The sequence below is a fragment of the Bos indicus x Bos taurus genome, chromosome 23 (genome assembly GCF_003369695.1).
Source record: "Bos indicus x Bos taurus breed Angus x Brahman F1 hybrid chromosome 23, Bos_hybrid_MaternalHap_v2.0, whole genome shotgun sequence".
Taxonomy (NCBI): domain Eukaryota; kingdom Metazoa; phylum Chordata; class Mammalia; order Artiodactyla; family Bovidae; genus Bos; species Bos indicus x Bos taurus.
Window position 1 is genome coordinate 31,165,438 of NC_040098.1, and position 125,653 is coordinate 31,291,090.

General features: G+C 40.8%; 1 protein-coding gene, 29 non-coding genes and 1 pseudogene across 33 annotated transcripts; 18 read left to right on the forward strand and 13 right to left on the reverse strand.

Annotated features, from left to right (window-relative positions):
• Window positions 1-7,625: 7,625 nt before the first annotated feature.
• TRNAF-GAA lies at window positions 7,626-7,698 on the forward strand. Its single transcript has one exon. It is a non-coding gene; the product is annotated as a tRNA-Phe (tRNA).
• A 1,601-nt stretch (window positions 7,699-9,299) lies between these two features.
• On the reverse strand, window positions 9,300-11,018 carry LOC113881619 (annotated as a pseudogene). Its single transcript, XR_003508107.1, has one exon. The product of XR_003508107.1 is annotated as an elongation factor 1-alpha 1 pseudogene (transcript).
• Window positions 11,019-15,090: 4,072 nt separating this feature from the next.
• On the forward strand, window positions 15,091-15,162 carry TRNAA-UGC. The gene has a single exon. It is a non-coding gene; the product is annotated as a tRNA-Ala (tRNA).
• Window positions 15,163-18,992: 3,830 nt separating this feature from the next.
• On the reverse strand, window positions 18,993-19,065 carry TRNAK-UUU. Its single transcript has one exon. It is a non-coding gene; the product is annotated as a tRNA-Lys (tRNA).
• A 1,141-nt stretch (window positions 19,066-20,206) lies between these two features.
• TRNAR-CCG lies at window positions 20,207-20,279 on the forward strand. The gene has a single exon. It is a non-coding gene; the product is annotated as a tRNA-Arg (tRNA).
• Window positions 20,280-24,421: 4,142 nt separating this feature from the next.
• TRNAA-AGC lies at window positions 24,422-24,493 on the forward strand. The gene has a single exon. It is a non-coding gene; the product is annotated as a tRNA-Ala (tRNA).
• A 4,688-nt stretch (window positions 24,494-29,181) lies between these two features.
• TRNAA-CGC lies at window positions 29,182-29,253 on the reverse strand. Its single transcript has one exon. It is a non-coding gene; the product is annotated as a tRNA-Ala (tRNA).
• Window positions 29,254-33,419: 4,166 nt separating this feature from the next.
• On the reverse strand, window positions 33,420-33,491 carry TRNAA-UGC. Its single transcript has one exon. It is a non-coding gene; the product is annotated as a tRNA-Ala (tRNA).
• Window positions 33,492-34,175: 684 nt separating this feature from the next.
• TRNAF-GAA lies at window positions 34,176-34,248 on the forward strand. Its single transcript has one exon. It is a non-coding gene; the product is annotated as a tRNA-Phe (tRNA).
• Window positions 34,249-34,949: 701 nt separating this feature from the next.
• On the reverse strand, window positions 34,950-35,023 carry TRNAT-AGU. Its single transcript has one exon. It is a non-coding gene; the product is annotated as a tRNA-Thr (tRNA).
• Window positions 35,024-39,067: 4,044 nt separating this feature from the next.
• Window positions 39,068-39,174, reverse strand: LOC113882320. The gene has a single exon (XR_003508335.1). It is a non-coding gene; the product is annotated as a U6 spliceosomal RNA (small nuclear RNA).
• Window positions 39,175-40,570: 1,396 nt separating this feature from the next.
• On the forward strand, window positions 40,571-40,677 carry LOC113882336. Its single transcript, XR_003508346.1, has one exon. It is a non-coding gene; the product is annotated as a U6 spliceosomal RNA (small nuclear RNA).
• Window positions 40,678-44,044: 3,367 nt separating this feature from the next.
• Window positions 44,045-44,126, forward strand: TRNAL-AAG. Its single transcript has one exon. It is a non-coding gene; the product is annotated as a tRNA-Leu (tRNA).
• A 4,864-nt stretch (window positions 44,127-48,990) lies between these two features.
• On the reverse strand, window positions 48,991-49,062 carry TRNAA-AGC. Its single transcript has one exon. It is a non-coding gene; the product is annotated as a tRNA-Ala (tRNA).
• Window positions 49,063-51,438: 2,376 nt separating this feature from the next.
• TRNAF-GAA lies at window positions 51,439-51,511 on the reverse strand. The gene has a single exon. It is a non-coding gene; the product is annotated as a tRNA-Phe (tRNA).
• A 4,925-nt stretch (window positions 51,512-56,436) lies between these two features.
• Window positions 56,437-56,508, reverse strand: TRNAA-AGC. Its single transcript has one exon. It is a non-coding gene; the product is annotated as a tRNA-Ala (tRNA).
• An 829-nt stretch (window positions 56,509-57,337) lies between these two features.
• Window positions 57,338-57,409, forward strand: TRNAA-AGC. Its single transcript has one exon. It is a non-coding gene; the product is annotated as a tRNA-Ala (tRNA).
• A 4,100-nt stretch (window positions 57,410-61,509) lies between these two features.
• TRNAF-GAA lies at window positions 61,510-61,582 on the forward strand. The gene has a single exon. It is a non-coding gene; the product is annotated as a tRNA-Phe (tRNA).
• Window positions 61,583-62,731: 1,149 nt separating this feature from the next.
• On the forward strand, window positions 62,732-62,803 carry TRNAA-AGC. The gene has a single exon. It is a non-coding gene; the product is annotated as a tRNA-Ala (tRNA).
• Window positions 62,804-64,659: 1,856 nt separating this feature from the next.
• TRNAA-CGC lies at window positions 64,660-64,731 on the forward strand. The gene has a single exon. It is a non-coding gene; the product is annotated as a tRNA-Ala (tRNA).
• A 1,671-nt stretch (window positions 64,732-66,402) lies between these two features.
• TRNAK-UUU lies at window positions 66,403-66,475 on the forward strand. Its single transcript has one exon. It is a non-coding gene; the product is annotated as a tRNA-Lys (tRNA).
• Window positions 66,476-72,590: 6,115 nt separating this feature from the next.
• TRNAA-CGC lies at window positions 72,591-72,662 on the forward strand. Its single transcript has one exon. It is a non-coding gene; the product is annotated as a tRNA-Ala (tRNA).
• Window positions 72,663-78,475: 5,813 nt separating this feature from the next.
• On the forward strand, window positions 78,476-78,547 carry TRNAA-AGC. The gene has a single exon. It is a non-coding gene; the product is annotated as a tRNA-Ala (tRNA).
• A 5,976-nt stretch (window positions 78,548-84,523) lies between these two features.
• On the forward strand, window positions 84,524-84,597 carry TRNAT-CGU. Its single transcript has one exon. It is a non-coding gene; the product is annotated as a tRNA-Thr (tRNA).
• A 2,926-nt stretch (window positions 84,598-87,523) lies between these two features.
• TRNAA-UGC lies at window positions 87,524-87,595 on the reverse strand. The gene has a single exon. It is a non-coding gene; the product is annotated as a tRNA-Ala (tRNA).
• A 4,021-nt stretch (window positions 87,596-91,616) lies between these two features.
• TRNAA-UGC lies at window positions 91,617-91,688 on the forward strand. Its single transcript has one exon. It is a non-coding gene; the product is annotated as a tRNA-Ala (tRNA).
• A 2,374-nt stretch (window positions 91,689-94,062) lies between these two features.
• Window positions 94,063-94,134, reverse strand: TRNAA-AGC. The gene has a single exon. It is a non-coding gene; the product is annotated as a tRNA-Ala (tRNA).
• Window positions 94,135-97,257: 3,123 nt separating this feature from the next.
• TRNAS-GCU lies at window positions 97,258-97,339 on the forward strand. The gene has a single exon. It is a non-coding gene; the product is annotated as a tRNA-Ser (tRNA).
• A 5,820-nt stretch (window positions 97,340-103,159) lies between these two features.
• On the reverse strand, window positions 103,160-103,231 carry TRNAQ-UUG. The gene has a single exon. It is a non-coding gene; the product is annotated as a tRNA-Gln (tRNA).
• Window positions 103,232-105,516: 2,285 nt separating this feature from the next.
• On the forward strand, window positions 105,517-125,352 carry LOC113881600 (SCAN domain-containing protein 3). 3 transcript variants are annotated; one of them, XM_027524652.1, is made up of 4 exons: window positions 105,517-106,543; window positions 117,266-117,413; window positions 119,742-121,237; window positions 123,208-125,352. In XM_027524652.1, the coding sequence occupies exons 1-4, from the start codon at window positions 106,124-106,126 to the stop codon at window positions 125,122-125,124; spliced, it is 3,981 nt and encodes a 1,326-aa protein (XP_027380453.1). In that variant the 5' UTR covers window positions 105,517-106,123; the 3' UTR covers window positions 125,125-125,352. The 3 variants fall into 3 exon arrangements, with proteins under 3 accessions (XP_027380453.1, XP_027380454.1, XP_027380455.1); XM_027524653.1 differs by lacking the exon at window positions 123,208-125,352 and having other exon boundaries at window positions 119,742-122,275; XM_027524654.1 differs by lacking the exons at window positions 119,742-121,237; window positions 123,208-125,352 and having other exon boundaries at window positions 117,266-118,504.
• Window positions 110,722-110,794, reverse strand: TRNAK-UUU. Its single transcript has one exon. It is a non-coding gene; the product is annotated as a tRNA-Lys (tRNA).
• Window positions 125,353-125,653: the final 301 nt, after the last annotated feature.

Below are 125,653 nucleotides of genomic sequence, written 5' to 3' on the forward strand. Positions count from 1 at the left end.
GGATCAGTATTCAAAAATCAAGATATTGGGCTAGCATTACTTATTGATACTGAGGTATTAGCTTTCCTAGCCCTATTAGACAGATCTAGAGGGAAAATGACAGATACACATACATACTTGCATGCACACACATATATACATTTCCTATCCAGTGCCAACAGTTACTTGTTACTTACCTCCTTCACCCCATAGTGAAAGCCATGAATTTCAACAATATATGTATTCATTTCCCCAATCACACAAAGGTAAATTCACACATACCAAACAAAAGTAAAATTCATACAAAATATCAGAATTGACATACCCTTAACACTACAAACAATAACCCTTCTACACAGAGGTTATGACTTGTTTGCTTTTTTTTCTTGTCTTTACAATTGACATAAAGTACTGTGTAAAACATTTACTTGGATGTGTTCTCTATTTTTCTCTTGAATGAGGTTATATTATCCTTTTGAAATACAGTTAGATTTTTTTCTATTAATATTCAATTGGAGTATTTTCACATGCACTTAAGTAAATTTTATTTTATTTTTTGGAGTATGTAATGTATCCAAGAGCCCAAAGAATACAGAGAATATTCAAAAAGATTGCAGGAGAATGTTCTGTCCCAGGACTCACCCAAGTGATAGAATGGAAGTGCAATTCAGGCAATCTAATCTGACGGGAATCCAACGTTGAAGCAAGTTCCTCGTAAGCTGACTGCGAATCAGAAACAGTGCCTTTCTTTCTATCATTAAGGTTTCTTTCTCCTGGAACAACCATGCCTGAGAGAGGATAAAGCTAAGAAGTTTAGAAATAGCAGAATTGAACTTAAGGTTGTTTTGTTTTGATAAATTGGTCTTCAGATGCAATGCTGGTCACTAGAAGGTATGAAAAGTCTTCTGAGAACTCACTGAGGACCTGAGGGTATGGCTCAGTGCTTAGCATGCATGAGACACTGGGTTCCATCCCCAGTACCCACATTTTCATATATTCTTCTTGCCCACGTACCCTAAGACCTCTTACTTCCTGAAATATCTTTGTCACACTCAATCTTCTTGGCTATGGCAATTCTTTCTCAACCTTACAGAGGAAGGAATCGTGCCCATTCACTAAGGTTACCCATTGTTAGCTCTGTTATTGACCGAATTTCTCTAAGCATTCTCAGCAGTTGCCGCCACCAAAAAGTTATAAAAAGCAAGTAGCAGTTTTCCCAACCATCCAATTCCCACTTGTATGGAATCTGAAAGTATCAGCAAGTGGCGGTCTGTGTTGACCTAGTGGATAGACCACCTGATTCCTTGTCAGAAAGTTAAGCACTCAAGTTCTTTTGTGGTTCTTTTATTCTAGCTCCTTCCTAACCCAGGTTGCAGGAGGCTGAAGAAGATTTCACTAAAATATTTCACTAGACTTCACTGCCAGTGGTTAACAACTTGATGCACTGGTGGTCACTTTTTCCATCAGAGACCCTCAAACTCTGGAGCTTACATAAAAGTTGTTTAACTACAAACAAATGATAAATGAGGAAAAGATAGCAGTCACCTCAGCAGAAATCTATAAAGGGAAATAGTGCTTTTCTGGGTATTCTAAGGGGCTTCCCAGGTGGCACTAGTGGTAAAGAACGCTTGCCAATGCAGGAGTCATAAGAGACACGGGTTTGATCCGATCCTCTGGAGGAAGGCATGGCTATCCGATTCCAGTATTCTTGCCTGGAGAAGCCCATAGACAGAGGAGCCTTGCCGGCTATAATCCATGGGATTGCAAAGAGTCTGAAGAGACTTAGCACACACGGGTATTTTAGGGAAGTTTCCAGTCTGAAATGACAAACGTTCTGAACTCCAGGGTCCAAGATCAATCCAGGGGAAAAGTCATTTCTTTGTTTTCCACAGATAGATAATGAATTCTTGTACTCCCAATCCCAATACATCCATTTCAACCTCAATCTACTTACTCTCCAGGGACACCCTTCTTCCAAACTACTGAACAATGCATATCTCCAGGTTAGAGCTGTTTGTACAGTTTCAGATTCTGGCCTCACAATGCCTAAGCAGAGATCCACAGGAGGATACACTTAAAAAAAAATTTTTTTTTCAACCACAAAAGGGAAAACCAGGCAAGAAATCTGTTAAATGTTCAGAAAACAGTCTCTTTTTCCATCTACAGAAGCCAGGAAACCTGGAGATCTTCCATAATGCACCCTCTCCTTTTCTTAATCTCCAGAGGAAGCTATAACTGTCCATCAGTTGTCACAAGTCACCTGTACAGCCAATTTTGAGGTCATCCCCTTGGCCTGTGAAGGACTCCTCTATATTGCCTTTGTGCCTGTACGAGGAGTGAGGGGAGAGTGGTTTCCTCTGTAGGTATCACCCTTTGTTCTGTGACTGGCTTTCTGCAACCAAGGTCTTCAGTTCCTGTTCTGCTCTTCAGACTCCTTTGAGACTCCTCCTAGCATCATGTAAGGAGTAAAGGAGCCTGTTGCAAATGTTAGGAAGAGTTTCTTCAGGAGAAAGATTTGGAAGTATGTGGAGCGAGCAACAGAAACTTTCTCATATTTCGCGTTTCAAGCAAAGCCTTAAGTAAGACGCTTCCTTGGATCTCAAAGCTGCAGCTGCCACCGCTCGACTGTCCCACAGCATCCAAGCGCGAAAACCGGGGCATCTGTGCAGCTTCCAAGCTACCCATCCCAGCGGTTCCGGGACTTTAAATGAAAACTCACCTCAAGTACGTCCCCAAGGCACTCCACTTGTCCATCCAACGATGCAAAGAGCTGCGAGGCGCTCCCAAAGCCAAGATAGTCTAGAGGAGCCAGATCCTTTTCTGCGACAAGCCTACATCCCTTGAGAGAACGCATCTCTCCTCTCATACCTGGACGAAGAGACGGGAAGATATGGAGCCTGGACCCCCAGACTCCCCTCAAATCCTAGTAATTTTGAGGATGCTTTTCCTCTGCCCCTTCCTTTCCGTCCCTTTTCTCCTTTTCTTCCTGCACTTCACCCCACCCCACCTCTTCCTTCTTGGGTGAGCTGGGCTCCTCTCTTTCTTTTTTTTTCTCTCTCCTTCATTCTGTGTGCTCCTTGATGGAATTTGCAGAGTAGTTTTGCACACTTATAGTCTCATTTCCATGCATTTTAATCTCCATGTTGAGACACTCATGTGTAAATTTCCACATCGTTCTAATTACTTTCCTTAAGTTTCCAGCTCAGCCTTTCCCCTGCATAAGCTGAGGCTTGGTCTGATTGGGGGCGAGGTGCACTGCTGGTGGTAGTGGGTAAAACCCTGGATTGGTAGAGGAATGCTGAGGGAGAAAGAATCTGTAAGAGAATCTAAAATATTTTTTAGAGGTAACTGTCTAAAGACTTGTATCTGAATTTACACTCCCACCAAATTTTAGCTAAAGGCAAAAAGCTCAACTCTTTCTGAATCAGAGACTGATTTGAGAGCTTGTCCAGATATACACATTTTATTGCAGGCAGATTCTTTACCATTTGAGCTGCCTGGGAAGCCCTACACATTTTATTAATTTTTATTAAAATTCACTTGGCAGGTGCCTCTCAGGTGCTGTCACTTCCTCATTCCAGAGATTATTATTTCTGAAATTCTGAAAGCCCCTGAAATTGTTTCTACTGTATTCAACAAAAGTAGTCCTATGTCCTGGTATTGTCCACTTCATATAAAAAGTTCCTCATGCTCTCAAATGGGTAGAAAACAATTCTTAGCCAGATACCAGTCTGCAGACCACAATCTGAAATTCAAATACTAATAAAGAGATAAGATGTACTGGAGGCAAAGAGATATCCAAGGAGATCTTTTTTGTTCCTTCTCTTCTTTTTTTGTTATTTAAATTGAGGCTTAATTAATATAAACAAAAATGGATGAAATTTCATTATTCAGCCTCATGGGTTACATGCCATGTAATCAATAGCTCTGGCAAAGATAAATGATATTTCAACCCCCGGTAGCTTCCTTGTGACTCATCCCAATCAATACCACTCTCTAACTTCTATCACCATGGATTAGTTTTTTGTGTGTTTTGAAATAATATAAGTAGAATCATACAATATGTACTAATTTTAGTATGGATTTTTCATTCATTTTTTTAAAAGTTGGATACATCCATATTGTTGCTAGTATCAGTAGTTCTTTTTTCGTTGTTCGTAGTAATCCATTGTATGAATACTATGCATCAAAACTTTTAAATCCATTTTACTGTTGATGTATATTTAGACTGCTCCTAGTTTTGGTCTGAAATGTCTAATGTGGTCACTGGCATTCCTGTATATGTCTTTCAAGGAAAATACTCATGCATTTCTCTTGGGTATAAATGCAGTTGGGATTTTTTTTTATTGGGTGGGGGCATAGCTTATATGTATATTTAATTTTAGTCTGTATTTCCAAATAGTTTCCTAATGTGTGTGCACCAGTTTACAGTCTCATCAGCAGTGTGAGAGTGACTATTCCAGTTGCTCCACATACTCAACAGCTCTTGATGTTATCAGTTCTCTTCATTTCAGTTCAGTCGCTCAGTTGTGTCCGATTCTTTGCGACCCCATGAATCGCAGCATGCTAGGCCTCCCTGTCCATCACCAACTCCCGGAGTTCACTCAGACTCACGTCCATCGAGTCAGTGATGCCATCCAGCCATCTCATCCTCTGTCGTCCCCTTCTCCTCCTGCCCCCAATCCCTCCCAGCATCAGAGTCTTTTCCAATGAGTCAACTCTTCGCATGAGGTGCCCAAAGAACTGGAATTTCAGCTTTAGCGTCATCATTCCTTCCAAAGAAATCCCAGGGCTGATCTCCTTCAGAATGGACTGGTTGGATCTCCTTGCAGTCCAAGGGACTCTCAAGTGTCTTCTCCAACACCACAGTTCAAAAGCATCAATTCTTCAGCGCTCAGCCTTCTTCACAGTCCAACTCTCACATCCATACATGACCACAGGAAAAACCATAGCCTTGACTAGACGAACCTTTGTTGGCAAAGTAATGTCTCTGCTTTTCAATATGCTATCCAGGTTGGTAATAACTTTTCTTCCAAGGAGTATGCGTCTTTTAATTTCATGGCTGCAGTCACCATCTGCAGTGATTTTGGAGCCCCCCAAAATAAAGTCTGACACTGTTTCCACTGTTTCCCCATCTATTTCCCATGAAGTGATGGGACCAGATGCCATGATCTTTGTTTTCTGAATGTTGAGCATTAAGCCAACTTTTTCACTATCTTCTTTTACTTTCATCAAGAGGCTTTTTAGTTCCTCTTCACTTTCTGCCATAAGGGTGGTGTCATCTGCATATCTGAGGTTATTGATATTTCTCCCGGCAATCTTGATTCCAGCTTGTGCTTCTTCCAGTCCAGCGTTTCTCATGATGTACTCTGCATAGAAGTTAAATAAGCAGGGTGACAGTATACAGCCTTGACGTACTCCTTTTCCTATTTGGAACTAGTCTGTTGTTCCATGTCCAGTTCTAACTGTTGCTTCCTGACCTGCATATAGGTTTCTCAAGAGGCAGGTCAGGTGGTCTGGTATTCCCATCTCTTTCAGAATTTTCCACAGTTTATTGTAATCCACACAGTCAAAGGCTTTGGCATAGTCAATAAAGCAGAAATAGATGTTTTTCTGGAACTCTCTTGCTTTTTCCATGATCCAGTGGATGTTGGCAATTTGATCTCTGGTTCCTCTGCCTTTTCTAAAACCAGCTTGAACATCTGGAAGTTCACGGTTCACATATTGCTGAAGCCTGGCTTGAAGAATTTTGAGCATTTCTTTACTAGTGTGTGAGATGAGTGCAATTGTGTGGTAGTTTGAGCATTCTTTGGCATTGCCTTTCTTTGGGATTGGAATGAAAATGGACCTTTTCCAGTCCTGTGGCCACTGCTGACTTTTCCAAATTTGCTGGCATATTGAGTGCAGCACTTTTATAGCATCATCTTCCGGGATTTGAAATAGCTCCACTGGAATTCCATCACTTTCACTAGCTTTGTTCATAGTGATGCTTTCTAAGGCCCACTTGACTTCACGTTCCAGGACGTCTGGCTCTAGGTGAGTGATCACACCATCGTGATTATCTTGGTCATGAAGATCTTTTTTGTACAGTCCTTCTGTGTATTCTTGCCACCTCTTCTTAATATCTTCTGCTTCTGTTAGGTCCATACCATTTCTGTCCTTTATCGAGCCCATCTTTGCATGAAATGTTCCCTTGGTATCTCTAATTTTCTTGAAGAGATCTCTAGTCTTTCCCATTCTGTTGTTTTCCTCTATTTCTTTGCATTGATCGCTGAAGAAGTCTTTCTTATCTCCTTGCTATTCTTTGGAACTCTGCATTCAGATGCTTATATCTTAGGTAATTTATTCCAGTGAAGAGAAGTATTATTTCATTCGGTTTTTAAATTTACATTTCCCTCAGGGCATATTATGTTAGGCACCTTTTAAATTGCTTATTGGCTATTTTGGGTATCCTCTTTTTGTGACCTGCTGTTAATTTGTTCTTAATGAGATTTTAGTCTTTTTCTTAGTGTTTTGTAAAAGTTCTTCACAGATAATGTCTTTCCTTAAACATAAGCATTGAAATACCTTCTCTCAGACTGTAGTTCATCTTTTCTTAAGGAGGAGAGGAGCTGAAAATTTTTATAAGAATAGGAAAGAGAAAAGGAGAGAAGTTGACGTCAGGGGAAAAGTTCCACTCGGAAATCTTTCCTGGTCGTTGCAGAAAAAAATGCCTCCAGGTAGTTGGGGTTCCTGCTGGGGCGGGAACCTTAGAAAGAACTGATGGGATGAAATGTCTTAAGAGCAGAAACGGTATTATTTGGTTTGCTATCCTTCCATTTCTCCCAGGGTCGCAGCTTAAGAGGATATAATTTAAAGGTTTAAGAAATAGTGGGATTTGAGACAATGGCTTTTGTATCCGGCCAACTATCCAATCTTTGAAGACTTCCTCAGAAATATGATTACTATTTCAAAAAAGATCCTCAGGATCTTTCTGTTATGAGAGGTGTCGTTCAGGAGTGGTGTATCCTTTCTTTACGAGAGGATTGGAAACCATACACATGCATCTTCTTTTCTCGTTTAAAAAACACGTTTTGCTTGCTCACACGGAAATAAACACATTGTCCGACGGATTGCCTTTAAAAGTGATTCTGGTTTCTATTCTCTGGTCCCCGCACTAACTGGCCACGTGTCAGCATAAGGAAAGCCAGGAAAAGAGAGTAAATAAAAGAGAAGAATTGGCTCCTTCCGAATTTCTTCCATCCGAAGCAATAAGTCGGTCTCCACATTAACGTGCCCAATCACTCTTTTAGCCTTGTCATTAAAGAGCAAGACAGAAAAAGAACTGAAAGATGAGTCAATAATTTCATTCTGAATTCCCTCAGTTTTCTGAGCAGTCTTTGAATTAGTGGAGTAGCCGAAAGAGATCAAGCAGAAATATATGAAGCTTTTTGTTTTTAATCTTTTTCTCTCCCTTTACTTCCCTCCTTTTCTATCAACCCATCCACTGTCTCCTAAAATTGGATCCTATTTTTAGACATGGATTTCAGGGGAACCAGTATATATGGGCGCGAATGCATGGACGATATCGAATGAGGTAAATTTAGCCCTCACGACTGAAAACTCTGCTATTTTGGGGAAACAACTAAGTACATTTTTCGTAAGTGGCCGAAATAGCTCAGTTGGGAGAGCGTTAGACTGAAGATCTAAAGGTCCCTGGTTCGATCCCGGGTTTCGGCAACTTGGTTTTACTTTCGTGTAATTACGAACCCGTTAGATATGTCTGTATCTGACAACGGTGTTTACGGCTTTTCGCAAATGCAATCAAAGAGTGTGTGTGTGTGTGTGTGTGTGTGTTTCGCTCCCTCAAATGCAATCAAAGTGTGTGTGTGTGTGTGTGTGTGTTTCGCTCCCTCAAATGCAAAGAGTGTGTGTGTGTGTGTGTGTGTGTGTGTGTGTTTCGCTCCCTCAAATGCAAAGAGTGTGTGTGTGTGTGTGTGTGTGTGTTTCGCTCCCATTTGGTTTCTATTCCACTGAGGTATTTTATTTAAAGTTTTTTTTTTTTAAAGGAGAATATTATTTTATTTATTTATTTTTTTAAATTTTATTTTATTTTTAAACTTTACATAATTGTATTAGTTTTGCCAAATATCAAAATGAATCCACCACAGGTATACATGTGTTCCCCATCCTGAACCCTCCTCCCTCCTCCCTCCCCATACCATCCTTCTGGGTCGTCCCAGTGCACTAGCCCCAAGCATCCAGTATCGTGCATCGAACCTGGACTGGCAACTCGTTTCTTACATGATATTTTACATGTTTCAGTGTCATTCTCCCAAATCTTCCCACCCTCTCCCTCTCCCACAGAGTCCATAAGACTGTTCTATACATCAGTGTCTCTTTTGCTGTCTCGTACACCGGGTTATTGTTACCATCTTTCTAAATCCCATATATATGCGTTAGTATACTGTATTTATGTTTTTCCTTCTGGCTTACTTCACTCTGTATAATAGGCTCCAGTTTCATCCACCTCATTAGAACTGATTCAAATGTATTCTTTTTAATGGCTGAGTAATACTCCATTGTGTATACGTACCACAGCTTTCTTATCTATTCATCTGCTGATGGACATCTAGGTTGCTTCCATGTCCTGGCTATTATAAACAGTGCTGCGATGAACATTGGGGTACACGTATCTCTTTCCCTTCTGGTTTCCTCAGTGTGTATGCCCAGCAGTGGGATTGCTGGATCATAAGGCAGTTCTATTTCCAGTTTTTTAAGGAATCTCCACACTGTTGTCCATAGTGGCTGTACTAGTTTGCATTCCCACCAACAGTGTAAGAGGGTTCCCTTTTCTCCACACCCTCTCCAGCATTTATTATTTGTAGACTTTTGGATCGCAGCCATTCTGACTGGTGTGAAATGGTACCTCATAGTGGTTTTGATTTGCATTTCTCTGATAATGAGTGATGTTGAGCATCTTTTCATGTGTTTATTAGCCATCTGTATGTCTTCTTTGGAGAAATGTCTATTTAGTTCTTTGGCCCATTTTTTGATTGGGTCGTTTATTTTTCTGGAGTGAAGCTGTAGGAGTTGCTTGTATATTTTTGAGATTAGTTGTTTGTCAGTTGCTTCATTTGCTATTATTTTCTCCCATTCTGAAGGCTGTCTTTTCACCTTGCTAATAGTTTCCTTTGATGTGCAGAAGCTTTTAAGGTTAATTAGGTCCCATTTGTTTATTTTTGCTTTTATTTCCAATATTCTGGGAGGTGGGTCATAGAGGATCCTGCTGTGATGTATGTCAGAGAGTGTTTTGCCTATGTTCTCCTCTAGGAGTTTTATAAAACTTTTTTTAATGGGTCTCAAATTCTGTGACAGATTTTTGGTCAAGTTGTTTTCATTAAAAAGTACTGATTCTAAAAACTAATAACTTAAACTGCCACACACAAAACATATGGTCCACAAAAACATTCTCCTTTCCTTCTGAAGGTTTTACGATGCATTGTTATCATTAACCAGTCTTTTACTATTAAACTTAAATGGCCAATTGAGACAAACAGTTCTGAGACCGTTCTTCCACCACTGATTAAGACTGGGGTGGCAGGTGTTGGGGATAATATTCATTTAGCCTTCTGAGCTTTCTGGGCAGACTTGGTGACCTTGCCAGCTCCAGCTGCCTTCTTGTCCACTGCTTTGATGACACCCACAGCGACTGTCTGTCTCATGTCACGCATAGCAAAACGGCCCAGGGGAGGATAATCAGAGAAGCTCTCGACACACATGGGCTTGCCAGGAACCATATCAACGATGGCAGCGTCACCAGATTTCAAGAATTTAGGGCCATCTTCCAGCTTTTTTGCAGAACGACGATCTATCTTCTCCTTCAGCTCAGCAAACTTGCAAGCAATGTGAGCTGTGTGACAATCCAGCACAGGTGCATATCCAGCACTGATTTGGCCTGGATGGTTCAAAATAATCACCTGAGCTGTGAAGCCAGCAGCTTCCATGGGTGGATCATTTTTGCTGTTACCAGCCACATTGCCACGACGGACATCTTTGACAGACACGTTCTTGACATTAAAGCCCACATTGTCCCCAGGAAGGGCTTCACTCAATGCTTCATGGTGCATTTCTACAGACTTCACTTCAGTTGTTACATTGACTGGAGCAAAGGTGACCACCATGCCAGGTTTGAGAACACCAGTCTCCACACGACCCACAGGGACAGTACCAATACCACCAATTTTATAGACATCCTGGAGAGGCAAACGCAAGGGTTTGTCAGTTGGGCGAGTTGGTGGCAGAATGCAATCCAGAGCTTCAAGCAGGGGGGTTCCACTGGCATTGCCGTCCTTACGGGTGACTTTCCATCCCTTGAACCATGGCATATTAGCACTTGGTTCCAGCATGTTGTCACCACTCCATCCAGAAACTGGCACAGATGCTACTGTGTCGGGGTTGTAGCCAATTTTCTTAACGTAGGTGCTGACTTCCTTAACAATTTCTTCGTATCTCTTCTGGCTATAGGGTGGCTCAGTGGAATCCATTTTGTTAACGCCAACAATTAGTTGTTTCACACCCAGGGTGTAAGCCAGAAGGGCATGCTCACGGGTCTGCCCGTTCTTGGAGATACCGGCTTCAAATTCACCAACACCAGCAGCAACAATCAGGACAGCACAGTCAGCCTGGGATGTGCCTGTAATCATGTTTTTGATGAAGTCTCTGTGTCCTGGGGCATCAATGATGATAACATAGTACTTGCTGGTCTCAAATTTCCACAGGGAGATATCAATGGTGATACCACGCTCACGTTCAGCTTTAAGTTTGTCCAAGACCCAGGCATATTTGAAGGAGCCCTTTCCCATCTCGGCAGCCTCCTTCTCGAACTTTTCAATTGTTCTCTTGTCGATCCCGCCACATTTGTAGATCAGATGGCCAGTCGTGGTAGACTTCCCTGAATCTACGTGCCCAATGACAACGATGTTGATGTGGGTCTTCTCCTTTCCCATTTTGGCTTAGGTTTAACGGTGGTTTTCATGACACCTGTGTCCTGGCGGCAAACCCGTTGCGAAAAAGCTATTTAAAGTTTTAAAACCCAGGAAATTATTTTCCTAGGAGCTAAGAAATTACAATATGCTACAACCTCTTGCACTTACAATTCATTTCTGCTTTGATGTGTGTGTGTCTAGGAGACAGGCCTACTAAAAGGCCTGGCAAAAGAATTAAACAATCTTGCTGAAAGGACATGACTCAGTTATGTGACTCCTGAAGGAATCCAAGAAGGAACAAAAAAAACATCTTGAAAGCAAGATGTATACCTGGGGATGGAAAACCATCAACAGACTGTTCTATCTTTGGCAACTGGGAGGCACATAAAGATTAACTGGGTCTGTCCTTGAGGCAGAAAAACAGGGATACAAAAATGTTAACTGCACAGGATTATCATTGAAGGCCACTTGGCCTGCTATGATCATAGAAAGATGTACAAGCAAGTCTCAGAAAGTATAATAAAGCAGGCTTGAGGTCAGTTTGGGCACCTTCACCTCCTGGTGGTGTTGGTCCCCTGATCCCCACTGTAACTTTCTTGAGTGTTTCTCATTCTTTCGTCACCTGGTGCTTTCAGGAACCTGTGCTGTCGAGCTGGACTTGACATGTGTGTGATCTTTTTAATCACAAAAATTGGTGGTGGTGGGGCGGGGGGAAGCTATAGAAAAAGAACTACTACACTGTATAAATGTATATATGTGGAAGTGGTATACACAAGAAAAATTTTCCAATCAGAAAATACGAGTTTTCATCTTGAGTCCACCCCCTTTTTAAACTGTTGGAATAGGAGCTTTGGTGAACATTCTCAAACTTTTAAACAATTACAAGACCATCGCAAGTTTTGTTTTTGACAAGACATTCCTTCAATCTTGCACATCTATTTAGAATTTACACATCTTATTTCTATTTTATTATCTAGGAAAGAATGAAAATAAGCACTTCTTTAAGAATTATTCTGTTGAATTTTCACAAAGGGACCAAGAATACTGAAAAATGAAAGCAAATGGACAGTAAAGTCATCAAGACTCAGATACAAATACATTTTTTCCTTTTTATTTCAACTTTTTTCCCTTGAAGCTCTTTGTTATCCTTTATGTCATTTTGAATTATTTTCTTCTTTTTGAATTTCTGTTTCAGTTTCACAGTGTCTGTTTTCTACTAACAATTCTTGGACATTACATCAGAAGAAAATAATCAACAATATTTCAACATCAGAACTGCATCAAGTTGCAAATTGAAAATTGTTACAAACTTAGAAGCAATAGGGGGCCATATAGGGACATTCACTATACAGGAACTTGGTGTTAGAAACTATCCATTAGCTACCTATCCCTCCTCAGTTCAGAAGCTTGCATTTTATCTCATAAAGAAACATGTGATTGGACAAACAGCATCATTGAGTATTTTATTGCCTAATTCAGTAATGATCCCTTTATATTCTATTGAAGTGAGAGGTCTTGGGTAATTCACAAAACATAATTAGTTTTCCATTCAGTATCTTAAAAATAAGGCTAATAGTGTCTATGTCAAAAAGACTACTATAACTATCAAAGGAAATCATGCAAGTAAATGCTTTGTGTCATGTCCACACATATGGTTCTTGGATTCTCCCAGAACACCACCTAAACATGTAATATCTTCTTGTAGCTATGGCTGTCCAATAGCAATATAATAAAGCCATAAATGAGTCACTTTTATAACTTTTAATTTTGTAGTAGTCTCATTAAAAATAAAAATAGATGGTCTTGGTTTAAGAAGACTATATAAATGACTTGGTATATCAAACATCACTTAAATAAATAGTCAATAAAAATTATTAGTGATATGGGTTAAATTTTAAATATCATATTAAGTCTTTGAGGTCTGGTATATATTTTATACTTACAGCACATCTCATCTTTTCAAGTGTTTAATACTCAAAGTGGCTAGTGGCTACCATTTTGGACAGTGCAGCATTAAACCTGTATGTCATTGATTTTCAGATTTTCTGAATTGAGTATATATGGCATGAGTGTGTTCTGTCTCTCAATTTACAAGTTTAATTCCTCATAAGAATTATGTATTAAATGAATCCATAGTCTAGATTTTTTTTTTTTGAATTGAAGTATAGATGATTTGGAGAAGGCAATGCACCCCACTCCAGTACTCTTGCCTGGAAAATCCCATGGATGAAGGAGCCTAGTAGGCTGCAGTCCATGGGGTCGCTAAGAGTCAGACACGACTGAGCGACTTCACTTTCACTTTTCACTTTCATGCTTTGGAGAAGGAAATGGCAACCCACTCCAGTGTTCTTGCCTGGAGAATCCCAGGGACGGGGGAGCCTGGTGGGCTGCCGTCTATGGGGTCGCACAGAGTCGGACACGACTGAAGTGACTTAGCAGCATAGATGATTTACAATATCATATTAGTTTCAGGTGTACAAAACAGTTACTCAACATTAATTTTTAAAATTCCAAACTTGTTCATGGGGCAAAAAGAAAAAAAAGTATACCTTATTATTATGAATCCCTGATAATCCAATAGACATGCAGTTTTCTCCAGGAGCAACACATTATGACCCAGAAGTGTTTCTGCAAACCTTCTTAATATTGGAAAGAATCATATTTTATAGCACCAATCACAGTAATCCTCCTTAGCAGTTCACAAGCTAAAGAATACTGAAGGTACAAGCCTGTCAGGCAAATTATATTCTTCCAATTTCAAGAGGAACTCAAAATTACTTTGTGAATATTGGCAAAAGTTCATTAACGGGCAAACCAGAAGGAGAAGGTATTAACCACTAGAAATCTACTGTCAGAAAATCTGTTTTCTTGTGGTCTTGTGTAGTTCAAAGAACACAGTTTTAATCATAGTAGATCCCAGTATTCAAGAAATGTCCAGGAACAAGCTTATTTTCCTTCGAATATCACTAATGAGCACACTTTTCTGTCTTTATCCACCATCCACATCCATGTGTCTACTGATTACTCACAAATCCAAGGCTGGGAGTAATTGAGTTTGCCATGTAATGTTCTCTCAAATGTGCAGCACATAGATCTTGAGTTTAACAAGAGCAAAGCTGGCTCATCTTCTCCATTTCCAATCTTTCTCCCACTTCCAAAAGAATTTTTAAAACATTTTCTGCAGTTTTTTTTCCATTTGTAGTGACATGGCTTTTCTTGCCTTCCTAAATAACTGAATGACTGAGCAAACACACACATATTTTTTCTTTATCCCTAATATCTTGTGGTTGTATGTCTTTGGTCTCACTCTCATAGTCTAACACTCCTCTCCATTGCTAAAGCTGTTGTTTCATTCATGCCTTATGAAGAAGAGATTTTGGATTATTGGTGAGTCTGCTGAATTACCCTGGTGCATAGGTTAGAAGGGGTGGGGGGAAGCCCCTTAAATTGCAAGGCTGAATGCTTTGCTCTAAGGTGTTTTACTGGTTGTGGCTTTCCTCCATCAAATCTAGTCCTTAATATTCCAGTGGAACGAACAGCAAATACCACGGAGCGTTTTAGGCTAGAAAGAAGCTGAATTTCAATGGCCTTGGATGTCTCAGTTTAAGACATTTTTGTGCATGTGTGCTCAGTCATGTCTGACTGTTGGTGCCCCATGGACTGTAGCCTGCCAGGCTCCTTAGTCCATGGAATTTTTCAGGCAAGAGTACAGGAGTAGTTTGCCATTTCCTACTGCAGGGGATCTTTCTGACCCAGGATCAAACCCGCCTCTCTTGCACCTCCTACATTGGCCCGCCGATTCTTTACTACTGAGCCACTAAGACAAATTTGGAGGAAATCTAAAAGCCAGATACTGAGACTTGATTTGATTTCTTGTCAGCGTAATAGGAGACCCCAACCATGTTTTAAGGCCACTGTGGAAACTTCCTGTGGTTATCTGATAACTTCCAATCTTTTGCCTTGCCCCGGGCTCGATCCCTGGCACAATTTCTATACGCTAGAGTGTCAATATCCTTCTTTGGTTTCTGAGGGTCTCCGGCCTAAAACTTGGCATTAAACGCTACTGTCAAGAGGCTCAGGAATCCAGAGCCTCAGGAAACAAAATTAATTTCCAGAAAAGTATTAGCAAGAAAGTAGCCAGTGAGGGGGTGTAGCTCAGTGGTAGAGCGCATGCTTTGCATGTATGAGGCCCCGGGTTCAATCCCCGGCACCTCCAGGCATTGGTTCTGTTTTTCTCTGGAATACGCTCAAACTGCTCTTCAAGGAATACAGATTTAACTCTCCTAAGCTTTTCCTCCTTAGAGTCCTGTACACATAGAAAGTAAAAACATAACCCAATGGGTTTCGGTGAAATCCCTCATCTCCTGCTGTGAACCTCGACGTCACCAAGACAACTGCAACAGCAGAAGGAAGACAAAAACCAAGTGGGACAGAGAACGGGATTCTAACCGGAACGGAGTCTGGACTTCTTGGCCCTGAGATTAAAGTTCTGACAACTGACACACCAAACTATTTAAGGGAAGTTAAGTGAGCTTCTGAAAACCATTTCAAGTTAAAGATACTTGGTTACTGGCTTACCTTTCATATCTTGCATTCCAAGCTCAACACAGGAAAAAAAACACTCACTCTCACCTATACCTCTGGTGCTGAAATCTAAAGACGCAGGTGGATCCTGTTTCTATTTTGACCGCTTGTCCTACCACTGTCGCGTGGATATCCGGACGCTGTGGGCCCGGCTGCCCCGCGATCGGAAGCCGCCAATACCACCCGAATCCACCGAAAACAGAAACTCGACGCCGGGAAAGAGCAATGAAGTGCTCTGAAAGCCGCGACAATCGAGCAAAACGAAGGGGATCTTCCTGCGGAAAAGTGCCCGCAGGCTCGCTTTTATCGAGCATGGACCTGGGAGCTTTCCATGTACCCAGAGGAAGCGCAGCAGAGACGGGCAGCTCACCGCCTCTCCTCCTAGCCAGATGTTTTGTCAACCTAAGCGTTTGTCCAATTTTTTCCTCCTCCACCTTCCTGTGGCCGCGGCAGCCCCGGACTCCACCATGTCTCAGCGTGCCTTTCGTTATCATTCCCTGAATTCTGCTCTCAAGTTCTTTCGCCTTGACTCACACTAATCGCTCTCCTGGCATTAACTTTCCCAAGCAGCTCAGCTCGCTCGTCTCAAAGGCTGAGAACTGCCAAACCTGGCTGACTTTCAGAATCGACGGGGCGAGCTGATAAACAAGGTCGATTTCTTGCTTCGCCCATCAAGGATAATTTAGAATTTCCTCCAAAGCTGGTACCTGAGTTGGCTGTCGCACCAAATTTTGGCTGAAAGTGGGAAGCTCTGCCCTTTCCACGAGAACAGTGGGATCTCAAGAAATAATTTGGCAAACGGCGAGTTCATTTTGCACGTCGGGCCCAGTGGCCGAATCTCCTCCCTGGTGCTCTTTCGTTCAGTAAAGGATTCCGAATTCCGCATATACTGTTGCTGCTGCTAAGTTGCTTCAATCGTGTCCGACTCTGTGCAACCCCATAGACGGCAGCCCACCAGGCTCCCCCATCCCTGGGATTCTCTAGGCAAAAACACTGGAGTGGGCTGCCATTTCCTTCTCCAATGCATGAAAGTGAAAAGTGAAAGTGAAGTCGCTCAGTTGTGTCCGACTCTTAGCGACCGCATGGACTGCAGCCTACCAGACTCCTCCGTCCATGGGATTTTCCAGGCAAGAGTACTGGATATATAGCTACTGTTGCTGCTGCTGCTAAGTCGCTTCAGTCGTGTCCGACTCTGTGCGACCCCATAGACGGCAGCCCACCAGGCTCCCCCGTCCCTGGGATTCTCCAGGCAAGAACAAGAACACTGGAGTGCGTTGCCATTTCCTTCTCCAACTGGATATACTAAGAGGGGCAAAAAATCGCTGGATCATCCTGCTGTCTGTTCCTGTCCTCAGCTTGGACCCTGTGGATCTCGGAACCAGAGCTACAAGACCTTGGGAAACAAACCGATACCGGATTTCCTGACCATGGTGCTGCACCGCCCCCCGGCCCCCCCCCCCCCCCCCCCCCCGCCAACCCCCCACTACGTCGACATTGTTCTTTTATTATTTTTTTCCTTCTGCTTGCTTTGGGCTTTTTTCACTCTTTTTCCCTTTGGCTCTCTCAATGAAAACTTAGATGATTAATACGATACTTTTTTTCTTTTCTTATATCCATTGAGATTCTGCTTTGTTCTATGGGTTATTTAGAATTGTGTTGTTTAGCTTTCAACTGTTTGAAAATCTGCCTCATCTTTCTGTGACTTTTGGTTCGATTCCACTGTGGTCATAGAGCACACTGTATCCTTCAAGTTTATTAAATTTGCTGAGGTTTGTTTTATGTCCCAGGATATGTTCTATCTTGGATATTTGATGGATTTGAAAAGTGTCTGTATTCTGCTGGTATTGGATGAACTTATGTTGATTGGATTCTGGTGGCTGAGTTTTTCTATATCCTTGGTCATTTTCTGTTTAGTTGTTCCATTAGTTATTCTGAGAGAGACACTGAAGTCTCTAACTTTATTGGTAAATTTGCCTATTTTCCCTTTCAGCTCTATCAGGTTTTTGTTTTTGTTTCTCCTTCTTCACATATTTTTCAGCTCTGTGGTTTGGTGCATACATATTTTGAATTGCTATGCCCTTCTTGGTGTATGGGCACTTTTATCATGTAAAGTCCTCCTTTGTCTTTTCTTTGTTATAAAGTTTACTTTATCTGATACTGATACAGCTACTGCTTTCTTTTGATTAACATTTGCATGACATATTTTTTTAAATCCTCTTAATTTCAAACTGCTTATATATTTACAGGATATATTTGAGGTAAATATTTTTATAAATAGACAGCTTACAGTTTGATCATATTTTCTAATCTACCCTGTGAATTTAATTGGTGCCCTTAGACTATTTACATTTAATGTAATTATTGGTATGTAGGGCTTAAGTCTGGAATTTTAATTTTTTGTTTTGTTTGTTCTCTGTTATTTTTAGTTTTTGTTCCTTTTTCTTGCCTTTTTGTGGACCACTTGTACATATTTTAGAATTTCATATTCATTTATCTATACTCTTTCTATTGTATTCTTTGTGCAGATGTTTTTAAAAGTAGTTACTCTAAGAATTCCATTATAGATATGTAACTTATCAGAGTGTACTGGTGTCACCATTTTCCCAGTTCAAGTGAAATGTAGCAACCTCACCTTCCTTTTTGTCACTTTACTTTTCCTCATTTGTAATATAATTGTCTTAAGCATTTCTTTCACATATACTTAGAACCACAACAGAGTTATACTTTTGCTTCAAAACTGTTATACTTTTGTTTCAAACATAATTAAGAAAACTCAAGACAAGGAAAGTTTACTGTACTCACCATGTTTTTTGCTTTTTTGTTTGCTTCCTGATATCCAATATTTTTTCTCTTATCATTTATTTTCTGTTTGGAGAACTTACTGTAGCCATTATTTTAAGGTAATTCATTGGCAGCAAATTACCTTAGTTTTCCTTTATCTGAGACTATCTTGTTGTCTTCTCCATTTTTGAAGGATATTTTCCCTGGATATAGTATTCTGGACTGACAATTCCATTCTGTAAGCACTTGGAAAATGTGCCATTCTTTCTAACCTCTATCATTTCTGATGTAGCTGCTGTCATTTGAGTTGATTTTCTATATGGCTGGCTGAAGTGTCTTGTGTTTCTGGTTTTAAGACTTTATCTTTGTTATTAGAGTTCAGAAGTCTTGGTTGATTCCCCCGCCCCGGTCAGTTGAAAAAAGAGACTCTCTTCTAAACACTACATAAAATCCAAACCTTCGGGTCTGCAGTCTGTAGTCTGAACATTTTCCCAAGACTTTCCCTTAGGGTTGGTAAATTCATCAAACAATCATTTCATTCTTGTAAAGCAACGGGCAAAATTTCAATAGGATTGCAAAGAGTTGGACACAACTGAGCATGCATGCATACTCATACAAAGCAGGGCATCTTTTCCCTGACCTCATTACTGTGTGAATAAAGATAAAATATAGAGGATTGCACGCCTGAACAGGGACTTGAACCCTGGACCCTCAGATTAAAAGTCTGATGCTCTACCGACTGAGCTATCCAGGCTCTTGCTACTAGGCTTTCCCTGAGTAATTATCTTTGCACATTTGGCCAATTTATCTTTCAGGTTTTAGTTCCCAAGTCAGATTTCTTGAATTTTCCTCAGTGCTAAAAAGATTCTCTTTGAGAGAGATGTTGCAATCATCACGAACATTTTCCTTCCTCTTCTCTTCTTTGTCCTCCTTCTCTAGGTTTTCAGAACCAGAGATGCTGTGTCTCCTAGACAAAGCATTGCTGGGTTTCAGACCATTTTGCTAGACACAGAGAGTTTCATTTCTTGCCAAGTCCTTCATCTAAATTTCTCCAGACAGCACTCACACTATTTCTGTTTGTATCCCTCTTCATTGTCTTGACATCTTTCTTGCAGCCTTTGTAGGCAGAAAGAGAGTTGAAGAAGGAATTTGAAGACGCAAGAAAATGTTCTGTAACAGGTCCCTTTCTGCTGGTGGTTGAAACTGCCTTCAAGCATTCCTTTGGCAAGCGGGGGTCTTGGAGTTAGTTGATGGGAGGCTGAGAACCAAGTGTAACAGCTCTTGCTGGCCAGGCCCAACGTGGTGTGGATTTCCACTCTTCAGCTTCTACTAGAACCAACAGTCTCTCCACACAGGAAAACAACAAGGGACCATTATCTAATCTAATGTTTCTCATTGAACCCATTTCTAGAAGGAAAAGGATTGAACTAAAACAATTTCATAGGAAACAGCAGAAGGTGTTTCTTCAGACTCATTCAGTCCAGGCCCTAGCTCCTACTCTTCTGTTTGAACTTACAGGTTTTTCTCCTTGGAGGATGTGCCTCTGTGTCTTTGCAATAGAACAGGTCAGAACATACCAAGTTCTGAAGCTCCCTTTCCTTATGCTGTCATCACTCCTTCATTGCAGACTTCAGTTCTTGGCTCGTTTTTTTCGGTCGAAATTGCATCATCATTTTCAGTGACTTAGGCAAGACAGCCTTCAAAGGTTGCATCACTTCTGATTGCCTTACCATTTATTAATTTTAAGTAATTATTTTCAGGGATTTGATGCAGTTTTATGCCCTTTGGGGTGGAAATGTTATCAATGAAATCGTCCTTTAATTGAAATTAGAAATTTGAAAATAGAAACGTGCCATGTTTCAGCTTTCAAATTTGAAAACATGACTTCATCAATCGGCCGCGTGGCCTAATGGATAAGGCGTCTGATTCCGGATCAGAAGATTGAGGGTTCGAGTCCCTTCGTGGTCGCTCGTTTCTTGTCAGACAAGAAGCGGAATCTGTTTTCATTTGACCTCTAAAGGCTGACCTTGAAAAGAAAACCTGAAATGGGACAAGCGTCTTTAAAAAGCCAAATTAGCATACCCATTAATTACTGATAACCTTGCATTTCGTCATTGGTGTCTAATCACCAAATAATACCTCGTAGTGAAGTACTAAGGCGTGTATAGTTATTGATACCATAATGACCCTGAATTTTCTTGCTCAGAATCCTTCTCTAGAAGTGGTAGAAATGAAGGTTAATTTCCCCTTAAAGTTGGGGTAGGTCTCTTTTTCTTATTGTAGGATCATAATTCTCCACCCAGGGATTGAACCTGCATCCTCATCAGTGAAAGCAGTGCAGTCCTAACCACTGAACCGCCAGGGACTACCCTGGACCTCTTTTTCCTGGTGGAGATTTAAGATAGACTTTTCCCTCCCTTTTCCCTCTTCCATTCTATCCTCCTTTTGCCAAAATAGCCACCTTACATGGAACCAAAGCCTCTAGTATTTGGAACAGCTGCAAAAGCAATGCATTGGATCATTGGTTTTCTTGTTATATGAGCAAGGAACTCATGAGAAAATGAATGAAAAGGTGCAGCAAGAAGAATTTGGTTACAGAGTAGAGAAAACACACGGAGATACAGGGGTTTTTACACGTGACCTTGTATGTGGAAGGGTGGTGGCTCACGTGGTAAAGAATCTGCCTGTGATGCAGAAGGAAGTCAACTGCTCAACATTAAAAATCAGCTTTCCCTAGATATTCTTTAAAAAAAAAAAAAATCAGTGTCATTTTTGGATGGTTTTGAGAAACCTCACAGTTGGCAAGAGGAAGTCCCCTGAGATAAATTTCACCAATTTAAAAATCATTAGACTAGATCCTCTCTAGCATTGCTGGTTCAATATCCTGGAAAAGAAAAGTTGTACTAGGCAAAACTAAGGCAATCTGAAAAGATTATGGATTCTATCTTCAATTTTAGTTCATTAATTTGGCCACTGTATCATCCTACTACGGAAACTGAGTGCAGAGTATAGGGAAACTTTCCGCAGTGTCCTCTCTATTTTTCTTTATATCTAAGTTCAAATTTAAACTTTTTATAAAACAAAAATGATCTCTCTTTTAGACTTACAAAAGAAGAGAGTGTTAAAAAGGATTTACAGCAAAGGTTTTGCTGCAGAGAGCAAATTTCTAACAGGGCTCTTGTAGTGGTTAGCACCCACATTCAACAAGAGAGTGATGAATAGAACCTATGTCACTGTCTGATTTCTATGAAGATTTTAAAGAAACCTTCAATAGAGGCTAGAACAAAAGAATAAGCATATGACTAGTAACGGGCTCCAAACGAAAGCAGGGTTCAGTAGCTTTTTTGTGTATGTATGAAATTATGGGGAAAGTGAAAGAATCTACACCAGAACGGGGTCTTGAATCCTGGGTCCTCCGACTAAGGTCCTGATGCGGGTCCAACTGAGCTACCCGAGAATACGATGGTTTCAGTGGGAATTTATTACTATTTAAACCCAAAACATTTAGCTACTACTTAACCCCACCTCCCTCTCCATTCTTTCCTTTGTATTTTAAAACCAAACATGCTAAAATCTGTTGATGCCAGTTGAAATGCCCAAGCACAGAACCGCAGCTGGAATCCGTTTCTAAATTCGAAGCTGCTGCCCTCTGGGGATACGAACAACGTCGCCTTTCCGAAACCTCGGATACCGGGGCTACTGCTCCAGATACACGCAACCACAGGTGGGCCCTCGAAAATGCTCAACCTGTGCTTGCCGCGACAGAAAGTGTAGCAAAGCACGCTCGGAATCATAAAATCTTGGTCAAAACGGGACATATCTTTTTGTGAGACAGTCTTTCAAACCACTTGGCTTAGGAAGGAGCCTTCTCTTCCCGAGGGCTTGCAGAAAGTGCAGCAGCGAAGCTTCGCTTGGGCACTTTCCACCTCTGCGCCTCTCCATTGAGACCCATCTCCAAACGATCCTCTTCTGTCTCCTTCTTCTGCTTGCCTCTCTTTCTCTTTTCTGCCCCCCATCAGCTTTATCCTTTTCCCCTCCAAGAACCAAGTCACTCTCCCTTCTCCAACCTTCCCTCTGCTGATTCCACTTCCCAACCGCTCGTCTTTCCAGGATGGTAATAATATAACCCATCCGGGCACCTATTTTCTCTTCCCCATTCCCTCCCCTGCCAGAAGGTTTGGGATCTTTGTCCAAAAATTGTAGATTAACAATGGCACCTATGTTTGCCTAAAGTGTTGACCTTCTGCGCCTTGGGGACTGATGAAATTTGCTGATTTGTCAAGCTTTGGAACGTTTTAGGAAAAGCGAATCTGTTTCACAGGTTGCGCGCAGCTTCCCTTGCGCTCTCCTCTATGCGCAAATAATTTGACCTGAGAGATGCTACAACAGGAGCGCTCACATTTCTCCTCTTTCCTCTGTCCGCGGCCTCTCTTGTACTGTCTATAAAATCAAAGCTGTAGCGTCGTGGTAACAAAGTCGCTGTCATATTCCAAGTCCAGGTGCTGAATGCAGGAGTTTGCAAGACTACAGACTGCCTGAGACACATACTCCTCACTCTTTGTTTCGGTCAAGTACTGTGAATTAATTCACCTCTTGTCTTTAATTCACACCTGTACCAACGTCCCCGCGGCTGTACTCCGGGAACGCGTCTTTTTATTCCAAGTACTACTTTTTGCGTCTTTTTGGTAGCTGTGGGCAGGGGAAGACTTTCTAAAGAAGGGAAGATCTGATGACATAACAGAAGATTCAGTTCTGGGACTCTCCCTCGTGGTGGACTGGCACTGGCACTAGAGGCAGTTGGGAAAACCACCCTTGATGGGGAAGAGGATTGTGGAAAGATCTAAAGGCTTTTCGGTCCAGAATAAATTTCTCTTTCTCCTGCCCTAGCCGTTAAGACAAGAGTCAGCCCAGAGGTTTCAGAAATGGAAGAACTGAAAATAATGGAGGAGTTTATCTTGCCATTTCCGCTTTATTGACTATGCCTTTGACTGTGTGGATCACAATAAACTGGAAAATTCTGAAAGAGATGGGAATACCAGACCACCTGACCTGCCTCTTGAGAAACCTGTATGCAGGTCAGGAAGCAACAGTTAGAACTGGACATGGAACAACAGACTGGTTCCAAATAGGAAAAGGAATACGTCAAGGCTGTACTTTGTCACTCTGCTTATTTAACTTATATGCAGAGTACATCATGAGAAACGCTGGGCTGGAAGAAGCACAAGCTGGAATCAAGATTGCCAGGAGAAATATCAATAACCTCAAATATGCAGATGACACCACCCTTATGGCAGAAAGTGAAGAGGAACTACAAAGCCTCTTGATGAAAATGAAAGAGGAGAGTGAAAAAGTTGGCTTAAAGCTCAACATTCAGAAAACGAAGATCATGGCATCTGGTCCCATCACTTCATGGGAAATAGATGGGGAAAGATTGGAAAGTGTCAGACTTTATTTTGGGGGGCTCCAAAATCACTGCAGATGGTGATTGCAGCCATGAAATTAAAAGACGCTTACTCCTTGGAAGGAAACTTATGACCAACCTAGATAGCATATTCAAAAGCAGAGGCATTACTTTGCCAACAAAGGTCCGTTTAATCAAGGCTATGGTTTTTCCTGTGGTCATGTATGGATGTGAGAGTTGGACTGTGAAGAAGGCTGAGAGCTAAAGAATTGATGCTTTAGAACTGTGGGGTTGGAGAAGACTCTTGAGAGTCCTTTGGACTGCAAGAAGATCCAACCAGTCCATTCTGAAGGAGATCAGCCCTGGGATTTCTTTGGAAGGAATGATGCTAAAGCTGAAACTCCAGTACTTTGGGCACCTCATGCGAAGAGTTGACTCATTGGAAAAGACCCTGATGCTGGGAGGGATTGGGGGCAGGAGGAGAAGGGAACGACAGAAGATGAGATGGCTGGATGGCATCACCAACTCGATGGACATGAGTTTGGGTAAACTCCGGGATTTGATGATGGACAGGGAGGCCTAGCGTGCTGCGATTCATGGGGTCGCAAAGAGTCGGACACCACTGAGCGACTGAACTGATCTTACCAACACCTTCCTACAGTGATTTAAAAAAAATAACAAGGGACAGTATCCTAGTGCTCTTACGCAAGGGGGTGTAGCTCAGTGGTAGAGCGCGTGCTTAGCATGCACGAGGCCCTGGGTTCAATCCCCAGCACCTCCACAAGTTCCGTGCGCCTCCCACACTGTTGAGGTTCTACCCCCGCGGGGGTTTCTGTGCGTACACCTTTTTAACTTGTGTAACATTTAATCGGAGAAGGCGATGGCGCCCCATTCCAGTACTCTTGCCTGGAAAATCCCATGGGCGGAGGAGCCTGGTAGGGTGCAGTCCACGGGGTCGCGAAGAGTCGGACACGACTGAGCGACTTCACTTTCACTTTTCACTTTCATGCATTGGAGAAGGAAATGGCAACCCACTCCAGTGTTCTTGCCTGGAGAATCCCAGGGACGGGGAAGCCTGGTGGGCTGCGGTCTATGGGGTCGCACAGAGTCGGACACGACTGAAGCGACTTAGCAGCAACATTTAATCATGGGGCTTGACATTCCTTGGATCTCCCAATCAGGTTACTTCAGTGCAATAAAAGCCAGGAACCAAGTGACGTTGAAGTACAAGAACGGCTCGCTCAGAATCGGTCTCCTTGAAGGCGGAGGACCAAGCACGCCATGCACGGTCCATTCTTCTTAACTTCATTTTTTTACTAAGAAAAGAAAGTCGCTCAGTCATGTCCGACTCTTTGCGACCCCACGGACTGTAGCCCACCAGGCTCTTCCATCCATGGGTTTTTCCAGGCAAGAGTACTGGAGTGGGTTGCCATTCCCTTCTCCAGGGGATCTTCCCAACCCAGGGATCGAATCTCAGTATCCCGGATTGTAGAAGCAGGGAAGAAGAAAAACACTGAAAGAGAAAGCGGAAAGGGGCCTTTGGAAAAATTCCTTTAGATTACTCCCCGCCCCTGCCCCAACACCCCCTCGGCTGTGCGTGTGTCAATGAACAGACTTCAGGATCCAGAGAAAATTTTCCTTTTCGACCTTCTTTTCCCACTTGCCCATACACTCTCGCCACACACTGAACTTTGGTTGGGCAGCAAAATGTCGGTTGAATCATCAGTCATGGAGCGCTGTGCTCCCAGGGTTTTTTTCGGTGAAAGAGTATTTAAGATACTGTCCATGGGAAAGAGACTTCTCACGAAACTTAGAGGCTTCCAAAATCCATGGTTGAAAAAAGTTATTTCCGTGTTGGAAAGAGCAGCTAGTCCTTCTCAAAGCGAGTCTTAGGCAATATGGGTTGGGCCTTTCTGTGGCACAAACGTTTTTAAGCCGCCTCCCTTAGGAGGAAGAGAACCTTCTGGTTTCCTGCACCCCTAGAGGGAGCAGAAGACACAGAGGCAACACAGGTGCAAATTACCTCCCGGGTCAACCAAATAGTGGGCGTAGTAAAGACGTAGTCCCAAGCTTTCTTTGGCCCTTTCCTCTTTTCTGTCTCCCCAACCACAGCCACCGGCCTCCCCATACCCCTCCTCAACCCCCGTCTTCATCACCTACTGCTCCACCTTCTCCTTCACTTTACCTGCCCTCCTGCCCTTTTCTTTCCGCTTCGCCGCTTTCTCCTGGCTACTTGTTTCCCCGCAGCTCACGTCAGTTCCCGCAGCTCCACTATCTCGGCTGTTGTTCAGTCGCGTCTGACTCTTCGACCCCAGGGACTGTAACACGTCAGGCTTCCCTATCCATCACCAACTCCCCGAGCTTGCTCCAACTCATGTCCACGGAGTCGGTGATGCCCTCCAACCATCTCATCCTCTGTCGTCCCCTTTTCCTGCCTTCAATCTTTCGCAGCATCAGGGTCTTTTCAAATGAGTCAGTTCTTCACATCAGATGGCCGGAAGTATTGGAGCTTCAGCTTCAGCATCAGTCCTTCCAATGAACGTTCAGGATTGATTTCCTTTGGGATTGACTGCTTTGATATCCTTGCAGTCCAAGGGACTCTCAAGAGTTTTATCTAATACCACGGTTCAAAAGTTCAAACTGTTAACTGTCTGGGTTAACAGTTCTCAAACCTAGATAAGCAACAAAATAATCACCTGCACCCCTATCCCATGATTCTTTGAGCTCAGGGGCCATAAGGTAGAGATGGGAATACATATATTTATGAAGTCATCCCACAGTTCCCAGGTTTGGGAACCATTGTATTCTAGTCTAAAACTGTTTATCTCTGTGTTAGTGGGTCTCTTCAGGCTGCCTATATTATTCACCAACTTAGTTTTACAAGTCATCTCACTTTGGGGACTTCCCTGGTGATCCAGGAGCTAGGACTCTCTACTCCCAGTGCAGGGGGGCCAGGTTCCATCCCTGGTCAGGGAACTAGGTCCCATCTGCATGCTGCAATTAAGACCCAAGCAGATAAGAAACAACTTTTTTAAAAGGGTTTATTTTAGGGACTTTCCAGAGCCAACTGAGCTTCACTCAGGCTTTTTTTTTGGAAGGGGAGGAGCAAGGGAGGAATAAAAGCGTTGATATATAATTGATTCCAGTATTCAGAAAAATACAGATTTGCCTTGTGAGAAAAAGCGAAAGAGAAGACACAATGATCTAGAATTACTCCTAACGCTCATATTTGGTCACCACAGATTTTGGCAACAGGAGGAAAGCATCTATTCAGTATACCTCTGGGATGACTGAGGTTCGAGTATATGTCCAAGAGCATTGGGTGGGGGTGGAAAAGTTGTTATAGAAGTTAATTCTCTTAGCCTTTCTTGCTCAGCCTCTGAAATATTAATACCCCTCTTATGCATATTTGTGGATCTCAGAAACAAAACTGGCGAAGTCACCAAGACAAAGCCACTGACCCAATTTTGCCGGGCTCCAGAGTTTGTTAGAGAGACTGTTTCCAGCAACATATACTTAGTGTTTTTTATTTGGAAACCGTTTTCTCTTTCCATCTGGATCTAAATTCCCCAGGAAACTTTTCAGGTTCTGCTCTTTTTTACCTTTCTTCTAGCATTTCCAGTTGGGGTTCATAGCCAGAAGCATTGGAGGTACAGGCCCCTTGATGTGATGATGTGGGAAATCTGCCATCCGGAGGAGGTTACCAAGAGAAGGAGCAACACATTCAGAGTTCCAGCTGAGGGCACTTGAGTTAACATGGGCATGCATATCATGGCTGAGGTTTCACAGTACTAGGGTTCAGATACTCCCTTCTCCTGGAAACATGCATCCAAAATATGGATTCTCTCATGGGTTACAGTGACCAGAGTGTTCTTTATGGGAACTTCTGATGTCTCATGGCTTTTGACAGCTGCCTGAGAGATTCACTAAGGGAGTAGAAGGGCTGCACGCCAAATAGAGTGAGGATAATGAAGAGCAAAAGGAAAAATACTCTGAGAATCCATGGTTGGCAAAATGGAAAAAGGTGGCCTAAGCTATTTTTCACTCTTTTGTCTACTCGCCCGTATCAGGAGTCTAGAGAATGAAAGAAAAAGAGAAAAAAAGAGAAAGAAAACTTATTCATTGAATCTTTGCCCTGAAATGGTTTAGACAGCAGCATTGCAACATACTTGAGTGGAGACAGCCCAGAGATGGCCCTGGTGGGAAGGGGCTTTGTGGCTTGGCTGGTTTGAGCATCTGTCCAGGGTTTGAATCCAGAGGAAGCTGAGCTTCTGACAGATTCCTGCTTTCTTGTGATCTTGAATGAACTAGGAGTCAGCTTTTAGTTTCTCCAAATGAGGGAAATTAGACACTATTTAAAAAATGTTGACTTCATGTTTTAGAAAGCCGTCTTCTAATACAAAAGTTATCTTGCAAAGTCTTTGGTAAAGAAATAAGGAACAATTTTTGTACATACACTCAACTAGCACAGAAAACGAAGTGCAGAGCAATGATATTCAGTAGTTTGTGCTGATTTCTAAATAAGTGGTTTCTGTTTGCTTGTTTTGTTAAATACAAGCAACTTATATATCTCTTCTTATTTTCACCCAAACACCTTTGGCCACATCTGGGATGTCAGTATGGTGTTACATGAGGTGTTGTTAATTCATTTAATAACAAGAACAGAAAAGTGAAGTTCAGTGAGGAAATGTAAAAGGTAAGGAATCTAAATCTGCTGTTTGCAAGGTTTCTGAGATTTTACTTTAGTTAGGTGTTTTGGTTGAGGGGGTGGTGGGGAGTTAGAGAGTGTCTTCTAGTACACATTTTGTGTAAATTTCCTGTGGAAGTCGATTTAATATGGAATAAAATGAGCGTGAGCTAGTTCTTTCAAATAATGTTTTAAACGTTTGCATGGCAAAGGTTTTGCTAAGTGCCACCTCACCTTGGGCCAACTTCCACTCACTCACCAAGAAATACTAGGGGTCTGTTGCCTTGCACCCTGTCTCGGATTCTTTGCAGCCCAGGCAGGAGTGGCAGGTGTGGGCACAGCGGTGGGAGCTGGGGAAAGAAAGGCATAAGGAAACCAGAGGAAATCTTTTCTGTTCCTCCCCTCTTAGACCAGCCAGTGCTCAAAAACTAAGAAAACTTCGAGGAACTGCTTAATTGTTCTTATTTCCTTCCTTTCCCCATCCTGCCATTTAGGGATCCTTTCAAATGGGGCCCAAAATGAATGGGTCAGTTGATACGACTGCAGACTTGGTGCTTCTGACAGAGGAGATGCTGATGAGGGTGGTTCCTTTTTTTCTTCTCTTCCTTCTTTTTTTCTTCTCTTCCTTCTTTTTTTCCTTCTGTGAAAGCCCGCGTTGGATGGCACCAAGGTCCTTGGAGTAGAAATGGTGTAATATTAAAGGGAATCCATTGGACTACATTAAAAAAAGGAAAAAAAAAAAAAAAAAAAAGAGGCAAAGGAACGTGACAAAATAACGCAGATGGAGGAGCCGGGGGTTGAACCCGGGGCCTCGTACATGCGAAGCACGCGCTCTACCACTGAGCTACACCCCCTGCTATTGAGGCGCTTTGGGGGGGTCATTTATAAAATATTACTTTTCTTTTGATATTGGATTTATTTTCTGGTGGAGAAAATCCATTGGGTTTAATTCCACCGCTTGTGAACTTACTAGCGGCTTCAGTAAAGTTATAGTCCGATTGACGGAGTTTCTAGAGTCTAGGACTTTCCCACTCCTAGGGAAAGTTACCCTGCTCCAAGGTTCACACAGAGGAAATAAGTGACAATTGCTTTCTTTCACCAGAAGAAGTCACAGATTTCCAACACAAATTTTCAGCAGTACCGGCTCAGACAAAGTGCTTTACAGAGGTAGCCGAACTGAACGCCACACCAGGTAGGGTGGGATGCTCTGCCAATGTCCTTTTCCCAGCTGACTCGCATTTTTCCCTCACGCACTACCACGTGTTCTGAGACTGTCTTCAATTCTGATTTTAAGCCAGGGGTCCCGCACTTCTTGAGGGCTGTTCTCAAAGGACTTGGGTGGGGGGAAGCTTTAAGGTTCTATCAATTTAAAAACAACAACAAAAACTGACAAGGAAATTCCCTGGAGGCCCAGTAGCTAGGACTCAGTGCTTTCGCTGCTGAAGACGCGGGGTTTAGCCCTGGTGGGGGAGTTAAGATATCCTAGATATCCTAGGGCGGCCAAACGGAGAAGGCGATGGCACCACACTCCACTACTCTTGCCTGGAATATCCCATGGACGGAGGAGCCCGGTAGGCTGCAGTCCATGGGGTCGCTAGAGTCGAACAAGACTGAGCGACTTCCCTTTCACTTTTCACTTTCATGCATTGGAGAAGGAAATGGCAACCCACTCCAGTGTTCTTGCCTGGAGAATCCCAGGGACGGGGGAGCCTGGTGGGCTGCCATCTATGGGGTCACACAGAGTCGGACACGACTGACATAACTTAGCAGCAGTAGCAGCCGGGCAGCCAAAAACAATAACAACAAAAAGCACTGACATTTTTCTAGTCTGGGGGAAGAGAGGGCAAACGCAGGGTGGTGAAACAAGATTGGGGAACCTAGCAAACTGTCGAACTGGTTTCCCTGAGAGAACCCATTATCATAATGCGAAAACCTACCACAGACATAGATACTTTTAAAAAAGAACCCTAGAAATCTTCAGAACACGACAATTCGAGGCGGTCCTCGAATTGGAAAGCAAAGCAGATAGAAGTGACGGTGCAGAAAAGAGCAGAGTAATCGCTCTTTTTTCACTGGGGTTCTTTCAGCTTCCAAAACAAGTCCGAAACCTTATACTAAACATCTTTATCGTGATGTTCCGTATGATTTTGACGGAAGTAACCCAGGAAGCTTTTCATTTAATCGCTTGAAAATACTGGACAAAGTATTTATTGGTGAAGGCAGGGACGATGGAAGCACTCGATTCTGATTTTTCTTGTTTTAGCCTTCTAAGCCCTTTTCTTGAGCAAGTGAATTCAGAAGCGTTTGTATCAGGGAGACATGTTACAGGAAGGAGAATTTGTTTTGACACAAACTATGGGCTTTTCAAACCATGGGAAAAGATTCCAGATTTTAGTCCAAACCTTTAAAGCTCTTCCAAACTGAGCTATGTTGACCAAGTCTCTACTGTCATTACTAATAATTTTCTCTACTTAAGGTCTGAAAAGCATGACATTCCTTGAGAGATGTTGTTGCCTTGTTCCCTCACTTTGAGAAAGTTGGGGTTTGATATCCTGCCAGCTTTGGTAATTTCAACTACTAGCAACAATCCATGTGAGAGGGAAATGGGAGGAGAGAAAAATCAGTGGGTAGGTTTTCTGTTTCTCAGCCTTCAGTCTTTCAATTGACACAGACACGGCCGAGAATACAAAGGAATCCATTAGCAAAAATTGACTATGAGCCTCTTTCTCTTCCCTTTGTATCCTTTTTTTTCCTGTTCCTTGGTAAACTGTGATATATAACAAAAGGGGGCATGGGCTCACTGTCTTATTTCCTCTTATCTTACTTGTGCTGATGCAGTTAGGTTGATAGATGTCAGAGTCATAGAGTTGAAGTAGATCAGCTTAAGGGCAATCCTTTGGGTAATGGATTTACTTTGGATGTGAGCAAGGGGTAAAAATGATAAAAGACAATTTTTTAAATGGGGAAAGGTGGATGTATTCTTGAAATACGGTATTGATGAGGAAAGGAAAAAGCAATAATGGAGTCTAAGATTCCCTGGACTCCCCTACATGCTTAGCTTATGTTCTGTTAGTAAGCTACATACAACATAGACCCTATACTTCAGTAATCTTCTGTAACTGATGATTGCCTGATTCTTATTGAGGAGTCATTTTTATTTTTCCCCTACACTGTTTCCAACTTTTATACAGAAGCCAGATGGAACTTGGCTTTCTTCCAGGAATGTCTTCGGAGCACATTAGGGTGTTGCTCCACTTCTCACATCCTGCTGTTGGCTTTGACTGGATTCTGAGAAGCGGGGTCTTGAGGGGACAAATCCAGGGCTGCAAGAGAATGATGAGAAAGCATAAATGTATACAATTCAGCGATGTTTTGCTCTGTCCTAATTGAAACAAGAAGGCAACTTTCAAGGTTCTTAAGGATCAGCTAGATAAATAAAACAGTGATTTGGATGATGAAAGGCAAGGGAGAAACTTGGTGGACGCTGATAGACTAATACAGGATTAGGGCTCTTTTTGAAGTCCAACACTTAGGAAGACTTGCAAGTAGATTGGTTTATGCAGATATGGATGTGTTTCACAAAGCTAGTAAAAATAGAGAAAGTGGTGGGAATTCTGTTTGTTGTTATTATTGGTTTGTTGATTTATTTTTGCATAAGGAACATAAGGTGGGACAATAAAGGGGAAATAAAGTTGAGTTTGGGTTTGTACATAACATATTTTAAATGCCTACAAGATAGCCTCTTGAGGATGTCTACCTACAAATATTATATATATAACCTGAAGCTGGAATTCTGTGGACATCTCTGAACCTCAGGTTCAGACATCTATGTGGCTAGGAGTAGATGGCCCCCCAAAGCAGGTAGAGTGAGAACTTAAAGCTACACATTAAGACATGGAGGTAATGGAATTTCCCTAGCAGTTCAGCAGTTAAGACTGCTTCCGCTGCAGGGGCTACAGGTTTGAACCATCATGACATGGCTGAAAAAAGTTCTAATAGATAAGGAGGTTATTATTAATACATGAGATTGCATCTAGGTTGATCTCATTCTTTTTTTGGTTTAAACTGGTTACTGCTGTCCTAATTTTTCCTTAGAAGAAGACCAATAAAAGTCCCATTTTCTACCATCAGCTTCCAGGTAAAGTGATTATTTCTGCAGAAGCTGCACATCTCTTAAGCCATCTGTAAAAGAAAACAACATCAATTCCACCAGTCCCCAAAGGACAACTTTGAGCAGAAATACTGTTCATGGGCTCTGGTTTATTGAAAGGGAATGTCTCCTGCCCCAACAGCACATACCTGCTGCTGAGCATCTGCTTCTCAACTCTTCGAGAATTCAGTGGAAAGGATGGGAAGGAAACAGAGAGATGGTTGACTTTGTAGAAGCCAAGACCTCTCTGTTACTTGAGTTTATTTTAAAGTCAGGTGTTCTCTAATGGCAGAGGAAGAACATCACTTCGTTTCCAAAATCAAAGCAGGTCAGTGGTGGAGATTTCTTTGTCTTTTTCCAGGCTCTTACTGGAGAAACAGGAGCCCTTGTTGGAATTCATGTGTTCTCTTCCAGGTATATGATAAAAGTTCAGGAATAATTGTCTATCTAAGGCATTCGGTTTGCAGTCCAAAGTGTTTTCTCCAGGAGTGGTTGGAATCCTGCTCACAGCACCGGCATTTTTTTTCATGACTACTATCTTTAGGATTATTCAGGCTAACTAAATTGCACATGAGTTTCTTTCCACTCCCTTACCCCCATCTTACATTGGATCTTCTTTCTCTTAAGTTGTATTGTTAAGATAGTCCAGGTGAAAAAGCTGGTTAAATTGGTGACATTCCTGGATGTGGAATAAGACTATTCTTTTTTGTTTTTTTGTTTTTCTCTTGTTTCTTCCTTCTGCTGTTCTAGCAACAATATTTACTTTCCATGTGAGGGGGGGAAAGTAAGGAAAGGTGGAAAAGTAGGAGAGCAGAGTGCGCAGGACTGAAGGAACATATATAATGTACATTAAAAAGCAGGGGGAAAAGATGGAGATGCCGGGGATCGAACCCGGGGCCTCATACATGCAAAGCATGCGCTCTACCACTGAGCTACATCCCCCTGTAACAACCCTCCCTTATTTCCATATATTAGGAAATAAACCCATTTTCTGTATTCTTTGGCAAGACTTTTGCCAGAATATCTATTCTGCTAACTCGGAGACTTCTACAATTTTTAAATCAGTTTTTTGATGAATGGCTTTTGCCCAAGAATAGTAAATTATGAATCAAAACTGTTGCTGTTCCTGCTCTTAGCTTCTTCTCAGCCAGGTCAGACCTAGGCCAAAAGACTATGGCAGAGTAGATGGACTAGCGTAGAAGACAGCAACCCGTTCACTAGAAATCATCACCAGGAAGCAGAAAACTGATCCCACATCAACAAAATTTAATCCCTTTCTCAGCATCTTTGAAGATTATGCAAGAATGAACAAAAAGAAGAAAAAAATAAGGAACTCTAAGAAATTAAAAATATATATTTTCCTGTAATATTCTGAGCCGTGTCAGAGGAGCAGAAAATTTTCCAACGAATCCCTATGACTTTCCTGTTTCTCACCTTCTCCTACCATCCCACATCGCCAGGAACTGAATGCAAGTGTCATACACAGAAGACATTCCAAACTTTTTGGGTGGGTAAATATTGTGGACCATTAACAACACTTGAGAAGCCTGAAACATTCTAAAAATGGGTAGAAAAACAATCTCAATTTTGAAAAAACAGATGTTTTGGAAAACTCACCTCTGGGGAGCTGAAATAGCTCAGTTGGGAGAGCGTTAGACTGAAGATCTAAAGGTCCCTGGTTCGATCCCGGGTTTCGGCAGCCTGAGCGTTTTAGTTATATCTGAAAGGACAAAACCATTCTAAAACCTCCCGATCTTGTACTTGACGTCCGATGAGCTTGAGCAAGGGAAATGCTTCTCCTTTGTGTGCACAGCGATTGCAACGCTCTGTGGGTTTTGGTGTGCAAGATGGATAGTGAAGTTCATGCTTATAATTTATGATGCTAATTTTGCTTAATTATAGCGACATCAAGTAACAAATTTTAAAATACCATAAAAGGTCGAAAGAGTGAAGAAAAAATAAAGCTAAATTTGTTTTACTATCTTTGCTGATAACTTTCCCCTGTTTTTTGAGTAGGGGAACCTATATTTTCATTTTGCTCTTGTCCCATACATATGTACCAGGCCCTAACTTTTACATGAAATTAGGGTTGGAGTACCTGAGATAACATTGCAAGAAAAATCCCGAGGCAAGATGTGGTTTGCATATCCAAAAGGAAACATCAAGAAAATAGGCAGTGTACTAAAATCATTGTCCTGCGCTTTGCTTTCTTAATATATTCTGGGATCGTGCGAATGTACCAAAATCAGTTCCATTTTGTTTCCAAAACCTCTGGAAACTGCCTATTATGTCCAAAGCTGGAGGGTGGAAGGCGATTGAAGGTAGGGGGAAAAAACCTGCCAAAACCGAATTTTAAGAGCAAAAGGTATACCTGGAGAAACGTCCAGGTCATCACCAGGAAGGCCCCGCTGGGATTCGAACCCAGGATCTCCTGTTTACTAGACAGGCGCTTTAACCAACTAAGCCACGGAGCCCACTTTATAACCCATATCTGGTTTTCTTCTGGCAGAGAATGCTTACGTATTAGTGTATTTCAGAATAGGGTCTGAGGTGAGTACGATATATTCGTCTCTTTTTAAGAAGACGGAGGGGAAGAAGGGAGAGGGGAAATACGAGTTTAAGATTTTTTTTTTTAATTTTTAATGTAATCCTAAGTCATTTTATCTTCTGTTCTACTTTGCAGTTTCATTCCGACCTTTCTTACCTGTGCAAGATCCCTTTCTCTGGAAAATATATATGAAAATATATCAGTATTACTTGATATATGCTTAATATATTATTAATAGATAAAATTTAAATATATTAACATTAATGTTATGATAATAGCAAAGTCAACCATAAGCAACCTTCCAAGGTTGAGAGAAAAATTACTTAAATGCTATAGACTAACGTCAATAGCACCCAGACCTGGAAAATAGCTTGAGAACTTGATGAAAGTATAGATTCTTGGACCCATCACGCAACTCCTGAATGAAGTAAAAATAAGGCAGGAATCTTTGTAATTTAAAAACTTCTTCAGATTATATTGATGGCCAGATAGGTTAAAGAACTGCAATTGATCAAGAAGGTAGAGTGAGTTCAAATAAGGCAACCTGGTGACAAGTTTCATCTGGAAAAGGTAGGTTAGGAAAGGGGGAGGTTGGGCAGAAAGACTCCTGGAGTCTTGAAGAAAGGCAGGCAACAGAAGCTGGGGGATTTACCACAGTATATCACATTTACAATAACCAGGCTTGGCTTAGAAACAATAGTAATGAGACGGTTTGAGAGAGAGAATTACAAAATTTTGAGCAGGGGGGGAAATGATGATAACTTGCACATGATGAAAATGGAATAAAGAACTTTGATTCCAGAAGTTTAGCGCTAACTTCCTTGGATAGTAACCACCAGTATTCAAAGCTTGGTAAAGGTTCCATAAACTTTTTTATATTGGATCTATTACACAGATACCAGATTCTAAAACTGTCAGTTCAGTTCAGTTCAGCCGCTCAATTGTGTCCGACTCTTTGCAACCCCATGGACTGCAGCACGCCAAGCCTCCCTGTCCATCACCAACTCCCCCAGCTTGCTCAAACTCATGTCCAACCAGTCAGTGAGGCCATCCAACTATCTCATCCTCTGTCGTCCCCTTCTCCTCCTGCCTTCAATCTCTCCCAGTATCAGGGTCTTTTCCAGTGAGTCAGTTCTTCACATCAGGTAGCCAAAGTATTGGAGTTTTAACTTCAGCATCAGTCCCTCCAATGAATATTCAGGACTGATTTCTTTTAGGATTGACTGGTTTGATCTCCTTGTCAGTGAGGTATTATAATTCATTCTGTTGGCATCTTCTTTATCTGGCCAGAGAATTGTCTTTTTTTTTTTTTTAAAGTTAGCTGATTTGTTGTCTTAGAATTTTGTAACAGAAAGTGTAGTTTTCAACAGTTTCTTGCCTTGACATGAATGAATGAGCTCAACTCCACTGGGAGTCCTGGAGTGGAGTCCCACGCGGGCTGCTCTATCACATTCTGAGTTTGTTCTCAGTTCTTGCTACAGGCTTCATATCTTGTGAGTTTTGTTCCAAATAGAATCAGAACAAAACTTCATATCTGTACCTATTCTTTGTTATCCTTTGAAGGAGTGAAAATTTTAAGAGCAAATATGGGACGGCAGAGTAGGGTTGGCAGTGAGAACAAATCCATCCAATTCCTTTCCCTCCAAGAATGCAATAACAGGAAAGATGAAACAGAAATTAGAAAGAATAAAATTAAACAGCTGAAATCTCTGAGATGGGATCACTTTTTTCTATGCAGCTGATGATGGCCATTCTCCCGCTCTGCAAAACCTTCTGCCTTTAGCTCCTGACTTTGCTAGTGTTTTCTGTGTGATTTTCTGAGGTGTACCAGGCAAGGTTTCCTTAATATATGTATATATGATGACAAAGATTTGAAAGCGTGGAATTCCCATCCTCCTTATTTCAGTTTTCTAGACAAGTCACGTCAAAGATGGAGGACAGTGTCTGTGGTCAGAAATCTTCTACATATGAATTAGGAAAGAGTTATTGACTAAATTTGATCATCAAACTCTAGCAACAGATCCAAGTACTCAGTTGGATCTCAGAATCTATTTCAGTCACATTAGAAAACTCTACATTCACTGATCCGAATACTCGTTTTAATAAATTGAGGTTTGGATAGCAACAGCATCCTTGTAAGAAGTGGATTTATTGTGCAGTGTCTACTCATGCAGATATAACTCAGATCTATAGACTTTAATGTCTGGTGACTGTACTGAGTTGCCCTCAGTAGAGCCTGGAAGATTAGGAAAGAGTGGAAGAAAATTAGTGGGCAGGCTTTCTGCTCCTCAGTCTGCAACCTGTTTCTTGAGAAAGACAGTTGAGAAAACTGGGGTAGAAAATTGTGCATGGTCTCCTTATTTTTTTCTCTTTCCACTCTTCTTTCAATTGTTTTTGCAAGTGAATCAATAACTGGTTTGTGGTTTGGTATGATTACTGCCCTGGATGAACAGTATCTTCCTTTGTTGTCTCACTCCACCCAGCTTTCCTTGTTCTGACACAATCAGGTTTAGTCATGGATTCCAAAGCCCTTGGAGTAGAAATGCTTGAGTGCTTAAAGCAACCAACTAAATTAGATAGTCTCCCTTGAATGTGAGCAGGAAAAGATGAGTAAAGAAATGCAAAATCAAAAGTAAGAAAAAAGAGGAAAAAAAGAGAGGCTCAGACATGGTCCTTGTGCTCAGTTGTGTCTGACTCTGCAACACCATGGACTGTAGCCCACCAGTCTCCTCTGTCTACGGGATTTTCCAGACAAGAATACTGGAGTGAGTTGTCATTTCCTACCCCAGGGGATCGTCCCGATCCAGGGATAAAACCACATCTCCTGTATCTCATGTATTAGCAGTAGCACTGAGCCACTGGGGAAGCCCTCAGACTTGGAGGTAGGGGGTGGGGGAGCCTTAAACCTCAGACATCTTCCATGCTCTGTGATCTCTCCACAACTCAATTACATCCACCCAGACACGTGGCTTCCAAGAAAAATTTCATGACTAATTACCTTCCTTCCTTTTCTGGATGTCTTCGAGGACCTAATAGTTGGCAGAGTAGAGTTTAGTCTGTGCAGCTCCTTTATTTCCGAACCTCCTACTCTAAGTCTGATCTTACAGCTACATCATGAGGAGGGGCACTGCAGCACAAATGAAAGGACATAGTTACACTCAGTCTTCCCAAAGTTGATAGGCGCTAAGGGCTGCATGCCAAGGGATGTGTGAGTAGCACTTGCATCCACCAACACAGAAAAGCCCATTATGGAACATATCCTTGAGTCTTCAAATGCTCCCTCCTTCCATTTTATTCCCCTCTGCCTGCACAGACTGCAAATAAAATGGAAAAACATAACGCAGAAGGATGTGAGAAAGAGAAGTGTGCTTCCTTGAGAATTTAACTGCAGGTGGGGAAATTAGACACAAAGGATGGATTCACAATAATTACGATGAAAGGATACACCGCCAGCCCGGCACTATGTCTACAAACCTTGCAGTGACTTTTCCAAGCAGATGCTACAGCTCTGGTTCTTAAAGACACAGAAGACAGAAAGAAAAGGAGGAGGAAAACAAAGCATTCCTGAGAGCTAGCTATTACAGAGTTTTTGAGTTTTTTTCTTTTTTTCCAAATGGAGTTTTCTCAGCAATGAAGAGAATGCAGAGGAGATTTGCAACTAGGACAAAATCTACCAAATGAATTAATTGATTATATATCCAGTAGCTAGGTGTATGTTTGGGTGGTTCATTACTTGAGCTTTTAAAGTTTTAGTTAAGGAAACAGTGTTCAAATCCCTAGGGGTTCAGTATTGGCGTGTTTGCACTTATTCTCCAGTTATTGGTGGTGTCGGGATATGACTCCAGTAATTTTTAACTGGTAGAAAGCAACTGAAATCTTGTCTGCTCTTAAAGTTATGAGTATTTGCAATAGGATCCTTTACCCTTCCCTTTACCCTAGTGGTTGGTAAACTATTGCCTGTGAGCAAAGAATGGTTTTGGAACATTTCCCGAATTTGTATGTCATCCTTGTGCAATGGGCCATGCTCCCTTTCTCTATATCTTCCCAGTTTTAATATGTGTGCTGCTGAAAGAGCAACATTTTTTTTTATTTTAAAAGGTCGAAAAATACAGTAGTATTTCATGACACATGAACCTTATATGAAATTCAAATTTAGGTGTTCATATATAAAGTTTTATTCAAACACAACAACCTCATTCATTTACACATCATCTATGGCTGTTTTTAGGCTAAAATGTAGAGTAGTTGTAATAGAGATGGTACACAGCACCTTTTCCCTTCCCACTGCTGCTGTGGATACTACACATTGCAGTCACTCAGTGATGATTCCTCAAGTTTTTCAGTGTCACAGACATAATATTTTATTATTTAAAAAAATCAGCAGTAGTTACACATCATTTAAAAACAATGAAAGCCGACCTCGACAGTGAGCTCCTTTGGCTGAACCATGACACTTGTTGTCCAGTCTAAGTCATATCCGACTCTATCGTGACCCCATGCACTGCAGCATGCCAGGCTTCCCATGACACTGGGAACCATGATACTGCATCATGTCTATGCTTTAACATACTGAAGGAATTAAAGTATCATGAGCATCATCCCAGTGAGCATCTACTCCTTTCTCACAGGAAGACAAATCATCCTCGGTATTCACTAAAATACCAAAACCTGGGGTTGAACCAGGGACCTTTAAGATCTTCAGTCTAACTCTCTCCCAGCTGAGCTATTTCAATGTTTAGATTGTCAACTTTGATTTTTGGAAGGGTTCAAGTTCCTAAAGCACGGTTGGCCAATATACTTGCCCACCCAGAAAGATCGGAATATACTGTTTTCCATGTATGTCAGTTAGATACAATTCCTGGCAGCAGGGATGAATACGTACGAATGGAGATTTTTAAAGAGAGCTGTTAGGGAGATATTCAGTGGAAAGCCTTTCTGCTCCTCTGTATCCTGTAGACACTCTTCAGAAGTAATGGAACCTATAGGCAATATTTTGGAGAATCCCTTATTTTTCTCTTGTTTTTGATCCACACTCTTACATAATCTCCAAAAATTATGAGAAATGTTATCCAGTGATGCTATAAATTTGCTAAAAGAATAGAGTATACAACAGCATTACCAGACTACTAAACACTTGTCACCATACTCCAACTGACAGGACAACAACTGTCACAAAAATTAGAAAATTTGAAATGACACATCTCATTGCAACAGTATTTCTTCACACACACACAAGAATGTTTTTAATGAAGATAAGGTTGCAATCAGGTCAGTCTCTGATTGGCTCCTTTGTAAATCTTGCAAGGAAACCCATTTACCATGGCAAAGAAATTAAAGTGTTTACTTATAGTATCCAAAAGAAATATGCCTAGAGAAAACAAACTTAAAACCACTAATCTTTGAGTAAAAATAGTTGATTGAGAATTGAGGACAGTGGAAGCAAAATCAAGAACTCATTTTAAAAAGAAGGCAAGTGCTCGCTTCGGCAGCACATATACTAAAATTGGAACGATACAGAGAAGATTAGCATGGCCCCTGCGCAAGGATGACACGCAAATTCGTGAAGCGTTCCATATTTTTGAGTGAAGTAAGCCAGAAGGAAAAACACCAATACAGTATACTAACGCATATGTATGGAATTTAGAAAGATGGTAACAATAACCCGGTGTACGAGACAGCAAAAGAGACACTGATGTATAGAACAGTCTTATGGACTCTGTGGGAGAGGGAGAGGGTGGGAAGATATGGGAGAATGGCATTGAAACATGTAAAATATCATGTAAGAAACGAGTTGCCAGTCCAGGTTCAATGCACGATACTGGATGCTTGGGGCTAGTGCACTGGGACGACCCAGAGGGATGGTATGGGGAGGGAGGAGGGAGGAGGGTGCAGGATGGGGAACACATGTATACCTGTGGCAGATTCATTTTGATATTTGGCAAAACTAATACAATTATGTAAAGTTTAAAAATAAAATAAAATAAATAAAAAAATAAAAAGAAGGCAAATGATGTGTCATTTTCATTGTCTCTTGATGAGTCAGTCTACAGATGTTACTGATGTTATTCAGCTGTTTATTCAAGGAGGCAATGTCATTTTTAAGTGACTGAAGACAGAATCTGCATGAACATTCTATGTGGAAAAACTCCAGGTGAGACTTTTTTGTGAGAATTTGAACAAACAATTCATTACAATCTACTGCAATATGTTATAACTGGTAGTGGTGAAATTGTGAAGGGAACAGAAAAAGGTTTTAAAACTTGTGAGAAAAAATAAATAAATAAAACTTGTGAGAAAGGTAAGCCTAGTGGGCCTCTTTGAATTTTGGAGGCCAGTGGTGAAGTCAATCCTCCCAGCGGGCCTGACTTCACGCAGGGCATGCAACTGTTCATTTTATTTGGAAGGATAGCTGCAGCATAGGGATCCACACTAATTCATGACAGGTGACTAATAGTTTGGCTGACTGGTGCTTGGAAGGAAAATTGCTGAAAAGTGAGGACGGAGAGGTTTTGAGAAAGAGACAGACAGATGTGCTCAGTCACTCAGTCGTGTTCTGATTTTACAACCCCATGAACTGTAGCCTTCCAGGCTCCTCAGACAGATGGATAGATTTTACTAAATGTGCAGAGTCTAAGGATATTTCTTTTCCATGTAAATGCTCTCCAAGAGAAACCTCCTAAGCAGGGAATCTTAATAGACAGTTGGACAAGATAACCAATTCTGTTGATGTTTGGAAGCTTAGCTTCTCCTTAGCCATCACTGTCTTTTCCCAGTGGAATTATGAAAAGAATGGCCACAGTGACAGAATGGAAGTCATGTATAGCTCAGTAACATGGACTTGCACACACCAAAATAGATCAGATTGAAGCCACTGCAAAGTGACTAAACTACCAACACACTTAAAACATAAGTAGCATTAACATCATAAAATGAAAAAAATTCAAAACAAAAAGAGTTTGGAAGGAAGATTGAATTAAAAGTTCAGTCCGTTCAGTTCGGTTCAGTTCAGTTGCTCAGTTCTGTCCACCTCTTTGTGACTCCATGGACTGCAGCACTCCAGGCCTCCTGTCCATCACCAACTCCCGGAGTTTACTCAGACTCATGTCCATCGAGTCAGTGATGCCATCCAACCATCTCATTGTCTGTCATCCCCTTCTCCTCCCGCCTTCAATCTTTACCAGCATCAGGATCTTTTCAAATGAGTCCGCTCTTCACATCAGGTGGCCAAAGTATTGGAGTTCCAGCTTCAGCATCAGTCCTTCCAATGAACATTCAGGACTGATTTCCTTTTGGATTGACTGGTTGGATCTCCTTGTAGTCCAAGGGACTCTCAAGAGTCTTCTCCAAGCCACAGTTCAAAAGGATTCAATTCTTCAGATGTTCACTTTTCTTTATAGTTCAACTCTCACTCCATTCATGGCTACTGGAAAAACCGTAGCTTTGACTAGATGAACTTTTGTTGACAAAATAATGCTTTTTAATATGCTGTCTAGGTTGGTCATAACTTTTCTTCCACAGAGCAAGTGTCTTTTAATTTCATGGTTGTAGTCACTACCTGCAGTGATTTTGGACCCAGAAAAATGAAGTCTGTCAGTTTCCATTGTTTCCCCTCTATTTTCCTTGAAATGCTGGGACCAGATGCCATGATCTTGGTTTTCTGAATGTTGAGTTTTAAGCCAACTTTTTCACTCTTCTCTTTCACTTTTACCAAGAGGCTCTTTAGTTCTTTGCTTTCTGCCATAAAGGTGGTGTCATCTGCATATCTGAGGTTATTGATATTTCTCCTGGCAATCTTGATTCCAGTTTGTGCTTCATCCAGCCTGGCATTTTGCATGATGTACTCTGCATATAAGTTAAATAAGCAGGGTGACAATATACAGCCTTGACGTACTTCTTTCCCGATTTGGAACCAGCCTGTTGTTCCAGGTCCAGTTCTAACTGTTGCTTCCTGACCTGCATACAGATTTCTCAGGAGGCAGATAAGGTGGTCTGGTATTCACATCTCTTGAAGAATTTTCCACAGTTTGTTGTGATCCACACAGTCAAATGCTTTGGCATAGTCAATAAAGCAGAAATAGATGTTTTTCTGGAACTCTCTTGCTTTTTCCATGATCCAACGGATGTTAGCAATTTGATCTCTGGTTCCTCTGCCTTTTCGAAATCCAGCTTGAACGTCTGGAAGTTCATGGTTCACGTACTGTTGAAGCCTGGCTTGGAGAACTTTAAGCATTACTTTGCTAGTGTGTAGCTTAGTTGGTAAAGACTCTGCCTGCAATGCAGGAGACACAGGCTCGATCCCTGGGTCAGGAAGATCCCCTTAAAAAGGTAATGGCAACCCACTCCAGTATTCTTGCCTGGAGAATTCCATGGACAGAGGACTTGCCGGGCTACAGTCCATGGGATGGCAAAGAGTTGGACACGACTTTGTGACTAACTTTCCTTTCCTTTTGCTAGTGTGTGAGATGAGTGCAATTGAGCGGTAGTTCGAGCATCCTTTGGCATTGCCTTTCTTTGGGATTGGAATGAAAACGGACCTTTTCCAGTCCTGTGGCCACTGCTGAGTTGTCCAAATTTGCTGGCATATTGAGTGCTGCACTTTCACAGCATCATCTTTCAGGATTTGAAATAGCTCAACTGGAATTTCATCACCTCCACTAGTTTGTTCATAGGGATGCTTCCTAAGGCCCATTTGACTTCACATTCCAGGATGTCTGGCTCTAGGTGAGTGATCAAACCATCGTGATTATCCGGGTCATGAAGATCTTTTTTGTATAGTTCTGTGTATTCTTGCCACCGCTTCTTAATATCTTCTGCTTCTGTTAGGTCTGCTGCAGGGTTGGGGTCACTGGGTTTAGCAGTGTGTGCGTGGGACCGTTTGAAGGAGGTCACCATTATCTTCATTACCTCCACCATAGTTTGGCCCCAGAAAAACATCACGGTATGAGGTGGTAGCGTGGCCGAGCGGTCTAAGGCGCTGGATTAAGGCTCCAGTCTCTTTGGGGGCGTGGGTTCGAATCCCACCGCTGCCAATCCTTTTAGGACTTCCCTGTAGCTCAAACAAAATGGGCTTCCCTGGTGGCTCAGAGGTTAAAGCATCTGACCGCAATGCAGGAGACCTGGAGAAGAAAATGGCAACCCACTCCAGTATTCTTGCCTGGAGAATCCCACGGCCTGGTGGGCTATAGTCCATGGGGTCGCAAAGAGTTGGACACAACTGAGCGACTTCACTTTCCTGTAGCTCAAACGCTGAAGAATCTGCTCAAACGCTGAAGAACCCTGGGTTGGGAAGTTCCCCTGGAGAAGGTAATGGCAATCCACTCCAGTATTCTTGCCTGGAGAATCCCATAGACAGAGAATGCTGGCTGGCCACAGTCCGTAGGGTCGCCAAGGGTCGGACAAGACTGAGCAACTAACACACACACACAAATAACAGGGAGGGAACACAGCCCCACCCATCAACAGAAAATTGGAATAAAGATTTACAGAACATGGCCCAGCTCATCAGACCAGTTTCCTCCTCAGTCCCTCTCTCCCATCAGGAAGCTTCCATAAGCCACTTATCCTCCATCAGAGGGCAGACAGGCTGAAAAACTCCATCACAGAAAACTAACCAATCTGATCACATGGACCACAGTTCAGCGCAGTTCAGTCGCTCAGTCGTGTCCGACTCATTAACTACCCTATGAATCACAGCTCACCAGGCCCCCTGTCCATCACCAACTCCCCGAGTTCACTCAAACTAATGTCCATCGAATCGGTGATGCCTTCCAGCCACCTCATCCTCTGTCGTCCCCTTCTTCTCCTGCCCCCAATCCCTCCCAGCATCAGAGTCTTTTCCAATGAGTCAACTCTTCGCATGAGGTGGCCAAAGTATTGGAGTTTCAGCTTTAGCATCAGTCCTTCCAATGAACACCCAGGACTGATCTTTAGGATGGACTGGTTGGATCTTCTTGCAGTCCAAGAGACTCTCAAGAGTCTTCTCCAACACCACAGTTCAAAGGCATCAATTCTTTGGCGCTCAGCCCTCTTCACAGTCCAACTCTCACATCCATACATGACCACAGGAAAAACCACAGCTTTGACTAGATGGGTCTTTGTTGGCAAAGTAATGTCTCTGCTTTTGAATATGCTATCTAGGTTGGTCGTAAGTTTCCTTCCAAGGAGTAAGCGTCTTTTAATTTCATGGCTGCAATCACCATCTGCAGTGATTCTGGAGCCCAGAAAAATAAAGTCTGACACTGTTTCCACTCTTTCCCCATCTATTTCCCATGAAGTGATGGGACCGGATACCATAATCCTCATTTTCTGAATGCTGAGCTTTAAGCCAACTTTTTCACTCTCCTCTTTCACTTTCATCAAGAGGCTTTTGAGTTCCTCTTCACTTTCCGCCATAAGGGTGGTGTCATCTGCATATCTGAGGTTATTGATATTTCTCCCGGCAATCTTGATTCCAGCTTGTGTTTCTTCCAGTCCAGCGTTTCTCATGATGTACTCTGCATAGAAGTTAAATAAGCAGGATGACAATATACAGCCTTGACGTACTCCTTATCCTATTTGGAACCAGTCTGTTGTTCCATATCCAGTTCTAACTGTTGCTTCCTGACCTGCATACAGATTTCTCAAGAGGCAGGTCAGGTGGTCTGGTATTCCCATCTATTGCAGAATTTTCCATAGTTTATTGTGATCCACACAGTCAAAGGCTTTGGCATAATCAATAAAGCAGAAATAGATATTTTTCTGGAACTCTCTTGCTTTTTCCACGATCCAGCAGATGTTGGCAATTTGATCTCTGGTTCCTCTGCCTTTTCTAAAAACCAGCTTGAACATCTGGAATTTCATGGTTCATGTATTGCTGAAGCCTGGCTTGAAGAATTTTGAGCATTACTTCACTAGCGTGTGAGATGAGTGCACTTGTGCGGTAGTTTGAGCATTCTTTGGCATTGCCTTTCTTTGGGATTGGAATGAAAACGGACCTTTTCCAGTCCTGTGGCCACTGCTGAGTTTTCCAAATTTGCTGGCATATTGAGTGCAGCACTTTCACAGCATCATCTTCCAGGATTTGAAATAGCTCCACTGGAATTCCATCATCTCCACTAGCTTTGTTCATAGCGATGCTTTCTAAGGCCCACTTGACTTCACATTCCAGGATGTCTGGCTCTAGGTGAGTGATCACACCATCATGATTATCTTGGTCGTGAAGATCTTTTTTGTATAGTTCTGTGTATTCTTGCCACCTCTTAATATCTTCTGCTTCTGTTAGGTCCATACCATTTCTGTCCTTTACCGAGCTCATCTTTGCACGAAATGTGCCCTTGGTATCTCTAATTTTCTTGAAGAGACCTCTAGTCTTTCCCATTCTGTTGATTTCCTCTATTTCATTGCACTGATCGTTGAGGAAGGCTTTCTTTGTCTAACTCGATGAAATTATGAGCCATGCCCTGTAGGGCCACCCAAGACAGACGGGTAATGGTGGAGAGTTCTGACAAAATGTAGTCCACTGGAGAAATGAGTGGCAAACCACTTCAGTATTCTTGCCTTGAGAAGCCCATGAACAGTATGAACAGTAAAATGTCACTAGGAGTAGATATTTAATATTTGTCATAATAACATTAGTGATCCAGGGGATTTTTATAAAATGGTACTTACTTAAAATCTGGAAAACCAGTGGATTTTTATGGCACTCTCATGATTATGTGTGCATGTATTCAAAACAGAGCAACAGTTAAAATGCTGAAATCATTGATAATAGTGAGGGCTTTTGAAGTGGAGAAGCCTGAACCAGAGGCTACATTCTGCAGTCAAAGGGAAGGAAATAACATGGTGGAGTGGTGACAGGATCAGGGGAAAACACAGTGCCAGAGAAAGTTTTATTAGGAAGGTTTGCATATCAGAGTGAGGACGCTCCAGACAGGATCTGTAAGCAGTAACTATGCCTCTGCTGGAAGGAAAAGTCTTTAATATAATTCAACTATCCCGGTTTCAAGAACGCGATCCTAGAACATGTTTGGCTGAATCACCAGATACAAGGGATGGGCAGACAGAGTGCGTCTCAAGTCTCTTTGAGAAAGTGGAAGGAGTGTCTTTCCTGGTGAAGGTGACTTCACAATGGCATGGAATAGCTTGATAGGGTGCTTCTTGAGTGAAAATATTTACCTTGGGTAGAATGTGCCCCCTGAGTTAATTCAGAGAACAATCGGCAATTTTGTGCATCTGGTCAATGTCCAAATTTTTGAGGCAGGAGAGACGCAAGGTTCTCAGACTCCTGAAATAAAACTTTTACAGTGGCCAATCACTTTATGTGACAGTGTGGTTTCTTGGAAGTAGCCAATTGTTTGCAAAAAAAACATTAATTTTAACACAAATCAAACCACTCACCTCTTTTGTGACCAAGAATAACCTTTCTCTTTCTCTCAAATCTCTTGCTTTGCACTCAAGTCTCCCTCTACAACACTCTCCCCACACCACCCCCGGATTTAAGTGAGGCACAAAAGCTATTTTACTTCATAAACTGGATTGTATGATCAAATTCATGTTGATTCATCAAAATCTTTAATAGGACCACAAAGTTAAACTACTTGTAGGAAAAGGTAGAATTGCCCCTCAAGTACATAGCAACTGTCCTACATCTCTGAACATTAGTGTCCTAAATCTGTGTTCTTTGATGTTTCCATAAGTGCTTAGGACTCCAGCTATGTATCTCCATTAGCAACATTTTCAAAAGGTAATGCTCTCCCAAGCATACCCAGCAAGTAGACAGGACAAGTAGAAGGAGAAATAAGTTTTCCTGTACTCTTTTTACATCTTTCCTTTTAATAGGACAGGTCCTGTCCTTTTAAACAGGATGGGACCATTTAGCACATCTGCATGGTGAATGAGCACCTCCTGCCTTCTCATCTCAAGCCTGACACTGGTGAACATCCACTCTGAGTCTCTTAGAAGAGGGCAAGGACACAAGAGAGTGGCTTGCCTCTTTGGCTGGGGCATTCGCTTCCATACCTGTCATCATGGCCAGCTTTATTTGTCTGTGATCAGTGCATTTCAGAGGGCCTTGTGTCCAGGAAATTATGCAGCCAGTCTCTCCTTCATCTCACCACTGGAGAATCTTGTGTTCTTCATGACAGAGGAGGAATTGTGTTCCCCAAAGTACTAGGGCAAGTTCACTTCAGATTTCCCAGCCTCTTAATTTTAAACTTTCTCCAAATCCAGGGAAAACTCCATTGAACTGATTCCTGAAGCTAGTTTGATGGAAGATGAGGTGGGGGCATAGTCTAAGTGATTTTCCTGCTCTCTGAACTCTAATTTTCCCCAGTAGTTAATTTTTTGTGTAGTAAAGACCTTAGTCAACGTAGGAGTGATTTCTCAGTGAGTACAGTGGATGGTTTTAAAAGGCGGACAAATCTGAAACAGAAAAACAGATATCAAATATTAACATATATATGGAATCTAGAAAAATGATACCGATGAACCTATTTGCAGAGAAGGAATGGAGACGCGGATGTAGAGAGCGGACTTGTGGACACAGCAGGGCAAGGAGAGAATGGGAGGAACTGAGAAAGTAGCATTGACGTATGCGTACTGTCCTGTGTCAAATGGATAGCTAGTGAGGCATTGCTATATAACACAGGGAGCCCAGCCTGGCGCTCTGTGATTACCTGGGGAGAGTAGGGGGAGGGGGGAACGGACGATCAAAACGGAGGGGAAACATATATAATTATTACTGATTCCCCTCTTTGTATAGCAGAAACCCACACAACTTTGTAAAGCAACGTTCTCCAATTAAAAAATAAAAAGTGGACAGATAAATTTGAACAAAATTGCCGGAGTTATGAGTGACAAATTTCCCGAGAGCCATTTTGGTTAGCGTCAGAGAAATGCCACACAAGAAATTCCAGCTGGAGGTGCCGGGGATTGAACCCGGGGCCTCGTGCATGCTAAGCACGCGCTCTACCACTGAGCTACACCCCCTACAGTTACAACCTCTTTATGAAAAATAATCGAATGGCAATAGCTATCTGCATTATTTTTCAAGAACCGTAGCCCAGTACAACCTAGTTCTCTTCTGGAGAATCTTGTCCATGTTTTTGCCCTCCTCACATGGAGCTCTTGGCTCTACGAGAGTATGAAGAGCTAGGAACCAGAGTAACATCTACTGACTTGCAGTGGTTTATTCTATTCTACTCTAAGGATATAGTTGAATTAAATAAGGTTCCTTACAACATTAAAGAAGACACTAAGTATTGTTCTGAAGATTATAAATTTACTTCCCTTGTGGCTCAGATGGTTAGGAATCTGCCTGCAATGGGGGGAAACCTGGGTGTGATCCCTGGTTTGATCCCTGGGTTGGGAAGATTCTCTGGGGAAGGGAACAAGTCCCCAGTAGAACTGCCTGGAGAATTCCATGGACAGAGGAGCCTGGCAGGCTACAGTCCATGGAGTCGCAAAGAGTCAGACACAATTGAGCGACTTTCACTTTCAGTAACAAAGTATCTAGGGAAGAAATCTGTAAACTGGAAAATGTCAGTAAGATTTGTTTTACAAATCATGGATAAATCAGAAATTTGAAGAACTTATTCCGGACAAAATGATTGACTGGAATTACTGGGCATGAGTGAGGAGGTGGCCAGCATAAAAGGATGCCCAAACCTAAGGGGTGGATATTTCCACCTTTTTCTTGTTTTATGCCATTTAATTAATTGCTTTCAAACTTTTCTTAAATCTACGAACAAGTTTACTTGAACTGAATCAAGATGCGTTTTCCCAGTGAGTGCTAGATAATGAGCATCATTTACATACCACCAGGTGTAGGAAGGTTTGAGTTTTGAGACATTGAAACTTGGTGGGTTTCCCAAGAGCAAGTTGAAATCCTGCTCACAGAACTCTAGGTTGAATTCTGACCATGGTCAATATGACATATTTGTGGGTTTTTTTTTCCCCCCGAGCTTTCAAAATTAAAAAAAAAAAAATGGTGCCTTTAAGATATAGCTGGGGACAAAAAGTGGATAATATTATAGTAATAGCAATAGGTTACATTACATCATTATATCACCTCCTTGATAAATAGACTCCCCAAGAGGTGAAGTAACTAACTGCCAACGGCTCACAGCCAACAGGTAGCAGGGCAAGTTTCAAAGCCAGGCAGACTTCCTGTAGAGCACCTGCTCCACATCTTTTCTTCTGAGATGGGAATCCTGAAGTCAAAAGGCAACTTGAGATTAGTCTGGATTTATTCCTCTTTGAAAATGTCATCACTTATAGGGAAAGAAGTAGTCCTACATAATTAATGTTGAGCAGTTTCCAATTCTCTGGGGAAATGGGAAAGCAAGAAAGCAATGAACTCACAATACTCACCATGAAATAAAATACCTCAAGTCCAGCATTATGGTCTGCAAACCCTGCTGTGACATTTTGTAGGGGACATGACAGCTCTGGTTTTGAGATGGCTAAAGGAATGGAAGACAGAAGAGAGGGGGAAACAAAGCATTCCTGAGAGCTGGGTATTTATTATAGCATCTCTTTCAAATGGGATTTTCCCTGCCATAAAGAGAATGCAAAGAAGCTTTGCACTAGGATAATATCTATCAAATGAATTAGTTAAATGTATGTCCAGTAGCTAGATCTATAGATTACAATAGCTCACTAGGTAAGCTTCCAGAATTTTTTAATTGGGGAAACAAAGTTCAAATCCCTAGGGGCTGAGGTCCTTCTGTTTGAATTTATTCTCCAGTTATTTCTGGCAAAAGCCTACTGAAACCTTGCCTGCTCCTAAAGTTGTATTTACAGTGAGATTCCCTCCTTAGTGGTTGGTAAACTATTGCCAGGGAGACAATAATGGTTTGGGAACATTAAAAGGTTGAATAAATAAAATGAAAACTAGTATTAGTTGACACATGAAGTTTATATGAAGTTCAAATGTCAGTGTCCGTATATAAAGTTTTATTAGAACACAAGCACTTCATTTACACATCTTCTATGGCTGCTTTCAAGCTACAACAGAGTGGCTGCAACAGAGACAATAAGTGGCACCCTTTTCTCTTCCCACTGCTGCTGTTCACGCTATACATCACAGTGATTCAGTGACCGTTGCCCAAGTTTTTCAGCGTCATTATTGCATAATATTTTATTATTTTTTAAAATCAGTAGTGCTTACTGCTCACAGGGTATTAATATGTTGGAGTACTATGTAAACTTAAAGAGGTCATAAGATACCTGTATTACCTTGGCAAAAAAAAAAAAAGTTGAAAATCTAAAAGTGAGCTTCAGTTATGAACTCCTCCATGACTGAAATGTGACACATATTTAACATGCTAACGGAATACACTGTATTAACTCAAAAGACTAGTTTGCCGAAACCCGGGATTGAACCAGGGACCTTTAGATCTTCAGTCTAACGCTCTCCCAACTGAGCTATTTCGGCCACTTGAAATAATAGCCTTTGACTTCTATTTTTTAATAATTAGATTGTCTTCAGCTTTTTTTTGGATTTCAAATTCTTTAAGCCTGATGGTCTAGTTGTCCAATATACTTGCCTGCCCAGAAAGAACTGGACTCTTTCTTCCATATTTGCTGCTTGGATGAAGTTCCCTCTGGTGTGGGATGGTAGGTGGAGCAGGGAGGAAGAGAGGTAATAGCAATTCACTGGAAAATCTTTCGGCTTCTCCACATCCTGTCAGTTGACCCAGACCCAGTTCAGAAACTAAAAGAACATAAAGGTAGTTTTTTTTTTGGGGGGGGGGTGTCTCTTACTTTTCTCTTCCTCTTGATCCTCCTTCTTTGAAAGTCTCCAAAAATGCTGAGAAATGGAATCCAATAACTCCATAAGTTTGGAAAAATATATATGTACAGTAAGTCCCCTATATGCAAACTTTCAAAGATGCCAATATGCATTCCATCAATGTCAGACATGAGTGCTATTGCAGCTGCCCCTCCACCTCCTATTGCTGATGATACTTCCACTCGACCCTATCCCACCTCTTCTCCCTCCTCCAGGCAATAACTCTTCTTGCCTGTTCACTTGATGCCAGCCCCCTGTATGCCAGCTGTTGTACTGTACTACTATACTATACTATAAGATTAAAAATGTTTTAATTTTTTGTTTTTATGTGTTCTTTGTGTGAAAAATATTATAAGCCTATAACAGTATGGTACTATATAGTGATTGTATTAGTTGAGTACCTAGGCTAACTTTGTTGGACTTACAAACAAATTGGACTTACCAACTCACTCTCAAAACAGAACTCATTCATATACATAAACATTACCAGACTACATACTCATCACAATAATTCTCAACTGATGGGAAAGCAACTGTTACAAAAATTAGAAAATTTAAAATGGCATATCTCGTTACAACAGACTTTCTTCACAAAAAATCAATAGTTAAATTTTTTATTTAAAAAGTTTTACACAATTTAAAAGGTTACTTTCCAATTTAAGTTATTACAAAGTGAAAGTGTTAGTCATTCAGTCTGTCCAACTCTTTGTGATCCCATAGACTGTAGCTCATCAGGCTCCTCTGTTCATGGAATTCTCCAGGCAAAAAAATAATGAAGGGGATTACCACATTTTTCTCCAGGGGATCTTCTTGACCCAGTAATTGAAGCATGGTCTCCTACATTGTGGTCAAGTTCCTTACTTCCTGAGCCATGAGCTTTGTTCCCCTGGAAACTTTATTACACTCAAATTTGTACCTCCCACTCCCGAACCCTACTACTGCCCTTCCCTCCACCTGGAAACCACTAGTTTGTTCTCTATATCTATGAAGTAACATCAATAGTTGATTTTTTAAACAAGACAAATGATTTGACTTTGACTCCAGATACCAATATTATTTAGTTGTTTATTCAAGGAGCCAGTGCCAGTTTAAAGTGACAAGAAATAATCTGTGTGAGTAGTCTTCCTGGAAAAAACTTCAAGTGAGACTATTTTGTGAGAAGTTGAACAAACGATTCATTACAACATGGAGTGAAATCTGCTACAATAGTTTAGAACTGGTTGCAGCTAATAAATAAAGGTTTATTTGAACAAGTTTTAAAACTTGTGGGAAATGTAGGTCACAATAAGTGACCTACAAATAAGTAGACATTCCCTGCCTTTAACAGACGTCCCTGGCTCAGACAGTAAAAGAAATCTGCCTACAATGTGGGAGACCTGGGTTCAATCCCTGGGTAGGGAAGATTCCCTGGAGAAGGAGATGGCAATCCACTCCAGTACTCTTGCCTGGAAAATCCCATGGACGGAGAAGCCTGGTAGGCTACAGTCCGTGGGATCACAAAGAGTCGGACACAACTGAATGACTTCACTTTCACTTTTCCTGCCTTTATTCAGATACTTGTAAACTTTTGAATGTCATAGGTCATCGAACAAAGAGGTATCAGTGGAATCAATCGTTGCCATTTTTGAAAATTTATCAGTCATATAAAATGAAATCTTTGGCATACCCTGCCAAGTCACTTGGCAAATAAGTCATAAGCCTTAGTTCAGGGCTAAGATTAAAGCCTTGGAGGTGCTGGAGTTGAACCCAGGGCATCGTGCATGCTAAACACTGTGCTCTATCACTGAGCTACATCCCCTGCAGAAGGTGTCTAGGATATTCCATATGGCAAGTTGCCACTATCCCTGGATCAGGGAAGAGCCCTGGGAAGATTCCTTGGAGAAGGGAATGGCTACCCACTCCAGTATTCTTGCCTGGAGAATTCCATGGACAGAGCCTGGCGTGCTACAGTGCATAGGGTTGCAAAGAGTTGGACATGACTGAATGACTAACTGGGGGCTTTTTCGAGATTTAAGTTACCCTGCTGTTTCTGAAGGAGAAGGCAATGGCAACCTACCCCAGTACTCTTGCCTGGAAAATCCCATGGATGGAAGAGCCTGGTGGGCTGCAGTCCATGGGGTCGCTGAGAGTCGGACACAACTGAGCGACTTCACTTTCAATTTTCACTTTCATGCATTGGAGAAGGAAGTGGCAACCCACTCCAGTGTTCTTGCCTGGAGAATCCCAGGGACGGGGGAGCCTGGTGGGCTGCCGTCTATGGGGTCGCACAGAGTCGGACACGACTGAAGCAACTTAGCAGCAGCAGCAGCTGTTTCTGAAACCCTCAAGAGAAGAGACTTTGCTTTCTGAATTGAAAAATGTCTGAATACAAAAGAGATCTTTCATAAGCAGAGGACCCTCCACGGACTGCTGCTAGCTGACTTCCTGAGTGGCAGTTCCTGTCCACCACCAAGCATACATCAGGATGAAATATTCTGTTGAATCTTCAACTTCTTTTCTGTCTGCAACGCTCTTAGAAAAATATAAAAGATAGTGGAGGGGAATACAAAGGCCAGTGCCATGAAAACTACTCAGGAAATTTAGGTACATGTGAGGAGATAAGAGTGAAGTGTAACTAATATGGATATGAATTGAAGAGCCTAGTCAGTCATAACTAAACCACTGTGCCTATCATCTTTGAAATGCAGAAGCAGCATTCTGTCCAGGACACTGCAAATCTAGCTCTGAGACCCTTAAGGACAGAAGACAGGAAAGAAGATTAGAAAAGATGCTCCCGTTGATATTGTGCCTGTTTCAGACAGAATGTTTTTCCACAAGACGGTGAACATGAAGGAAGCCAAAAAGAAAAGTTCTTTATAAGACCTCCCCACACCTGGGTAGGTCCTCAAAATCTATCTGTTCCTGGGGCACAAATAAGTTGATGTTTCCTGCCTTTATTCAACTGTGCATCATTGTCAACCCAAACACATATACTTTTTTTGTTTAGTTTGTTTAAAGGAAATCCTGTCATAAGTGGAAGAGGGCAGGAAATCATGTAATTTTAAAAAACTTCTCTAAATGACTGAAAATCAGCAAGGTTCAGCTGTTCCTAGACTCATGTCAGAGAACTGGAGAGTTGAGAGGGGACGGAGAGGAGAGAGGGGGTGGGGAGGAGAGAGCATCCCGGACGGAGAGTGGGGAGAGGAAGACAGCTGCGGGGAAAGAAGAAGCAGCCAAGCCAGGGCCCGAAAACGAGGACACAAGAAGAAAGTTTGGGAATGAGCATTATACACCACTGATACTCGGATAAGGGAGAATGTGGATGTATCCGAAGTCTTTGTCTCTTCTGCATGTCGACAGGTTCGCCGCAAGAGGAGTCTTCCCTATTCTAAGCGAAGTAGGTGGAAACCTATGTCCTACGAGAATCTGGTTTGTTTTGTTCCAGTTATCGTAGTTTGAAAGATACTAGTTGCTCTTTTCCTCGCTGGATAAACAGGTTGAGCACTTTGGAGGGCCCTTGTGTAGCTGAATTTTTGTTTGCGGTGCAGTACTGCCGGAAATTCCCTGGAGTTTTGGCAACCCACTCCAGTATTCTTGCCTGGGAAATCCCATGGACAGAGGAACCTGGCGAGATACAGTTTATGGGGTCGCAAAAAGAGTTGGACACGACTGAGCGACTAAGTATGCACTCACGCACTGCAGGAATTGATAGCTTTATAAAGAGCAACTGGAAAGCCACGTCTGGATTCCTGCGTGACTGTAGTGACAGCAATGTTGAGCGTAGAAGCAGGGTCAGCGGGGACTTTGGGCTTATGTATCTGAGGCAGCAGATTTTTTAGCACACTAGCTTTGGAATGTGAGGGGCAAATGAGAAAGAAATGTAAGCCGGACAACAAACTAACACTTTTAAATACAAGTCCAAGAATACAAGTGTCAGCACCTTGGATAGCGCCTCAAACTTTTGACCTGAGGGTCGAGCGTTTAAATGTCTGAGCGAAGATTCTTTAGCTCTTCCATTCTTGTTTCTTACTCTTACGCAGAAGTCTCCTGAAACCCAGTTTTCTTCTAGAGATCTTTTGGGACATTTTCAGTGTTCTCTACTGCTTTTATACTACACTTCTCCCAGTGGGAGTTCTGAAGAGCCACAGTTTGAACAGAGAAAGTCTATTCAAACAATTACAGTCTGTCCTCCTCTAGATCTTTGTTTTAAGCACAAATGGTATTTCCATCAAAGATGCATGAGAATCAGAAGTATCTGGCTTCACTTTGGCCATTCCTGAAGTCATCATGCAATACTGTTAGCTAAGAATAGTAGAGGTGGGGGCAGGCATCCTAGCTGTGATTGCTCAAAATGGCTAGAGAGAAGATGGCTAAGAAAAACATGGACAAATGGTTTGAGTACACCCGCACGAATTATATCATTGTATTCCAAAGTTGCAAAGAAAACTGTGGCACAAGAACAAGGCAGGAAACTTTGATTGACTCATTCAAAAGACCAAAGGCAGCAAAGACAAAAATGACAACAATAATAAACAAGCCAAAAAACTCTCCTCGATGGCTTACTGAGGTCTCCAATAAAGGCTCTCAAGTGGAGGTGCCGGGGATTGAACCCGGGGCCTCGTGCATGCTAAGCACGCGCTCTACCACTGAGCTACACCCCCTCGCATACCTACGCTGCTTTCTTATGCAAATTACTCATGTGTTCTCTAACATCAATAACTTCCTTAATATGGATGCTAAATTATTTCATTTAACTTAATTTTTGCCACATGTTCATCCAACATTTCCCAGCCAGCATCTTTGATGAAATGTTTCATTTCTAGCATCTCCATTACTATCCTATTTCACTTTTCTAAACCGTGCTGCACAAAATTTCCCCACTTTCCCTTACTTTTTCTGCTCAATAGCAAAGTTAAATTCGTAACATTTTACTCCAAGGGCCTCATCATCACTGTTGAAGTCTGTCTTCCCAAGGAACACAGAAGGAAAATAAAAAGGAAGATCTGGCTCACACAGGATCTCTCGAACCTGAGGCAACAAGCACAACAGACTCACATTATCAGGCTTGAGGACCCAGTGACATTGGCAGCATCATTGAGGAGCACGAAGGGGAAAGAACAGAAAGAGAAGGAAAAGCAAAAGTAAGACGTTCTCAGTCAATTATCTTTTAGAAGACATTATTCTTTCAACTGTTCGGGTTAATGAAAGAGTTGTGAACCGAGGAGAAGCAAACCTATCCAGGGATGATCTCTTCTCTGTGCTTCTCTACTCTTCTACCACCAACCATAATTATATTGTACAGTCACCAGAAAGAGTAGGCAATGGATCATTATTCTTTCTGATCAAGTAAACTGATGTTAAGGCTTTTACTTTGGGTGGAGTGGGCTGCCTAGAGCTCTTGTAAATTAATTCACAAGACAATAAGTGATTTTGCCTCACTCACCAAATCTTCAGTAATGTCTAATACGAATGAAATATCCTGGCAAGGTCGGGGGTGTAGCTCAGTGGTAGAGCGCGTGCTTAGCATGCACGAGGCCCCGGGTTCAATCCCCGGCACCTCCACTTAGATATATCTATTTACTGAGGACCGCTACTAATGAAAAAGGTACTGAACGGTAGCAGGTGGTTTGTGAATCTTCAACTGTTACGGTCTACCCAAAATAGCGTCACTCATCCCTCCATGAGTTTTGAAAGAGGATCAGGTATTTGTCATGAGGAATTAGACCCCTCAGTAATTTACACAAGTTAGCTGACCGCACATTGGGAAAGTTAAGGATTTTATGCTATCAAGCTTTCCTTGACATAACTCAATACACCCCTCAATACACTGATTCTTATCTCTTTAAATAAAATCATGCCTTTTATTCATAAATTCCAATCACAAAGAAACACCAGAAAAATCATGTAAAGACTTTGGAGTTCAAATTAAAATTATCAGTGGAATAGAGAGGGAGCAAAATGTCCCTGTGTCCGGAGGCTGGCCATAACAGTGAAAAGACCCACTCTCACTTCCTCTCTCTGATTCGTGTATCCATGGATCCTGATGAGAGAAATACATTGCCATTAGTCACTGATGAAGAGTATTTACCATATCCTGGATATCATTACATGGCCTCCCTCACCAAAAGTATTGTCTCTTAGCTCATACCATAACTAAGTATTCAAAAGGTCATTCCACCATCCAATCAGGTTATTTGCTTCAGGGTTAGCGGCCTTATGGTGAGGCCAGTGAATTCCAGAATATTAGCCTATTGCCGATTTTTTTTTTTTTTTTTCCTATCGGAGAAGGCGATGGCACCCCACTCCAGTACTCTTGCCTGGAAAATCCCATGGACGGAGGAGCCTGGTAGGCTACAGTCCGTGGGGCCAGTAAGAGTCGGATACGACTGAACGACTTCACTTTCACTTTTCACTTTCATGCATTGGAGAAGGAAATGGCAACCCACTGCAGTGTTCTTGCCTGGAGAATCCCAGGGACAGAGGAGCCTGGTGGGCTTCCGTCTATGGGGTCGCACAGAGTCGGACACGACTGAAGCGACTTAGCAGCAGCAGCAGCCGATTTTTTTTTTCCCCCTATAAACTGGCTTCTTGTCTCAGAAACAATGCTGTAGGTGCTGTTGAATAAGACATTCAGTAAATTCGTGGCTGGTGGTTTTGGCAGAAGCATTGGGGGACATGAAGGGAAATCTATATATAGAATAAGTGTCTATTCCAGTGAGATTATATATACATTGTGCCCCTAATACAGAAGTGGTCAAATGTAAGGAACCTGACACCAGGGTAGGTAGTTGTTCCCCAGTGGAATCATAGCCCCCAAGTGAGGGCTCAAAGTTTGTGATGTTGGTAGTTTAGTCACTTAGTAGTAGTTTAAACTACATTATTTTGGTGCACAGAAGTCTATGTTGCTTCATTCATTACTAGAGAAATGTAAGTCAAAACTACAATAAGGCATCACCTCATACCAGTCAGAATGGCTATCATCAAAAAAATGTACAAACAATAAATGCTGGAGAGGGTGTGGAGAAAAGGGAACCCCCTTGCACTGTTGGTAGAATGTAAATTGATACAGCCACTATGGAGAACAGTATGGAGATTCCTTAAAAAGCTAAGAATAAAACTTCCATATGACCTAACAATCCCACTACTGGGCATATACCCTGAGGAAACCAAAATTGAAAAAGACACACATACCCCAATGTTCACTGCAGTACTATTTATAATAGCTGGGACATAAAAGAAACCTAGATGTCCGTTGACAAATGAATGGCTAAAGAAGATTTAGTACATATAAAAAATGGAATATTACTCAGCCATAAAAAGGAACTCATTTGACCCAGTTCTAATGAGATGGATGAACCTACAGTCCATCATACAGAGTGAAGTAAATCAGAAAGAGAAAAACAAATATCATATATTAATGCATGTACATGGAATATAGAAGGATGGTACTGATGAATCTATTTGCAAGGCATCAGTGGAGACGCAAACATAGAGAACAGACTTGTGGACACAGTTGGGAAAGGAGAAAATTAAGAGGGTAGCACTGAAATGTATTCTTTACTGTATGTAAAATGGATAGTGGTGTTGCCCAAATGGTCTGGGAGCGAGCGATGAGAATGAAGACAGAACACGAAATCTGGTGCAACAGGTCAGGGGACCTGCAGCCTCTATTGGACTGAGGTGCAGAGTCCACTCTGAGTCTAGCTTTTATTCCTAATTGCAGACTACAAGACTTTTTTGATCTTATCTTTCCCAAGACACTATGCTGACATAGTCCAGAGCTCCTTGTTTTCACCCCAGGCCGTTCTCTTTTGGGCTAGTCTTGGGAACGATCAGCAAGTGCGTAGGCAGCATTCATGTCTGATGCCAATCTGGTGTTCCAAGGTCCATTCTTTCATGATCCAGTCATACTCCCTTCTGAGTCTGGCCTTGGGGTTTGTAACAAGGAGATTATTCTTAAGAAAAACATGAAAAATAATCATTAACACGGTTTCTTAATATATGCTGTTTTTCCAGGTGCTATTTCTGTGGAATTTCTCAAGGCTGTGAAAGGACATTATTAGGAATTCCCACTACATATTGGGAACTTGCTGTAGGATGCAGGGAGCTCAAACTGATGCTTTGTGACAACCTAGAGGGGTGGGATGGGGTGGGGTGTGGGAAGGAGGTTCAAGAGGGAGGGGATGTGTGTATACCTGTAGCTGATTCATGTTGATATATGGCAGAAACACAATATTGTAAAGCAACTATCCTCCAATTAAAAATTTAAAATTAAAATAAGTATGAATAAAAATTAAAATACATATGTAGAACCAAAAAAAAGTAGTCTGCATTGCTGAGCCTATATATGACCTCTGTTCTTGTCATCATGGTTACTTTGTTCACAAGCTCATTGGGCAAGTACAGTGGTGGCCAAGGAGAAGCTTCCAGACATCAACAGAATGTGTCATTGTGTTCAACTGCCTCCAAGGAGGTTGCTCTCTGTAGAGCATTTACTTGAAAACAAATATCCTTAGGCTCTGCACATTTGGGGGATTCTGTCTACCCGCCTATTTACCAGACCTTTCTGTCACCACTTTTGCAGTTTTCTCTCAATAATTTTCTCTCCAAGCCCCTAATCACCTGCCAAACTATTAGCCACCTCTCATTAACTAGTGTAGATATCTACCCTACAACTATCCTTCCAAGCAAAATGAACAGTCACATACCCTGCTTGAAGTAATGCCTACTGAGAGGGTTTACCTTCACTGGCCTACAGGTTCTATGGAAGCCGCTCACACTTGTGTGGTCCCAGTATATGAGCAGAATCATCTATAAACCAGATCTGGTTTTTCTTTTTCTTCTTTGGTTATCAGGAGTTCCCTGTGAAGTTCTGGATGTGGGTTGAAGAATAGAGGATTGTACCAAGTGTAGGAGCCATGGGAATATGAGCTACTTTCTCACGAAAATGACTCAAAAGCCTTGCTTCATATATTCTGTTTCTACTTGAAAATGAAATGATGCTGTGCACTATTTATTACCTCACAATGCTAAATGATTTCCTTGCCTGAATCACAAAGGAGCGAATCAAAAACTGATTTGGTCATAGTTTCAATTTTATTTTTGAAGAAAATTTTGTGAAGAAATTCTGTTGTGATGAGATTTGTCATTTCAAATTTTCTAACTTTGTGACAGTTGCTTTCCTGTCAGTTGGGACTACTGGCTGAAGTGGTTAGTCTGATAATGTTTATGTATGCGGTATTCTTTTGGCAAATTCACAGCATCATTGGCTTTTATTTCTCACCATTTTTGGAGATTGTGAGAGATGAAAGAATGAAAAAAAAGAGAGAGAGAAATAAGAGCTACCAATAACATTTTTCTTAGTTTCCTTTAGTTTCTGAGCTGTGTCTGGGTCAACTTACAGGACGCAGAGGAGTAGAAAGTCTTTCCATCGAATCCCTCATTGGCACCTCTCTTCAGATTTTCCCACCTTTATGTGTTCATCCCATGCTGCCAGGAATTGGCTCCAGTTGGCATACAGAGAAGGCAATTAATTCCAGGTCTTTCCAGATAAGCAAATATATTGGACAACTAGGCAGCTACACTAAAAGAATCTGAAATCTTCTAAAAACTGAAATTGAAAAAAAAAAAAAAAAAATGTCAGGAGAGTAAGTTTTCAGGTAGCCGAAATAGCTCAGTTGGGAGAGCGTTAGACTGAAGATCTAAAGGTCCCTGGTTCAATCCCGGGTTTCGGCATTCTATGCTTTTTAGTTGATCGCCAAGGGCGAGTTTACTTCGGGTGCATAAAGGAATGTTGTAATGGACTGACGATCACAAAATAGCTCTAGATTTTTCTATGAATAAACTCACAGTGAATTTATGAAATCTTACTCCAGCCAAAATTTTAGAACTTTAACTTTTTGATTTTAGAACTTTAATTTAACAAGTGTCTGAATAATCTATTGAGCCACTGACTTCTCAATTCAAACTGAAGTTTCCAAGTTCTGAAACGGACAACAGAGCCATTAGTACCATCCTCAGAGCAAAAATTAGGGATCCTTTCACGCTGGCCTTCTCTTCATCAGACCTTGTATTTCAGTCAACTTTCTGACCCAGTAGCCTTATTTTATCTATTAGTTTGTATTCCTGTATTGTTTATTATTCATTTTAAAGCTCAGTGTTTCCAAGATTGCCTAGAAGGTACTGTGATCTTTTGAGCTTGCTATAATTGTTGAGTACTTTCTTACATTCTGACACATTGATATTCTAGGTGACAGCAAATTTTTACAGTGGCTTTGGTTCCTTCTAGTGGGGATCTGTATGAAGAAATTAGAATATGAGGCTAGTTCTCCTAGTCGTTCCTTAAGTATCGTTGATTCTAGGCTCTTTTTTTCTTTCTTCTAGTCACCTTTTGTAGGTTGACAAACGTGAATAGATACTAGCAATGACGCCTTTCTGCCTAACATGAAGTTGCCCTTCTCTTCGTATAGCTGAGAAAAAGAATGAAATAAAGGGGTTTCAGGAAATAATGGAACTGTACGTAAGCAATCTTTGTGGTAATAATTTCAAGGTCTGGAAACACTGCTGCTGCTGCTGCTAAGTCGCTTCAGTCGTGTCCGACTCTATACGACCCCATAGACGGAAGCCCACCAGGCTCCCCCGTCCCTGGGATTCTCCAGGCAAGAACACTGGAGTGGGTTGCCATTTCCTTCTCCAATGCATGAAAGTGAAAAGTGAAAGTGAAGTCGCTCAGTCAGGTCCGACTCTTAGCGACCCCATGGACTGCAGCCCACCAGGCTCCTCCATCCATGGGATTTTCCAGGCAAGAATACTGGATGGGGTGCCATTGCCTTCTCCTAGGCAGATAGATAAGCCATTAAGTTTTCTTTCGTAAAACATAACTAAGGGGGTGTAGCTCAGTGGTAGAGCGCGTGCTTAGCATGCACGAGGCCCCGGGTTCAATCCCCGGCACCTCCAGTAGTGAGCGGCTGATTCTGGGGGGTCAGCTGATTCTCGGGGGGTCATCATCGTGTGATGGGCTGCAGTTAAAGTTGCAGGACTCCACTTGGTGTTGATCTCTGGGAGCTACGTTCTCATTTTGGGGGGAGAAAAAGTGAAATATATCTAGTTTAGAATGCAATAAATTACGTTTAAGTATAAATAATACAATTTTAATAGCTTTTTAAACTAATAATGTCAAACTGTACAGTTAAAAAGCAACCAAATTAAAAATTTTAATATAACAAGATATAGGAAGAACGGCATACTCATACTTTCTCAGATCTTCATGCACTTTTGAGTTGAAGTTGACAAACTATCTGTAACATAGGACTGTAGGGTAACATGCTGTAACATGGTCTTTCTGCACATGACTATGTATGAAACCAGAATGTCCCCCAAAGTATGCCTCTTTAACATAAAAATTATTTTGAGCTGAAGACAATTAAGGTGCAAAAAAGTTCTCTTTATCCTTCCATGTCTGACCAAAAGCAGGATATTAATCTTCCTTTTACTGGAGAAAAACTCTTACCAGCCCAGATAGACACAAGTTCAGTTCAGTTCAGTCGCTCAGTCATGTCTGACTCTTTGCAACCCCATGGACTGCAGCACACCAGGCCTCCCTGTCCATCCCACTCCTGGAGCTCGCTTAAATTCATGTCCATCGAGTCGATGATAGGCACTAGAGGAATCTGCAAACAAACTTTAGTCCACTAGTTGCCTCCCCAGTATTTAATTTCCCACAGTTTACTGCCCTGAAAAGATAAAAACTGCTTTCTTTAATCCTGTCCTTTATCTATAAATTTACTGTTCTTTCTTGAACATACTTCATTGGCTGAGGTGCTAAACTTGCACTTTGAGTTACTTTTTGTTTATGTTTCTCCTGAGTGATGCCTGTTGCACACATTAGTAAGCACTGCTTTTCTCGAGTCAACCTGCCTTTATGTTTAAGAGTACCAGCTGAAAACCTAAGGTGAGTAAACTTTTGTCTCTTGCATTCTCTGTCTCTTGCAATTCTATGCACCCAGCAAGTTGGACAGCACCCCCATTAGATCTACACACTACTAAAATGATTCAACTCCTCTGATCATGCACTTGGGAGTGACAGCAGGTACAAGATCCTCTAAAATAGATAAATCCTTACTTTTCATTTCTAGACTTCTTCGTGGAGAACCAGTAGCAAATAATGAAAACCAGTGAGGATGAGTCTTTTTCTGAATTTCTTAGATTGTGTGAGAGTAGAATGTATGAAATGAAGCACTGGCTTTAGTTTCTAGCACCTTTATTCTTGCTCTTTTCTTTTACTCTCTTAAACTGTATTCGCACAAACTTTTCTCACTTTCCTCTCCATATTCCCTTATTCAGTTTTTCTTCCTCACATCAAAGTTAACTTTACACCCATTTGCTCCTGACACGTTTCCACTCTAAGGGTTATCCTCACTGGTGTGTCTGTCTTCTCAAGGAACATTTGACTGAAGGAAACAAAAAAAGAAAGATCTGGCTCATTCAGGATTTCCTGAACTCCAAACAACAAACTTGGAAGAGTCAGTCACATCATCAAGCTTGAGCACTAAATTCCACTGACAGTATTACTGAGGAGCATGAAGGGAAAAGAATAGAATTTTTTTTAAGTATCTCTCAGAAGGCTTTATTCTTTCAGCTTGTTCCTGGTTAATTAAGTAACTGCAGGCCAGGAAGAAGCCACTAGACTGTATATTTAAAAACTTCAGTAATACTAACATTTAACTTGATAGACTTTCTCTAGGCAAGCTTTAAAAAAAAAAAAAAAGACAGAAATAATATTTTATGAAACAGCCAGAGGAGCATGAATACAGGGGGGTGTAGCTCAGTGGTAGAGCGCGTGCTTCGCATGTACGAGGTCCCTGGTTCAATCCCTGGCACCTCCATCTGTATTTTGGTCAACTTTTCTCATATTTCAATCCCTCCAGCCTACCATTTTTCCAGGGCCGAGAATCGGCAACAGGAAGACAAGAAGGAAAGAAAGAAAGAGAATAGAATAAAGGGGAGTGGGATGGGGTGATGGTGATGGTAATATCCTTGCTCCTTTAGTTAGTTATCTGAGCAGTCAGAGACCTGGATTTTCATGTGGCTATGGAAGAGAAGGCCCCTGAGATGAGACTAGCACAAGGACTGAAAAAGACCCATTGGAATTGGAGAATAAGGAGTCATTGGTATGTATTTTAGACTTTAGACTGAATTTGGACCCTGCAGTTTGTTGTTTCTGCTTCAGGTGTCTTCCTGCTTCTCTCAGCTTGCTCCGAAGTTTGCTCCATCTTCACCAGTTCTCAGGAAGGCATTTCCATTGCATCACCAGGGAACGTCTCAGGAATGGGGTATTTTTCTTGAGTTTTCAAATTCCTCCTTTCCCCTAACTTCAACCTCCTCCGACTCCAAAACTGCCTAAAAGACCGTAAAAATGCCGCGGAAGAAGACAAAGAAGAAAAGTATTGCTAAAGAGGCGGGTAAGGATGCGGCGGATAGAGCGGGATTTAGGTCCTTCCGGAAGGAAAGAGATGACAGAGCGGAAAGGATTCACACACAACCTGCCAAGAAATGCAGAGCGACAGTGCATGTCCAGCAAACCTAAGGCAGCAACGCGATCCGGCCCTTGGCAACTGCGTTTCTTCTTGAGGCTCTGTTTTTGAAAGACAAAAGGAGGAGGGAGGAGGAAAAAGAGTACACAACCTCTTTCGGACAGAATTTTCTCCAGAATGAGGAGTGAGCAGGGGGAATGTGTGGGCTGGTACTCCATATGTGAAAGGAGTCTCATTTAACGTCTTGTGTGAAAGGAATTAATGCACAGAGTCGGACACGACTGAAGCGACTTAGCAGTAGCAGCAGCAGCAGCCTAGATAGCATCTGTCACCTCAGGCACTGAGGCGCAAAAACACTTTCCGTCCATTTTGTGTGACAAGTAACCCAGATGTGAATTTTGAATGAAGTCCGAAAGCAGACAGTAATTTATAATATTAGGAAACTCTGCAAACTCAAACTCTGGCAGGTTTGGGAAACCCTGACCTGGAGTGTCAAAAACCCGAAGCCTGGGTGGAGTGAACCAAGTTATTGGCAAGATCTCAGGCGGGAAGCAATATAGTGGACAAGAGTGGAAAGGCGACGCTTGAACAGGACAAGGAAGGAGGCGAGTTTGAGTAGGATTTGGGTAAATGGGTAGGAAGGACCTGTGCAAGCTCCACCTCTCTTCTTTGCATCCTATACCTACAAGAAAGTGTTGAAGTCCCGTGTATTTTAGGGAAGTAAACAGAAAACTTCTGTCCCTTAAGAAGATCGCACTCGTTTGTACCCAAACTGTTGGCTTTTGAGAGCATCTTGGGGCCCTTTCCATAGGCGAGCTCTTCAGAGGGAAGTCAAATTGTTTCAAACCTGATGTCTGTTGTGATGGCAGCAGGTTAGTGAGTGTGGAAGTGGCCTCTGCCGGCTGCTCTTGGCTTGAGTATATGAGGTACGTGTGCAGGACTGACTTTTAACACGGATCACAATTGAAAATAATCTAATGAACTCACTCTTACTAGGCCGTCAGAAAAACATAACTTTCGTGAGCCCGGATAGCTCAGTCGGTAGAGCATCAGACTTTTAATCTGAGGGTCCAGGGTTCAAGTCCCTGTTCGGGCGTTGCTAGGACTTTTTTTTTTTTTTTTTCCTTTTTATGTCCAAAAGAGGTTTTCACTCTCTGCTCTGGGCCATGGTGCTGCCTGAATATTAAGTCATCAACTCTTAGTATGCAATCTAATAAACAAGGTTTTGAGACATTCGCTCAAATAAGCCAGAAACAGGACTCCTCCATGGTGGAATGGGTATGGAGAAGAATGAATTCCTTTCTGCTTGCGGGTAGTCTGTTGTGTTTTTGCTTTGTGGGTGTTAGATCGAGCCTGGAAAGAGGAGGAGCTTGGGTGTGAACATGATTAAGGTGCCGACAAATAGTACAGTCAAAGCTAAGATTTTTCCAGTAGTCTTGTAGGGATGTGCCGAATTAGACCACAGAGAAGGCTGAGCGCAGAAGAATTGATGCTTTTGAACTGCTGTGCTGGAGAAAACTCTTGAGAGTCCCTTAGACTGCAAGGAGATCCAACCAGTCCATCCTAAAGGAAGTCAGTCCTGAATATTCATTGGAAGGACTGATGCTGAAGCTCCAATACTTTGGCCACATGATTCAAGAACCAACTCACTGGAAAAGACCCTGATGCTGGGAAAGATTGAAGGCAAATGAGAAGGGGCAGCAGAGGATGAGATGGTTAGATAGCATCACAAGCTCAATGGACATGAGTGTGAGTAAACTCCTGGAGATAGTGGAGGACAGGGAAGCCTGGCGTGCTGCAGTCCATGGGGTCACAAAGAGTGACTGAGCAATTGAACAAGAAGGTGCCTGCAAATTTAAGATTCAGTCTTGTGAAGGTATTTGGTAGCCACAGTGAAACCCCTAAGATGGCAACTTTGCAGAAATTTGTGATTAAGGAGGTTTTTCTTATCATGGAAGACAGAGTGTGTAGAGCGAGAATGTAAAAGGGCTTATTGTGATTTGAAGATTGGGAACTCATTAACGGTATTTCTGGGAAACTGTGTCTTAAGCCAGAGAGACCATGGACTCCAGATAGTATTATGTTCCTTGAACTTCTTTAGAAATCCCAGGAAATGCTTAGAAATCCAGGTCAGGTGATTGCTTTCTCCTTTTTGCTGGCCTCCGACTGTATGAGAGTTTTGTTCTTCTTCACAGAAATCCCATGAAGTAGATTTTGAACTTGGAAGGACTCCATTTGTCTGAAACAGTTTGTCTCTTAGTTGGTCCAAAAGATTCATCAGATCTCTAGAATGTAAAATAGGAAACAGAAAAGTGACTGGTCTCAATGAGGGAGAGAAATAGGTGGGATGGGGAAATGGGGCTGGTTTTAGTTTGTCTCTGTGTCTGGGTGTAAAGTACAACTAAGATCATGTCCAGTGTCCTTGGTAAATTATTACTCTACATTGTGACAGAAGAAAACAGTGCCAAGTGGGGTCTTGTATATTTCTGATATCAGCAAAAGTGTGGTAAATTGTGAAGCACTGCCCAATATAATGTGAATCATGCATGCCAACCACATATATAATTTTTAAATTTTCTAGAAGTTACATTGAAAAAAATAAAAAGAAACAAGTGAAATTCATACTGCATTTAATTTAATACAATATATCTAAAATACTACTGTTACAGGAAGGGGGACATGCTTCCAGGGTCCAAGAGTGCGCTCTCGTTCACACTTGGAAATGTCAGAGGAGGCACATTGTGCTGACAAAGAGATTTTATTGCAGAAGGGGGGCCTAAGTAGAGAGCAGCAAGGTAAGGAAACCCAGGAGAACTGATTTGCCACATGGCTGTAGTCTCAGGTTTTATGGTAATGGGGTTAGTTTCTGTGTTATCTCTAGACAGTCATCCTGCTTGGTCCGTAATCTCAGGGTCCTCCCTGGTGGCATGCACATTACTCAACCAAGATGGATCCCAGGGAGAAGGACTCTGGAAGGTTGGTCATCTCCTCCAGCCTTTGGCCCCTTCTGAATTCTCCCAGTTAGTTTTCAGTGGCAGCACCAGGTTCCTTATCTAGAACTCCTGTTGCCTGAGACAACTCAAGCATGCAGGCCTGGCCAAGGCAGGTGGTTTTGGTCAACAGTTCCCTAACTGTAGTGGGAATTCCTAATAATGTACTTTCAGAGCCTTGAGAAATTCCACAGAAATAGCACCTGGAAAAACAGCATATATTAAGAAACTGTTAATGATTATCTTTCATGTTTTTCTTAAGAATAATCTCCTTGTTACAAACCCCAAGGCCAGACTCAGAAGGGAGTATGACTGGGCTCATGAAAGCATAGACCTTGGAACAGCGGGTCAGCGGCAGGCAAGAACGCTGCCTACGCACTTGCTGATTGTTCCTGAGACTAGCCCAGAAGGGAATGGCCTGGGGTAAAAAACGAGATCTGGACTATGTCAGCATAGTGTCTTGGGAAAGTTAAGATCAAAAAAAGTCTTGTAGTGTGCAATTAGGAATAAAAGATGGACTCAGAGTGGACTCTGCACCTCAGTCCAATAGAGGCTGCAGGTCCCCTGACCTATTGCACCAAATTTCATGGCTGTTTTCATTCTCGACGCTCAGTCTTCGACGTTTAGGGCAACACCTGACTTTATCATGTCAATAAATAGTTCACATATAACCAACAAGCTCATGGAACTCTGCCCAATGTTATGTGGCAACCTGGGTGGGAGGGGAGATTGGGGGTGAATGGATACATGTACATATATGGCTGAGTCCCTCACTGTTAACCTGAAACTATCACAACATTGTTAATCAGCTGTATACCAATACAAAATAAAAAGCTACTAAAAAAGAATGAAAGAAAAAAATAATCCACATAAACATAGTACCTAAGTATTTTACATTCTTTTTTTCATACTAATTCTTTGAAATCTGGTGTGCATCTTAAACTTATAGCACATAAGTTGGACTGATCATATTTCAAGTACTCAAGAATCACATGTGCTAGTGGCTACCATATTGGACAACAGAGTTATAAGAACTAATGTATTTGAATAAACAGAAGAAAATATATAAATGTGCAAAATTCTTACAAATTAAAGCAGTTCTGTAACTCACACTCAAAATCAATATGCAAAATTTCACTCATATTTGTGAAGTATGCCAACTAAAAATTGCCACTTTGCCATCTGCCTCTCCAAGGATTTAAGTCATTAGCCACTGCAGCTGCTGACCTTCAACACACCCTGAAAGGAATTCAGAGTGGAGATCCGGAATGAGGCACTCTGTGCTCCAGGAAAACACTGGCAGAACAGGCCTTCAAAAAGATATTTTCAGGAGATTTTATGACCCCAAGTCCTTACATTTTCTTATATCTGCTGCTAAGTCACTTCAGTCGTGTCTGACTCTGTGTGACCCCATAGACGGCAGCCCACCAGGCTCCCCGGTCCCTGGGATTCTCCAGGCAAGAACACTGGAGTGGGTTTCCATTTCCTTCTCTTATATCTAGAAAAGCACTAAAATCATTAATGGTGACATCTGCTCCTCCTGACTAGCAGTAAACCTCTGCCAAAAAGTGTGCTTGATTGCATGTGCCCTCTTTCACTAAAATCATATGTAATACTGATCTTCCCCCTACCTGTTCAGAGCAGTTCCTCAGAGCTATCTGAGACTCCCTGGCTATAGTCCTCATTTTGCCCCCAATAAAACTTAACTCAGAACTCTCACATTGTGCTTTTCTTTTTTTTCCCTTCTGTTGACAGGTGTTGACTGAAATAAAAATGCACAATGTGGGAGCTGTAAGTTTTATTTGGGGATTTATTAAGGACTAAAGTCTGGGAGAGGCTATGTGCAAATACTGGTAAATTGCCACTATGCAAGATTACCTAAATTCTTTCTGATAAAGTGCTAGTATTTAATATCCTTCTACCATTCTTAGACAGAGGAGCCTGGTGGGCTACAGTCCTTGGGGTCACAAAGAGTTGGACACGACTGAGTGTTAATTCAGTGTTAGTTCACCATCCTTTGTCTTTCCTATGCCTAAAGACTAATATATGGTTTGTGTGTGTGTGTGTGAATGACAAGGATTTTCTTCTACCCAAATCATTCACTCATAAAAATACATGAGTTAAGACTTAGAGGTGAAAAATCCACTGGATATTTATTTCTTCCAGGGTATTCCTTCCAGGGTATTTCCCCCATTATTCTTGTATGCAAAAAGCCATATTTAAATTTTTCTAAGTCAGTGGTCACATTTCCACAAGACTCTGAATCCCTCAATTTTCAAGAAACTACTTTGGGAGTCACTGGGGAGAGAGATCCTTCTGTTCAACAGAAAATTAACTTCAGAAGGTTGGTATATACTTTGAAAAAGCTATTCAAGTGTGTGCATGCTTTGAAGACAGAGTACATCATAGTAAAAAAATAAAATATATATTTGAAAAGAGATTCAGATATACATATTTTCAACAAAAGTCTTTATCATAAACAAGGTAAAATTTACCTCTGAAAGGAAACTCAGATACACTTTTGAAAAGAACAAGAGTCACTATAACTTTCAGGGGGAAAAAAAAAAAGCAGGGAGGGGAGTAAAACAAAGAATTTGTAGTCAGGCTTTAGATTCTCCTAATTGGTATAATGCTATTTTCATTAGGAACTCTGTTCTCATCAGGAGTTCTAGGTTAGATTTATCTGTTAACAATTATCTGTTAGATAAATTGTACAGTTCAAATATTATGAGTGAATACTCTATTTCTGACTGCTAGATCTGTAAACATGGAGCACAGTGGGTCACAATCTCCCACTACGAGTAAAGACGGCAAATATGGGTAGTTACCTGGACAAAAAAATTTTGATTTAATATCCCACAACTTACAGCAGGGTGAATTCTCAACAGTGTTTGAGATTTATTAATACAAAATTTAGAAGTACTTCAAAACCACAAGTAAAATTTTTAATAACTTTGGAGTGGGGAAGGTTATTCCAATAATGATTCAAAAATCCAAAATTATTTAAAGGAAAATTTGACAAATTTGATTTCAAGAGAGCTTCTGAAAGAGTGGTAAGAGCATAGGTAAATTTTTTTAAGTACATTTATGCTTTTCTTACTTTCCAAATTTTCTGCAATATGCATTATTTGGATAATAATAGAGTAAAACAAAACAAAGCAAAGCCTCCTCTATAACAAGGAAAAATCCACAAGCAAAGTCAATGGCAAATTTCAGACTGGGAAAATAGAACTGCTATTCATATAACAAAAGGGATAATTTCCCTGTTTCACTAAATATAGGCTTGATTATGATGTTAAAGAAAGCATCCACAAAATCTCAATGGTTTAAACAATAAAGGCTTATTTTAACACTTTATATATTTTCCCTCATTGATTGGCTGATGGCTCACCAATATTTTTCATCTGGGATTTAGGATGATAAAGTAGTGAAGGGTAGGGGAAAAACATCTTTTCCTTCTACCCGTCTTAGGTTCTTAGGTTGCAGATGAGCTCTCCGAACTGACCAGGTTCATTCTTCCGCGGAGTAGCCAGCGGAACGAGAAGCTGGCCAGTGGATAAAGGAAAGGGGGAAACAGGGAATTCGGGCTTCTTAAATCTAAGATTTTTCATGAACCCACAGTTTACAGATAACCACTCAGATTTCAGGAGAGTTAGAAGGTCTCTGTGGAGAGAGCCGTTACCTCTGGTGACAAAGACTAGGGCAGAATTTTCACAGTTTCAACAATCTGGACATTTTTTGTTTGTGGTTTTGTTGTCGTTTATCTTTTTTCCTCCAAGAGAGAGCAAGTAGAAAGACGCAGCTCCAAAGAGTCTTTTGACCATTCAACCATTCAGCTACAAAGAAAAGGGGTGGCGGGGGAGGGGGGGGCGGAAATCTCATTTTCTATGAGCCTTTGGCTTGTAGACCATTCTTCAGAGTTCTGAAAAAAACCTCCCAGTGATTTCCACATGGGGTTCGATTTGGCCAACGCGAGAGAAAGCACTTGTGCTGAAGCTACTGAATGAAACTGGGCTGTGCTCTCAGTAACGATATGAGTTGTATGTTGTCACTGCATCTCCAAAGGGGATTACTTGGATAGAATCCGAAAGCGGCTTAAAGTGTAATTCATCCTCAATGATGGTTACTATCTGGTTGGAAATAAAAAGATACTCCAAACTGTGCAAAACGCATTGAGCTTTTAAAAGCACAGGAATCCTACCCAGCAGCGGGTTTTCATCAGGGGATGTAGCTCAGTGGTAGAGCGCATGCTTCGCATGTATGAGGCCCCGGGTTCGATCCCCGGCATCTCCATGGCGATCTACTTTTGTTGTTGCTGTCTAATTTAGACTTTGGCCTTGCATTGTTAAATCAAAATGTTTTAGCTCTTTCTCATTTGTGGGCAATTGTCTTGCCCTTTAAATATAGCAGTTTTCCATGCACGTGTTTATTGGTCTTCTGTTTGGTTAACTACCATCACGATTTTCTCTACTTTCTGAAAACCTCCTTGGGATGTTTTATTAGGCAGCAAGCAGTACAAAGCCAGAGACAATTCAGAAGTAAGTTCATCCTATGAATGCCAGGAAGAGGGAATACAGTTGCATTTCAAAGATTTATTTATCTCAATTAAAGGAGGTTCTATCCATTCCAACTTTGCACTGGAGAATAATTAAAATATCTCTTAGTAATTTTTTCTTTTAAGGAGAGGAGAAGGTAGCATCTGTTTTAGTATTGGTGTAGTAGTTGTACATCGCTATTCAAGGATCCACCCTAGGACCATAAGAGAATTTTCTTCATTTCTCACTGCATCTTTGGCTTTACTCAAGATTTCTATGGAGAAGAGCTAGTCACAGTCCAATGCAGGAGGTCTGGGAATGTAGTAAAGGTTAGAAGTAGCCTGTGGAAATAGAAGGCAGAGTTGGTTAGGCACCCTTAATAGCGCGACTGTTCTCTATTCTGACAACCAGCTCCTAATTCTAGTCGCAAGCCAAAACTTACCTCATTAACATAACAGAAATACTTTTGCTCCTCTCACCTTAGAAAATTCTAACGATTTTAAGAGCTCTTTGCCATTAGTAGGGATGGAGACCAAATATATATTTCTTATTGTAAATCACAATATTATATATGTAATACCAGATGTATAGCCAGATGTTACATTGATGCATTATGTGGCAGTTAGTTTTTATTTAAAATTTTTGAGGAACCACAAAAATATTTTTTTTAATATTCTCCTTTCTTAGTTTATCAGTTAATTCCTTAACTTTTTTTAGTGGTTGCTCTAGAGTTTGTAGTATACATTTGCAATTAATCCAAGGTCACCTTCCAATAACACTATACTTCTTCACAGGTAGTGTAACCACCTTGTAATAGGGAAAAAATCCAAAATTTCTTCCCTCCTAGCCATTGTATCACTGCTATCATTTATTTTAGTTACATGTAAACATACATAAGTATGTATACAATATAGCCATAACCTCATAATCAAATACATTGTTGCTATTATAATTTTGAACAAACTTACCTGTGAGATCAATTAAACTAAGAAAAATAAAAGTTTTTATTTACCTTTCCTTATTCCTTCTTTGATATTCGTCCTTTCCTTATGAAGATTTGAGTTTCTATTATTTTTCTTGTCTCTAAATAACTTTCTTTAACACTTCTTGCAAGACTGGTCTACAGGGAACAAATTCCCTCCATTTTTGTTTGAGAAAGTTTTATTTCTCCTTCATTTTTCAAAATTTTAGGGTGCAGAATTCCAAGTTGTGGCTTTCTTCTTTAAATATTTCACTGTAATCTATTCTTGTTTGCATAGTTTCTTAATAGAAGTCACATGTAAGTCACTAGACTTGGTTCCTCTATAGTCTAGATTTTTTTCCCTCTGACCTCTTCCAGGATTATTTTCTTTATATCTGATCTTTTGTAGTTTGAGAATGATATGCTTATATGTAGGTTTTGTTGTTGTTGTTTCTTTTTTCATTTATCTTTCTGGTGTTCTCTGAACTTCCCAGATCTGTGGTTTACTGTCTGACATTAATTTGGGGGAAATTCTCAGTCATTGTTTCAAGTATTCTATTTCTTTCTTTCCTTTTCTTATAGTATTCCCGTTACACATGTTATATATATTTTTTTACACAAGTCCTAGAGTCCTTGGATATTCTGTCCTTCCCCCTGCCCTCGCCCCGCCCCTGCCAGTCTTTGTTCTGTTTTTCAGTTTTGGAGGTTTCTACTGATACATCCTCAAATTCAGAGTCTTTCCTTAGTTGTGTCTATTGTACTAATGAGCTCATCAAAGGCATTCTTTCTGTTACTATGTATTTTAATCTTGAGCATTTCTTTTGTTTTTTGTTTTTTTTTAGGATTTTCATCTTTCTGCTTACATTGCCTATCTGTTCTTGCATACTATCTACTTTATTCATTAGATCCATTATCATTTTAATCATAGTTGTTTTAAATTCTTGCCATGTCTGGTTCTTTTATTGCTCTGTCTCTGCAAATTATTATTTGCCTTCTGATATGCTTTGTAATTTTTTCTGGATAGCCCAACGTGGTGTACTTGATAAAAGGATAAATAGGAATTTAGTAATGCGGTAGTGAGGTGTTGGGGGAGAAGCTTTCTATAGACCTATGATTAGGTCTCAGTCTTTTATTGACCTTTTGTCTCTGGCTGGTGAACTTCACAATTGTTTCTCAGTTGTCTCCTCTCACTCTTAGGTGGGACAGGATAGCCACAGGATGCTGGAGTGTGTTTTTCCTTCTCTCATGTGAAAGTCTAGAGACAGTTGGAATTGAGTATTTCTCTTCTTCTGGGTAAATTAGGCTCTGACAAAACCCCAGTTGGTTAAGGTCTGGTTAAATGGGTTCTTTAGAAATCGGGCCTTGTTAAGAACAATAGCACTCTGGTACATTTCAATGTGGCTCCTCTTCTTCCCCCTCTGCTGGAAGCATGAAGGAATTACGCCCCACCCCACCCCCATCCCCGCCCCACCTTCCGCTTTTTAGATGGTTAATGTGAGAATCTGGTCAAAGTTCTAGGGGTAAAACACACAAAAGTGAAGAGACCCCACCCCTACCCTGCCCAGGCCATGACTCAGTGTGCCTGGAGTTTTTAGTAATCAGAGTTGCCTACTTGGGTCCTCAAGCAAATCATCAACAGTTCAGGTATTGGTTCTTTTTGTGGTTTCCACTTGTGAGTCACTGCTCAGGTAAGTCATGACTCCCCTTATTCACCTGTATATCTCTCCAATCTTGGGGGCAGCCAGTTGCCCTGTGTCCTCACCTCCCTTATAAATTCTAGAAGAGGTGTTGGTTTTTCACTCTGTTCAGATTTTCCTTCTTGACAGAATGAAGTGACTTTCAAGCACCTTATATATGGAACCAGAAACTGGAAGTCTGTTTGCTCTTTTTTAATACATTTTGCCTCTGTGCTTATTAGTAAAATGGTCCTATAATTTTCCCTTCTTATATTTTCTCCACTGGGTGTTGATATAGATATTCAGTTCAGTTCAGTTCAGTCGCTCAGTCGTGTCCGACTCTTTGTGACCCCAAGAATCGCAGCATGCCAGGCCTCCCTGTCCATCACCAACTCCCGGAGTTCACTCAGACTCACGTCCATCGAGTCAGCGATGCCATCCAGCCATCTCATCCTCTATCGTCCCCTTCTCCTCCTGCCCCCAATCCCTCCCAGCATCAGAGTCTTTTCCAATGAGTCAACTCTTTGCATGAGGTGGCCAAAGTACTGGAGTTTCAGCTTTAGCGTCATTCCTTCCAAAGAACACCCAGAACTGATCTCCTTCAGAATGGACTGGTTGGATCTCCTTGCAGTCCAAGGGACTCTCAAGAGTCTTCTCCAACACCACAGTTCAAAAGCATCAATTCTTCAGCGCTCGGCCTTCTTCACAGTCCAACTCTCACATCCATACATGACCACAGGAAAAACCATAGCCTTGACTAGACGGACCTTTGTTGGCAAAGTAATGTCTCTGCTTTTCAATATGCTATCTAGGTTGGTCATAACTTTCCTTCCAAGGAGTAAGCGTCTTTTATAGATACTATGCTAACCTAAAATAATTTATAGTTTTCCCATTTTGGGTGGGGGGAAATATTTTATACAACACAGAGGTTATTGTTTCCTTTAGGATTTCATAGAACATGCCAGTAAATTTGTCTCTGATTGGAAATTTTGTTTAAATTCAGTTTTTTAAATGGCTGTATATTGAATCAGATTTTCCATAACTTTTTAATGTTCGTTTTGACAATTTATACATTTTTATACAGTTTCCATTTCTTCTAATGGAGTTAAGAGGATTGAAGCCAAATTTCACGATTTCTCACTTCTAAATCTCTTAAGTAGCCACTGAAAGTGTCCTCCTGTTTATTCCTTCAGAGATGCAAGCATCTATCTCTCTGTCCATCCACACATTTACTTTTTAAAAACTAGTTCACAAATTTACTTACATCAGGTATTGTAATAAGTACTGATACACAATTAAGGATAACCTTCAAGACGGCCCTCCCCCCGAGGATCCTTACCTCCTGGTAATCACACCCTTGTGAGGTCTTCTCCTACTTGACTCAGTCACCAAGATATATGAGGGGGAATTGAGGCTTTCTACCCACGAATGAATCAGCCATCTTGGAAGCAGATCCCCCAGACACAGTCCATGCTCCAGAGTCCTGCATGCACTGTTCATACCTGGAGTTCAACTTCAGGAGACTCCTGGGGCCAGAGTTACCCAGCCAAGCCACACTGGAGTTTCTGACCCACAGAATCTGAGATAATAAGCATCAGTTTTTTTAATGCTGTGAATTTTGGAGTGCTATTCAGCAATAGAAAACTAATATTTCTAGAAAGCCTTTTTTTACATTTCTTGCAAAGGAATAATCATTATTAAAAAAAAAATAATTTTTATCTGTTTCTCTCAAGCTTCCAGACTGTTACAGAAAACTTTTCTTGAAAATAAAATATCAATGCTAAACTAAGATGTGTGGTTCATCTCTCATGTTTCTCTTTTTATCCTGAAGGAAAAAATTCCAAAAATTTTAGGCTGATTGCCTAGTGCATCTTATCCACCAGAGGGTCATGGCTCTATCATGAAAACAATCCCTGGCAAAAGGAAATGGAAAAGCCATAATTGTTTCAGATGATTCATGGTTTATGCAAATTCTTACTATATGAATAAAATTTAGGTTCTCTTAGCAAGGTGAAAGGATGAGAAATGCTGGTTATATCTTGTCAAGCTGATTTCTCTGCTCCTTTCAGTTCCAACCATTCTGAACTATATACACTTCCACGCCTGTAAGCATGCTGTATCCTCAGTCTTCCTTTTGTTTCTATTTGATATTATTATTCATTCTTCCAGATTGGCTCACAGGTTTTCATATTTGGGAACTAGGCCGGGAGACTAGGCTTTGATTTGCATCTCTTGTTGAGAGAATGGTCTGAATTCTAAAGAACCACTCACTCTGCAGAAGATAAGCATCATGGAAGCAGAGGGTTTGCCTCAGTGTTAGAAGTGACAAATCTCTTACTTTGGCTTTTCTTTCCGAAGAATCAGAGCAAGATCCGAGGATTTGTGTTCCCTGGATTTGATGTGTATTCTTTGGATTAAATGAGGATCAGAAGGCCGCAGGAAGCAAGCCAACATCTTCACCCTTCAGTCCTCTCAGTTGCTAAAAGTGGAAGGAATTTACTTTTCTAACACAAATACCTTCATTGGCTCCTTGTTTTGTAAGTATAGTTGCATAGCGGTTTCTGGAGTCCAGGAATGGGATGCAGAATTGAAGACAGGTTGGTAGGTTTCATAATTAAAGACAATCATTGGCAAACTACTTTTTATCTTTCCTGTAAGGAATTTTCCTTTGTCTCACACATCTTTTGACAAAAGAGAAAAGGGCTCTGAAAAGAAAGGTCCGGGAGGCTGTTGCCTACTCAGATTTCCGAGCTCATTGTATCTTCGTCAGTCTCTGAATATCTGCAAGACACAGGCTAATCGGAATTCCTTGGTAATACAGTACTATAAAATCAAGGGTGGGAATTGTATCTTTCAGAAAATAGCAAAACAATTTAAAATGTAAATTTCTTTTATTTCATGAAGATAGTTTAGAAAAGCCCGTTTGCTTAGAGTGGGGATGTAGCTCAGTGGTAGAGCGCATGCTTAGCATGCATGAGGTCCCGGGTTCGATCCCCAGCATCTCCATGCTTTTGTTTCTTTTCAGCTCCGGAAATACACCTCTTCCCTCCCAATGGAATGGTCACAGTCCATTCCTGTAAAACCTAAAGATTAACCGTTCTTGCCGCAAGGTAATTATACTTTGCTCGGGTTATGCTAGTAATCTTTCCTTTTTAAAATTTTATTCCTTTCCATCCTCAGCAGGGATTAGAGACGTTTTCCACAAAGTGAAATCAAAAGTGACGTTGGTCGCTATTCCATGGCGGGGGACGGGGGTGGCGGAGGTTGACAGTTATCCATTTAAACTCTAAATTAGAAGATTTAGGATTTTCACTTAGCTTTTCTGCTGGGGTTTGGGGTGGGGGATGGGATGGTAGGCTGAGCTCCAGTCTCAGGTTTCGTACTTAGAGGCTCAATAAGAAAGATGGATTTCACCGGAAGCTCTCTAGAAAGAAAATAAACTCTCCCCAGGCTGTGAAAGCATTGGATACTTTTCGCTTCTTAAAACGTGACAGTTCTCTCAGAAATCGAACACAAAGGAGTGAAAGTGAAACATTTTGATATAGACATGTTTTCCCCTCAGTGCGTTTTGCCAGTGAGCTCGCGGCGCTCATACCAGTGTGGATTTAATTCCTTCTTTACTGATTTCTTTTGTAATCTCTAAATTTGCCTCACTGATTCTAAAGGTACTGACTTTAACGCTCTTAAAAAAATCAACTTATTTTCCTAAACCCAGCCCTTTTATACCATTCATGTGGGTAAGGACTTTCCTTGGCCAGCTCCTTTGTTTTAATGAAGGGCTAGTCCCCTTTGGAATGCAGCATTTCTTGTATCTCGGTGCTTTTGCCTCAATTTCCAATTCGTGACACCCTGTCACATGAGCAAATGAAGGAAATTTAGAAAACCATTTTCTGTACTTTTGTTTATTTTTCAGGGAGGCCTCTGGGCAGCTCTACGTGGCCCTTGGAGGCTGTGGTCAAGGGCTCCAAATTCTTAGAGGTACAAGGGTCCAGAAAAGGGCTCTGAAAAGAAAGGTCCGGGAGGCTGTTGCCTACTCAGATTTCCGAGCTCATTGTATCTTCGTCAGTCTCTGAATATCTGCAAGACACCAGCATTCTTAGAGGTACAAGGGTGCAGTGTTAAAAAGATAATAAGGGCGACCATCCTTTCCGTTGGTCTCTAATGATTTGGTCTGTCGTTCATGGGGAAGCTTGTGCTTCCTGACTAAGAAAAAACCCACAAGATTAAAGAATGGATCTTAAAATGGGCCTTTGAAAGTGTGGTGCACTGAGGTTTGCACTCTGTTAGCTAAATCATTCTCTGCTGTTATTTACTGAACAACTGCTCTTGTCAGTATTTATTACAGGCCTACAATAGTGTAGCTCCAACACAGCTCTAATAGTAGCCATAGCATTTACCAGTTAAGCCATCAATAAAGAAATAGTTCACAAACTATTTCATTCCTTGTTCCTCCCATTTTCAGTGTGCCATATAGCCACAGACAAGGCTAGCAGTTGTGAGATATCAACAGTTCTGCCTAGAAACCAGTTTTGAGTTGTAATGACTACTTGCTTTTGTTGTCACTTCAGGTCACCAGACTATGACCTACTCCATCAAAGGTGTTTTTTTTTTTTTTTTTAAGATTTCTCTATCCCAAACCACATGAAAAGACCCTCCTTAATTTAACTAATAAAAAAGGTTTAGGTGCAGTTTAAGAACAGTGTCCTGACTAAATTATTTTATCTGATAGGTAAAATGTGCACTGGGTGATGGAAGGCATAAGGAAAGATAAAAATCAATACAGTTTCCCTGAGCTCATAAAATTCTTTCAAGCTGAAGCAGTGATTCTCTAACTTGGCTGCACATTGGAATCACCTTGAGAGCTCTAAAATTGTCTGATGCCTGGATTCTGCACTGAGAGGTTCTAGTTTAATTTGTCTGGAGGGTGGAATGGACACCAGCATTTTAAAAAGATCGCTAGGTGATTTGAACATGCAGTTACAGTTGAGAACTACTGGTCTAGAAAGTCTCTATTTAAATTATATCCAAATATCCACAAAGGTAGGAGGAGACATAAGAGAGGTAGACTTGCAGGCTTATCCCTTTCTCAGTCTAACTTTATTTTAGAGACACCACTGGTGATTGAGGTGGTCATAGATACATGAGTAGTCCCCAGATTGGCCAAGTCAAGGGCAGATGGGGTGATGGATGGGGATATAACTTAATTTCACATAGCAGTCTGCTAAATAGAGAAAAACACTTCTCTCTCTCTCTTTTTATTCTACCACAGTTGTTCAAGGACTATGAAATGAGAACTGCTATTTCCCGAGATCCCTGTGTTTGCAAAGTTCATCACTGGGAAGAAAGGGGATCACTTAATAATTTAGGGCCATCCAGGACAGAACAAATATACTCTAAGCTTTCCTCCCCAAAATTTAAGTCTGGGGATATCTATCAGTGATTTGAAATGGCTCTGACCTAGACCTAAAGCAAGGAAAGGCACTACATTTTCTGAAATAAAATTACCTCAGGAAAGGGGAGTTGATATTGACAACTTGGAGCTAAGACTTCGTAAGACAAGTCTTGCTTTAATTTATCATATGACTCTGGGTCCCTAAGAGGAAAGTAATAATGGTTTCAACAATATTACAAGTGAAGACTATTTTTAAAAGGTAAAACTAGATCTCATATTCTGTAGGGTTTCTTTTCTCCCAAATAATATTAAGAGAAGCAAAGATGGGGGGGGGGGGGGAAAGGAGCTATTTTCTAAGAACACACAGAGCAGAGGGCTGGGGAAAATCTTCTATTTGTGGATCTTTACACATTAGCACTGAAGAAAAAGACTAAAAGCACTCCTTTTATTTACCAGCAATGAAATTCCTTTGAGCCTACCTTGAGTTTGACTCCATTTAGTAATTTCTGCACAGTCTTATGGCTAGAGAAAAGTAGATGTGAACCCAGGGTCATTTAGTGAAGAATGCACCTTATTCATTTCATTTCACGGAGAAATGAGATCTAGTGGACCTACATTGTAGTGGAGGGCAATCCTTGCATAGTTTAATCCTAAATTGTGACTAATAATCTCTCAGTAATTGAAATAAAATATGTCCTGGTATGTAAGTAGAAAAGAAAGCTAGTCTCTCTTCTTTCTTATCTATATTGGCCCTTCAGATCCAAAGAGAGAGCACACTAGATCAAGGGAATGAAACCAACTAGAGCACTTCTCACAAAGACATAATCTGGACAACAGGACTGTAGGAAAATGTGGAAGATCTGGGAGAGTTTAAATATTCAGGAAAGGCGATCAGATGATCATGTTTTGAATTTCTATAGAATGAGGTGATCAAAGGAGAGGAAGGTTAGATAAGGGGACTGGAATAGCCATTTCACAGTTGCTACAAGTGGCAACAAAAGGATTAACTTTTTGTTCTAATGAACAAAGTAACAAACGTGCTAGATGCATAAAAACGCAATATTTGTATTTTTTGGTATTCTAAATAAGCTGCTGCTGCTGCTGCTGCTGCTAAGTCGCTTCAGTCATGTCCGACTCTGTGCAACCCCATAGACGGCAGCCCACCAGGCTCCCCCGTCCCTGGGATTCTCCAGGCAAGAACACTGGAGTGGGTTGCCATTTCCTTCTCCAATGCATGAAAGTGAAAAGTGAAAGTGAAGTCGCTTAGTCGTGTCCGACTCCCAGGGACTCCATGGACTGCAGCCCACCAGGCTTCTCTGTCCATGGGATTCTCCAGGTGAGAGTACTGGAGTGGGGTGCCATTGCCTTCTCCGTCTAAATAAGCTATTCACCAATAAAAGTTAAAAATTAATAAAAACCTTGAAAAGACAGAAAAAGATTATGCTGGGAAAAGCTAATTTGCTCACATAGAATTCCCTATGTTTAATCCTCAAAGGGTTCTATTTTTCCCCCAAATTTTTCTTTTAGGATAAATTCTAAGTTATTTGGAATGATTGTTCCACAAGGTGAGGAAATTTTAAATCACTATTCCAAGTCATTGTCTTCCCCCCCCCCCTTTTATTATACGTCTGGTATGTTTGACACCTCCTTGTTAGCTGCTCATCTGTCATCTTGTACTTCTTTTATTATGATATTTGATGTTCATTAAAATTTCTTGTTTCGTTTTCTATCATCTGTGGCCATCTTGTACCTACTTGTATCCATACAACTGATTTCAATGGACATGGGTTTGAGCAAGCTCCAGGAGTTGGTGATGGACAGGAAAGTTCATGGGGTCGCAAAGAGTCAGACACAACTGAGCGACTGAACTGAGCTGATTTCAATACCTGACACCTAGTAGGTACAAAGTAATATCACTCTTGTTGAACATACTTCACCTTAAATGCTGTCCTCCCAACAGTACTTCTGAGACTGAAATTTACCTAGTCCTGATCCTGAACAATTCAGCTAACTAGAATTCAGAAGCACCATGATTCCTAGCCCATTATTATTCTGAAGGTGTTGTTCCCCAAACTCAGAAAATATAAAAGTAACTATAAATGGAGTAGAAGTGTAGTCCTAAGTATGGAAGTTTGTTAGTATAGATTAGATTAAAAAGTGACTATCCTGGTTAGCAAGAAACGTTTATATTCACTATAAAAAACATTCTGAAAGTGAAGTCACTTGGTCGTGTCCAACTCTGAGACCCGCATGGACCAGGATCCTCCATCCATGGAATTTTCCAGGCAAGAGTACTGGAGTGGGTTGCCATTTCCTTCTCCAGAAGATATTCCCGAACCAGGGATCGATCCCGGGTTTCCCGCATTGCAGGCAGATGCTTTACCATCTGAGCCATGAAAAACATTCTGAGTAGGATATAAAATGGCAATATCAGAACATTTGACTCAAAAAAGCAATAAGACTTTGGGATTCAAAGGTCTTATCATTCAGAGCTCCTTTCAGCCTTTACGTGGTTAAATAAAGAATTTTGCAGTCCTTCCATTTTGTATTTTGATGAGGCATTGGAAGCTGGGTAGATGCACAGTGGCATCTGCTAAGTTGAAATCACTCCCTTTCAGCACTGATCTTACTCCAATTAAAGGCAGAAAATCAGGATGCAAGAGTTAACAGTTTAAGAATGGATTCTTAGTTTCGTGATTGTACAATCAGTTAATGTTTGTTTAGCTTCTACAAGTTGAGGGTCCATGTGGAAAATACTAATATTAAAGAACATCCATTTGAAGAAGGCGATATAGAGAAGAAAGAGTCTGATGCCTCCCAAAGCCAAGCCAGTATTTTTTTCCGTCTGTGCGCCTTCTAGGAGCTGAAGGAACGGAGGCCATTCCCCAGCCTCGGGCTGGCAAAGGCTCCTGGGATTTGAATCAGAAAACCGTTAAGTGAACTCTGACCTAACCACCTCCATGCTGACAGTCTCCTGCTTCCTGAAGCAAGAGCGAGCACAAGCTGACAGCTGTTAGCGGAGTCTGAATGTGTTTGAAGTTTGGGGTTGTTTGTTTTGTTTTTCAGTGCGCAAGTGTGCCATCTCCTAACAACCAGGAATGGCATCAATTGGACTGAAGTTCTAACTGACCTATTTTGCTAGAAGAGCCTTTCCGTCTACTTTTAGAATATCCACTCACTTAAGGATTCTAAGTTACTACAATCCGGTGAAATATAAGAGCGTCTCTGGCCTCACTTACAGAAGCCGCTTCCTGAACAATGAACACTCAGCTCGTATCCATTCTTTTCCACTCCATGGTTGTTCTCAGTACATTTTCTCCGTTATGGTGCGAGAGCAAGTAGGTGTTTTGTTGCTTAAGTTCCAGGAGTCTTCTTCGCGGGTTTGTCTGTTCTATAAGGTCGATTTATTCGAGAAGAGAGTGAGCAGTGTGGCTGTGCGCTCAGTCGCTCAGTCGTGTCTGACTCTTTGCTACTTCATGGAGCCGCCCGTCTCTTCTATCCACGGAGTGAATAGTAACTCTAATTAACACAGCTTTTCACCTAATCGAGTAGCATTTGATCAGAAAGGAAGTTTGAGCTTTTCAATAGCTGGCTCTGTGGCTTAGTTGGCTAAAGCGCCTGTCTCGTAAACAGGAGATCCTGGGTTCGAATCCCAGCGGGGCCTGCTGGTTTTTCATCTCAAAATTGAAACCTTAGTTTTAACAACAAATTCGAATTTTTAGTCTGATACCATCTTAAAGGTAGATCAACTTCACTGATTGGAACTTTTTATTTCCACAACCTGTTCTCATTGCACATGTATTCTCAATGACTCTCAGGCTCTCTACTAATGGTCTATCGTATGGATCTACTACTTAGGTGTTCTTTAGTTCTTACTTTCTGCCATAATAAGGGTGGTGTCATCTGCATATCTGAGGTTATTGATATTTCTCTCAGCAATCTTGATTCCAGCTTGTGCTTCATCCAGCCCAGTGTTTCTCATGATGTACTTTGCATTGAAGTTAAATAAGCAGGGTGACAATATACAGCCTTGACATACTTCTTTCCTGAATTGGAACCAGTCTGTTGCCCCAGGTGCAGTTCTAACTGTTGCTTCCTGACCCGCATACAGATTTCTCAGGAGGCAGGTCAGGTGGTCTGGTATTCGCATGTCTTGAAGAATTTTCCATAGTTTGTTGTCATCCACGCAAAGGCTTTGGCATAGTCAATAAAGCAGAAATAGATGTTTTTCTGGAACTCTCTTGGTTTTTCTATGATCCAACGGATATTGGCAATTTGATCTCTGGCTCCTCTGTCTTTTTAAAATCCAGCTTGAACATCTGGAAGTTCATGGTTTACATACTGTTGAAGCCTAGCTTGGAGAATTTTGAGGATTACTTTGCTAGTGTGTGAGATGAGTACAATTGTGCGGTAATTTGAGCATTCTTTGGCATTGCCTTTCTTTGGGATTGGTATGAAAACTAACCTTTTCCACTCCTGTGACCACTGCTGAGTTTTCCAAGTTTGCTGGCATATTGAGTGCAGCACTTTCACAGCATCATCTTTTAGGAGGTAAAATAGCTCAACTGGAATTCCATCACCTCCGCTAGTTTGTTCATAGTGATGCTTCCTAAGGCCTGCTTGACTTGGCATTCCAGGATCTCTGGCTCTAGGTGAGTGATCACACCATCATGATTATTTGGGTCATGAAGATCTTTTTTGCATAGTTCTTCTGTGTATTCTTGCCACCTCTTCTTAATATCTTCTGCTTCTGTTAGGTCCATACATACTATTTCTGTACTTTATTGTGCTCATTTTTGCATGAAATGTTCCCTTGGTATCTCTCATTTTCTTGAAGAGATCTCTAGTCTTTCTCATTCTATTGTTTTCCTCTATTTCTTTGCATTGATCAGAGGAAGGCTTTCTTTTCTCTTCTTGCTATTCTTTGGAAGTCTGCATTCAGATGCTTATATCTTTCCTTTTCTCCTTTGCCTTTTGCTTCTCTTCTTTTCACAGCTATTTGTAAGGCCTCCTCAGACAACCATTTTGCCTTTTTGCATTTCTTTTTCTTGAGGATGGTCTTGATCCCTGTCTCCTGTACAATGTCACGAACCTCTGTCCGTACTTATTCAGGAACTCTATCAGATCTAATCCCTTGAATCTATGTCTCACTTCAACTGTATAATCGTAAGGGATTTGATTGAGGTCATACCTGAATTGTCTAGTGGTTTTCCCTACTTTCTTCAATTTAAGTCTGAATTTGGCAATAAGGAGTTCATGATCTGAGCCACAGTCAGCTCCCGGTCTTGTTTTTGCTGACCGTATAGAGTTTCTCCATCTTTGGCTGCAAATAATATAATCAATCTGATTTCAGTATTGACCATCTGGTCCATGTGTAGAGTCTTCTCTTGTGTTGTTGGAAGACAGTGTTTTCTATGACCAGTGCATTTTCTTGGCAAAAATCTATTAGCCTTTGCCCTGCTTCATTCATAGAAGAACTAAAGAGCCTCTTGATGAAAATGAAAGAAGAGAGTGAAAAAGTTGGCTTAAAACTCAAGGATTCAGAAAACTAAGATCAATGCATCTGGTCCCATCACTTCACGGCAAATAGATGGGGAAACAGTGGAAACACTGACAGGCTTTTTTTTTGGCGTGGGGGGAGGGGGCTTCAAAATCACTGCAGATGGTGACTGCAGCCATGAAATTAAAAGACACTTTCTCCTTGGAAGAAAAGTTATGACCAGTCTAGACAGCATATTAAAAAGCAGAGACATTATTTTGCCAACAAAGGTCCGTCTAATCAAAGTTGTAGTTTTTCCAGTAGTCATGTATGGATGTGAGAGTTGGACTATAAAGGAAGCTGAGCACTGAAGAATTGATGCTTTTGAACTGTGGTGTTGAAGGAGACTCTTGAGAGTCCCTTGGACTGCAAGGAGATCCAACCAGTCAATCCTAAAGGAAATCAACCCTGAGTATTCATTGGAAGGACTGATGTTGAAGCTGAAACGTCAATATTGATGTGAAGAACTGACTCATTTGAAAAGACCCTGATGATGGGAAAGATTGAAGGCAGGAGGAGAAGGGGATGACAGAGGATGAGATGATTGTATGGCATCACCGACTCGATGGACATGAATTTGAGCAAGCTCCAGGAGATGGTGATGGACAAGAAAGCCTAGCATGCTGCAGTCCCACGGGGTCGCAAAGAGTCCGACACGACTGAGCGACTAAACTGAACTGATACCAGTAGTGTACTTTTACGATCTCTTTTAAAATGGAATGAGAAATAAAATGTTTGTTTATGACCTACTAAGACAGAAGCTCTGGTGACAAAGGTCAAAGAGTTTTTTGGGAAAAAAAGACGGGAGTGGAAACCAACTTAGTCTTTGCCTCAGGCTGATTTGCTCTCTGACCCCTCCCACTTCTCACCTCCTCCAAAAGAGTTACAGGATCAGTCCGATGGGACCTTGGCAATCGAAGCAAGGTACATTTTTTTCAGCAGAGTATCGCTTAAACTTTAAATTGCTCAGAAATATCCAAAACTCGAAGAGCGACTTTGTCTGTTTATCCAAAGTGTAAAAACACCACTGAGTAGATACTCAGTAACAGACTGGAGATGCCGGGGATCGAACCCGGGGCCTCATGCATGCAAAGCAGGCGCTCTACCACTGAGCTACATCCCCAAACCTGTAAACTTAGTGCGGCCCCCAGGTACTTTTCTTTATGAATATATGCGGTCAACTTTCCGCATAAAAAACATTTACGTGTATTTTACGTTGTTGTGCAAGTATTTTAGAGGACTTAAATGTCGGAAAGATGTTTTACGTAAATCAATCTCATTAAAGCCTTCAGATTCTCTTGAATCTGACAAGGCCCGGTTTAAAACAAGCAACTGTAAAATTGGCTTTTACCCCAGCAGGACCATGCATAAAAGTCATTCAGATCAAGTGCCTTTTGGAAAGACTGATATTAAAAAAAAAAAGAACCATAGATGAATACAGCAAAGCACTGGGACATTTCTTGTTGTAGTACAAGGGAAAAGAAAATAGCAACCCACTACTGGGAAATCCCATGGCCGAGGAGCCTGAAGGGCTACAGTCCATGGGATTGTAAAAGAGTCAGACATGACTTAGTGACTAAATAGCAACAACACAGCAAAATACAAAGCCAAACTGTAATCTGGGGAAGAACTGTGAGACAGCCACCCTGCAGGCTGCTTTCGATCTCAGGTTCTAGGCTTGGAATTATCCACAGTCAGTATGCATATAAATCTCAGCCTGGTCCAAGAAGGAAAATCCTACTCAGTAGCTTGGGTGAGGAAACCTACCTATATCCTGTGAAATAAAAGATTGTAAGAGAGATGCTGAAGATTCAAATGTAAATCTAGGCTACAACACTTTAGAAACAGATTTCATTGTGAGACAGTGGTTCTCAAAGTGTGGTCTTTGGACCAGCAGCAACCGTATCTTCTGGGATCTTGCTAAGAATACAAATTCTAAGACCCCACCGCAGACCCATGAGTCAGGAACTCTGGGAATGTGGGTCCAGAGTTAATAATCTATGTTAAAAACCCTAGAGGTGATTTTGATGTATGCTAAAGGTTGAGAAGCACTGTTGTGAGGTATTGATGATGCTTCATTACTGCTGCTGCTGCTAAGTCGCTTCAGTTGTGACCGACTCTGTGCGACCCCATAGACCGCAGGCCATCAGGCTCCCCAGTCCCTGGGATTCTCCAGGCAAGAACACTGGAGTGGGTTGCCATTTCCTTCTCCAATGCTTGAAAGTGAAAAGTGAAAGTGAAGTTGCTCAGTCGTGTCCGACTCCTAGCGACCCCATGGACTGCAGCCTACCAGACTCCTCCGTCCATCGGACTTTCCAGGCAAGAGTACTGGAGTGGGGTGCCATCGCCTTCTCCGGCTTCATTACTATACTATGACAATAACACAGTAGTAAGGTGTTTCCAACATTTAAAGATAAAATAGATCCACAAAGGTCATGTAACTTTTCTGTACTGTTAAACTTCATTGTAATAAAATGAGAGAAAAAATTTGAAAACATTTACAGATAAAATAATTTAACATATTAGGCATGAATTTTTATAGCTAGATGCTAAATGTTTAAATGTGTATGGGGTATCTAAATTTTTTAACTTAGCTTCTTATATATTATGAAAATAGTATGTGAATATCCTGAAGTATTAATTTTTAAAAATGAATGAGTTGTATACTAATTACAAACAGCAGAAAATTTCTCTTGATATTTGAAAGCCTCTGAACATTAGAGAATATAGCCACTAGCTATAGGAAGAGAAGGAGAGAGAAAGATAAGATGAGTAAGAATAGGTTAAGAAAAGCAAAAAGCCTAAATAAAACACATCTACAGGTAAAGACTATTTTGCAATGGGACACAAATGGACACACCAGAGATTGAACCCAAATCTCATGCGTGAGAACAAGCTCTACTACCAATTGAAACAAGGGACAAAGGAAAGAAAGAAGGAAGGGACCGCAACAACACTTCTTCACTCAACTATTCAGCCTCCAATAGATCAGAAACAAGGGACAAGGTCTAAATCACTCAGTTTTTGACCAAAATTACAAAGAATTCCTCTTTTGTGGGGAGTAATTGGAATCCTTGATACTCATCACAAACTGGATTCAAAAGCACAAAGGTTAGCACCTTCTGAGCTGGTCAATGCAGTCCGCAGGTGGAACCCTTTAGGCATTTAGACCTGGCACTGCTCAAGTCCGGGAGGATGGTCCTCTAAGAATTTGGGAACATTGACTGTTAGGCAATAGTGTAATAGTTATCACATCTGAGGCTTGTTCCTTATTGCAATTCACTGGAAAAATCACTCTACCACTAAAAATGGCCTGGCACTACCATTCTCCAAGGATTGGAATAAGACCCACCAGTGTGTCCATTCTTTCCATATTGGGGCCCTGACACACTTCCTGAGTTACATCCAACACACAATTTCCTCAGTGCTTGCCTGGGTGGGAAGTGGATCATTTGCACACCTGCTGCCTCTTTGGATGTGGCAGCCGGTGTATCAGTCTCCCTTTTTGGAATCAAAACTTGATTATGGCAATATCTCATGGATGCAAATTTTTCAAATGTACAAGGTGAACACATTGCTTGGGACCTTCCCACGGTCTTGGAAAGTGCAGGTTATCCTACCCTCCCTTCTTGCCAACACAGCAGGACCCAGAGGAATTTGGGGAAGAGGTAGGGCACTATCACTGTACTGGGTATTTCCCAGATTTCCAGTGCTCCGGAGGCCCCAGGAACACCTTGACTGGGACAGAACAAGACTTGTTCCAATGGTAGAGAAGCGGCCTCCATGGGGAGGTAAACCAGGTGAAGCCGAGGAACCTGCAACAAGAGGAAAGAGTGGGATGGAAGCTGAGGAATTGTGCCCATGCCCTGCACAGTAGTCAAGGCAGGAAAGAGCAGGGTTGAGAGGCAGGAGGGATACAGATGGAGATGTGACCTAGCTCCAAATGCTAGGAGTAACACCAGAAAGTCAATGGAGCAACCTAAGCTGATTCGTAGACAGGCCTGGCAAGGAATGTTCGTCTGCCTAATATGCGCTCTGAATCCTGAAAGTAAACCTCTGAAAGAGAGCAAGGACTATGTTTTTGTTGGTGAAAAACAGGAGGACAGATTTTTGCAGGTGTGACTGTGAACAATTCTGAAAAATGCTCAACGATTTGCTCCACCAAGCACAGTGATCATCTGCACCAGAGAGAGGCAGTTCTGAAGCTTGGAAGTCCACAATGTTAGATCTAACCCATCCAGTCTCCAGCAGAATTATCAAATACACTGTGTCAGCACCTTGTCCACTATCCATATCTCAGTGTCACTGAGAGGCTGGAGCTGTCCCATCCATTGACAAACTGGATCTCATTTTTCTGTGGCTGTTTGCCAAGGGTAAATTCAATAAAACCAACTAATGCATCTCAGACCCACAACTCTTGCCTTAGGCCTGTTGGCCAACATAGTCCCACCACAAGCCTGAGCAAATTGCTGCTGGGCACTTTGGGTTTCGTACTCCACTAGCGCTTAGAACTATGGTGGAAATGTGAGAACAGCCACTTATCCTGCAAGGCCAAATTGATCCTCAAGTACAACTCTTGGCCAAGTCTTGTCTTTCAAGACTCCTGAAGCTATCAATTTCTGGCCAAGAATGTGGTATACTTTGTGTCTGCCACTATAGTTACATAAGCATTTCCTTGCCGGAGGACTTGTCATACTGAAATCATTTGTATATGTATTTGTGAATCCTCCTCTCCCACTCACACTTCACTGGAAGATTCTCTGTTCTGTAACATACATCCTGAACAGACTGTGCCTGTAATTTCTCACAGCTCTTTACTGAGTGGCCGCTATCTGCAAGGCTCTATGCTAAGGGCTTGATACAGAGTTAGGAGAGAAAACAGTACAGGCTCTGCCCTATTGAAGCTATCTTGCTAGAGAAGGAAACATCTAGTCTAATAACAAATCTACGTGATTAGTCATGATAAATTCTAAGAATATTAAGGGAAAGTACATGGAATTTATAGATGGTATTATTTAATAAGTATTTATTAAATCTACCTGATTATGTTTCTACGAGTGTAGGTTGAAGGAGCGCACAGAACGTCTAGCCATAAACCGTATTCACTACTGCTCAACAAAGGAAAAAATTGTGTCTTCGGTTGTGGGGATGTAGCTCAGTGGTAGAGCGCATGCTTTGCATGTATGAGGTCCCGGGTTCGATCCCTGGCATCTCCACTTTAGCTGAACTACGGTCTCAGCTGACTTCTCACCCTTTAATCCTTGAAAGGATTGATACTGAAGCATAAATAACAGAATCTTTTAAAGTTAAGTGTATTGAGTTATGGGGAAAGTATTGCTCAAAGCCCCTCCACCCCTGATTAATAAGGATTGTAGCTCCAAGAACAGTTGCTTTTAAATAATATATACCATAGAAAAGACATTAGCACAGGCAGAGTGAATTCTCAAGGGAGGTTAGAACATTTCTTCAATTATGGAAGCTGGTTTTGAAGGAAAAAAAGATATATTCAAAAACTAGCCTTCCATATTTGCTCCACTCTGGTTGTTCTACTAGTAGACCAAAAGTCATTGTTACGTTTTTATGACTCATTTTTATTCCACTCTTTCATAGTGATTATTGACATGATCAAATTTTATAAGAAATAATAACAATACAAAACTTCTCTCTTCCCTATTAAGAAAATTGTATGTATATCATCAGGTTTTACACTTTAAATATATTTTACAACTTTACAATTTGTAATTGTATAATTACAATTTTGTCAATTATACCTCAATGAAGCTGAAAGAAAACTATACTTGACAGTGATTTTGAAGAAACAGAAGCCATATATAACCAAAACTAATATCGTGTTTTATGCCAATTATCTCAATTAAAACTTTTTAAAAAAGAAATACAAGCCATTCTTTGATGAAAATAAAAATTAAAATGTATTTCATATAAAATATAAAGCATAAATATATATTGAGAACTAAATTTTTAACTTTCAATTTTGGACTTTTTTTTTTTTTTACAAATAAATAATACAAATATTTATTAGAGAAAGAGGCATATGATGTGTACTGGTCTCACTTTTAGTGATGAGAAATTGATCATTGATTTCAGGTATGTCAGCCTGTTCCATGCATTCTAGAGCTCCCCCATCCAATTTTACCGCATGGTTGTAGCACCCATTGCTGATTGTGACCTAGATACATTAAAGTAATATCAGGTGCAAAATGTTGAATCTAATTTTATAATTCCTTCCGCATGTATTAGCAGTGATTATTCTACAGAGAAAAAGTTTCCCTCATCAACTGTATGCTTATCCTGAAGTACACTCCAGATACAGAGGTGGTATAAATACTCGATTCTTTTCCTTCATTTGTCAGCTTTCAAAACAATGAATCAATAACCAAAATCCTCCAAAGCCTGCGTCTAGGAACACTAGTATGTGTAGTAATTTTGCAACCAGGTTCTTTACTAAATTGTCCATTTGTAGTAGCTTTTCTGTTTTGAGGAGTTGTTTTTAGGTATATAATCCTAACAGAGAGCTTTATCCCCTCCTATCTACTAGTTACTCCTCTAATTACTGTTTTATGCTAAATGCCTTGGTTAGTACCTCCATTACAACATTAAAATAGTAAAGACAGTAGATATCTTTGTCACGAAAGACTTAAATCTATGTGACCACAAATATACCTGAAAGGACTTAAATAGGTGATACAGATCATAAAAACTTACTAAAAAATATTGTATGGAATTATTTTAAAGAATAAAAACTAATTCCTAGAAATTAACACGTTTAAAAGGGACAAGTGATTTTTTTTTTTTCCTCTCATATATTCAGCCAGTATTTCAGACTAGGTCTGGTCTGAGCAAATCAGCTCTGATTATTAGGTTGGTTAAGACACACAGTGGGATATTTGTTTGTGTTGTGAAAGTAGAAGTGAAATAAATTTCACTCAAATTTATTTCTGAAATGAGCCCATGTCATTTACTTTGATTGAAATTTTTTCAAAAGGAGATATTTAGATGCTTGACCTCTCACACTCTCAATCTTAGCAAAGTGGCAATGGTCTGAATTCATTGAAGCAGCCAGTCTCCATTCAATCTGGCATTCAGTTTAGGCTTGGAAGGCACCACATACGATGACAGACAACACTTTATTGTTTCCCTATGCATAGAACCCTGCAGTTATAACAGGACCACTGCTTCCACATCAAGTGATTCAAGAGAAGAAACAAAGCAGGGGGTGGTGAGATGCTCATTAGGAAGAAATAAATGATATTTTTCTACTATTCCACCTCCAGTGTGTGTTTTGTTCTAAGAACGCTTCAGAATTCAGGAGAAAGTGAATAAAAGCGAGAGTCTCTTGTTGATCTTTCTGCTTTCTTCTTTTCTGCTTTCAACTTGGACTCCAAAGAAATTAGGCCAATTATCTTTCAAAAACGCTTGGACATTCCTGGTGGTAGTAGCACTCTCGGGGCAGAAATTAGATACCACAAAGGCAGTGCAGATAGAAAACTGAATGAAAGAAGATACCCGGTTTTAAAGGGTAAGTCGAAAGGAAAAGCGGCTTGATCACAAGCACATCCCCCTCAAAACTGGTGGAGGTGCCGGGGATTGAACCCGGGACCTCGTACATGCTAAGCACGCGCTCTACCACTGAGCTACACCCCCAGCTGCGAGCAGTTTTCCTTGGATTCCTTTCGTGATTTATAATCATTATTCCTTTGCTTCTCAAAGATTTAGTAAATTGCCTAGGAAATGCCCATTTGCGAAATCGACTGCGCGGCGGCCTCAGACGAAAACAACAGAATGAAATTCTAAAGGAAGGAGGCTGAAAAGAGACCATCTGTTATCTCTTACTCTCCAACCTCCATTCCTGCCCTTTCCACCTGTAAGGCTTCAGGAGACCGAAGCAGGTAGCTGGGCAGCTGGGGTACCCGCTGAGGAGGTGGCGTTGGGAAGGGAGCAGAGGTGGAGTCAAAGCGGGTCCGCGCCAGCACCACCTTCCTTGAAACAAAGACCCTCAAATCATCCGCGTTTCCGGAAGCCAAATATATAGAGAGAGATAGATATAGATATATCCCCTGCGTTTCGTGGTGATGGCAGGGAACATCCCAGAGAGCTCACGGTGTCCTGGATGGAACGCTTAGGACTAATTGGAAGCATGAGCTTGGGTGCCTGGCATCACGTAGGCGCCCAGATCATCCACAGGAGCAACATTTACCTCGTGCAAATCTCTGCCGTCCTCCTGCTTTGCCGAGCTTGGCCGAGGGTGGGCTGGGCTGGGCTGTTGCTTAGAACAAAATTTAAGCAGGCAAGGCAGGACTGGCTTCTGTTTATCCGCGACTAGTCCTTTAGGAATCAGGGAGCTATCAAGAATTATTAGTACCTCGGATGATTTAGGAAAGGGGAGAGTCTCCTATATCTTAAAGCGTGAGCCCGGCCCCAATTCACAGCCTTCGATTTCTCGGGCACGTCCAGCGCAGTTTCTCTCCCTCTGAAACAATTTCAAATTAAAATTTTGAAAAAAAAAAAAATGAAACAATACCCCCCAAATAACCATATACCTTTTATCTAGAGTTAGTGACTTACTATTTTACCCCCATTTGATTTATCATTTGCTTCCTCTCTCTCCCATTTGAAAGTAAGCTGTAATACATCTTTGAAACAGAACAAGACCCTATAGTCTTTGTCCTCTATGTCCTCTGCCTGCCTTTTGTCTGTGGAAAATCTTTAGCCAAAGAGTAAGTTTAGAGAAGTGAAAAAAAAGCAGAAACAAAGGAAAAGAGTCCAACAAGACTAAATAATAATTATCTAGTCGTTAAAAGGACCTTAATCCCTGGGTCAGGAAGATCTTGGGGAGAAGGGAATGGCAAACTACCACAGTATTTTTGCCTGGAGAATTCCATGGACAGCGGAGCCTGGAAGGTTACAGTCCATGGGGTCACAAAGAGTCAGACAAGACTAAGCAACTGCACTCCTAGTTTCCTCTCAAGGGCTATAGATAATATTCTGAGCCATATCCTGTGAGCTGTCTTGTAGATACTGAAACCCCCAACAGGTAGAGAGGTTAACTACATGATGACCAGACTATAGTCATGACATAAGCTTCCAGAGTTCCTAGAATTGGCTTCAAGGAAACAGGAATAAACTGGCCCTGGAACTAAACATCAACTGTACTTAAAACAATCAAGATGATGCTGATCAAACCACTGATGACCAATTCCAAGATGACTGTCAGAGCTGATTGCGCTGCTTCTGCATGTAGCCCCTTCCCTCTGTCTATAAAAGCTCTTGCCCACTGGTTGTGAGTGGTGAGGAGTTGGCCTTTGGGCAGGAGACCGTACCCCACTCTTTGCTGGCGTCCAAAACTTTCCTTTCCTCCAACCTTGCCTCTTCATTGGCTTTTGCATGGGGAGCAGGTTAGGGTGATTAGTCATAGAGCTCTAGATGTGGGAGTCTTACCTAGAGTGGCTGAGAGCTGGAGACTTTGAGAGCAAGAATTGCATAAAGCCGACCTGGATCAGCAGAGGAGAGGTTATCCTGAAAACAGGTAGCAACAGAAATACAACTGTGGGGGTGAATATTTAGTACTAGAAGAGCAGAGAGGTGGAGAGCAGAACTGAAACTGACCTTCTCCTTATGGGCCAAAACCGGTAGTAAGACAGACTTTGTTCAGAGTATGTTGTATGTTGAAGATTCTATGAAATTCAGTAAAGGAGCATGAGAAGGAAAATAGAGGGTAACTCTTGCCATAAGTTAAGATCCAAAGCAGAGATTTCATGAGAAGGAAGAGCTACAGCATTTTGGCATGTGAGAGTCTTTTCAAATTTATCTCCAAAATTCTGCACTAAATATAGAAAAGAAGTTGAACCCTAATGAGTGGAAGCCTTTCTTGATACTTGGTTTATTTGAAGTTGTCAAGTTCAATTTCCTCCTGCGGGAGAAAGAGGAGAATTGTGGAGGTGAGACAGAGAGAGTGGGTATGGAACTGGTGAAGTGGCCTGCCCAAGGCCACATGGTGAGTGGGACAGAACCACAACCAGTAGGCAGGCTTCCTGGCTCCTACAGGAGCAAGGATTTCCCTTCCTGGCCCTTCTCCGTGTTTGTGGCAGCCGCGGTAAATCAATTGCGCACTCTAAGACTCCAATCTACTCTATAACCAAAACGGCCCAGCAGGACGCTTGTGTTTTTCTACTTTTGTCCAACCACCTTTTCACTGGTTGCTGTATGTCACAGATTGATGAATGCCAAGCCCCAGAGAAGGTAACAAGGCAGAAATGAAGGCGATTTTTTTATCAGTCCAGCATATTTCAGAAGCAAACATAAGAATCCCCGAGACAAACTTTATTGTTTCTAGTTCTTTTCCAGAAAACAGTTATCCTGGGACATGTTCTAATCAGGATGTAGGTAATTGGGACTTCGACTGCAGAGTGCAGCGGTCGAGGGACCCTAGTCTCTGGGAGAAAACATGGCAGATGACTGGAGCCATGACAATAAATCAGGGTTGAAATCCTGGCTATGTTCATTTATTCATGTGTTCAACAAGGATCTAGGTGTTTAAGTACCGAAGTGTACTGGTTTTACCTGGTTATTTTGTATATGCCAAGTAACTGGACCACTCTAAGAGTCATTTTCAGTTTTATGGTTGCTGTGAAATGTTTCTTAAAAATCTGATCACAAGAATCGAATCAGGATTAAACCAAGAGGAAAAAAAAAAAAAAAGGCAATTTGATACGGTGCTCCAGAGTAGAACTGCAGTGATGAAGGCATGATTTTACTCTGTTACCATTAGACGAGGTGGCCGAGTGGTTAAGGCGATGGACTGCTAATCCATTGTGCTCTGCACGCGTGGGTTCGAATCCCACCCTCGTCGTGAGGCTCTCTTTGGACTTCTTTGGTCCCTTCAGAACAACTGCTGTGTGAGAGCAGCGCTAGTAAGTAGCTTTCTAGTTGCCATGTTAATGGTGTTTGTCATCACCTGAAATGGAACTTCCTCAAGGGGCTTTTTTGAGGAAGAGTAGCTAACTGAGGAATATAGAAAAACATTGCTTAAAATCATCCACAGAAGTATACACAATAAATTATTATATGTTGTACTTGTAGGAAATTTTCAGCCTATTTTTAGCTGTACTGCAATATTTCACAAAGTTTGCTAATTTAAACTGTCTCCCTTTCCAATAGACTACTTAACCATTACTAAGGATCTCTTGCTTTAATGAAGAGAGTATGCACCTGCTTAGAGACAAAACTGAAAATACATCCAGTAGAATATTTCCTGTTAGATCCAAGGATTCCTCCATTAGCAAAACAGAGAAGAAAGTCAGTATTGTGTAGCTTCTCTTGTGATCTCCATCTCCATCTTGTCAGAAATTTGGGGGAAAGTATTTTTATACATATATTAAAATATTATATTATTTTATAAAATCATTTTATTTAATTTTTATATATGAAATACAGTTTAACTTAGAATTATTAAAATATTTTAAATATACAAGGTATACATATATGTAAACCTATACAGCAAAATTTTGCATTCATTCTTATTTTCCAACCACCTAATTACATTCCCCACAAATAGCCATTTTATCTCTTCCAGAATCATATTAAGCATATATGAATATATACCACATGAAATAAATATAGCTTTTTATCTCAGATAACACAAATGATAACATACTATGCACACTAGTCTGTGTCTTTCCTCTTTCCCTTAATCAATATATCTTGGAGAGGTTTCCGTATCATCACAAAAAGTAACAGTTAATTCTGTTCCAAGGATGTATGATATTTCAACATATGGGTTACTGTATATTACTTAACCAGACCTCTATTGGACATTTAGGTTCCCCATCCCCATCTTTTGTTTTTATAAGCTATGCTAAAATGAATAACTTTGTACATTTATATATAATAATATAGATAGATATTTATATTATTCTTATATATTTAAAATTGAATGTGTGTATTTGTAACACTGTAAGATTAAATTTTTAAAAAGGCATTTGCTATGCCCTAGCATATATGCTTTTGAAATATTTACACATACTTCCAAATTGCTCTCTAAAGGAGTTTTATTAATGTACACTCCAGATAGTAATGTCTGAGGTCCTTGCTCCCCTCACCCTCCCCAATATGCTATGTTGCCAACTTTGGTTTCTCTGTCATTTTAGTAGGTGGAAGTGATATTGCAGTGTAATTTAATTTTCATTTCTCTCATTACAACAAAATATTTGTTACACTTGTAAAAATAGAATATTCCTTGCTTTAGTTAATTTGAATTTTGATTTTTTTTTAAGGTGAGAACAATTTGAAGTATGATTTCTAGGCTGCTTCAAGTGTGTGTAGCGAATGAAGAATTCTGGGCTTCACTCTTGACCTATTAAATTATGATGTCAGGGAATGTGCTCTAGAATCTGTAATTTAATAAAGCACCCAGATGTTTCTCATGTTGATCTTAAAGCCTCATATCTGGTTGAGGTATATATGTATTACATTTAATCAGCCAGAATTCTCTTTATTTCTGTAAATATTCAGCCGAGGAAAGCTGCTCCTGCCATCAGGGTTCAAAGTCACATTCTCATATCTTGGAAAAATTAAAAATTTTGTTTCATATCCTCAGGAAATTGGCTATCTTTAATCCATTCAGTCCTCTACAATGGACACATTCTCTATGTTGATCGTATCTTCAAATCCTGAATTAAATCTTTTTTCTGAAAAAGCAATTTTCCTAGGATATGTCTATAAGTTCTCTGAGGCAACTGTCAAAGAAAAATTGCACTAAATGAAGTTAAGGAAAGAAGGAAGATGGGCAAGGAAGACTTTATTTAAGACTGTTGCAGTAGGGAAGATTGAACTCAATCTAGAATACAAGAGAGGCAACTGAGTGTTTATAGCCAAAGGGGCAGAGTAAGGAGTCATTAGGTGGAAATTACTACAAAGAATTTGATTAAATATCAAGAGTGGAGAAGGGGAGCTTGATTGGATATCAAGGATGCTGAGGGGGATTCTAGATAAACTGGCTAAGCAAGATTCTTGCCCAAATGCTGGGAAGGCCAAGGATGGTTTGTAAGAGGACTCAGAGAAGCTTGACACAATTTTGGTCAAGTAGGTAGTTCTTGTTAATACCCACAGGGATTCCTTCAGCTTCCTGAAGGGATGGGAGACCAACAGCAGGTAAGATTCCCACATAAGTATCCATGTGTTCTCCCAGTCTCTCGTGTATCTGTTACTGATTCTGCCTCCCTATAGCAGTTGTTAATTGGCTTTCTCTTGAGTCCTGGGTCCTCCAGCCAGGTATTTTTCATTACTTGTAATTTACAGACTTTGAATAACATGTGAGTTACTGAATTTGAGCTACAACAAATGGGTCCTTGATGCTAGATATGACCATAATGATTACATCATTAAATTCTCTGTCAGTGTTTGAGATGAAGTGGTTCTCCCATTTGTTATGTCATTTCCAGGAAGGTGTCTATTTGGGTTTCTATGTCACTGCTGTAGATGTCTGAGAACCACAGGCTAGAAATGGGAGAGGCTGGAGGGGCTGCAGTTAGAAACTTCCTACATAGGGAAGGCTATCAGGTCAATTCAGAAGAGAGAGAATATTTTAGGGGGGTACTTTGGATCATATTAGCATCAACAAGGTGGAAAGAAAATAGGAGCATGCCTGCTAAGGCACCACCCCAAGCAGAAATGTTATTTCCCCCTGTAATTAGCATCATCACAGATCATATAAGTGGAGGTACAGTCAAGTGTCCATAGTAGGAAACAAAAGAATCTGTTTTCATAAACTTAGTAACCTTAATTTGTTAGAGTCTTGCATCAGTTCAGTTCAGTTGCTCAGTTGTGTCCGACTCTTTGCTACCCCATGAATTGTAGCACGCCAGGCCTCCCTGTCCATCACCAACTCCTGGAGTTCACTCAGACTCACGTCCATCGAGTCAGTGATGCCATCCAGCCATCTCATCCTCTGTCGTCCCCTTCTCCTCCTGCCCCCAATCCCTCCCAGCATCAGAGTCTTTTCCAATGAGTCAACTCTTCGCATGAGGTGGCCAAAGTACTGGAGTTTCAGCTTTAGCATCATTCCTTCCAAAGAAATCCCAAGGCTGATCTCCTTCAGAATGGATTGGTTGGATCTCCTTGCAGTCCAAGGAACTCTCAAGAGTCTTCTCCAACACCACAGTTCAAAAGCATCAATTCTTCAGCGCTCAGCCTTCTTCACAGTCCAACTCTCACATCCATACATGACCACAGGAAAAACCATAGCCTTTGCTAGACGGGCCTTTGTTGGCAAAGTAATGTCTCTGCTTTTGAATATGCTATCTAGGTTGGTCATAAGTTTCCTTCCAAGGAGTAAGAGTCTTTTAATTTCATGGCTGCAATCACCATCTGCAGTGATTCTGGAGCCCAGAAAAATAAAGTCTGACACTGTTTCCACTGTTTCCCCATCTATTTCCCATGCAGTGGTGGGACCGGATGCCATGATCTTCATTTTCTGAATGTTGAGTTTTAAGCCAACTTTTTCACTCTCCTCTTTCACCTTCATCAAGAGGCTTTTGAGTTCCTCTTCACTTTCTGCCATAAGGGTGGTATCATCTGCATATCTGAGGTTATTGATATTTCTCCCAGCAATCTTGATTCCAGCTTGTGCTTCTTCCAGCCCAGCGTTTCTCATGATGTACTCTGCATAGGGTCTTGCATAACCAACAGTAATTCATAATGAGTCAATGAAATATTTATAGTTCAGTGAGTTATTGGTGAGAGTAGGACTTGATTTAAATTTTTTGTTACATATTGTTGTTCAGGTACTCAGTCATGTCTGACTCTTTGCGACCCTGTAGACTGCAGCATGCTGTGCAATCCAGCATGCAGGATTCTCTGTCCTTCACCATCTCCTAGAGCTTGCTTAAACTCATGTGCTTTGAGTTGATGATGCCGTCCAACCATCTTGTCCTCTGTCATCCCCTTCTCCTCTTGCCTTCAATCTTTCCCAGAATTAGGGCCTTTTCTAATGAGTCAGGTCTTTGCATCAGGTGGCCAAAGTATTGGAGTTTCAGCTTCAGCATCAGTCCTTCCAATGAATGTTCAGGATTGATTTCCTTTAGGATTGACTGATTTGATCTCCTTGCAGTCCAAGGGACTCTGAAGAGAATTCTCCAATACCATAGTTCAAAAGCCTCAATTCTTCAGCGCTCAGCCTTCTTTACGGTCCAACTTTCATATCCATACATGACTACTGGAAAAACTACAGCTTTGACTAGATGGGCCTTTGTTGGCAAAGTAATGCCTCTGCTTTTTAATATGCTGTCTATGTTGGTCATAGCTTTTCTTCCAAGGGGCGTTTTTTAATTTCATGGCTTCAGTCACTATCTGCAGTGATTTTGGAGCCCAAGAAAATAAAGTCTGTCATTGTTTCCACTGTTTCCCAATCTTAAGATTTTGAGCATTGCTAGCGTGTGAAATGATTGCAATTGTGCGGTAGTTTGCAACGTATGAGAACATTAAAATGTCTCGGAAGGAACCTGAGAATAGATCACTGGATTTAAGGGTTGCTTCTTATGACATAGACGAGGTTAATTTCTATAGAACATAGACACCTGTCTTCTCCTAATTTAGTTCCGGCCCAGCTGAAGGAAATCTTTCTTCCCACATGCCCACCTTTCTCTCTCTAACGGCACAGTGTCTTCCCAGAGCTAACCGGACTTTGCAAGTTTGATTAGCTTTATCTCCAACTTGATTCCCGTCTACACACGGAGTACTTTTACAGGGGGACATTTCTTGTCCCTGAGCCTCTGCTCGGGGGGATCTGTTTCCTGGGTGCTTCGGATGCAGGTGTTTGGCACTTTCCGAAGAGGTCTGATCAGAACCTCTTCTCCATTTCCTGCGGGTCCAAGTGGCGGAAGAGAGAAGACACCTGGAGAACCGCGAAGGCAAAGGGCGTTCCACTAACCCGCAGCCTCTCTCACCCGAATTTACACTCCTCTCCGGGCCCCTCCACCGCGTGCAACACTTTCTGTGCACTTGACTCTCTTCAAACGCGGGCGTTCTGTATTGAATCGGGAACGCCTGCTCCCGGCGCAGTGAGGCCAGCGACCCGCCGGGAGGTGAGTTTTTCTGCTTAGACTGCAGGGACCGCGCTCTCCGCGGCTGCAAGTTTTCGAGGAGTTTCCCATCCGGCTTTGCATTTGGGGTGGATGATAAGAATGAGAAGAAGGAATGAGAAAAGACAGACGAGAGTGAATTGTCTGGGTGAAATGGGAAAGGGAAGAGGGGATAAGAAGTGACCCCGGGCGTGTGTGTCACAGCGGAGAAAGCACGCTCCGGGCAGAGGCTCAGCTCCTTGGTACGCGGGGTTTTCGGCTTAGGAGCCCGCGCGGCGGCGAGGAGGCCTTCGTACCTCGGAGATTTTGAGATGCTGTCTGCATCAAGGAATTGGCGCTGCTGGAGCCGTTCCGCCCGGCCCCTGAGAAGTTCCTGAGGTTACTGGGAACCGCCACCATTTCTACTCAGCCTCCCTGCTGTTGAACTTTGTGCGCTTGGAAAGCTTGATTTTAAAGAATCTGTTACTTCCCAGGCGAAGTATTCGGTACTTTGGTTCGAACAGAGTAGGAGAATCCAATACGACCACATTTGTGTAAAGCAAGCGAACACTTTTTCTCCAGTTCCGACGCGAACTATAAAATGTTCCCCTGTGAGGTCCCACCGAGATTCGAACTCGGATTGCTGGATTCAAAGTCCAGAGTGCTGACCATTACACCATGGGACCAACCGAGAGGTTAAGACCCCGTCCGCAATTATAGTTAAATATTGCCTCCACAGTAGGTTTCCAGTAGCTTCAACCCAGACGAGTTAGATCAAGTTTCACTGAGTCCACGCCGATAATGAAATCTGATGCTTTATTGCTGCTGGGGAAGAAGCAATGGGCACAATATAATTCAAGACAATTCACGCACTCTCTCTTCTGCTTCGGTTGGGAGCATAAATTAACTTTCAGAAGACCAGCAGAGACGGATCCAGGTTTTGTAAAGTTTGAAACTTACAAGAGTTTCTTAAGAAGAACACAAGGCTCTTTTTTTAAGAGAAAGAATAGACATTCTCAACACAAAATTAGATACAGTTACTCCAAGACATATATGATGTATCTGAGGGAAAACTGGAGGAAAAAGAGGCTGCAGTCTTAACTAATTTCCATTACAATATACTTTTACAAGTTTTACAAAAATATATGTTCATACAGGGCGACACTTTACACGGCCTTAGAGGGGGGTTTGACGCCCTTAGTGAAACATGATAAACACCCCTCCAAGGAGCAATTTGGCAATATCTATAAGAATGATCTACTCAGCAATTTTTCTCTAAAAAAGCCATTCTACAGAAATAAAAATATAGAAAGTTAAAAAATGTATCTAAAGATGCTCACTGTAATGTTTTTTAGTATCAGAAACTTGAAAATATGCATATCCATTCAATAGAAATAATATACTAGAAAGAATGGGATTGATATAGGTACACATGTTGGCTTGGCAGTTTCAGGAGAGATTTAGTCTAAGACTAGCAAGCAAAATTCAGCAATTTGCTGAAATGTAATATATAGCATGATCCAATTTTTGTCATAGTTTGTGAATTTATATACTCAGTTTTAAATAGGTTAAGATTTTGTCCTGTTCCCTTTTGTGAGATATAACTGCTTCAGCAATTAAAATTGAAAAATGTACCCCCCAAAATTAATGCCCTCCAGTAGAGGACTTAGAAGTTGTGTTTACTCCGTGCTGACTGCTCAGTGTGGTGGTGATCAGAGCGTGCAGAAAATGAAAGAGTAGAAGACAGAACCCCTGACTACAAGGGATTAATAGTTAGGGAGAAACCACAAAAGATAAATGCAACATCTTTATAGTGACTAGAAAAAGGAGAAACTGAGATGGGGCCATCCATCTCAGTCCTTTTGAGGTTCTGATGACTTGGGCACATGGACAAAATTTCATATACAATTTCATCGACGTTAGCGACTCACTCAGCACATTTACAGATCTCAAGAGTAAGAAGTTTTGATTTCAAGATCTCCAAAAGAAACGTTCTGATTCTTAAAAGTCGCTTGAATCAGAAATGCCAAAATGTGAGTAACTAATAGAGATCAAAGTAGAACGAAAAAGAATGGGAAAAGGAAGACATTCAGCAATTCAACAAATATTCCTCAGGCATCTATTATTTATTGAGTGCTCTTCGCAAGGCCGTGGGGGGCAGACTGGGTGGGGAGGAAGAAGAGGAATTAGGCTGGCACTTGAGATGATTCCTGGGCTTTTAGACCTCCAGCAGAATTCACCGGTGCCTCAGCCTCTTCCTCTTGAAACAGTTTTCTCTTTGTTCACATACATCCATTCTTTGAATATCTTGCCTGGCAGAGCACACTGTCTGAAGGAGCTTGAGCCAGGTATAAATGTTCTGGTCGCCCAACTCTAGCGACTTCTTAGACTCTGAAAACACGTCCAGATTTTCCTTGTTAGTTTTCTGGGGCCAGTTTTCCAGGATTGTTAACAGCATGGCTCACAGAGCCAGAAGTAGCAGGAATAGCTACTGCTGTCATTAGCAGGTAAGCTCACTATATGGATCTTGATTTTCCCCTCCATCTATATAAGGGAAAGAAGGAGCTAGATTTTACATTTCCTTTTTGAGTCTAAATTACGGCTACTGGGAAAGAGGAGAGTGGCTCACATCTAACGTGAAAAGGCCAGGTGGAGCCTACGAATTCGCTAACTGGGCAAGATGCTCTTCTGCTTTTGTTTTAGGACGCAGCGATGAGTGCTGCAGGTCTTAGTGCAGCGACAGATTGTCACCGTGACAAGAAAACCCAGTGCAGCCCCCTCATTAGCTTTACTCACACAGTGAAAACTCTTCACCGGTAACTGGGTAACTCGAGAGCAAAGTCTCTGAACAATTTACAGAGCACTTGTGACCTCATGTTCACCGCTCGGATTTACCACGACCACCGAGCTGGTTGCACCACCTGGAATCCTAGAGCGGACCGGAAGTGAGCGCAGCTCCCGGGGCCTGGCTGGAACGAGCTGGGGTCTGAGGCGGGTGTGTGAGACGAGCCACCGCCTCGCCCGGGAGTGTCGCTTGTTGCCCACTTCTCTGCCCACTTCTCGAGACAATACGAGCTCCTTTGAGGGGGAAGTGGCGGAGGGGAGAGGGCGTCTGCGCGGCGGCAATCGGGCCTTCCCCGCCGACGGCTAGCGGTGTGGAAAGAGCCCCTTTCCCTCTCCCCCCATCCCGGGCCTGGGCCTCGGAGCGCCGGTTTCAGAGAGACCTGTGTGGTTTTCTTGTTGGGGATAGTAGACCCAGGCTTTAGGGCCAGAGTTTCCTCAGTTTTCTGTCTCGCAAGCAAGCTGCCGCTCAATTTGTGCTCCTGGAGCTTTAGTGAATAGTTCTGAACTCACAATTTCCTGTCTTGTCAGAGAATGGCTTCACTTTCAATGGAATTGATCAAGTAACTGCCCTGTTTTCACCTAAACAAAAAAAAAAATTTAGCTGCGTCTGTAATTTGTCTGTGTCAACAGGATTTTCTTATTAAAAAAAGCTTTCCTGACCAAAGACTGCGTGGGGACCTCAAATAAAATCACACATCTCCTTAGATCCTAGTTGGAGCAAGGCCAAGCTAAGGATGGCAGCAGCCCCTGGGGCCATCCCAGCCTTGGCTGGGCAGGGTTCAGAGGAACAAGGGGAGATTATCAAAATAAAGGTTAAAGAAGAAGACCCTATTTGGGATCAGGCATCCTTCCTACAGAAGAATTTGTCTTACAGCAGGGAACTCTCTCGTCAACGTTTCCGGCAGTTCTGCTATCAGGAGACTCCCGGACCCAGGGAGGCTCTGAGCCAACTCAGGGAACTTTGCCGTCTGTGGTTGAGCCCAGAGACACACACAAAGGAGCAGATCCTCGAACTGTTGGTGCTGGAACAGCTCCTGACCATCCTGCCTGAGGAGCTCCAGGCTTGGGTACGGGAGCATCATCCTGAGAGTGGCGAGGAGGTGGTGACTGTGCTGGAGGATTTGGAGAGGGAGCTTGATGAACCTAGACAGCAGGTGAGAAATTGGAGGTGCCATCTTTCGTGGAGAATTTGAGTGCTGTGGGTCCAAGGTGGAGTGAGTGGAGTTCACTTCACACTGACTGCTGCAAATTTGAATTCTGGGCATTATCATTTGATCACTGGTGTAGATGAATAGATTCATGCTTCTGGGATAACAATTTTTATGTTGGTGGTAGCTGATTCTAATAAGGAAATGGGAAACCAAATGGGAAACCTTGGTCTAGTGCTTGTGAATAAAAAGTATATTTTATTCAGTGACTGTGAGATAAAAGTAGCTATCTCTTCTTATGATGCCCACTACTTTGACCATATATGGAAGCAAATCAGTGTAAGAATATAAGGAATACCTTCTAGGAGAAACAGAGAAGTAGCCTCATTTAATGGAAATATCAGGAAATGGTAAATAATAAGATCTGGGTTCTCTAATAGGCTCTTTCACTAATTAGCTATGTAACCTCAGGCACACACCTTCTTTGGACTTTGATGACTTCATCTGTACAATGAAGAGATTAATTGCATCATTTTCTAGATACTTTTCAGTACTTGGGGTTGTTGGTATGTGAGGTCCATCACACTAGAGGTTATTTTTAAGAGCATACATTTGCCTTTTATGAGTAATTTTAGAATATTATGGGTATTGTCAAACACTCCCATTTCTGTAAGATACTATCCACACATTTATCTGAACTCTTTTTTAAATATGAACATTTTATATATATATAGAACGTTTTAACCATTTTATGATCTATTAACATGTTTTTCTGGAATGCAAAATCTTTCATATGAGTCTGATAAATAGGGAAATAAGTCAATGTAATGCTGAAATTGTGTCGGCTCATGTATGAGTTTTCCCTGAAAGTTGATGTTTTGGGCCACCTAAGTATGAGCATCTGAATCCAAACTATATGACTATAGCCTAGTACAGCAAGTTGTGAAGACATACGTGTACATACTGCCCATTCACCTCCATATCCTTCCTCTTGGCCCCTGTCTCTGTTTTAGAAGCGCTTACGTGCATAGTTCCTCCTATTTTGGTGCAATCTTTGCTAAACCTTTTTGTGTTCCAGAAAATGAGCAAGCAAGGGGGGGTTGCAAGTGCCACAGAAGCGTGCTGGTGATAAAATTTCTGCTGGTGAGCATGAAAGAAAAGATTTAACAAATAAAGAAAAGCTCAAAATTATAAAATGTTTTGAAAGAAATGAAAAAACATGCAACTGAAATAAAAGAGTCAACTTTACGAACAGTTAGAGACAATGCTGGGAAAATAAAAGAAAGTTATCTAGCTGGAACAGCTGCAATTGCTACAAAATTTGTTAGAACAAGGCATAAGGAAATGGAAGAAATGGAACATTTGTTTGAATTTTATACCAAAGAAAGAAGCAATGAGAAGTAGCCTTTCTTAAAATTAAAGAGAAGACATTAGCAATATATATGACCTAAAGAAGAAAGTGCAGAAGTGCCTTCATTTAGTACAAATAGTGGCTGGTTTAGTGGCTTCAAGAACTGCTATGATTTCCACAATATTTAGCTCTCTGGTGAAGCTGTGAGTACAAAGAAGCTGAAAAGACATTTCCCCCAGTGTTAAGAAATTTGATTGACAAAGAAGTATATAACCTAGATCAGGTTTTTAATTTTGATGAAACCACTCTCTTTTGGAGCAAGTGATCTCAAGGGCCTGTATCTTGAAGGGGGAAACAGAAGGTCCAGTATTTAAGATGGTGATGCTGGGTGCAAATGCCAGTAGGAATTTAAATCTAAAGCCTGTGTAATATATTATTCTGCCAACCTACAAGCTTTAAAAATAATTGTAAAGATTAGCCTGAATATCTACTATAAGTCTACAAGAAAGGTTGGATCGCAGGGCAGATATTTACTTATCTTCTAGGTGATGTTTTATAGATGATTTTAAAAAATATTGCAAGAGGAACAAACAACTTTTCTTTCAAAATTCTTGTAATTCTCAGTAATACACTAAGCTATCCTCCAACAGTTGATGAACTTTCTTCAACTATTAAAGTTCTCTTTTACCTCCTAATACAACTACTTTTCTTCAGCCCTCTAATCAGGGTGTGATCACAGTCATTAAAGCTTATTATTTAAGGATAACATTCAAGGTGTTTATTGCATCTACACCAGGTGATGATGCACACACAGTTTTTGAATTCTGGAATTGATAAAGCATTAAACTTGAAATTGGTATTATTATAGAGGCTTGAGATGATGTCACAAAAGCGTACTTGCATGGGGTGTGGTATGATTCTCCCTGATTGCGACTTCCCTGATGGTCCACTGATTGAGAAGCCACCTTTCGATGAAGGGGACATTGGTTTGATCCCTGGTCAGGGGACTAGGATCTCACATGCACGGGGCAGCAAAGTCTGTGGGCTTCAACCAGAGAACTCTCTTTCAGCAAACTGCAGAGCCCACGTGCCCTGGAGCTGGCACGCCACAACTAGAGAGGAGCCATCATGCTGCAACAGAGAGCATGAGTGCCACAATTAAGACTTGACACGGCCAAAAAAAAAAGATTTTTCTCCCTGATTTAATTTATGATTCTAAAGGCTTCGAAAACTTCAGAAGAGCTCCACTAAATCAAAGCAACTTATGTTACTCTTGCAGAGGAGGTTGGATTTGAAAAAGCTGAGTGGAGATATTGAGGAACTGCTGCAGTCTCATTCAGAAGCTCTCTGTATACAAGAACTCCAACAGTTAGGTGCTGAGGCTCAAATGGAAGTCTGTAAGATGATGATACAGTTTGACAATCTACCCCACAAGAGCTTTCTACTTCTCAGTTATCTTCTGCTCTAAGTATGATAGAGAAGTAGTGGCAGTAGATAGATGATAACTTGACTACAATGTAGAATGCAGCAGGATTTCACTTCATGGCATAAAGTCCTATTTGGAACCATGAAATAGCTTCTTTATGAAAGAAGGAAAATATTTAAGCAGAAAAAACGAATTATCTTTTTATAAGCCAGTGTCAGAAAATAAAAACAAGATGATGAGCCAGAATTGTCATTATGTATTTTGTAGTTTCACTACATTTCTTGAAAAGTGTGCAAATGCTTGCCCATCTGAACTTCTGATGATGATATCCCTTGACCCTTGCCTCACCCTTTCCTTATACCTCTAACAAGATACCATCACTTTTCTAAGTTAAAAATCCTTAGAATACTTAATATTTTAAAAATACTTAATATTTTTTGTCTAATATGTCTTTTTGTCTATACTTGTAATTTTACTGGAATTTCTGTAGTTTTATTAATATCTCCTGACAAAGCTGTGTAGAATTTAAATAATCTACCCTACAACTTTATTTTCTCCATAAATCCTGTTAGTTTTTGTGTACTTTTACAGAAAGCATGTTGTTTCATGAGTTCATGTGTTATTGCATAGATTCCTATACAAGCAGTCTCTTTTTTCTAGCCATCACACCTTTTCTGTTTCAAATAAACAGTATTGGTGTTTTTTTTTTTTCCCTTAACATGTACCTGTTACTTTAAAATTTTCCTCGTCTGGTAGGACTTTGTCTTTGGTCAATACTGGGTAATGTTTAGGGTTATGCTCTGATTATATTGGAAAGTTTTTCACATGACTCAGGGTTAAATGTCAAATTTGTATAATTGCATAAATGTTTTTCTATTTTTGTTTTGTTTTGTCTCTGTGTGATTTCTGAAGGAAGGGGAAAATGCCATTGTTGTAAATGCTTTTAACTGCCAGCCCAGTATCTATTGTACACCCCTTCTTTCTTCCATAAAAAAATACTTCATGTTGGCTACACTAAGTTGCTCCAGTCTGTCCAACTCTTTGTGATCCTAGGGACTGTAGCCCATCAGGCTCTTCTGTCCTTGGGATTCTCCAGGCAAGAATACTGAAGTGGATTGCCATTCTCTTCTCCAGGGCATCTTCCGGACCCAGGGATCAAACCTGCAGGAAATTCTTTACCATTGAGCCATGGAGGAGCCTAAAAATCTATGCCCAAAGGGAAAGACTACCCACTCCAGTATTCTAACCTGGAGAATTCAGGACTCTATACAGTCCATGGGGTTGTAAAGAGTTAGACAGGATTGAAGGACTTTCACTTAAGCCTGAACAGGGGTTTGAACCCTGTGGAGTCTCAGATTAAAAGTCTGATGCTCTACTGACTGAGCTATCCAAAACACTTTAGAGCAACGCCTGAACAGGGACTTGAACCCTGGACCCTCAGATTAAAAGTCTGATGCTCTACTAACTGAGCTATCCAGGCTCTCTTAAAAAAAAAAATAGAGGCTCAGACATAGTCTTCGTGTTCAGTTGCGTCTAACTCTGTAACTCCATGGACTGTAGCCAGCCAGGCTCTTCTGTCCATGGGATTCTCCAGGCTCCAAGCAAGAATACTGGAATGGGTTGCCATTTCCCATTCCAGGGTATCTTCCCCGTGTCTCCTGCCTGCATTGGCAGAGGGTTTCTTCACCACTGAGCCACTGGGGAAGCTATCTACCTAACTGTTGGCTATGTACCTAATTAAATGCTTTTCAGCTTTCCTTGTACTAGAGTTGGCCAGGCAGTATGGTTCTGGCCAAAAAGAAATAAGCATATTTTCTAGGAGTTTCTGGGGAAGCTTATATTTTCCTTATAAAATGGCACATATGTGTTTGCTGCTGCTGCTAAGTCGCTTCAGTCATGTCTGACTCTGTGCGACCCCAGAGACGGCAGCCCGCCAGGCTCCCCCGTCCCTGGGATTCTCCAGGCAAGAACACTGGAGTGGGTTGCCATTTCCTTCTCCAATGCATGAAAGTGAAAGGGGAAAGTGAAGTCGCTCAGTCGTGTCCGACTCTTAGCGACCCCATGGACTGCAGCCCACCAGGCTCCTCCATCCATGGGATTTTCCAGGCAAGAGTACTGGAGTGGGGTGTTTAGTTCGGCCTTTTCCCACTTCCTGTCTTGAACACGAATATGATGTCTAGAGCTATGGTAGCTATCTTGTGACCATGACGTGATGACAAATGTTAGGATGACCACCAATATGTTATGAATGAAGACAGCTCTGGTCCCTGACAACTGTTAGGTATGTGAATCAATGCCAGCAACTGCCCTCCTCTGGATTTCTTAACATATGACAAAAATAAACCCCAATTTGTTTAAGCCACTGTAAATTGGGTGTTATAATCAATTGAGAAATGCATGCATTTCTAATGAATACAGCCATATTTACTCCACTATTTTATGACCAAGTTTCTTATTAGAAACTTAAAAAACAAAATCTAGGAGTTATATAGTGAAAGACAAATGACTGTCGTAACCGGTTTGAGATAATTTCACCTTTGTAATTTGTTTTTGCCATCCAAAGGCACCCTTTACACTTCTGTGGTAAAGGCTGAATGGAATTCCTCCCATTCCTTCTAAGACCAGGCCCACCTGCCTTGGACTGGTCTCTCAAATGGAAATGCAGAGGAATCAAGAGGCTAGATGTGTGTGGGTACATGGTTGTGGAGGAGGAGGAGTCAGTGATAAATGCATCACAATAAGCCATATCTATATTTTGTTTCATGTCTTGAGTTGTTCTGGTTGTGCTTATACCAACTTTACAGAATTGATAAAATTGTTTAATTATAAATAGTTTCCTTGTCTCCCAGATGACTTATATCTTTCCCTCCAGGACCTCCTTTACCTCAGTTATGGAAAGATTTAGGCAAACTGAGATGCATGCTGTGATACTATATAAAGAAATCTACATAAGACCTTTTATTCTTAAGACCAGAGAAGGGAAAAACTTACCAAAGGGAAATGGCTCGACCATTTATGAACTTTTATTTTAAAAGAAAATTGGTTTCTTATATATTTTGTTCTGTCTGAGAAGAGGAAGTAAGTTTATAACATGGTGTCCAGCTTGGGGAAAAGGAACATGACACATAAATTCCTTAAATCCCACCATAATGTTATAATACATCTTGGCTTTCATTCAGATATCAGTGACGGTTTCCTTTTGGAATTTTCTGGTTTATGTGCAGTTTGGGCTCCAGTATTTATGGACCCAAATTTTCAAGCCATCCCACAGAATACTGACATCCACTGACACCTTTTACTAGACTTTATTTGAGCATCTTGTTCTGCTTGGTGAATATGAATTATTAGAGTTCATAATTCTGACAGTATTTTGCCCTCTGGACTCTGAATCCAGGAATCCAAGTTCAGATTTTGGTGGGACCTGAGGCAAGTCTGTTTTGGGCTTCTCAGATGGCACAGTGATAAAGAACCCATTTGCCAATTCGGGAGACACAAGAGATGTGGATTCGATCCCTGGATTGGGAAGATCCCCTGGAGGAAGAAATGGCAATCCACTCCAGTATTCTTGCTTGGAGAATCCCACAGACAGAGGAACTTGGCGGGCTATAGTCCATGGGGTCGCAAAGAGTCAGACATGACTAAAGTGACTTAGCACACCCGCACACAGTGATCAGAAAAATGCAAATTAAAACAAACTTGGTAACCACCGTTGATGTGACCAAATTTGAGTAAGGATGTTGAGCTAGTAGAATGCCTGTGTACTACTGATAGGAATAAGTTGTTATGACCGTTTTGGAAATATCAACCGAGTGTAACCATACTCCATGATCCAGCAAACCTACTACAAGGTATATATCTTACAGAAACACATTCAAAGACATGCAAAATAATATTCATAGCAGCATTATTATAATTGCCAAGAACTCTAAACAACACAGATGTCCATTAAAAGTTGTCATGGATGAATACATCATGGTGTATTTGTATAACTGAATACTATATAATAATGAAAATGAATGAGCAAGTGCTACATTCAACAATATGGATGAATTTCACAAATATAATGTTGAGCAAAAGAACCCAGACAAAAGTAAGTATATATATTATATGATTCTGTTTCTGTAAAGTCCAAAAAGCAAAATGAATCTTTGATGATAGATGTCAGAGTAGTAGATACATTGAGTGAAGAGGGTCGGACAAAAGTAGCTGATAAAGTTCTGTTTTTTTAAATGAGTAGTTCACTTTGTGATGTCATTGAGCCCTACATTTATGAGTTATGCACCTTTTTCTAAGTTTATAATACTTACCATAAAAATCATATTCAGAAAAATGTTTATTTCTCATTTGATGTCTCCTGCACGATAGGCTAGGGTGCTTGATTATATGAACATTTTTAGATTCAAATGTCATATGAATGAGAAATTATTTTTGTAAATCCAAGGCCCAGTGAGGGAAATTTTAAAAATTAACCAAGTTAAGAATATTTGGCAAGGCAAACTATTGAAATGTTCTATTTGAGTGCAATATGGCTTCTACAGGGATCTTTGCAAGAGAGTGGCTTTGGCAGGGATGTGAAATGGCCAAGCTACTTCCACTGTAAGTGGCACACTTAAAGAATTGGAGTCAGGGAGAAGGCAATGGCACCCAACTCCAGTAATCTTGCCTGGAAAGTCCCATGGACGGAGGAGCCTGGTGGGCTGCAGTCCATGGGGTTGAGAAGAATCGGACATGACTGAGCGACTTCACTTTCACTTTTCACTTTCATGCATTGGAGAAGGAAATGGCAACCCACTCCAGTGTTCTTGCCTGGAGAATCCCATGGACAGAGAAGCCTGGTGGGCTGCCGTCTCTGGGGTCGCACAGAGTCGGACACGACTGAAGCGACTTAGCAGCAGCAGCAGCAGCAGCCATACTCAAAGCCTCCAATTGTAGAGTTATTTGTGTTCTTTTCACTTTAAGGTATATTGCTGCTGCTACTAAGTCACTTCAGTCGTGTCCGACTCTGTGCGACCCCATAGATGGTAGCCCACGAGGCTCCCCCATCCCTGGGATTCTCCAGGCAAGAACATGGAGTGGGTTGCCATTTCCTTCTCCAATGCATGAAAGTGAAAAGTGAAAGTGAAGTTGATCAGTCGTGTCCAACCCTTAGCGACCCCATGGACTGCAGCCTACCAGGCTCCTCCATCCATGGGATTTTCCAGGCAAGAGTACTGGAGTGGTTTGCCATTTCCTTCTCCATTAAGGTATATTAAATAGCTATAAATCAGAATTCTGGTTCTTAGGAGGTAACAGCTCCTCCCCTCCTTTTAACTTTCATTCTTACTCAGTTTTAGAATTAATCATGGAGATGTGATTAGTCCCAGAGGCTGCTATTCTCTTAAGACAGACTTGGGAAGTTATTGGCTGTTGAATACTTATTTTCATTAATGGACCTACTTTCATTAGAATAGAATAGAATAGAATCTACCTAACACATCTCTCTCCCAGTTTACTTGTTGCTTATATGATTAACAAATATCCATGTGTAGAAATGAGTAAAAGATCTACAAGTCAATGAAAACTCTCCTAAACTAAAATAGTACAACACACTGTAACACAAGTTTTATTACTTTTTTTTTCCTTTTGGTGAATGGCACTGAAGCTTTAGACTTCATCTGGTAAATTATAGGCAAAGACTATTTAAAGAAGAAGCTATAGTAAGCTGATAACACAAATAATGACATTAAAATGATTGAAAGGCCAGACAGAAACAATCTAGATTACTGATAACAAACTGTGCCAAACAGTTGGCTGTTAACCACCTTCCTGGATTATTACAAGATTTTCTTATTGTCCACTGACTATCATTTCTAGACTTAGCACAATCAGACATTAGACTGTAACACAGTCCAGATAGACATACCTATTGAATGTTATGACAACTGATTCACAGAATTATATTTTACAAAGATTTAATATATCAACTTATATACGGGCTGAAGGAGGAATAACATTCAGTTCAGTTCAGTTCAGTTGCTCAGTCATGTCTTGACTCTTTGCGACCCCATGAATCACAGCACGCCAGGCCTCCCTGTGCATCACCAACTCCCAGTGTTCACTCAAACTCATGTCCATCGAGTTGGTGATGCCATCCAGCCATCTCATCCTTTGTCGTCCCCTTCTCCTCCTGCCCCCAATCCCTCCTAGCATCAGGGTCTTTTCCAATGAGTCAACTCTTCGCATGAGGTGGCCAAAGTATTGGAGTTTCAGCTTCAGCATCAGTCCTTCCAATGAACACCCAGGACTGATCTCCTTTAGAATGGACTGGTTGGATCTCCTTGCAGTCCAAGGGACTCTCAAGAGTCTTCTCCAACACCACAGTTCAAAAGCATCAATTCTTCGGCTCTCAGCTTTCTTCACAGTCCAACTCTCACATCCATACATGACCACTGGAAAAACCATAGCCTTGACTAGATGGACTTTTGTTGCCAAAGTAATAGCTCTGCTTTTCAATATGCTATCTAGGTTGGTCATAACTTTCCTTCCAAGGAGTAAGCGTCTTTTAATTTCATGGCTGCAATTTTTTTGGAGCCCCCAAAATTAAAGTCTGACACTATTTCCACTGTTTCCCCATCTGTTTCCCATGAAGAGCTTTAAATATGTTCTTACTTCTGGTTTCCCAAGAATATGGTAAGCAAATGTGTAACAAACAGTGCCATATAGATAACTTGGAGGTAAACATGTTTATATGTATGTATTTGTGTGTGTGTGTTTATCTATCTAGTATCTTGGTTCCTAATTCCTCAACCAGGAATCGCAGTCAGGCCACTGCAGTGAAAGTGCTGAATCCTAACCACTGGACCACCAAGGGATTCCCAAACATGCTTCTATATTAAAGACAGTGTTTATTTAAAGTCAGTGGCAATAACTTTCACTCTCCTCTTTCACCCTCATCAAGAGGGTTTTTAGTTCCTCTTTGCTTTCTGCCATTAGAGTAGTATCATCTGGATATCTGAAGTTGTTAATATTTCTCCCAGCAATCTTGATTCCAGCTTGTGATTCATCCAGTCCAGGATTTCCATGATGTACTCTGCATATAAGTTAAATAAGCAAGGTGAAAGTATACAGCCTTGACTTACTTCTTTCCCATTTTGAACCAGTCTGTTGTTACCAGACATGGAACATGTCTGTTGTTCCATGTCTGGTTCTAACTGTTGCTTCTTGACCTGCATCCCTATACAGGGTTCTTCCAAATCTGCTCCTGCATGTGCAAATTCAACCAACCAAGGATTGTGTAGTACTGTATTATTTGTTATTGGAAAAAAAATTGCTTTGTAGATAGACCCCCTAAGGGTCAAGCCAATATTGTCCAAGGATCAACTGTATATTTTGGAGACAATAGGGTGAATTTAATTATGACACGAGTACTAGATGATTGGTGTAAGGCTAAAATAATATTTTCTTTTCACCCAACACAGTTACCCACTTTGATTGGCTTTTTCCCCCTGCGTCCATACATAACACAGTCGGCTAATGTTTTCCACATTTGGTCTAAAACAACTGTCCGATTTCTTCCTGGTTTAAATAGTTCATTAGTCATTATTAGATAATTTCACCCCAAATATTTACTTTGATTGCTCCTACTGAAACTCATTTACAATTTTCTCCCAGTTATCACAATTTAGGGAATATTCCTTTAATGTGCTTCCATTCTTAGTTCCCAAAACAAAAACCATAGGTTTGCATATCAACTCCTGTCTAATTTCTGTTGTATGGCTCTGACCTTATTTGTTCCAGCATTTTTTATTTCTCTTCTTACTCTATCTAGCACTCCTCTTAAGAATTCAGTGAAGACTTTTTCTTCTTATATCCTTTCCATTTCAGTAGAAAAATGTTTTAAGGTTTAGCTATGGTTTATGCAGTGATATTATTAACATTATATTAATTTCCAAATGTACCTATTTATCCCCAGGTCCCACAGGGCACATATGAGCAAGAAGTTCCAATGGAAGAAAAGACTCTTCTGGATACTGCAAAGGAGTCCTTAGGTACCCATCTCCAGTCTATAGAAGACAGAATGGAATGTGAATCTCCAGAATCACACCTCCTTCAAGATAATGGTGAGGATAATTTAGTCTTTGGAAAGAGGATGAGATTTGGGAGAGGGAAGGGCCCATTCATTGAAAGGTTATCAAACTTTATTCCATTGACGCTTCTAGTGAATATAGCTGAAAGAAAGGTCAACCAGTATAGTGTAATGCTATTAATGAACTTGACTTAAGCAATCAAACAATAATGTAAAAAATAATTGAACACAGTATTTTTCATGGATAACTTGCAATGGAATTAAGTACCTGTGGATAGATAAATCAAAGATGCCTCTGTATATAAATGTGGATCACTTGTCAATATAGCCATGGGTCCCATTTCTATAGCCTCTGCTCCCCAATTCTTGTTACATATGGCTATTTAAGATTGGAACTATTACTTAGAAATCCTACCGAAGAAAATGGAATTTCTGAAGTCCATGTCCACTAGAGATCTAAGGACTATTAACAGTGTAATGTGTGGTAGAGGCAGTGGTGCAGGCTGGCTTGGTTCTGGAGCACCTGTCTTTTCCAAAAGGCTTAATTGATATCACTTTTTCTTTTCTTACATCCCTAGCAATTCCATATTTTCTGCTTATCATAGACCTACTAATATTGATTGTACTAATTTCTGAAGCTCATATTCTCTTGGTTCTCATTTACATTGCCTTATATTTCTTTCTTCCCCCTGGTTTATCCTTGTTTACCTTTATGTTCATGGCTCCATAGCATGATACAAAATGTATCAGTGTGGAAAGAAATACTATCTATATAATGGTCTTTTCAGTCACACTTTGAAATAGCACTTTTCAGGAGTGTTGTCATCTTCATTATAAAGCTAATTAACAAATTTTTATCCAACACTTTTTTTTTTTTGGCTGCACCCCAAGGCTTGACTTGCAGAATCTTAGTTGCCTGACCAGAGATTGAACCCAGCCCTCAGCAGTGAAAGCACCAATTCTAAATCACTGGACCACCAGGGAACTCCTTATCCAACACTTTTCTTTGTAATAAAATGTTAGATAGTGGAAGAAATACTAGAAGGAAAAGTGATCCCTGCTTCTTTAGAAACTTATAGTCTTGTCCGTTGTACATATGAAACAGTGAAAGAAGAAAGTACTACAGTGCTAGTTTATGTTATTGATAAATTATATCTTCAAGAAAGGAGAACTCACTGTAAGCTTAAATGATCAAGGAGGTCTTGTTGGAACAACTGAGAGTTAAATGAGGCCAAAACACAATTCCGAAGCTTTGGAAATTATTAACATTTGAGAATTATTTCAATTTACCAGTTCAATATTTGGTATGCAAATTATCAAACAACTTGAGAAAAAGTATTTTTTCCAAGCATCTATAGGACTTTCGAGGTTATATGCTAATTCCAAATTATTCTTTTTGATTTTTTCAAAATAGCTTCCTTAAGACTAGCCAAATTTGATTTATTTAAATGTTTCTATTATTATGAATAGTCCAAACATTTATTTTAATATCTTATATTAAACCAGAGATTTTTCACGACTTCAGGTTTGTCTGCTGCTCTTTCTTTATCAAAATCAGTAGTAAGGGTATTTATATTGGGTTTATAGCTTTACAAGCACCAAAAGGGAGCTGATGTAAATATACGATATTTCAACTTAAGCCCCAGATGTTGCTATACCAGCTAACATGACTGAATAAAACAAAATGTGGTATAGTCTGAAACTTAAAAAAAAGACAAAAACACCTATTAGGACTTCCTTGATGGTTCAGTAGTTAAGCATCCATTCCCTGGTGGTCCAGTCCCCTTGCAGTGGAGTCAGGGAACTAAGATCCACATGGGAACTAAGATCCCTTATGCCATGGAGGAACTGCTGAACCTGTGGGCTCCAGAGCCTTGTCACATAGCTAGAAGGTTGGGGTGCTGCAACAAAAGATCCCCCCTGCACGCTGTAACTAAGACCTGGATGCAGCCAAAATAAGTAAATTAATTAATTAAGAAACTATCATTCTATAAAAAAAACTATTACTGTATTTCTGAGACTTCTCTAGCCAAAAAATAGTTTTTGTGTAATTAATAAATAAATGAAAAAAAATTATAACATCAATTTGTTTTCTGTTTTACATAAAACAGTGCTTTACTTTAGGGTTAACCCTGGATACTGCTCTGGAAAGTCATAACCTGGCCTTCTACTCTTTATCAGAACTTTTTGTTCCTGGCTACCCCTCTTTATTCCTCCAAAGGTAGACTTCTTAATCAAAATTGTGCTGCCCCTCTTATGTGTTCATATCTACTTCTACTCCAAGCTCTAGTGGTTATTTGGGCAATATGGTATTTAGATTATATTCCCAAATATTCTAATTGGTTTTTCATTTATATTTTAGGATCATTTTTGTGGCTTTCCATGATGTCTCAAAGCATGGGTGATGATAACTTTAGTAGTTTAGATGCTAATGAAGCAGAAATCGAACCAGAAAACATGAGAGAAAAGTTCTTCAGAAGCTTAGCAGTGTTACTGGAAAACAAGAGTAATAACACCAAGATATTTTCTAAAGCAAAGTACTGTCAATTAATCAGGGAAGTGAAAGAAGCTAAGGCTAAGGAAAAAAAAGAATCAATTGACTACCGGCGCTTGGCTAGATTTGATGTGATCATTGTACAAGGTCATGAGAAGCTAATTGAGGCTATAAATGGGGAAACAGATAAAATACGGTTTTATTTACACAGTGAGGACTTATTTGACATATTGCATGACACACATCTCAGCACTGGACATGGTGGACGTACACGCATGGAAAAAGAGTTACAAGCAAAATACAAGAACATCACAAAAGAAGTTATAATGCTGTACTTGACACTCTGCAAACCATGCCAACAGAAACATTCAAAACTCAAGAAAGTTCTAACATCAAAGCCAATTAAGGAAGTTAACTCAAGATGCCAAGTGGATCTTATAGACATGCAGTTGAATCCTGATGGAGAGTATAAATTTATTATGCATTATCAAGACTTTCGTACAAACTTGAGTTTTTTGCGGTCATTAAAATCTAAAAGGCCTAAAGAGGTTGCACATGCTCTTTTAGATATTTTTACAATTATTGGAGCACCCAGTGTTCTACAGTCTGACAGTGGGAGGGAATTTTCAAGCCAGATTGTCAGTGAACTTAGTAATATTTGGCCAGAACTTAAAATTGTTCATGGGAATCCTCAGCCCTGCCAAAGCCTAAGTTCTATAAATCAAGTTAATGAGGATATCCAAAATCGAATTATCTCCTGGATGCAAACTAACAATTCATCACACTGGGCTGAATTTTTGTGGTTTATTCAAATGACCCAAAATCAACCCCATCACAGAGGCATGCAACAGACTCTATGTGAGGGTGCATTTAGCTCTGAAGCTAAACTGGGGCTCTCTCATTCTCAGTCAACTGAAGAACTTGTTGCCAGCCTGAACACAGAAAATGAATTGGAACAGGCTGATAAAGAATCAGGAAATACTCTAAGAGCCCAGTATGAAGAAAACATTGAGATTGGAACAGATAGTAGTGATATTGAAGAGATTTTTTCTATTACTCCTAAGGTAGCCCGAAAAACTGTTCCTGAAAGCAGACTGAATTTTTTATCATGTGTGTGTTGTGGAAAAGAATGCATAGGTGCTAATAGTTGTGAATCATGTTGTAGAAACATCCATGCAATCTGTGGAGTGCCCTCTCAACCTGAGACTGAGGGTTATTGTAACAAAATAACTTGTAGTCTTTGCTACCAGACCACTACAATGAAAAGGAAACATGATGAGGTTCCAAGAAGTTTGACTGTTCAACCTTTCAAAATGTTGAAGCCATCGGAAACACCGATTTCATCAGACAAAGTAGGAGATTGGGTAAGAATTTGAGTGTAGATCAAAGAATTTGTTGTGGATCAAAGAAAGGCAAGAGCCTCTTTCTTCTTTACTGTGATAATGATGAGTGAGAAAGTTTTGACATGGCACACTAAAGCACAATGATGGCCATCTTGGATATATTTTCTTCTAAAAAAGGTCAATTACTTTTAATGTCCTCCCTCCACTCATTTTTCAAGTTGGAAGTTATAACCTTGGATGCTGCTTTGTTTATTGTTCTGGAGTGAGCAGCAGTAATATCTCTTCTTTCTGATGTCACGCATTTCTTGGGGGGATGAGAAAGCTAGGATCCAGGGGACAAATGGTATGCCTGGTGGTATGTTTCTACAGAAGGATAAATTTGGGAACAGATGAACTTACTGTTACATTGTTTTAGTTGTATGTAAGTGCGGGTGGAGAGGTAAGCTAAGAAAGGGCATCTCAGGTCAAGTGAAGAAATATTTAGGAAGGTCAGGGAATGATAAATTTGGTTGGGAGACATGAGTTTTGTTGGGAAAGTTTGGTTTTATGATTAAAATGCAGAGTGTGAAATAAGGCCAAAGAGATTTTTCAATCATTAGGTTTTATAAAGTAGAACTAATATGTGTTCAAGTTACTGTTTTGAAATATGAAGGTTACATGTGATTTGGGCCAGTGGTATTTAGAGTTTGTTCTTCAGACCAGTAATGGTCTGCAAACTGTCATACTAGTTCACAGTGAGGTAAGTACACATATTGAGAGTACTTGGAAATTACAACAATATGACATTGCAGATACAAAGCACATGATTAATGAACTCATCTTTTCAAATAGAATATTCAGTCTTGATGTTAAACTCTCAAGGTGAATCACATGTGATAGCAGTTGTAAATTAGTCAAGTATAATAGGTTCACATTAAAATGTGTGATATGCTGTTTAGCTTGTCAGCTGTAACCCAGAAGTGTGTAAAACTGAGAAAATGTAAGCATTTACTTATCTTTATAACTTAATTTAAAAATAATTTTATGTTTTTAATCAAGCCTGGTTTTGTAAAATTTTTTAAATTGAAGTCTAGTTGATTTATAATATGTTAGTTTCAAGTATACAGCACAGTGATTCAGTTTATATATGTATATATACATATATGTATATACATGTTGATACATATACACACACACACACATATATATATATATACACACACCCATTCTTTTTTCAGATCCTTTTCCCTTATAGGTCATTACAAAATATTTAGTATATTCCCTATGCTATACAGTAGGACCTTGTTGGTTATCTATTTTATATATAGTAGTATATATATGTTAATCCCAATCTCCTAATTTATCCCTCCCCTATCTTTCTCCTTTAATAACTGACCATAAGTTTGTTTTTATGTCTGTGAGTCTCTTTCTGTTTTGGAAATAAGTTCATTTGTATCTTGTTTTTAAATTCCACTTATAAGCAATGTCATTTATTTATCATTCTTCTTCTGGCTTACTTCACTGAATATGATAATTTCTAGGTCCATCCGTGTTGCTGCAGATGGCATTACTTCATTCTTTTTTATGGCCGAGTAATATTCCATTGTATATATGTACTACATCTTCTTTATCCATTCATCTGTTCATGGACCTTTAGGTTGCCTCCATGTCTTGGCTATTGTAAATAGTGCTGCAATGAACATTGGGGTGTATGTATCATTCTGAATTATAGTTTTCTCTGAATATATGCCCAGGAGTGAGATTGCAGGATCATACAATAACTCTATTTTTTGTTTTTTGATGCACTTCCATACTGTTCTCCATAGTGGCTGTACCAATTTACATTCCTATCAACAGTATAGAAGAAGAGTTCCTTTTTTCCCACATCTTTCCAGCTTTTATTATTTGTAGATTTTTTGATGATGCAGGCCTAGTTTTTAATTTTTAGTTTAACATTATTAATAAGGAGGAAAGTAAAATTTGTATTGCTTATTTTTAATTCTAATTTGCAGATGACAAAACAAGCTTCACTGGACTTTTTTGTGAAGAAAAGACACACCTATTCTGAATATGGCAATAGTAGCAAAAGAAATGGTAACAATGGAAGTCATCTTGAGGGAGTGAAAACCAAAAGAGTTCATACTAGCTTTACTCGGAAGTATGATCCCTCATATATTGAGTTTGGTTTCATAGCCATAATTGATGGTGAAGTGCTGAAACCACAGTGTATTATCTGTGGAGATGTACTGGCTAATGAAGCGATGAAACCATCAAAACTTAAGCGGCATCTATATTCAAAACATAAAGAAATAAGTTCACAACCAAAAGAATTCTTTGAAAGAAAGAGTAATGAATTGAAAAACCAACCAAAGCATGTGTTCAATGTTTCTCACATAAACATTAGTGCTTTGAGGGCTTCTTATAAAGTAGCGCTTCCGGTTGCTAAGTCTAAAACACCATACACAATTGCTGAGACACTAGTGAAGGACTGCATCAAAGAAGTTTGCTTAGAAATGTTGGGTGAATCTGCAGCAAAGAAGGTAGCTCAAGTACCACTTTCCAATGACACCATAGCTCGACGTATTCAGGAACTGGCGAATGATATGGAAGACCAACTCATAGAACAAATAAAACTAGCTAAGTATTTTTCATTGCAACTTGATGAATGCAGAGATATTGCTAACATGATAATTCTTTTAGTATATGTGAGATTTGAACATGATGATGATATAAAGGAAGAATTCTTTTTTTCAGCCTCTTTACCAACAAACACAACTAGCTCAGAACTGTATGAAGCTCTGAAGAATTATGTTGTCAACAAATGTGGTTTGGAATTTAAGTTTTGTGTAGGAGTGTGTTCTGATGGTGCAGCTTCAATGACAGGAAAACATTCTGAAGTGATTAACCAGATTAAAGAACTTGCACCAGAATGTAAAATAACACATTGCTTCATTCATCGAGAAAGTCTTGCTATGAAAAAAATATCAGCTGAACTGAATAGTGTGCTTACTGACATAGTAAAAATTGTGAATTATGTAAAATCTAATGCATTAAATTCAAGATTATTTTCTTTATTATGTGATAATATGGAAGCTGATCATAAGCAACTGTTATTGCATGCTGAAATACGGTGGTTATCCTGGGGAAAAGTTCTATCAAGACTGTTTGAAATACGAAATGAACTCTTAGTATTTCTGCAAAGCAAGAAGCCAGTTTGGTCCCAACTTTTCAAAGATGTGAATTGGATTGCCAAACTTGCTTATTTATCTGACATCTTCAGTATTTTTAATGATCTTAATGTTTGCATGCAAGGAAAAAATGCAACATGTTTTTCAATGGCAGATAAGATTGAAGGACAAAAACAAAAGTTAAAAGCTTGGAAAAAAAGAGTTTCTACAGATTGTTATGACATGTTCCATAATTTAACAACAGTTATCAATGAAGTAGGTAATGATCTTGATATTGCACATCTACAAAAAGTTGTCAGTGAACATCTTACAAATTTGTCAGATTGTTTTGAATTGTACTTTCCTTCAACAGAAGATCCACGCATAGGAAATTCATGGATACAAAATCCATTTCTTTCATCAAAAGATAATTTAAATTTAACTATAATCCTACAGGGTAAGTTGTTGAATCTGGCTACTGATGAAGGATTGAAAATGAATTTTGAAAATACAGCATCACTTGCTTCATTTTGGATAAAAGTTAAAAATGAATATCCTGAGCTTGCTGAGATTGCTTTAAAATCTCTTCTTCTGTTCCCCTCAACATACCTCTGTGAGACTGGGTTCTCTACCTTAAGTGTTATTAAAACAAAACATAGAAACAGTTTAAATATACATTATCCCTTGAGAGTAGCATTGTCATCAATCCAACCTAGATTAGACAAATTAACGAGCAAGAAGCAAGCTCACTTATCACATTAAAAATTTTAAATACTGATTTATAATGTGTTCATTCAAAGTATACATATAGGCATTATGGAACTATGAAAAGTTTTTTATTAAATTAGCAATTCTATATATAAATTGCCTATATGTATATTAAAGTGTACACTTTTTATACTTCTCTTATTTTCCCTGTCAAATTTGTTATAGTTATTAGGATGTAATTTTAAATCTGTTCATTCTAACATTAAAATTTTTGGTCTTGTATATTGTATGCATTTTTATTATTGTTTTTTATTAATTTATTAAAGTTAAAGAATGACTTCAAGATCGGGAATCATTTCTTTGAAACGGCAGACTTGATCAGTGAAGTGAATTCAAGGGGTAGAATTAGAATTTGAATGCAAGGGTGGGTGTCTGTAAGATGTTAAATTTGTAAAACTGATCTTGGGTGGTTTGGTTGGAAGTTGATGATAAGTTTGTTTTGTAGGTGCACGTTTAGATGCAGTGTTTAAGTGGGTAAAGTGGGGAAAACCATCAAATGCTTATAAAAGTTCAGTGGGAAAAA

Excerpts from the sequence above, each read along its gene's own strand:
- LOC113881600 (XM_027524652.1), top strand. The coding sequence starts at position 106,124 with ATGGCAGCAGCCCCTGGGGCCATCCCAGCCTTGGCTGGGCAGGGTTCA. Across the intron at positions 106,544-117,265 it reads TTGATGAACCTAGACAGCAG|GTCCCACAGGGCACATATGA; the intron begins GTGAGAAATTGG and ends ATTTATCCCCAG. Across the intron at positions 121,238-123,207 it reads CAGACAAAGTAGGAGATTGG|ATGACAAAACAAGCTTCACT; the intron begins GTAAGAATTTGA and ends TCTAATTTGCAG.